The sequence below is a fragment of the Chrysochloris asiatica genome, unplaced genomic scaffold (assembly GCF_000296735.1).
Source record: "Chrysochloris asiatica unplaced genomic scaffold, ChrAsi1.0 scaffold00062, whole genome shotgun sequence".
NCBI lineage: Eukaryota > Metazoa > Chordata > Mammalia > Afrosoricida > Chrysochloridae > Chrysochloris > Chrysochloris asiatica.
Genome location: NW_006408580.1, coordinates 11,063,234 through 11,207,412, shown reverse-complemented (window position 1 = coordinate 11,207,412; position 144,179 = coordinate 11,063,234). Strand labels below are relative to the sequence as shown.

At 37.4% G+C, this 144,179-nt stretch overlaps 1 protein-coding gene across 2 annotated transcripts; it reads left to right on the top strand.

Annotated features, from left to right (window-relative positions):
• The first annotated feature begins 45,516 nt into the window (after positions 1–45,516).
• Positions 45,517–139,851, top strand: USP9X (ubiquitin specific peptidase 9, X-linked). Of its 2 annotated transcripts, none has more exons than XM_006864266.1 (44): positions 45,517–45,640; positions 50,054–50,199; positions 52,956–53,035; positions 55,952–56,064; positions 57,771–57,989; positions 60,919–61,034; positions 61,247–61,498; positions 61,575–61,713; positions 65,684–65,836; positions 66,555–66,659; positions 71,155–71,361; positions 74,153–74,289; positions 75,967–76,100; positions 85,102–85,189; positions 88,187–88,529; positions 89,615–89,710; positions 90,122–90,333; positions 91,425–91,665; positions 92,985–93,134; positions 93,927–94,047; positions 99,063–99,193; positions 99,362–99,640; positions 102,678–102,803; positions 103,756–103,881; positions 104,775–104,941; positions 112,498–112,606; positions 112,793–112,939; positions 113,721–113,867; positions 117,310–117,532; positions 120,944–121,164; positions 122,986–123,176; positions 126,990–127,163; positions 127,604–127,745; positions 128,220–128,973; positions 129,371–129,494; positions 130,939–131,164; positions 131,590–131,719; positions 133,047–133,232; positions 133,925–134,145; positions 134,231–134,319; positions 137,026–137,182; positions 137,358–137,618; positions 137,949–138,044; positions 139,300–139,851. In XM_006864266.1, the coding sequence occupies exons 1-44, from the start codon at positions 45,545–45,547 to the stop codon at positions 139,435–139,437; spliced, it is 7,713 nt and encodes a 2,570-aa protein (XP_006864328.1). In that variant the 5' UTR covers positions 45,517–45,544; the 3' UTR covers positions 139,438–139,851. The 2 variants fall into 2 exon arrangements, with proteins under 2 accessions (XP_006864328.1, XP_006864329.1); XM_006864267.1 differs by having other exon boundaries at positions 137,358–137,570; positions 139,300–139,509.
• The last annotated feature ends 4,328 nt before the right edge of the window (positions 139,852–144,179 follow it).

The following is a 144,179-nucleotide window of genomic DNA, read 5'->3' as shown; positions in this document are numbered from 1 at the left end:
TCACAGACCATACTTACAATGATGGGGTTTCTTAGGGAAGCAGAAGGCTATGATTCAGCATCAGGAAAGACTCAGGATATGGTTCTTTGGTCAGGACAGCCTCTTCTCAGCTGTGCCTGCAGACAAGTCTCTCTCTGGCCCTTTGGCTCTTGAACTTCTTAGGCCGACCCAGCCTCTGCCCTGTGTGTGGGCATGTATTTAAACGTTCTTTTGCTCTACTGATAAGTGTCCAGAGGCACACCATTCCACTAGCAAGCTTCCTGCCCCAAAGCACTCAGCTTTCTTGTTTCAAAAGCTGGGAAGTCCACTGCATCATCTCCTGATGGTCTCCTGGTTCTGCTACTGCCATTTATTTCTCTGGTGCTGTTTCTCACCATCTCTCTCTGTCTCTACTGTTACAGTTCTGTCCCCTGTGTCCAGAAGGTTCCCAGTGCAAGGACCCCAGGCCCAAAAGACTCATTCCACTTTCATCTCTTCTTCTTGGTGGTAATGATCCCCCTTTCTGCTTCTGGGATGGCTTATTTTAAGGCTAGCAGGATGCCAAAACTAACCAATCTTCTCATTAAGGTTCTATATACCTTATTCGCATGGCTCCATCCCCACAAAGCTTCCATGCACCCTATTTACAAGATTAGCAAGCTATCCAATCCCCTTGGTGGCCCACAGGCACCTCATTTGCACAGTCCCATCCAGTCAATTTACCTATTGAGTCCTGGTATGGCGCTGTGGGTCAATGCGTCAGACTGCAAAGTCATTTGAACTGCAAGGCCGGTGGTTCAAGCTCACCAGCTGCTCCTTGGAAACCCTACACAGGGTCGCTGTGGGTCAGAATCGGCTCGACGGCACTTGACAACAACAACAACAACAACATCCAGTCATTTGGTGAGAGTTATAAGACTATATAGCTACAGGGCTATATTAAGTAATTCACTATCCCATACCTATAGGTTGGAGTCCTGGTGTGGCCCTGTGGGTTAATGCACCAGACTGCAAAGCTGTTTGAACTGCAAGATTGTCGGTTCAAGCTCACCAGCTGCTCCTTGGAAACCCTATATAGGGTCGCTATGGGTCGGAATTGACTCGACGGTACTCAACAACAACAACATACCTATAGGTTAGGCTGACCCTGGAGCCAAGGTACATACAGGGTAGCTCCTTAGAACACAGGAAGAAGTAAGTTTCTGGTTAGTTTCACTTGATAGACTAAGTCCACTTAGAATTGCCAATGCAAACCTAACTCATAGGTTAATTTATGGAAATTGCCAGTATTTGGCTGTTTTTAACACAAAAAAATATCATATGGTTCAACTAAACACAAACATTTTGGGAAACTGGCACTATCTACTAAAGGTAGATATAAGCATACTCTTAAGACCCAAAGGAGCCAGAGCTGGTAGCATAGTGGTTACGAGTCGGGCTGATAACTTCAAAGTCAGTAGTTCGAAACTACCAGCTGTTCCGTAAGAGAAAGATGAGGCTTTCTGCTCCCGTAAAGATTTACAGTCTTAGAAACCCTGCACAGTGTCACTATGAGTCGGAACCAACTCCATGGTATACCACAACCTTAAGACCCAACAATTCTGCTCGTAAGCATTTATCCAACAAAAATGAAGATATATGTTCACCAAAAGATAGAGCATCTTTATTCATGTTGTTGTTGTTGAGTGCCATCAAGTTGGTTCTGACTCATAGAAACCCTGTATAGCATTTCCAAGGTGGTTTGAACTGCCAACCTTGTAGTTAGCAGTCCAGTGTTTATGCTACAGCGCCACAGTAGGACTCCTGCTTTATTCATAAAAGTCCCAAATTGGAACCAGCCCAAGAATAGATACACAGATAAATTCTGGTATACAATGGAATTCTACTGCTGCAAGCAGATGTAACGTTTAGTGAAAGATATCAGACACAAGTCTACATATTGTTTGTTTTATTTCTATGAGGTTCCAGAATAGGCAAAATGAATCTATAGTGATAGAAATCAAAATTGTTGTTACTTGTGGGGAGGATAATGATTGGGAAAGAGCAGGAAAGCAGCTTTTGAGTTTCTGGTTCTTTTTTACTTAAGCCTCGCTGTTAATGTTAAGGGCCATCAAGTCGGTTCCAACTCATAGCAACATCTGTATAGGGTTTCTGAGGAGTGGCTGGTGAGTTTGAACCACTGACCCTGCAGTTCAAACCAATTTTGTGGCCCAATGCTTACCCTACAATGCTACACCAGGACTCCTAAGCCCCCTTGTTGTTGTTGTTAAGTGGCGCTGAGTTGGTTCCAACTCAGCTATTCTGTATAGGGTTTCCAAGGAGAGGCTGGTGAGTTTGAACCACAAACTTTGCATTTCCCTGATGGCTGATGATGTTGAGCATCTCTTTCATGTGTATATTTTCCATTTATATATCTTCTCTGAAGAAATGTTCAGATCCTTTGTCCATTTTTATATTGAGTTGTCTTTTTTTTGTTGAATTCTGAGAGTTCTTTATAATAATATTTGGATGCAATTCCCTTATCAGATATATGATTTGAAAATATTTTCAGTTTCCTGATAGTATTCTTTGAAACACAAAACTTTAAAATTCATTAAATGATGTTTTTATTTTTGGTGAAAATATATACCCATTCAGAATTTTTTACATTTATAGTTGAGGAGCTCTGGTAGCATAGTGGTTACAAGTCAGGCTGCCAACCTCAAGATCAGCAGTTCGAAACTACCAGCGGTTCTGTGGGAGAAAGATGAGGTGTTCTGCTCCCATAAAGATTTACAGCCTCATAAACCCTGTGCAGGGTCACTATGAGTCGGAACCAACTCTATGGTACTTAACAACAACAACATAGTTGATTGACAATGGTTACTATTACATGCTTCACTTTGTCAAGATTCTCCCTGTCTGCCCATATTGTTTCAGCACTATTAACTTAGACTCTCCCCCTTACATTCTCATTTAAATCTTTTAGAGTTAATGGATAATTCTTTTAAAGAGCACAACACTCAAGGTGAACATTCTTTACCAAATGAGATAAATATTGGTTTACTCTAAGGATGACTTCATGAGATAGTTTCTGTTCAAGGTTTCAGAGTTCCTTCTAGGCAATACTTTCGGGGTTCCTTCAGTCTCTATATATCCACTAAGTCTGGTTTCCATTAAGAACCTGAAGTTCTGTTCCACATTTTCCCCTCCTTTTGAATAAAACCCAGCCATTGGAATCCTGGTGTGACACCATAGGATAAGCACTTGACCTCAAGATTGGTTTAAACTGCAAGGTTGGTGGTTCAAACTCATGAGTCACTCCTCGGAAACCCTATACAGGGTTGTGATGAGTTGGAACTGACTGGACAGCACTTAACAACAACAACAACAATTAGACCTGCAGCCCATTTCCTTTTTTATTCCTTAGTCTTTTCTCTCTGTAGTTCCAAGTGAATTGTTGTTGTTGTTAAGTGCCGTCGAGTCGGTTCCGACCCATAGCGACCCTGTACAGGGTTTCCGAGGGTGTAAATCCTTACGGGAGTAGAAAGCCTCATCTTTCTCCCGCGGAGCAGCTGGTAGTTTCGAACCGCTGACCTTAAGGTTCGCAGCCCGATTCGTAACCACTACGCTACCAGAGCTCCTTTCCAAGTGAATAGAGACTATTGTATCTTGGGTGACTGCTCACAAGTGTTTTAAGATCTAGGCACTACTCACTAAACTAGGAGATAGAGCAGAAACTAAAAACAGTAGGCCAATTGACTGGTTGCTATTCAGTGCCTTCAAGTCGGTTCCAACCCATAGTGATCCTGTATACGGTTTTCAAGGAGAGGCTGGTGAGTTTGAACTGCCTGCCAACCTTGCGGTTCAAATCGACCTTGTGGTCCAGCGCTTTATCCCACAGTGCCATGACAGGGGAGGACTATAAAATCATGCCCTTAGAAATGAAAGGCATCCAAAATGGCAAAGAAGAAGTAAAACTCTATTTGCAAATGATGTGATCTTATACATAGAAAATCCCAATGATTCAGCAAAAAAAATTATTGGAACTCACTGGAAGGCTCAGCAAAGTGGCAGGGTACAAGATAATATACAAAATCAGCTGGATTCCTCTATACTAATAAAGACAGATCTGAAAAGGAAATTAGAATACCAATACCATTTACAATAGCCACCCAAAGGATGAAATACTTAGGAATAAATCTAACCAGAGAAACAAAAAACCTATACAAAGAAAACTACAAAACACTATGAAGGAACCAAAAGAGTTTTACAAAAAAGGAAGAATATTCCACATTCATGGATGTTGTTGTTGTTAAGTGCCGTCGAGTCGGTTCCGACCCATAGCGACCCTGCACAGGGTTTCCGAGGGTGTAAATCTTTACGGGAGTAGAAAGCCTCATCTTTCTCCCGTGGAGCGGCTGGTAGTTTCGAACCGCTGACCTTAAGGTTCACAGCCCGATTCGTAGCCACTACGCTACCAGAGCTCCTTACATTCATGGATAGGAAGACTTAATATTGTGAAAATGTCAATGGTACCCAAAACAATCTACAGATATAAAGCAATCCCAAACTAGATTCCAACAGAATTCTTTAAAGAGATGGAAACAACAGTCATGAACTTTATTTGGAAAGGAAAGAGATCTCAGATAACAGCAAAACACTGCTTAAAAAGCAGAACAAAGTTGCAAATCTCTCACTCCCTAATTTTGAAACTTACTACATGGTCAAAACAGCTAATAGTGGTAGAATGAAAGATGCATAGATCAGTGGAATAGAATTGAGAACCCAGAAGTAAATCCATCCACATAAAGTTTGACAAAGGGCAAAAATACACTAAATGGGGGAAGAGACAGTCTCTTCAATAAGTGGTGCTGGAATGAAACAAGACCGATATCTCATACCACATACAAAAGCTAATTCAATGTGGGTTAAAGACCTAAATGTAAATCTCAGAACTATAAAGATTATCAATGAAAAAATAGGGACAAACTCAGGGGCTTTAATACATGACATAAATACACTATCAAAGATTATAAAAAACACAGAGAAGACGACAACATAGATTACTGGCACATACTAAAAATCAGAAACTTATGTGGATCAAAAGATTACACCAAGAGAGCAAAAAGGGAGCCCACAGACAGGGAAAATATTTTTTGCAACACCATAACAAGGGACTAATATCTAAAATTTGTAGAAAACAACAGCACTTCTACAAGAAAAAGATAAACAACCCAATTAAAAAATGGTCACAGGACATGAAGAGACACTTCATCAAAGAAGACATTCAAGCAGCTAACAAACATATGAAGAAATGTTCACTATTATTGGCAATTGTTGTTGTTATGTGCTGTCGAGTCAGTTCCTACTCAAAGCAACCCTGTATAGGGTTTCCAAGGAGCACCACACCAGAAGTCTTTTTAAAAAAAATTTTTTTATTGTGAACTGAGTGATAGTTTACATGGGAGAACATCGGCTTTACACCATTGTTTTATTGCAATGATTACATTCTCCATGCATCACCATTCAACAGTATTTGCTTCCATTCCCTCTGGTTGTTGTTGTTGTTGTTGTTTGGGGGTAAAGGGATGTACACAAAAACACTCAGGAATATATAATAATTTAAACAACCAAAGGGTACATTCTGCAAACCTGCCTCCTGGCCGCCAGCATTCAATCCCTCTTTTTCCATGAGTCCTCAGCTGCTCCCCCTCTCCATGTCCTCATCTCTGCCTCCATCTCTGGTGTCGCTGTTTCTCACCAGAAGTCCTTTTGCCATTGTTGTTGTTAAGTGCCATTGAGTTGGTTCCGACCCATAGCGACCCTGAACAGGGTTTCCAAAGCTGTAAATCTTTACGGGAGTAGAAAGCCTCATCTTTCTCCAGCGGAGCAGCTGGTACTTTCGAACTGCTGACCTCGGGGTTCATAGCCCGATTAGTAACTACTATGCTACCAGAGCTCCTTCCATTAAATGCAAATCAAAACAACAATGAGATCATCTCACACCAGCATTAACAGTGAAGTTCAAAAAACAGAAAATAACAAATGCTGGAAAAGGTGTGACAGACTGGAACCATCTTCCATTGAGAGTGATACTGTAAAATGGTTCAACCACTTTGGAAAACGATATGGTGCTTCTTTAGAAAGTTGGAAATAGAAATACCAAATGATCCAGCAATTCCTCCACTTGGTACATATCCACAAGAAACATGAACCAGAACATGAGTAGATAAATTCACACTACGTTCATCACAGCACTATTCACAATAGCGAAAAGATGGAGACAGCCTAAGCACCCATCAATGGAAGAATGAATAAACAAACTTTGGTAAGTACACAGAATAGAATATTATGCAACTTTAAAGAATAACAATGAAGCTGCAAAACACCTCAAAACATGGAGGAACCTTGAGGACATTATGCTGAGTGAAATTAGTCAATCACAAACAGACAAATATTGCATGAGATCATTATTGTAAAAGCGGAAGAAAAGATTTCCATAAAAGAAAAATTCTTTGATGGTTACCAGGGTTGAGAGGGAAGAAAGAGTAATTCTCAGGTTAGGGGGTGGACATATGATTGCTCAGGTGACCATGAGGGCAATATACAAGGGGGGAGGGCAATATACAAGAAGGGGGAGGGTGTACTTTACAGGTGTGCAAGTTATTGACATCAATTGCATCAATTGGTTATGCCACTCTAGTGCTGTTTTGTTTTTCATCCATTACTGAAATTGATAAAACATTTGATAAAACAGAAGAATTATCAAAAGGGAGGGAATGTTATATCTTGCATGGCTGCTTGCAAGTTTTTAAACCACCCCCAGGCATTACAAAAAGAACTAGGAGGTAGAAGAGAAACACTAAATATCTTATTAGGCCAACTATTGGGATTTGTCATAGAACCATGACCCTAAACTTCCAAACCAAGGAATTAAATCCCATGAGGTTGTACATAAGCAGCCTCAGCAAGTCCTTTTTATTTTTTTATCACTGTAAATATATCTATCATAAAACTTTTCTACTTCACCATTTTACATTTTATAGGTCTACAGGAGCTCTGGTAGCGTAGTGGTTACGAATTGGGCTGCAGACCGCAAGGTCAGCAGTTTGAAAGATGAGGCTTTCTGCTCCAATAAAGATTTACAGCCTCGGAAACCCTGTACAGGGTCGCTATGAGTCGGAACCGACTCGACTCCACGGCACATAACCACCACCACCACAGTTTACTGACAGCAATTAACATTAATGGGCCATGTAGCCCACCTCCTATGGATGAGATTTTTCCATTACTATTAATCTCTTCTTTCCCACACTCTCCTATTCTTGGTAACCACTAATAAACTTCGGTCTCTATCCATTTGCTTGTTCTTATGTTTTTATATGTGAGGTCATACAATATTTGTCCTTTTTAAATTGATTTATTTTACTCAACATAATGTCTTCAAGTTTCATCCATATTATAGCATGTATCAAGATTTTGTTTCTTCTACTGGCTAAGCAGTGTTCCATTCTATGCATGTGCCATATTTTGTTTGCTTGAGTCATCTGTGGATGGGCATTTAGGTTGTTTCTGCCTTTTGGCTATTGTAAATAGTGCTGCAGTGAACACTGGTTTACAAGTCTTTGTTTGAGTCTCTGCTTTCAAGTCTTTCGGGTATATACCTAGGAGTGGAATTGCTGGGTCATAGTGTGATTTTTCTTTTGTGAAATATCTATTGAAGTCCTTTGCCTCATTTTTTATTGGGTTGTCTTTGTTGTTTAAACAACACACTCTTAAACAACAAATGGGTCAAAGCAGCAGTCACAAAGGAAACTAAAAAATACTTTTAGGTAAATGAAAACAAAAACTTGAAATGTCTAAATTTAGGGGATTCAGCAAAAGCAGTGCTCAGAAAGAAATTTACAGTTGTAAATGTCTACATTAAAAAAGAAAACATTCCAAAAGAGTAACCTAACTGTATACCTTGTTGTTAAGTACCTTTGAGTCAGTTGCGACTTATAGTGACCCTGTATACAGTTTCCAAGGAGCAGCTTGTGGGTTTGCATCACTGACTTTGTGGTTAGCAGTCCAGTGCTTATCCTACAGCACCACACCAGGACTTCACTGTGCACCTTAAGAAACTAGAAAAAGGAGAGTAGGACAAACCCAAAGCTAGCAAAAGACAACCCCCGCAAAAACAAAACAAAAAACCCCCCAAGCCCTCTGTCTAGTTGATTCTGATTCATTAATGGCCCTGTAGGACAGAGCGCAGTGACTCTGTAGAATAAGCACTGAACTGTGAACCACAACAAGCCCACTAGCTGCGATGAGGGAGAAAGATGAGGCTTTCTACTCCTGCAAAAGATTTACAGCCTCAGAAACCCTATACAGGGTCACTATGAGTTGGAACTGACTCAATGGTAATTAACAACAGCAACAGGATACAGTAGAACTGCCCATAGGGTTTCCAAGGTTGTAAATCTGTAAGAGAACCATTAACCTTTTGATTAGCAGTCAAATGCTTTAAGTACTGTGCCACTAGGGATCCTAGCAGAAGGAAAGGAATAAGAATTAATAAAGTGTTGTTGTTGTTAAAGTAGTGTGGAGTCGGTTCTGACGCATAGTGACCCTGCACAGGGTTTCCGAGTCTGTAAATCTTTACGGGAGCAGAAAACCTCATCTTTCTCCCGTGGAACGGCTGGTAGTTTCGAACTGCTGACCTTAAGGTTAGCAGCCTGATTCATAACTACTACGCTACGAGAGCTCCTTTATAAAGTATAGAGATAAATGAAATAGAGAATTAAAAAAAAATAATAATAGAGAAAAACAACACTGGCAAACACTGGTTCTTTAAAAAAATTGTTAAGACTGGGGGGGGGTGCGAAAAAAGAAAAAAAAAAACTAAACAGAAAAAAGAATAAGAAAGAGAGAGAGAACTCAAAATTACTAAAAATAGAAATGAAAGTGGGGACATTACTACAAACCTTAGAGAAATAAAAAGAATTATAAGAGAATACTTCGAACAAGTGTAAGGCAACAAATGAGATAAACTAGATGAAATGGGGAAATTCCTAGAAACACAGAAAACGACCCAAACTCAGTCAATATGAAATAGAAAATCTTAAGAGACCTATACTGCTGTTGTTGTAAGTGTTGTTGAGTCGGTTCCAACTCATAGTGACCCTGTATAAGGTTTCCAAGGAGTGGCTGGTGGTTTTGAACTGCTGGCCTGGTGATTCAAACTGACCTTCTGGAGCTTATCCACACCAGGACTCTGTAACAGTATGTTGTTGTTGTTAAGTGCCATCGAGTCAGTTCCGACCCATAGTGACCCTGTATAGGGTTTCCGAGGAGCAGCTGGTGAGCTTGAACCACCGACCTTGCAGTTCAAATGGTTTTGCAGTCTGACGCATTAACCCACAGAGCCACACCAGGACTTTCTGTAACAGTGTAGAGATATTAAAATCAATAATCCCAAACCTCTCTGCAAATAAGAACCCAGAACCAAATAGCTTCACTGGTGAATCCTATCAAGTATTTAAAGAAGAATTAACACCAAGCTTAGCAAAAGGGGATAAGAATCACTTGAGAAGATACTAAACACCGTTAGTTTTTAGGGAAATGCAAACAGAGACCACAATGAAATATACTTTACCCCTACTAAGATGGTAATCATTTAAAAAAAAAAAAGAAAAGGAAAATAACAGGTTTTAGCTAGGCTGTGGAGAAATTGGAAACTTTGCTGTGCAGAATGTAAAGTGATTCAACCAGTCTGGAAAACAGCTTGTTCCTCAGAAACTTACACATAGAATTGTCTTATGACTCAGCAATTTCACTCCTAGGTATCTACCCCAAAGACCTGAAAGCAGGTATTCAAATAAAAACTTGTACAGGAATGTTCATAATAGCCAAAAGTAGAAACAATCCAGATGTCCACCAACTGACGAATGAGTAAGCAAAATATACTATATCCGTACAAAAGGATATTATCCAGCCATAAAACAGATAAAAGTACTGGCACATAATACAGTAAGAATGAATCAAAAAATAGTATGCAGAATTAAAGAAGCCAGACGATTCCATGAAATATCATAGGGAAATCTATAGAGCTAGAAAGCAGATTGGTGGTTGCCATTGTAGGATTCCATGAAATATCATAGGGAAATCTATAGAGCTAGAAAGCAGATTGGTGGTTGCCAGAGGCTGGGGTTTCTTTTGAGGTGATGGAAATACTTGGAAACTAGATAAATGTGATGTTTGGTCAACATTGTGAGTGTACTAAATGTCACTGGATTGTACACTTTACAATGACTAATTTATGTCATTTGAATTTTACCTTAATAAAAAAAAATCAAAATTCTTTCTGGACTCAATTCTATTCCATTGATCCATATATTTGTCCTGGTGTGGCACTGTAGGATAAGCACTGAACCACAGTGTCAGTTTGAACCTCAAGGTCGGTAGTTCAAATTCACCAGCTGCTCCTTGGAAACCTCATACAGGGTCGATATGAGTCTGAACTGACTTGATGGCATTTAACAACATATATAGGTCCAGCTTTGTGTCAGTACTACACTGCTCTGATTGCTATAACTTTGTAATAAGTTTTAAAATCAGGAATCGGGAGTCCTTAAACTTTAGGTTTTTTTCCAGGATTGTTTTGGCTGTTCTGGGTCCCTTGAATTTTTATATGAAATTTAGTGGGTCCCTTGAATTTCTGTACAAATTTAGTGGGTCCCCTGAATTTCTATATGAAATTTAAGAACAGCTTGTCAGTTTTTACAAAGAAGTCAGCTGGGATTTTAATAGGGATTGTGTTGACTATGTAGACCAATTTAGGAATTACTGCTGTCTTGACAACATTGAGTTTTTTAAACTTTTAACATGGGATTTTTTCCATTTGTTTTGGTATTTTTACATTAAGTTCACTGATTTTTTTATACTTTTCAGTGTGCAAATCTTACATTTCTTTTATTAAATCTGTTCCTAAGTACTTTATTCCTTTTAATGGTATTGTAAATGGAACTGTTGTCATTTCATTTAAAACTTATTCATTACTACTGTCCAGAAATAGAAGCTATTTTTGTATATTGATCTTATATCCTGCTTTTATGATGATAATTTGCTCATTTATTAGTTCTACTTTTTTTTTTTTTTTTAATGGAGCCCTTAGGATTTTCTATATATAAGATCATTTCATCTGCAAATATAGTAGTTTTATTTATTTTTTCCTGCTTGGATGCATTTATATCTTCTTGCTTCTTGCCCTGGCTAGATTCATAAGTACAACATTGAATAGAATTTGTGAGAGTGGACAGCCTTGTTAAAAGTGCATTTTTGGTAGGATTAGAAGACCTATGTTCTCCACTTACCAATCTTATTTAGCAATCTTGGGTAAATCACTTACATTTTCTTGTTTCCTTATTTAAAATAAAAGATAGCAATATATGTTCTGGCTACCTCACAGGATTTTGAGGATTAAATCACATCCATGCTTACAGCAAACCTACAGTGTACATGGGTGTTGGTATCAACACTTATGAGTCATAAGTTAGTGAGGGAGGCAAGCCATTTGACGCAGTAACTATGAAAACAAGATAAAAAGTGGTAAGAGTTATTAGGACTACGAATGATGTGTTTCAGAACTCTAATACATAATTTTGGTGAACACTTTGTAAACAGTATAAGGCTGTATGGAGAAGAATAAAATGTGAGATACTCCTAACCTGGATTCTCATTCCGTCCCCCTAAATTAGGTTGGATTCCATTTTAACAATCTTGTATTACATAAGGAGCCCTATTGACACAGTGGTTAGAGTGTTAGGTTGTGAACCAGAATTCGTTGTTGCTACGTGCTGTCGTCAACTCATAGTGACCTTATGCACAACAGAACAAAACACTGCCCGGTCTTGCACCAAACTCACAATCATTGCTACACTTGAGCCCACTGAAACTGCCACTGTTCCAATCCATCTCATTGGGGGGTCTTCATCTTTTTGGCTGACCCTCCACTTTACCAAACATGATGTCCTTCTCCAGGGACTGGTCCCACCTGATAGTATGTCTGAAGCGTGAGAGATGAAGTCTGGCCATCGTGGTTTCTAAGGAGCGTTTTGGTTATACTTCTTCCAACACAAATTTGTTTTTTCTTCTGGCAACCCATGGTACTTTTAATATTCTCCGCCAACACCATAACTCAAATGTATCCATTCTTTCTTATTCATTATCCAATTTTCACATGCATATGAGGTTTTGGAAAAAAACAAACAAACATGGCTTGGGACAGGTGCACTTTAGTCCTCAAACTGACATCTTTGCACTTCAACACTTTAAAGAGATTTTATGCAGCAAATTTGCCTAATGCTACATATTCGTCGTTTGATTTCTTGACTGCTGCTTCCATAAATGTTGATGGTTGGTCCCAACAAAACGAAGTCTTTTGACAACTTCAATCTTTTCTCCATTTATACGGATGCTGTTTATTAGTCCAGTGGTGAGGAATTTTGTTTTATCTTGAGGTGCAACCCATACTGAAGGCTGTGGTCTCTGATTAGTTCTTAAGTGCCACCGTGTCAGTTCTGACAACCCTGTATAGGGTTTCCGAGGACCAGTTGGTAAATTTGAACCACCAACCTTGCAGTTCAAACCCATCTTGTGGTCCACTGCATTATTCTGCAGCGTCACACCAGGACTTGGGTCTTTGATTTACAGTCTTGGAAATTCTATGGGGTAATTCTACTCTGTCCTCTAGAGTCCCTAAGAGTAGGAATCCACTGCATGGCAGAGGTGTTTTTTTTTTTTTTTTTTTTTGTGTGTGTGTATGTGTATTATATACAGAATGTGATTTTAACATAGCTAAATTCAACCCTGCTGTATACAAAAAATCATAGATCTTTTATTAGAGATTTTTGATGTGATTTTACATGCAATGTAGTGTCCAAAAACATTAAATCAACAGAAACTAAGTTTAAAAATGCGTTTCATTTGAATGCTGTTCTTTTTGAGCATGTGAGGTAGATCATATAGAGTTGTTCCAAGCATCCCATTTATTTGAGATTAGCCTGTTAACATTTCCCTGTTTAACCTTCACTTTGGAATATGAACATGTAGAGAACAAGACTAGAAAATAGTGGATGTTCATTCATCTTAGAGAATCCATAAAGCCTTTCTGTGTTCTAACCATTAATTGTGTTAAGTTGATAGCAGAGATTAATCTCTACGCCCTGCTGTCCCAGAAATGTTATAATATTTTTCTTTGTTAGTTTGATTAAGTTTTCAGGGTTCCTACAGCCACAGGGTGGTTGATCAGTCAGTAAGGCTGTGAGGAACCCCAAAAGCTTTCAGGTGCTGATGCAGCAGGATCCTGTGAATGAGTTTCTCAAAGCACCTCCCTCTAGGGTGGAGAAAAGCGCCCCCCCCCTCGGCCGCAAGAGATAGCCACACCTTCCCCCTATCGGCGAGGAGCAGGTGGCCAGGCCCTTGAGACCTCGAAAGGCTGCTTTGCAGCCCCGCTAGGTCTCAAGTCACGTGACATGGGTCTGCGTATCCGCCGGGACCCCCTAAGCACAGCAATTGAGACCGCCCGGCGCGTGGTCTCAGGATCACTCCTTTCTGCCCCCCCTCCCCCCCAGAATCCCGGAAAAAGGGGCGGTCGGGTGACGTCATCATCCGGGCACTCGTCGGCGGGGCCACGGTTCACAATGGAACAAAAACAAGCAGTCCAAGTCAAACTCAGAACGACGCGGATGCGGCTGGTGCGATTAACCCTGTCTTGACCACACACTCTGCCAGTCCCCACCTCCCGGTCCCTTATCTGACGCAGCCGGTCAGATCCTTTGAGTCCATCCTTCTTGTTTCAGTCCGTCCTCGTGTCACCTCTGCCCTCGTACCACTCTAGACCCAAGGGGGACGGTACACAGTCCCTAAAAGTAGCCTAACCCTAGAGGACTTGGCAGGGCGAGCTGATATTTCGTGAACAATTTTTACTGCATCGTCTTCCCCTCCCCCACCCCTTCGGGCTCAGGGCGTCTCCAGCTCAGCCTCGCTCCCCAAGTGGCGCGCGCCACTCTCCCCATTTTAACCGACCCAGGTGGAGGGGGAGAAGAGGAAGCAGCTGAGCCAGAGGGGGCTGGGCAGGAGCCAGGGGAGGGCCGAGAGGTGGGGCTTCGGAGGGGCGGGACTTGACGGGGGCGGGGAACTTCAGGGCTTTGGGCGGCGCTGGGGTTAGTGGGAGTCTGTGCTGCGCTGCCGCTACCGTCGCTGGTGCTGCCGCTGCCGCCGCCTCCGCCACTGGCCGAGCGGTTTTTTTTTTTTTTTTTCTTTTTTTTTTTTTTTGCTCTGCCGATCCGCCATATTGACGAGGACGGGAGTCCGCGGCTGCGGAAGCTAGTCTGTGCAGCCTCCGGAGCCGCAACCTCTCCGCGCTCGGCCCGTTCGGGCCTCTGCCGCGTCGAGCCCCTCCCCGTCTCGCTCAGCTCTCAGACCTCGCGGGAGCCCGCCGCTGCCGCCTCTCCGTTACGGGAGGCGGCCGCTTTAGCGCCGGTGTTTGTGTCGGCGCCGGGAGCGAGGAGGAGCCGCAGCAAAGCGATCAGGCCTGGAACGGAGACAGCGTCGGCGACCACGGGAAGGTGAAGTCGCCGTTGCAGGAGGAGGAGCAGGAGGAGGTGACGCAGGAGAAACGCACCGCCCGGAGCTTGTCTGAGCTCAGCTAGAGCCCCAGCTCGAGTGAAGAAGGGGGAAGAGAGAGGGCCGCCGCCGGCTGAAGAGAAGGCGGCCGCGGCTACCGCTGCGGCGGGGCGGGCACCGAGAGGAACGGAGTCCGGAGCTCCTTCGCAGCCCCTTCGTCCTCACGCTCGCAGCCCCGAGTGCTGCCGCCGCAGTCTCTAGACAGTTTGTCGCCCGTCACTGCCGGGCCTGGGATGCACTTAGGGTCGTCCTTGTCCCGGGACTGAGTCTTGCCGCCGCCTCCTGCCTCTGCGTGCCCTGGTTCTGTGAAGACGCCGTGTTGTGCGGTGAGTAGCCACTCGCGCCCGGGCGACGCGCTTTTCCGGGGCCAACAGCTGGATGTGGGTGAGGGGAGGAGGGCGAGGGGGGTGTGCGTGGACGCTCGGTTCCTCCCTCCGCCGCCGCCGCCGCCGCCGGCCGGGGGCTTCCCCGCCCCCATCACCCCTCCCCGCCCCCATCACTCCTCCCCGCCCCCAGCTAGGCGGGCGCGCGCGGCGCGGGCTTGGGCTGGGGGTCCGGGCTGGAGGGCGAGCCGGCGTCCCGGGAGCGTGGCTGTGTGTTTTGGACTGTAAGGGAAAATGGCTGACGGCTTCGTCCCTCCCCCTCCTCCCTCTTCCCGTCCTGTCTGGGGCTGAGGAGGAGGATGGAGTCTCCGGGTGCGGCGTGGAGTCCCGTCCCCCCCCCCCCCCCCGCACCCGGGGCCGCGTCGGGGGGTTGCCGCCCCGATCCCAGGCCTGACTGCACGGCCATCCCCGGTCGCCGCTCTTCCCAGGCTCATTCCACTTGACACCAAACGCCATTACTGAGGTGGAGTGATTTGGAGCAGCAGTTAGGCCCCGGCTACGCCTGGCTTCTCAGACCCAACCACTGGTCCGACTCCCCTCACTCGCCTTCGGGGACCCGCAGCTTCGCGGCCCTCGGGGCGGGTAGTGTGAGCTGGGTGATCGCCCTCCTACCCCGCCTTCGCCCCCCTGCATTTGCTGAGGGCCAAGGCCGTGCAACGCTGTTTGGATGCAGAAATCGCTTCCCAAACTACCTTGAACATACCACCTTTCTATTTTTAACTGTTTCCACCCAAACGGGGGAGGGGGAACACTACTTTTTTTTTTTTCTTCTTTTTAATAGCGTGTGTGTTAGTGATAAAATCTTCTGATGCTTTCGATAAGGAAACTTCAGTTTTGATCAGTGCTCTTTTTCATTCATTGTAAAACATAAAGTTAAAGCTGTTCTGGAACAGGTGTATAGGTGTTTTTATGCGATTTGGATGGATTTCGGTGACAACTGGAACTTCCATGGGGATTTTTAGGATTTGCAGGAGAACCTGCTTGTGATAGATTCACTTGTTATTTGGGGGAACTTCCATAGCTACAACGATCATTGAGTTTTCCGCAATGCCATTAACTTTACAGGTGTGTGTAATTTCTGCAGATTGTCTCCGAATTTAACAGAGCGACTTGTAGGTGTACGTAGGTTAAATAGCCTTGCTTTTGTTTTCTAGGGAGGGAAAGATCTCTGGTATTCTACTTGGAAAAATCCTCGAGTCCCTTAAATCTACATAAAGTTTGTAAACCTTCACTTTGCAGAAGCAAAATTTTGGGTGCGTTGATTAGGCAACTTTTCAGCAGGTACTTAACCTACTCGCTTACAGATTATGTGGTACGGACTAGTCATAACTAGCATGGCTGTCTTAACCAGTACATTTGAACTTGGAAATAGACTATAAACTCGCCTTTAGATCTCATTGGTCTACGGATTCAGTGGGCTGCCATTTTGGTTTTAGCAAATGTCTCCCAAGTTTTTAGAATTCATGTATTAAATATGCAAAGGTATCAACATAAAACTTAAATTTATGTGCTTTGTTATAATTAGAATTTTAATCCTTTTAGTGTATTTAGGTAGAATGAAGAACACCTGAAGTATTTGGACGTGGTGTTTCAAGAGTGAGCTCAAAAGGTTTTGGAACTTGTGTGGTTTTATTTAAATAAAAGACTGTTTTGGACTACATACGTGTTTTTTCTCCCCATCTTTTTTTTTTTTTTTTCTTAGACATTGGGAACGAATATTTAACTGTTTGAATTCTTATCGTAATATTCTTGGGCTGTTTGTTTGCTGACCTTGAGTGGTGGTTGAGAGAAAATTTCTGGAGGGGCTACAATAAGAAAGAACATTACATGTGAGAATTGAAGTTCTTCAGGAAGTAACTTTGAAGGGTACATTTTTTCCACCACATTATTGGAAGTTCTGCGTGTTCTGTAGAGCTTGCTTGTGTCATCAATAGAATGCTAAAGTAGGACACACCTTAGATCTTTTCTTCCAGGACCATGAAATGTATTTTCTGATGTCTTAAGAAGACAAGAGATCACTTTCCCCATGGATATATCCTCAAGGATAATTTTTATTTGACATATGGTATAAATAATGCTGCCTTTATGAATGTCATCTAGTTTTTAGTTGGACAGATGCAAATTTTCTTCACCTTGTTCTTATTTCATAAGAATTTTAGAACTACTAAAAAATTTTCATGCTTTAATTTCAGCGTTTTAATATTACAACAAATATTTATTTAAACCCGGTTAAAGAGAGTTATTTGAAATAATGTAGGAATGTGTGAGTTTAAGGACTAGCCTTCTAGTTAAGTCTTTTGGGTAATAAACTGGAAAATAAATTGCATACTGTGGTATTGGGCAAGTTGATTTGTATTCCCTGAAAAACATAATATTTTATGATAGTGTGCATTTTATTTTATCTCTTGCTGTTATGTTCTCTGAATTTGGAAATATTTTACTTTGGTTTTCAGTTATAGAGAAACAGGACTTTATTAATGTCCATTTAGATTTTTTTTCTCTAAAAGCCATCATAATTATTACTAAATTCTTATTTTTTGACAAAGATTCTTAACACTTATATTTGTGGAAAAGTATTAATGTAGCAACCTCAACCCTGACTGTTCTTTAGAAGCACTTGGGGAGTTAAAAAAACAAGACAGCAAAAAAACCTGATGCTTTGGTCCCACTCCCAGAGACTGGTTTAATATATCTAATTTGAGGTCTGGTCAAAGGTGTGTTTCAAAATCTGTCTGAATTGGGAACCCGTTGTTACTCTTAATACTCTTAGTAATGTTTAAGTGGATAAATAAGAAAGTGGATTTCCCCCTAAAGTATTATAATCAGTTATTGAACATTATGTGCCAGCACCATGTTGAACAGTTTAAATAAATTACCTTTTATAGGTACTGTCATGGCCATTGTACGTATAAGGGACTGAGGTCTGTCCTGCTTGACTTAGTCTAGTGGATTAGTGAAATAGCAGTGATTATTATTTTTGCTAAACGTTCAGAACATTTGGTTTGTTTCCTATGCCAGAATAGCTTTAGGTTTTGCTTTGTTTTAAAACAAAATGGTGATTTGGAAGGTATATTGGTTGGCCAAGGGAGATGTTAAATCTTTGCAGCAAATAAGGTTTTTTCCTTCCATATGTCTCCCAACATGTTCAGGGTAATATTTTAGTTGGTGGGTTTGTTTACGACTAAAATGTTAGTCAACGTAACATTCCAAAAAATGCAGAATTCAGGCATTTGTCTTACAGTCACTTATTTAAGTCATCTCATAAATGAACATTTAGTATCATGTGAAACTTAACTGATCTCAATTTGAGACTTGTAAGTTTTATTTAGCTTAGCTTAAAATCAGTTTAATGTGAAAAAAAGGCTACAAAATTCCAAGGGTTGATTTCTGTTTTTGTAGCTTTTGCAGTATTTTGGTAACTTTATGGAATGAGTGAAGAGGCCAACTAGTTTGAAATCTTATGAGTGGTCATAATGTGGCGCAAGATTTCTGAAAAATCTGGTAAAGGAGTGTTGTTAGGTGCTGTTGAGGTTCTGACTCATAGTGACTGTATATTCGGGTTTCCGAGGCTGTACATCGTTGCAGGAGCAGAACGTCTTATCTTTTTCCCTCAGACTGACTGTGGGTTTGAACTGCAGACTTTGTGGTTAGCTGCTGTTGCTGTTAAGTGCTGTCAGTCAGTCAGTTCCGACTCAGTGACCCTGTATAGGGTTTCTTTGGAGCAGTGATGGGTTTGAACTGGCAACTTTGTGGTTCACAGTCCAATGCTGATCCTACAGTGCCACACTAGGAGTCCATTTGTGGTTCATTTGTGGTTAGCAATCCAATGTTTATCATACAGAGCCAATAGCACTCCAGTTACAGGTAAAAACAAAACAAACAAAAATCCACTGCCATGATTCCAGCTCACAACAGTAATAACCCTGTATGACAGCCTAGAACTGCCCCGCTGAGGCAGTCAGTCTCATCTTCCTTCCTTGGAATGGCTATGGGGTTTGAACTGCTGATCTTGAGGTTAGCAGGTTATAGGAACTAAGGCTATGATAATCATAAAAGTATTATTATAAGGAAAATTTCATGGAACTTCTGAATCTTTTTTTTTTTTTTTTTATGTACACTGAGATTGTTGTTAAGTGCCATCGAATCAATTCCGACCCATAGCGAACCCTGAACAGGGTTTCCAAGGCTGTAAATCTTCATGGGAGCAGAAAGCCTCATCATTCTCCTGCAGAGCACTGAGATTAGAATTTATTAATTTATTGTTACTGATAATGTAATGAGCATTGTAATACAGTTTTAAGGAATAGGCGTGAAAGAGTATTGTGATACTTTAGTCTAAATTTGTTCTTCAGATGTGCCTATGTTAGTCATGTAAGTTTTAATGTGTTTAATATGTGTATGTGTGTCTATATATGTATATATATAGATCCAAACCCACTGTCATCAGGTCCATTCCAACTCATCATAGCTGTATGTATAGGGTTTCTGAGACTAAATGGTTACTGGAGCTGACAGCTTCATCTTTCTACCTTGGTGGATTTTTGAACTTTCTACTGGTAGAATTTGAACTTCTATCCAATGCCTAACCCACAGTGCTACCAGGGCTGTTTTTAATACATTATATGATTCATTGCCTTTAAGTCAACTCGGCTTACAGAGAATCCTGGGTAGGTAGGGTTTCTGAGGCTATAAATCTTTATGGAAGCAGAAAGCCTCTTTTTTCTCCCCAGGAGCAGCTGGTGGGTTTGAATTGCTGACTTTGTGGTAGTCCAACTGTTCACATGTAAATATATGTACTATACACTATATGCATATTTAGCAGGCAATTGTTTTTCTATTCTATTCTTAGCCTCTTAATGATTTTCTACTTGAGTTGTGTGTCGGTGAATTTCTAAAATAATATTTGCCTAGGTCTTTACACTCTAGAACAGTGATGGGGAATGGCTGGCCCATGGGCCATATGTTGTTGTTACTTGCTGTCTAATCATATGTTGTTGGCAAGTGCCGGCAAGTGCATTCTGACCCACAGCGACCCTGTACAGAGTTTCTGAGGAGCAGCTGGTGAGCTTGAACCGCCGACCTTGCGGTTCAAATGGTTTTGCAGTCTGGTGCATTAACCCATAGTGCCACACCAGGATTCCAGTCTGGCCATGAAATCACTTGGTCTGGCCCTGCCAAGGAAACCGCAGTTCTAGCCATTACATTGTTGATGAATCAGTTCTGACTCATAGTGACCCTGTATAGGGTTTCCAAGGAGCAGCTGGTGGGTTTGAACTGCTGACCTTGTAGTTCCAAGTCTAATTTGCTGCTCCTGAAGTTCAGCCATTAGGAGTGAGTTAATTAAATATTTGAACAAATATTTAATTTTTGGTAATTTTGTGTGGCCTGCAAATGATCCTATAAATTTTGGCAGAAGAAAGGGTCCCCATTCCTGCTTTAGATAGTAATTGAAAAGGTTTGTGGGGTTGAAATATCTTAACAGGTGATTTTTATAGTTTGTTTAAGATAGTTTCTCCCCCCCCCTCCCCAATTCATTTTAGGGAAGGGGGGTGATCTGAAACCTTTTGAGTTTATTAGTTTTAGAGATTACTGTTCTCTAGAAGCTTGTGTTGCATGAAATGAGTTAGATTGGACTAGCTGATTTCTAAAGTTCTTGCTAACTGCAACCTTCTGTTTTTACCAGGCTTTAAGAGAGGAAATTGTGACTTAAATTGTTTTAAGGAATACTTAATCGACTCAATGGCAACTAGCAATATATTGTTGTATGCTGTTGAGTTGACTCTGATTCATAGTGACCCTCTGTAGGGTTTCTGAGAGCAGCTGATGGGTTTGAACTGCCAGCCTTGTCTGACTGACATGAGGAGGCCATGGACTATGACTTCAGAGATGCACAATGTGAAAAATGTGTAGAAGCAAGGAGATACTGTGCCTAACATTTGCCTGCTTCTTACCTTACCTCCTCTCCTTCGGCCTCCCAGGCCAGCCCCACCTACCACGTCATCTCTCACCTGGTCCACCCTTACCCTCTGTGGTCTGTTCACCACACAAGAGACCACATGGGAACCTGAGTCATTCTTTTGCGTAGTTGCTCCTACCTCACTCAGAGGGAAAGTCATCCTCAAAAGGCTCCCCAACTTGCCCTTCCTCTCTCTGACCCTATTCTTTCCCTTGGCCCTCTCACTCCGCTCCAGCCGCACTGGCATCCTGACTGTTGTTAGCAGTTCAGTGCTTATCCAACAGCACCACATCAAGGCTCAGTAGTATATATTATGTTGTTAAGTGCCGTCAAGTCGATTACAACCCATAGCGACCCTGTATAGGGTTTCCAAGGAGCAGCTGGTGAGTTTGAACCGCCAACCTTGCAGTTCACACTGCTTTGCAGTCTGGCGCATTAACCCACAGCACCACACCAGGACTCCAATAGCATACGATAAGCTAGTGAAATTTTCCTATTACCTTCTAGTTTTCTTTAAATAAGTTAGGGGTTCTTTCTGAACTCCAGTATTTTTCATTAAGTACCAAATTTCAAGTATAGTGATAGTAGTGGTTGTGTACTATGGAGTTGGTTCCAACTTACAGCAACCCTGGATAGGATTTTCAAGGCTATAAATCTTTATGGGAGCAGAAAGTCTCATCTTTCTCCCATGGAACTGCTGGTAGTTTTGAACTGCTGATCTTGAGATTAGCAGCCCTACTCAAAACCACTGCACTACCAGAGTTCCTTTCTAGTAGAGATGAATTACTTGATAAGCCTTGTATATTGACTTTAGGAATGTTGTTAAGTGAGTTGGTTCCCACTCTAGCAACTCAGTATAGGGTTGCCGAGGAACAACTGGTCAGGTTGAACTGCAGACCTTCTGGTCCAAACCAACCTTGCCGGGTCTGTGCTTATCCTACAGCGCCACACCAGGCTTTAGGAATTGTACTTTATGACATTGACTTTTTGACCAGAAATTTTTCTGCTGCTCCTTTTTTGTATTGATGTGGTTTTCTTTTTTGTTTTACTTATTTTGGTAAGCTGCTTTGATTAATTTTGTCCTCCACGTTCTTGTAGGTTGGTGGCATTCATCTGGTCAGACTCAAGATATTAACTTCATTGCACATCTCTAGCACCTAGAAAGTGGCACATCAAGCACTGAGTAACTACTGAATCAACAGTTGCTTCCCACATATTCACTATATAATTTTCGCTTTGTTTGCATTGTTATTACTTGTTTTGGGTGCCAAAACCTGAGAACGAACCTTTGCTTTTAAATTTCTCTTTGGTATTTGGAATGGCTAAAATTTGCCTAATAAATCCTTTTATGAGCTGTCATAAAAGATCTAGTTAAATTTCTTATTTTTCAAATGAGGAAAAGGGCTCAAATAGCATGCAATTCATAGACTGCCTTTAGCATGAAGATACTTACATATCTAAGCATATCACATTAATGACTTAAGTTCTCTGAATTCTGATAACCTTTGTAGTCATGCTCATAAAATTCACAATTCTTTTCCTGTTGTGTGCCATCAAGCCTGTTCCAATTTATAGCCACCCTCTCTAGGGCTTCTGAGGAGCAGTTGGTGGGTTTGAACTACTGACCTTGTGATAGCAGTCCAGTGCTTATCCGACAGTGCCACATCAGGTAATTTTTTTGTGCAAGATCAGGCATTCTGTTCTTTGCTTTTGTGTATTATTACAGAGCACCTAGAATAATAACTGCTTATAGTAAATATTAATTGATTGCTTGAATGGCAAAATCTAGGGAGAGAGTATTTGACATCCATACTTAGAACTGCTTGAACAGAATTGGTATATCATTTTATGACATGCTGCAGTTTATCCTTTCTGTAATTATTGACTCTAATTAAAGTGCTTTGAATATATTGGTCAACTATTTTCAAAGGAATTATTTTTGTTTGGATGATTTTGAGCTGGTAGTTGTAGATACTAGATCCCATTCTCTATAAAATAAACCCAGTGCCATTGAGTCAGTTCCAACTCATAGCAGCCTTTTATAGGAGGGTTTCTGAGACTGTAAATCTTTATGGGAGCAGCCAGCCAGCCTCATTTTTTTTCTTGTGTAGCAGCTGGCTGTTTCGAACCACTGACCTTGAAGTGAGCACCCCAATGCCTAACCCACAGCACCACCATGACTCTTATCAGATAGAGACTGAATTGGGAAGAAAAGAAAATTGAAGAAGAAAGGGGAGTAGGTGAAGCCTCCCTTTCCCATCCTTTATGCTCATTTTCCTTCCACGAGTGACTTCAGTGGTTATTGAGTTGTAAGGTTGCTTGGTTACATTTTTCTTTTTTCTGATCTTATCTTTCAACCAGTTATTTTTGTGAACTTCTAAGTAAGTCCTGTTAAATTGGACTCTGAGCTTCAAAAAGTTCATGAAAAAACTCCATTATCTCTCTTAATTCCATTTTTCCATAAACTTTTTGAAGCCTCTTTGTATTAGATCTCTGCCTAACAGAGCATTTTGTCTCTATCATGCTTTGTTGTTGTTGTTAAGTGCCATCGAGTCGGGTCCGACCCATAGCGACCCTGTACAGGGTTTCTGAGGGTGTAAATCTTTACGGGAGTAGAAAGCCTCATCTTTCTCCCGCGGAGCGGCTGGTAGTTTCGAACTGCTGACCTTAAGGTTCGCAGCCCGATTCGTAACCACTACGCTACCAGAGTTCCTTCTATCATGCTAGTTAGTATAGCAAGATTTACTTGATCATTCTGATAATACCTCAGAAGTTCAGAGGAAGGGGTCAGCAGACTTTTTCTATAAAGGGCCAGGTAGTAAATTATGAGGGTGCTTTTAAAAGGTTACGGAAAAATGGAATGAAAAGATAATGGAATCTTTTCCAAGAACGTTTTGTGAAAACCTCTGTATTTAAGGCTTTGTGTTGGGACAAGAGGCAAAATTGAGGCTATAAGGTACATTTTTAGTGAAAACTCAAATGCAGTTATTTAGTACAGTTTTTTTGTAATTCAGATCTACTGTGACTGCTAAACCATCATGTTGATGGGTTAAAACCCACCAGCCGTTCAAACCCACCAGCCGGTCGTTGAAAACCCTATACAGGGTCGTTATGGGTTAGAATCTACTTGACAGCACTTAACAACAACAACAACAGTATTTTACTTAGTTGGTGTTTAAGGTTAGTGTTCCCTATTCATCAAATTGATTGCAAATACTACTGTGTGAAAACTGTTTGGCTAGAATAGGTTGGCCTATCATTTGCCACTGGTTTTTAGAGCACTGATTCTCAAACCTGGAGCCTATTTTAAAATAGATTGCTGGGCCCTCTCTGTTCCCAGAAGCTGTGGGATAAGCACTGGACTGCAAGGTTGATTTGAATTGCAAGGGTGGTGTTCAACTCACCAGCGGCTCCTTGGAAACCCTATACAGGGTCACAAGAAAGCCTGGAGTGGAGTCCTAGAATATGCATTTCTGAAAAATCCCCAAATCTTGAACCACTCTTAGAAATTACCGGATTTAGATATTGTCACACAAATTTATCTAAGTCTGTCTTGAATCATTTTCGTGTCAACAATTACATATTAAATGCCTATTACATATTAGGTATTATATTATTAAAGTAGGAACCTTGATGACATAGTGGCTAATGCACTTGGTTGCGTACCCAGAGGTCAGTGGTTTGAAGCTACCAGTTGCTCCGTGGGAGAAAAATGTGGCACTCTGCTTCTGTAAAGATGATAGTCTGGGAACCCTTGTGGGGGCAGTTCTACTGTGTTTCATAGGGTTGTTATGAGTCACAGTTGACTTGGTGGCAACGGGTTTGGTGTTTTGGGTAACAGGGATGCAAAACAAAGTGAACAAAATTGGCTCTGACATACACACATACTGGTTAGAGTGAGTTTAAAAATGTCTACAAACCCTTTAGATCTTAGAGTGTGAGACAGTACTGTTTTGAAAGCAGGATAATGGGTGGTGCTTGATACTCAGGTTAAAGAGAATTTGCCAAATACAGTATTTCATTTGTTGTCTTGGGGACTCCTAAACTAAATCCAACACACAGCCATCGAGTTGATTCCAACTTGGCCATCCTGTAGGATGGAGTGGAAACTCTGCCCCATAGGGTTTCCAAGGCCATAAATCTTGTACGGGAAGCAAACTGCCATATCGTTTTCCTGAGGAGTGGCTGATGAGTTCTAACTGCCAACCTTTTGTTAGCAGCCGAGTACTTAAACATTGTGCCACTGCTTCTGTCTTGAGGACTAATGTTATATAAATGAATTTTTCAAAAAACCAAATCTTTAAATATATAAACTATATAGTAAAAGATTTTTAGAGGCTCTCTGTAATTTTTATCTGGTGTGGTGCTTTAGGTTAAGCATTGCATTGCTAAATACAAAATCAGTTTACACCCACCAACCTCTCTGGAAACCCTATAAAGGCTTGTGATGAGTTGGAACTGACTTTTAAGACGCTTAATAACATAAGTACTGGAATGCCTAACTGCAAGGTTGGTGGTTCAAACCCACTATCTGCTCCTTGATAACCCAATACAGGGTAGCTATGGGTCAGAACAGACTCGACAGCACTTAATAACAAAGAAAAAATTCAGAGAACATGAAAGAATAAAAACAAAAAGCAAACCAATGTGATAATTTCACCAGGTAGAAGCAACCATATTATTTAAATACGTTATTTCCATTCTATTTAGTTATTGTTTTAATTACGTGAGAATACTATTAAGTACCACTGAGTTGGTTTTGACTCAGAGCTACCCTGTATAGGGTTTCCAAGGTTGTAAATCTTTGCAGGAGTAGAAAATCTCAAATACTTTTTTCCATACAAAAATTTTTCATAAAATTTTTGGCCCTATAATTCACTAAATGGATTTATCATTTAATTTTTCTTTGATGATCTTTTAGATTATTTCTAAATTCTTTTACGTATTAAGTTAATACAAAAATATTAACATTTTTGCGTGAATGTTTTTCTGAGTTTCTAATTATGTTGAATCAAAGTTTTTAATTAGTTACATAAATCAACTTAATAACTAATACTTTTTCATGTCCTCTGCCTACTGCCTCTTCTTAGGCCAGCACACCTACATCTGGGACTTGAATCTTAACATTTGTTTATTCTTCTTAGACATTGTTTTTATGTCCATTCCCTCTTTTTTTTTTTTTTTTTTAATTTAAAGGTAGTTTTTTTTTTCTTCCTGATTGTTCAAAACTTCCATCATGAAGTTGATTTTAATAAACTTTTTGACTTAATTTTCCATTATGTCCTTTATTTTCCCCTTACCTTGTTGCACTTAACATCATCATCTTCCATTTACGTTGAAACTCCCAATTCTCCTTATGCGACACATCGTATGTTTTCCCACTTCTCTAACTTTGTTCTTTCACTACCCTTCTTAGGAAATTACCTTTCTTTGCTAGTGCTTGTCATGTGGTAACATAATTTAATTGCTTTTTGGCCTCTTTTATTTAATGCATCTGTTGCTTTTCAGTTTACTGTCGATATTTGCAGAACAGCTTACATAGTATACATTTAAAGGTCCTAGGCTCTTTTGAGGAGTCCTGGTGCTACCCTGCAGGCTAATGGCGCTGGATAGAAACATTGTTTTGAACTGCAAGGTCAGCGATTCAAGCTCACAGCCCCTCCTTGGAAATGCTATCCAGGGTTGCTATGAGTCGGGATTGACTCCACAGCATTTAAGAACAGGCTCTTTTGAATTAGTTTTTTGTTTTTGCTCTATTTTTTAAAAAATAGTGATGAAAATAAAGCATATTAAAACCAAAGCAACAACTTCCACATTTACAATTCAATGACATTGATTACATTTTTCATGGTGTTGACACCATTATCACTTTACTTATCCAAAACATTCCACCACCATTAACGTAAGCTCAGTATCCCCCCTCCCCAATAAATGGAAAATACCTCCTTTACCTCTCCCCCTCAACCCTGGGACCATTACTAATCTTGGGTTTCTATAAATTTGCTTCTTATATGTAAGATCTTGCAGTATGTGACCTTTGGTGACTGACCTGTTAGGCTCTGCATCATGTTTTCAAGGTTCATCCATGTTGAGGCATACCACAGAACTTCATTTCTCAAGACTACGTAATCCATTGTATGTATATATTAGATTTTTGGTTATCCATTCATCTCTTGTTGATGGACCTTTTGGCTATTGTAAAAAGTGCTGCAATGAACTCGATGTGCAGATTTTTAAAAATAGATTTTATCTTTGTTTATCCATCTTTCTGATTTTTTTCCCCCCACTAACAGTTACTGTCATTATTGTCAGTTGCGATCCAGTGGTCCAGTCTTTTTAATTGGCTGTGGCCTGGGTAATTGAATGATAGTACAGGTTACAATGTACAAATTAAGAGTGAGCTCTTACAAGGTTATTGTGGTGAGTTCTGGTTTCTTAGAGGCATTTGCTTCCTATTTCTATACCCTTTTCCTCATTGAAAAATGTTAGCTAGTCCTCAGCTGTGATATATTTGACTTTTGTATGTTGTTGAGTGCTGTCAAGTTGGTTCCCGACTCATAGTGACACTGTGTAGGGTTTCTGAGGAGCACCTGGTGAGCTTCGCCACTGACCTTGTGGTTCAAACCAACTTTGCAGTCCATCATCGCATTACCCCATAGCACCATACCAGCACTCTCCAGTTTTATTCATGATATTGTTGATACCCCTAAATCTTTCTTAAGTCAGTTGCAGACTTCAATGTATTAGGTGATGAAAAAAATTTCTTTTTATTGCAAGGTGGTATTGTCTGCCTGTCCAGCAGCTTTGCTGTGTTTGTCCAGCAGTGTCTTGTGCGTTTATTGGCAACTTCAGCTTGCTTTTATAAAACTGACTGGGAAACAAAGTAAAGGCACTTCAGTGATAGGTCTCAAATTTAATATCCTTGAGATAAAGATAACTGATTAGGCATGACTGTGACTTTTTAGCCTTACTGGGTTTAGGATCTGCTCATTAGTTTAGTTAATGTTCAATGATGAATGAAATAGGAAATTAATTGAAAAACTATAATAAAGTATTTATATGAAAAGTGAGGTATAATTAGCGATTTTATGTTCTCTTGCACTCTGGGGTTGGAGAAAATCCCTAAAAACAGATGAATCTGTTGTTTGGTTTTCAAGTGTTTGACTTCTGTCAACATTTTCAGGGAAAGAAAATGTTGTGTGTGAAATGAGGGGGGGTGTGCTGCCTATATACAGGGTTTGCCCAGGCCACCGTGAAAATGAATACAGAAAAACTACTTAATCATACTTAATTTACTGGTGAATATATACCTGTACATACATAGCTACTTACTGTGTTCTTTGTAGCATATATATCTATATGAACGAATGCGTTTTCCAGAACTCTTGAAGAATTGTTGACTTTTGGAGCCTGCTGAGGCGAGGGTTGGGTGAGAGGGATTATGAGACCAGACTGTGAGGAGAAACCTAATGTAGTCTTAGGTGATTTCCTTGCCTGAGATATGTGGATATCATTACCTAAGCCATATAATTGTTCACGGTCTTGAATTGAATTGCATTGTTGTTGTTGAGTGCCGTTGAGTAGATTCCGACCCATAGCGACTCTGTATAGGGTTTCCAAGGAACAGCTGGTGAGCTTGAAATGCTGACCTTGCAGTTCAAATGGCTTTGCAGTCTACACCAGGACTCCGAAGATTGCATTAGTTATCCTTATTGCATCGTGGAAGGGGAATCATGTCAGTTAGAGGAGAATTCTGGGAAGATCCTTTGGCTTCCTTTCAGCTACATAGCCACAAGAATCATGTTTCTCTAGTGTGCATGCACCTCCTTTTCTCTTACTGTTCCCCAAATTCTGTTTAAAACTCTTGCCATACTAGTTCACCAGAACTAGGTCACTTTGGCAAAGTTCTAGTCTGCTTTTCATATAATCAAATTTATCTATAATTAATGTGGATGCGCTAACCTTTCCCTTTTCTCATGACTTTATTTTTGAAGCTCCATTTTCCTTACATGTCTAGCCTGCAACACCTAGCTTCATGCTATCTTCATGGGCTTTTTTTTTTTACTCCTTTCCAGTTGGAAGTGGTTTTTATTTTTTCTAAACATGGACAGTATTTTTTTCTATGCTTTCCCTTTAGCCTTAAATCCTCCTACATTTTGTTTGTTATGAAGTTTTTTTTTGTTTTTTTTTTTTCAGAAACAACCCCTGGGAAGTTGGCTGGGAAGTTTCCTGAGGCTAGGTTGATGGTCTTTTGTGGATAGTCAGCACTTCTCTCAACCCTGGTTCAGGGTGTGTGGTGGATGTTAAAGCTCTCTCACTCAAAGTGGGGTACAGATGTAACGATTCCACCAACTCATGAGCAAGTTATTTAACTTCCATGAAATTATAAAATGACTTGGAATGGGTGATTGCGATGTTATTACAGTGATTTAAGTGTATTGTTTCATTTAATATGAATCTAGGTGTGGGAGACTATAAATATATCTACTTCCAAAGATCTAAATCACACAGTGTGATAAGTGCTGTTTAATAGAACTATGAAATGGGAGTGGTAGAAGAGATGAAGAATATTCGGGTTTGTGTTTGGGTTAGGTTTGCTGGTCTGCAAATATGTGCCCCTGTGAATTAGAGCCAAGGCTCCTGGGCAGAGAGAGCAAATTGGGTTTCTCAGCCTTAATACTCATGATTTTTGTTAGATAATTCCTTTGTTTTGGGGTGCTGTCTTGTGCATCCTTGGCTTCTACCTACAAAATGCCAGTAGTGTTCCACCTCTTTCAGAATTGAGACCTACTTGAGATAGAGGAATGGAAGTATCTGAAAGCATAATGGTTTTGGAAAACAACAAACAGAATAGGTTGGAACACTGGTGATGTTGGGAGGAATTGACTAGAAAGGTAGTTTGAGTGAAGCTAGAGTTTAAGAGACTTTAAGTGCCAGGTTAGGACGTTTTGTGTTTTGTTTTTGGGGTAATGAGCTGGGCTAAGTGAAAGGAGATATAATAGATTTTTGTCTTTAAATTTTTGTGCTAATCACATTTGTCATCTCATTTTCACATGTACAACTCAGTGACATTAATTAAATTCACCATTCAATCATCACGATTACGTGTTTCCAAATTCTTATGTCACCCTTGGAGTCCCTGGGTGGAGCAAATGGTAAAGCACTTACCTATCAGCTAAAAGGTTGGTGGTTTGAACTCACCCAGAGAAACATTGGAAGAAAAGACTGGTGATCTGCTTCCAAAAGGAACAACCTTGAAAAACATTTTGGAACACCTACTATGCACACTTGAGTTCACCATGAGTCAGAATTCACTTGACGATAATGGAGTTGCTTATTCTAGATGTTTTATATAAGCAGTTGGGCAAGATGATGAACTATTGAGGTACTCTACATAGACCGTCTAGATGTTTCATATAAATAGGATCATATAAATTTGTCTTTCTGTGTCTGACTTTTTTGAGTCACTAAAGGAGCTCTGGTATAGCGTAGTGGTTGCGAATCGGGCTGCGAACCTGAAGGTCAGCAGTTCGAAACTACCAGCAGCTCCGTCGGAGAAAGATGAGGCTTTCTACTCCTGTAAAGATTTACACCCTTGGAAACCTTGTACAGGGTCGCTATGGGTCGGAACCGACTCAACGGCACTTAACAACAACAACAACATGATGTTTTCAAGATTCTTCTCTGTTGTATCTATCAATTTCATTTTCCTATGGCTGAATAAGATTCTGTTGTTTATACCACCTTTTGGCTATTGTGAATAAATGTTTCCAAGTCTCTTGGATATATACAAGTGGGCTTTAAAAGGTTCGTGGAAAGATTGGATTAAAAGATAATGGAATTTTTCTATGAATTTTTGAAGCTCTCTCGTATATCTAGGAGTGGAATTGCTGGGGCTGTATGGTAATGCTTCTGTGTTTAACTGTTTGAGGAGATTTGTGCCTGTTTTGAAAGAGAATTCAAAAATTATGCATTGAAAAATAACAAAACCCATTGCATGCTATAATATTCTTATGAAAAATAATTTTCCCCAAACAAAAAAAAATGTAGTGAGAAAAGAGTGGCATTATTTGAGTTTTGTAAATCTCTCATATCTGACTTTATAGAAGACAGCTGAATATTTGTATCTGTTTCTGTCTTCAGTCTACTGTGATGCCACACATCATGGCCTCTGGAAAACCCCATTGTGCAGTCGTGAGAGAATGACAATGAAAATGGCAAATGTCCTAATACTATTATTGTTATAAAGAGAATTTTGGCCCCCAAAAAGGATGTCCGGGAACTCATAATTCTGTGGCTCACTTTATTTCTTCCAATACAATGATTATAATTCCCTTCATGTACCATCAGTTAACAATATTTCTCTCTATTCATATTAGCTTTTTTAAAAAACACTCAGGCATATATAGTAATTTAAACAACCAAAGGGTGCATTCTGCAAGTCTGCCTCCTGGCTGCCAGCTCTCAGTCCCTCTCTTTTCATGAATCTAGAGTCCTTACTGTTCTTTCTCTCTATGTCCCCATCTCTGGTGTTGGTGCTTCTCTGGATTAGGGTCCTGCATTCTACTTGTGCTCTTCTCCCTTGATGGTCTTTTGGGTCCTCTGTTTCTGGACTGTGAGATTAACTACTCCCCCCTCTTTTGTTACAAAACTTCTACCTTTGCAATTGTGACAGTTGCTGTGGATCACTTTTTGAGAAACCAGTGCCTTAGGCTACCAAGAAAAAATTTGACAAACCTTTTGAGTGACTTAATCTGCTAATACGTTTTTACTTTTTAATTGAGATGTAACACATCTTTAAAAATGCACGTATTTTACCTGTAAAATTTGATAAAGTTTTACAAATATGTACATCTATATAAAGCCGCTAACTCAGATCAAGATATTTCCAGCACCCCAGAAGGCTGTCCCCACTCTGCACCCAACTAAACTCTTTCTCAGTGCATGCTTTGAACATAATATTAATGGAATAATTAACCCTTTTGTCTGACTGCTTTTATTCAAGACATGATTTCATTCATTTGTTTTTCATTGCTGTGTAGTTTTCCATTGCTCAAATATATCATGATTCATTTATCTGGTTTACTGTTGATGGACATTTGAGTTGTTTTCACTAATACAAATGTTGTCATGAATATTTTTGTACATGTCTTTTGGTGGCCCTTTGATAGACAGCCAGGAATGCAATGCTGAATAGTAAGGATTATGTTGTTATGTGCTGTCAAGTAGGTTCCAACTCATAGTGACTCTCTATAGGTTTCCAAGAGTGCTTGATGGGTTTGAATTGGCAACTTTGCTATTAGCAGTCCAGTGCTCATCTTGTAGCACCACAGCAGGGCTTAGTAAGCTCTATATGAACACTTAAGTAGATGCTGGCAAACAGATTTTTCAAGTTGTTGGTTGTACTGATTTATGATACAACAGTATAGTTTGTATTGTTCCATAGCTTTACCAAGATGATGCATTGGCAGTCCTTTTAATTTTTGCCATTTTGCTGGGGGGGGGGGCGTGTTTAGAGGTGGTTAGGGGATAGTCCATGGTAGTTTACATTTGCATGTGCCCATATCTAATGATGTTCACCACTTGTCTGTCAGTGTTTTGGTCTGTGGTGGTTTGTTTGTTTTTGTGATGTTGCAAGCTATGCTACTGGTGTTTTAAATACAAGCAAGGGTCATCTATGGTGGACAGGTTTCAGCAGAGTTTCCAGACTTATACAGATAGGAAGAAGTTGAGGCAGAGCACTTTTGAAAGATTAGCCACACTGAAAATGTTACAAATAGCAGTGAAATATCATCAGATACAGTGCGGGAAGATGAGCTCCTCAGGTTGGAAGACACTCAAAATAAGACTGGGGAAGAGCTGCTTCTTTAGAGTAGAACTGACCATAATGACATGAATGGAGCAAAGCTTTTGGGACCTTAATTTGCTGATGGAGCACAACTCAAAATGAGAAGAAACAGCTACAAACATGCATTAATAATCGAAACATGGAACCTACAAAGTATGAATTTAGGAAAATTGTTAATCTGTTATAAACAAATTGGAATGCATAGAGAACGACGTCATTGGTGGAATCAGTGAGCTTGAATTGAAGTGAACTGAGGTTTTCCATTTTGAATTAGACAACCATAGTTTACTATGCCAGGAATGACAATTGAACAGGAATGGTGTCACATTAATCCTCAAAAAGAAGTCTCAAGATAAATCAGTAAGATACAGAGTCTTGGTTTTACATTGCAGGATAAGCACTGGACTACTAACCACAAGGTTGGTGGTTCAAACCCACCAGCTGTTCCATGAAAACTCTGTCCAGGGTCACTATGAATCAACCGGCTTGATGGCCTTAACAAAAATATCCTGAAGTACGATACTGTCATTGATAGGATGATATCCATATGCCACTTAATAAGGAAGACCAGTTAATACTACTGTTACTCAAATTTAACCACTAAAACCACTAAAGCCAAAGATGAAGAAATTAGAGCATTCTACCCGCTTCTGCAGGCTGAATTTGCTAAACATGCCATCAAGATACATTGCTAATTACTGAAGGGTGAAATGCAAAAGTTAGAAACAACAGGAAAGAATGGGTAGTTGGAAAATAGGGTCTTGTTGATAGAAATGATGCTGGAGATCACATGGTAGAATTTTGCAAGACCAGCAACTTAATCATTGCAAACAACCTTTTTTTCCAGCAACATAAACTGTGACAACACTATACATGGGAACCTCCTCAGATGAATACACAGGAATCAAATTGACTACATCTGTGGGAAGAGCTCAATATAATGATGGAGGAGCTCAGTATAATCAGGAGAAAGCCATGGAAAACTGTACAGCAGACCGAAACAAGCTCACAAGAGCCAAAACATGACCTGGTTGTTGGTGGTTGTGTGCCATGGTATCGGTTCCAGCTCTTAGCGACCCTGTATAGCGTTTCTGAGGCTGTAAATCTCTACAGGAGCAGAAAGCGTCATCTTTCTCCTGTGAAACGACTGGTAGTTTCAAACTGCTGATCTTCAGGTTAGCAGCCTGACTTGTGACCACTGTGCTACCAGATGGTGGTGGTGGTGGTGTTAAGTACTGTGGAGTTGGTTCCGACTCATAGTGACCCTGCATGACCTAGAGTTTAGTATGTCCCCCCTGAACTTAGTGACCATTTCAAGAATAGATTTGAAGCATTGAGCACTAATGACCAAAACAACAGAGGAGTAGTATGATGACATCGAGAACATCATATCTGATGTAAGCAAAAAGTGATTGAAAAGACCAAAGTGGATGTCAGAAGAGACTCCGAGATTTTCTCAAATGTAGAAAAGCAAAAGCAACTGGAAGAAGTGAGGAAGTAAAAGAACTGAACAGAAAATTTCAAAGTGTGGTGCAAGAAGGTAAAGTATTATAATGAAATATTGGAAGAGCACACTCAAAGTTTCTCAAGCAGAACGGAAGAAAAAATTAAATTGAAGGATTCTTTGGGCAAAATAATGGAAAGATGCAGGAAACATCAAAAGAAGATTGAAGGAACATAACCTCTAGTCACTGTACCAAAAAAGTCAACATTCAACCATTTTGGGAGGTGTAGTGTATATATAAAGGAGCTATGGTAGCGTAGTGGTTACGAGTCGGGTTGCCCAACTGCAAGGTCAGTTCGAAACTACCAGTGGTTCTACGGGAGAAAGATGAGGCTTTCTGCTCCCGTAAAGATTTACAGCCTTGGAAACCCTGTGCAGGGGTGCTATGAGTCAGAACTGACTCCACCGTACTTAACTACAACAAGTATATATATATAAGTAGTATTGGTAGCATAATGAATTTCAAGCTGAGTTGGTAACCTAACCGCAAGGTCAGTAATTCCAATTTGCCAGTGGCTCCGAAGGAGAAAGATGAGGCTTTTTGCTTTCCCCAAAATTACAGCCTCAAGGCTTCTGGCAAGATGGTGAGCTAGACAGACACTCTACATGGACCCTTTACAATAAAGATACGAGAGGCCAAATAAAACAGGCACAGATGAAAATCCTGGGACCTTTTTTTTTTTTTTTTTAGAAGAAAGGTTAGAGAGGTGGATGGAGTGTTTGCTGGAAGGAGAGGCCAATTACGGACTGGGAGAAGGAAGACTGACTGAACGGCTGGCCTGACTAGGCTCTGAGCAGATTTGGCAGCAGAGGGAGGCCTGGCAGACCAGATTCATGGAAGTGACAGGAAAGGTGTGATTTCATTTCCCCTATGCTCTTTTGGAGACCCAGAGGTGTGGCCAGCTCCCACCCTCATCCACCCCCAGTGCAGACCCTGCTCTTCAGGAGAATAGAGTTAAGTGGTTCGGGGCTGGCTTTGCCACTTTTGTGCCTGGATTCAGGTGGGCTCGGCTCCAGACCTATAAATCTGCAGAGCAACTAGACCAGCATTTAATCCTAACAGACACTGAAATCAGCTCCATCAAGGGTCCCCACTAACTACTTTTGGATTGTGTGCCCTGAACATAGATTACACAGAGGCCAATAGGAACTCCATCTAGGGCCAGGAACTTGGCTGTCTCACATCCCTTCCACAACTACCTTGTGAGTTCCTTGAAATTGTAGAAACACACCAAAGATTTCTCTCCTCTGGGTCCAACAACTGCACTGTTTGTTTTGACAAATATGACAACCCTACAATGCCCTGGAGACAACAGACAATTTTAGCTCACACAAAGAAACAAAAAGAATGGCTCAAACAAATGACCAAGATGCAGAGACAGAAAATAATTCTGAGGAAAAAAAGGTAATGAAACGAACTGAAAAAGAATTCAAAAGAATGACATTTTGGTATCTTCAACGGATTGACAGAAAGATCTAGGAAAGCAGGGAGAACACATTAAAAAACAGAAGAATTCAGGGAAATGCTCCAAGAACAGACAAATTAAATGCAAAATTTGAAGCAATACAAAACCTGCAATTAGAAATCCAGAGGATTAACGCTAAAATTTCGAAAATGGGCAGTACATTGAAAGGGCAAAGGAGAAGTTGAAGCAATTGAAGCCCAAATTAGTGAACTTGAAGATAAATAAATACCAGTACTAGTATGTTAGACGATCAATCAGAAAAAAAGTGTGAAAATCCAAGAAAGCCTAAGGGTTATGTGGGACATGGAAGAGGAACAACATATGGGTGATTGGAATTCCAGTACAGAAAGAGCCTGTAAAAATCACAGAGAAAATTGTCAAAGAGTTACTGGAAGAAAACTTTCCTAACATTATGAAAGATGAGACTATATAAGCATAATATATGATAATCATAATGTTTTGTTCCAAAAACAAAGACAAGAAAAAAATTCTGAGAGCAGTTCTGGAAAAATGAAAAGCTACCTACAAAGGAGAACCAACAAGACTAAGCCCTGATTTTTCAGCAGAAACCATGTAGGTAAGAAGGCAATTTTGTTGTTGTTAAGTGTTGTTAAGGAGCTCTGGTAGCGTAGTGGTTACGAATCGGGCTGCGAACCTTAAGGTCAGTGGTTCGAAACTACCAGCTGCACCGCGGGAGAAAGATGAGGCTTTCTACTTCCGTAAAGATTTTACACCCTCGGAAACCCTATACAGGGTCGCTATGGGTCGGAAACGACTCGATGGCACATAACAACAACAACAACAAGTGTTGTCAAATTGGTACTGACTCCTAGTGACCTTGTATAAGAGTTTTCTAGGAACAGCTGGTGGTTTGAACTGCTAACTTGTGGTTCGCAGTCCAGTGCTGATCCTACAGCACCACACCAGAAGTCCAGTGAGATGACATGTACAAAGAAGGAATGGGATGACATGCAAAACTCTGAAAGAAAAAATATTGCCTAACAAGAATCCTATACCCAGAAAAGCTGTCCCTCAAATACGAATGTGAAAATAGAACATTTCCTGATAAACAGCAAAGGAATTTGTAATGACCAGAGCAATCTTAGACAAAGTACTAAAGGCTGTTCTTTGGACTGAGAACCAACAGCAGCAGACACCACCACCCGGAATACACTCCAGATACAGAAGTATTTAAAACAAACCTAAAAGACGGATAAAAGGGCACCAGAAATACCAATGTGTAATGAAGTCAACTACAAAGCAAAATGAGGCAATAGTGTAGATATAGAACTTCCAAATGACAAGAAAGTCAAGTAGATTTAAATATAAAAAACAGACTATTTTAATCAGGGGAAAAAATTAATAAATTACAGGTTAGCAAAGAAAAATAACAAACTTGTACAGAAAATTAAAAAAAAAAAAGAAATCCAAAAAATTAGTGAACATTAACACAATAAACATGAAAATCCACAAACTCAGCATAGAAAATTCTGTGGAACAAAGAATCCAGCAGTATCATACACACACACACAAAAACAAAAAACAAAAAAACACAGCAAAATGACAGCAATCGGGCATTCAGCTGTATAGATCATAATAAAGTATGGATAAACGTGCTCAAGGGGAACCTGTACATAGACCTAGATCATTTGAACAAAACATGCATATTGTGTGGTTTAAAATCAAGAAAGGTGTGCATCTGGGTTATATTTTTAGATTATACTTACTCAATTTGTGTGCTGGGCATGAAGTCTGAGAAAAGCTGGTTTATATGAAGAATTTTGTTATATCAGGAATTGGAGAAAAGCTCATTAACAATGTACAGTGTGCAGATAAAACACAATTTCTTTGCTGAAAGGGAAGAGGGCTTGAAGTACTTACTGATACATGATGAAGATCAAGGACTGCTGGCTCCAGTATGGGTTACTCCAACATATAAAGAAAACAAAAACCCTCACAACTGAACCAGTAAGGAACATCATGATAAATGGAAAAAAGATTGAAGTGTTGTTAAGGATTTCATTTTATTTGGATACACATTCAGTGCTCACGGAAGCAGCAGTCAAGTAACCAAAGATGTGTATTGTATTGGTCAGTTCTGCTGCAAAAGACCCACCTTACCCAAGCCATGGTAGTTTCAATCCCCTCAAATGCATGTGAAAGCTGTACACTGAATAAGGAAGTTGGGGGAAGAATTGATGCATTTGAAGTATGGTATTAACAAAGATTATCGAAAGTACCGTAGACTGCTAGAAAAAAAAAAAATTTGTCTAGGAAGATGTACAACCAGATGCTCCTTAGAAGTGAGAATGGCATGAGACTGTAGAGACAAGCTTCTGGAGAAGGGACATCATGCTTAGTAAAATTAGTAAAGTTAAGGGGTAGCGAAGATGATGTAACTCTCAGTGAGATGGACTGATGTAGTAGCTGCAACAATGAGCTCAAACAAAGCAACGATTATGAGGATGGTTCAGGACTGTTAGTGTTCTGTTGTACATAGGCTCGCTATGAGTTGGAACTGACTTGAGGTCAGCTAACAACAGCTTACTATTGTCATTTTCTGTAGAGCCAGTGCCAATTCTGATAGGAATTGTGCTGTACATTGTCTTATAGATTACAGTGTATCTTTGATTATAGAATTACTTTTTTTAAAAGTAGGAAAAAATTTCAAACTGTAGTCTATTTTAATGAAATAGAATAATAAAACTATTTCTAATAAAGCAGTTTGATTCTGTTTATTTTTTAGCAGTTGATCTAAGCCTTTGTGATGTGTATGTACATCAGGAGCAAAGAGTCCTGGTAGTGTATAACTGGGAGATGAAATTTCACATGCACTGCCCTGAAGGGCATAGTCATAGGGAGCCTCTGGTGGTTCAAAAATAAACTTGTCAAGAGTGGGTAATAATCTTTATAAGCATTTTAAGGGGGCAATTACCAGTAGTTGTTAGAAGAACCCCTGCCATTTATTGGGTATTTTCTATTTGTTTCATGCATTTTCCATTAAAGTTTTTCAACAACTCTGAAAAGTAAACAAGTATTAGCCACTTTGAGAAAGAAAATAGTTATTTGGAGATTTGTTGTTAAGTGCTTCAAGTTGGTTCCATTCATAGCAACCCTATACAGGGTTTTTGAGGTTGTTTTAAAATCTTTGCGGAAGCAGAAAGCCTCATCTTTCTCAATCTGCGGGGAGCGCCTGTGGTTCGTAGCCCAGTGCTTGATGTATGGAGCCACTGCACTTCCATTTGGAGATTAAACCGTGTTTTATTGTACTATATGCATTGCTAAAAGACATCATAATTTTGCGATATTATACTTGAAAAGTAGCAGGGCTTATGTCTTCTCCCTTGCATTGTTTGTGATGGGAAATGTGCTGTCATCCTATCTTTTCTTTGCTTTTTAAGATTTTCTTTTAATCAGTTTTGAACCACTTGTTCTTGGGAATTATTTTCTGAATTAGTATCTTTAAATAGTTTTCATTGAGAGTTATTTTCTGAATTAGTATCTTTAAATAGTTTTAAGACGGAATAAATATTTTTTCACGTTTCAGTTCTTGCACATTTAAGTTGTGACATCCAACTCTCTGTAGCTGCATTCTTTTAAATCATTTACATTCTACTTGAATAGATAGGGGCCAAGGGTGGAGCAAATGATTGTTTGCTAGCCAAAAAGTTGGCAGTTTGAACCCCCCAGAGGCACCTCAGAAGATAGGCCTGGTCCTAGGAGTCAAAATCGATTCGATGGCAGCTAACAATAACATTCATTATATTTGAGGTACAGAGATAGATATCTGCTCTAATGCTACTTGGTTTTGCTAAGTGATTGAAATATTCCAGGACAAAGTTAAGTCTGTTTTGAATCAGTGTAAAGGAAAAGGAACTTGTCTTTAACCTTAGAACTTTTGATGGTGTAGATTCAGCACAACTGTGTTTTGGTGATGTCCTTAAATAAGGATTTTTATTCCATGTAACATTGAGAAGGTGTTTTCCTTTTTGTATCTTTGTAAGCAGTAGTGTCAGGATTTGTGGACTAGGCCATTGACAAACCACCCCCCTAAACATAACAAGTTGAGTGTTAACATACTTTAGCCATTTTAGAAAAGCTTAAGCAGTTTGATTTAATGTTTCTTTAATAGAAATTTTCTTTTAACTCAGATGGTATACTTTACTTGATACCAAGGCACAAGATAAGATCATTAGGTAATTCTGATAAGTTTTCTATTTTAGAATCATGAAGCAGATGTTAACATAAACTGTAATTGTAAGGAAAGTGAACTAAAGAATTTTGTATATATTGCATAAAATTATTGTCCTTGTTTAAAAACCTTTATTTTGAAATAAATTTATACTCTTAAGAGTTGGAAAAATAGTACTCTTCTGTTTCCCCCAGTGGTGTGCCATCTTAATAACCATAGTGAAATTGTCGAAATTATGCAAGGTACAATACTAAGCCATAGACTTTATTAGTATGTTATCAGTTTTTACATACACTTACTAAGTTTTTTTTTCCCCCATAGTTTTATGAAATCACACGAATAGATTTTGTATAATCAACCCCCTTGGTTAGGATATAGAACTCATGCCATCACAAAGGAAATCTAATTGCATTTGTTTTTACTGAATCCTAATCCCTGTGTATGGCTCTGTGGGTTAATGCGCTGGACTGCAAAGTCAGTTTAAACTGCAAGGCTGGCAGTTCAGCCTCTCTTTGGAAACTCTATAGAGGGTTACTATGGTTCAGAACTGACTCGATGGCACATAACAACAGCAACAATCCCTGTGGCCTTGTAGGATAAGTACTCACCCACAGGGTAGAGTTCACAGGGATTAGCGGTTCAAACTCACCAGCCACTCCTCAGAAACCCTGTATTAGGGTTGCTGTGAGTCAGAACAACTCGACAGCACTTAACACAATCCCTGTCAACACCCAATTTGTTACTTTTTTTCTTTTTTGAGATCCAGCTTAACATTTATTTTACTAATTTTTAAAATTGTTCCAAATACTAAAGCAAATATAGGGAAGCAGATATACAGTCTTTATTATTATTATTATTATTTTAAAGCTTTTATTATAAATTAAGTGATGGTTTACATTGTAGAAAACTGGTTTTGCACTCAACAACTTGTATTTTGTGTCATTGCAATGATTACAGTCCCCTCCTTGCACCATTGGTTAACAGTATTTGCCTCTATGCCCTCTGGTTTTTGTTGTTTTGATGTAACACAAAAACACACGGGAATATATAATCATTAAAAAAACCAAAGGGCACATTTTGCAAGCCAGCCTCGTGCCCGCCAGCACACAGCCCTTCTCTTTCCATGAGTCTAGAGTCCTTAGATACTCTCTCTCTCTCCTTGCCATTGCCTCTGTCTCTATCTCTGGTGTCATTGCCTCTGGTTAGGATTCCTCATTCCGCTTGCTCTTCCCTCTCGATGGTCCTAGGGTTCTCTGTTCCTGGAATGCAAGATTAACTACTCCCCCTTTTTTGTTATACAACTTCTATTTTTACAGTTGTGACTATCACAGTTAGTCATGATAACAATTACTATTGAATCAAAAAACCCTATCCCTATCAAGACGATGAAAACTATTCAGTGGGCATTCTACCTCCTTTCCCACCCCCAACCCCGCTCTGAAACTAAACTCCCTCTTGAAAACTTGTAAGCCAGCTACTTTGTGCCATTACAGCTCTCCTAATTTAGGTAGCAAATGTCTAAGTTGCCTGTCCCTATCAACCTTGTGTACTGAGGGGATAGGCTTAATCCTTGATGTGAAGACTCCTTCCCATTCAGTATTTTGAGCTACTACATCCATAAGTAAAGGTCAGTTTCATCAAATTGTAGCAATTATTCACACTTGCTTCCTTTATCAAATTTCTTTATCTTCCTCTAGTTGAGTTCTGCTCATCAAGCCATCTAAGCTATGTCAAATGAGTAGTATCTACAAGCTTTGGTGTTATTGCGTGCCTCCCTCCAGTTCTTATCAGCTGGACGCTTCACTGTCTGCTCTAGCTCCCCATGGCTATTCAGTGTCCATGGGCTCAAGAGGTCTTAATGTCTACCCAAACTTCAGACCAATCAGCCCTTCCTTTTCTCTCTCTTATCTCAAGGTTGACAGGGGTCTATGGAAGGTGGCTGAACTGAGCCCAGGTCTTCATTACTGCCTTTCCCCCACTTCCACTCACAAGTAGATCAGTGTGGTCACCAGTGAGCTTACAAACCTGCTCGTGTGTTCCCTTTGAGTTTGTCTTGAAAGGGGCCAAATTTGTTCCCTATCACAATAATTGTACAGTTTTGAGAATGTTAAACACTCGAACTTATACTGTGCGTGTGTGTTTTGAGATAGGCTTTTCTTACTCAACATAATGCCTTTGGGAGTCCTGGTATGGCATGGCACATTATAACATAAGGATTGGACTGCTAACCACAATGTTAGTGGTTAAATCCCACCAGCCACTCCTTGGAAATCCTATACAGAGTTGCAATGAGTTGGACTTGACTTGAAGGCACTTAATTAACAACAACGATAACCTTGACGACCATTAACATTGCTGAGTGCATCACTAATTTGTTGTTTAGTTCCTGTTGGAAGAATTTTGTGGTGGTTAGTTTTTGGTGAATGATGCCGAAAGTTCCAAAGAATATGGAAGGGAATATACAGAGTCACTGTACCATAAAGAAATGGTTGATGGTCAACCATTTCAAGAGCATGTGATCAAGAACCAGTGGTACAGAAGGAAGAAATCCAAGGTGCATTGAAGGCATTGGCAAAGAACAAGGCTTCGGGAACTGATGGAATACACATTGAAATCTTTCAACCAACTGATGTAGCCCTAGAGGTGTTCACTTATCCATGCCAAGAATCTTGGAAGACAGCTGTCTGATTAACAGATTGGGAGAGATCCATATTTGTGCACATCTCAAAAGAGAGGTAATCCAACGGAATGTAGAAATCATCAAACAATGTCATTAATATCACATGCAAGTAAACTTTTGAAGATAATTAAAAAATGGCTGCAATGGTATGTTGAGAGGGAACTTTCAGAAATTCAAACCAGATTCAGAAGAGGACATGGAGCACTTGGCTGAAAGCAGAAAATACTAGAAAGATATTTACCTGTGGTGTATTTATAATGAAAAGACTGTGTGGGTCATGACAAGCTATGGATAACATTGTGAAGAATGGGTATTCGAGAACAGTTACATGTGCTTATGAGGAGCCTGTACAGAGATAAAGTTGTTCAAGCAGAACAAGAAGATACTGAATGGTTTAAAATCAGGACATTTGAAGAGTGAGCTGTCTAGCAGATGTTTTCACTTTTTAATGTTTAAAACTGCACTCATCGCCAACAGCACTACTCCTTTCCACTCTCTCTGCCCCTTTGAAAGTAGTAGAGAGGAAAGCAAACCCAGAGTCCAGGATTATATAAACTAAGGAAGCTGTCCAAAAGGAAGGAGAGGAAAGTCGTAGCCAATTGTTAATGTGATAACAAGAGGGCAAATAGAATGATGAAAATTACTCAAGCCCATATGCACACAGCTTTGCATGGGTGTTAATTTTCTAACTCATTCATGTACCTCAATTAAGATCACCAGTTTAACACAAATTGGATAGTTTGATATAAACCAGATGAAGAGAGAGAATGAAAGAAGTAAAAGTGTTGGAGTCACAGACATTCTTTTGAAAACTTTTGTGGGAAAAGATGGACAGGACAGAGATTGGTGGGTTCAGTAGAAGAGTTTTAATACATTTACAGGTAAGGGTCATCCAGAAAGAAATTCAGGGGTCTGATGATACTGAAGCATCCATAGTGGAACATATACAATTACACAGTAGGACCATAAACCTGGACTGAGGAACAAAAGGAAATTAGAGCTAATTTGAGATTGAAAAAAGGAAGTTGGATTCGTTACTAATATTTTGAGTAGTAAAAAAAAAAAAAATTAAACTTTTTAGCAGACCCAAAATAGTTAAAGAAGATAGGCGACTTTCGTCAGCTTTTAAAAAACTATATTTCCCATAAAACTTTTTGTAAAGTAAGTGTATGTAAAATCGGAAAAAAAAAGAAATAGATTGCTTTAAATCACAGTATCTTTAAGCATGTATTTTTGTTTTAGTATGTTAAAGACAACTTTCTATGTCTGTTCTTAGCCTCACCAAACCAAAACAATTGCCATCATTGATTGCAACTTATACAGTGACTGTGTGTTGTTAAGTGTATTGAATCAGTACCAACTTACATAGAACTCAGTATAGGGTTTCTGAGGAGTGGCTAGTGGGTTTGAACTGCCGATTTTGGGTTGTTCTTGTTCAATGCCTTCTCACTATAGTGACCCTTTATAGAGTTTGTAAGGAGCTACTGTGAGTTTGATCTCAACCTTGTAGTTCAAACTGACCTTGTAGTCCAGTGCTTCATCGCACAGTGCCACTTACCCTACAGTGCTTTACCAGCACTCTAGTGACTGTATTTGTTGTTGTGTTGAGTTCGTTGAGTCGGTTCTGACTCATAGCCACCCTGTATAGGGTTCCTGAGGAGCAGCTGGGGATTTGAAGTCCCCCCAACCTTATGGTTAGCAATCCATTGTCTATCCTATAGCGCCACACCAGGAGTCCATGACTATATGTTGTTGTTGTTAAGTGCTGTCAGTTCCGACCCATAGCGACCCTGAATAGGGTTTCCAAGGAGCAGCAAGTGAGCCTGAACCACAGACCTTGTAGTTCAAACAACTGCAATCTGACGCATTAACCCACAGTGCTACACCAGCTCTATAGGACAGAGTAAAACTACCCTATAGAGTTAATGAGTATACATTTACAGAGCCAGACTGCCACATCTTTTTCCCATAGAGCAGCTGGTAGGTTCAAACTGCCAACTTTTTGGTTAGCAGTCGAGCACTTAACACTGAGGGGCTCCTTTTGCAGCATCGGTACTTATCAGTGATCACATGACAGATTTTATTGTTTTATTGTGGTGGTGGTGGTGTGCCATGGAGTCAGTTCCGACTCATAACAACCCGACATAGAGGTTTCCAAGGCTGTAAATCTTCATGGGAGCAGAAAGCCTTATCTTTGGTGATTTTGAACTACTTAACCTTCAGGTTAGCAGATAGGCCCATAATCAAACTATATGTAGAAATACATAGTTTCAACTCTCACCAAAGAAAAATTTCATAAACAGTTTAATGTTTATGTTAAAAACATAAAAATAACTTGTGTACGTGTATTTAAAAGCCATTTATAATGCCCTAGTACCAGTGGTAAATGTTATCAACTACTTTATGTCTTAAGCATACACTTGAGCACACAAGTTTTGGTCATTCCATAATCTAACCAAAGTGGCAAAGTAAGCACCTTAAAAATACTTTTTGAATTAGTATCAAGAGAAAATTGGAATGTTACATAATAAAACTATGTATGGTTTGTATGTTTTCTTCATGTGCTGGCTGGTTTAACTTGTCTGCTCATTCTGTTGAATATAGTAATGATTCATTGTTTTGTTTTTAAAGATTTTTAGATTATTGTTTGGTGCTACTGAGCATATTAATATTTGTATAGTTTCTTATTCATGCATTTTATGTTTAAAATGTTTTTTCTCCCTTTGTAGGTTATGCAATGGTCTCTGCAAGATGGTTTATTCTTGAATTGGAGCTTTTTAAGACTGACATATGCTGGTACTTCATCTTCTATAAGTGGACTATAATTTCTTTTCTGAAGACAACTACATAAACAGACAAAATTGCAAAGATCTGCCCTGTGTCGAGTATGACAGCCACGACTCGTGGCTCTCCAGTAGGAGGGAATGACAACCAGGGCCAGGCTCCTGATGGACAGTCTCAGCCCCCCCTCCAACAGAATCAGGTAGGATGTCGAAGAGACTACTTAAAAGTTACGATTTTATATGTTGGGGGGCGGGGTGTATTTAAAATATGTAGCATTTCTTTAAAAATAAATAGTAAAGTAGCCATAAAACATTGCCAGTTTACATTTCATCTAAGAAAACTAATATATAGGAGAGTTCAGGAGCTGTACATGGTGATGCTTTACTATATAGCCCTCCTTTTTCTGATGTCTTATTTTGTCAGTCATGATTAAAATGAAATGTTTTAGCCCTGTGTAAATTTTGGGGCAAAAGCGTTGAATTATTTAGAGTTAGCCTATGATTAAGAGTGTGGATTCAAGTCATAACTCCACGTGTTCCACATTTCATCTTTGCATCACACTAACTGTGTTGTTGTTACAGCCCTGCGGCTCAAGCCGACTTTGCAGTCTAGTACAGAAACCAACAGTAACCACACCAGGACTCCTCTCCATTCTTTGGAAGAAATTGTGTATGGTTTCTGTTACTTCTTCATGTTGTTAAGTACTGTTTGTTGATCAATTCATAGCAACCCTGGCTAGGGTTTCCAAGGAAGCAGCTGGTTGGTTTGAACCACCAACCTTGTGATTCAAACTGACCTTGCGGTCTAGTGCATCATCCTGAAGTACCACACCAGGATCGTTTGGAATATTGTATTAGGAAACCATCTAGCCTTGGGTTTTATTTGTAGAAAGGTTTTAATTGCAGTTCAAATCTTTTTTTTTAATAGAAGAATTTAGAATACTTCTTGTAAATTGTGTTTAAGTTATTTGTCCATTACATCAAGACTCATTTATTGGAGTAAAAGTACTTACAGTGTCCTTTTTACTTACTATTTTCTTCTTTATGTTTTAACATCTATAATCATAATCTGAATAGAATTAAATAATTTTTATATTGCTAGTTTGTGTTGTCTTGCTTGATAACTCTTTCTAGGGGTGTTATCAATTTCATTAAACAACTTTTGGCTTTGATTGCTTGTTCCTATTTTTGTATACTTATTCCCTGTGTCTCTTTTCCTTTTCTTCCCTCAGATTTGATTTCCTAAATTTTTAAATCATTTTTTGGTGGAAACTTAGATAATTGGTTTTCAGCCTTTCCAAAATAAACAACTTTATAGTAGTGAACATTAAACTTAATGCTATTGTAGACAAACATTTAAACTTGTAATATGTGGCTAAAACAATGCTAAGAGGTAACTATAGTTGGATGCATGTACATGAGTCACAAACATGCTTTCTTTTTTTATTTTTATTTTTTACAGTTGGTGCAAGTTTATGTAGAATTTTTGTGGATGAGTTTTTAGACAAGTATTGGGATTGTAGAGTGTATTTGTTTTGGAATAAACTTATTGTCCAAATATCATATATTAAATATACTTTATTTTATGTATGATAGAAGAGAGCTTCTTTCCCTCTTGGTTAGCCCTTCCAGCGAAGTGTGATAGTCTGAGGTTTGTGTTGGATACTGAAGATTATTATTTTAAATTCCAGAGATAGTAGCATTTTAATAATGTCTGCTCTCTCCTTTACATTTTATGCTCATACTGTGTATGGAATCCTAACCTCTTTTGCAATGCTGTGGCTTGCATGGCTTTAGAGAAAAGTTAAACCTCTACTTTAGTCTTTTATTTTGAAGTATATTTCATAATAATTCTTTATTTTGAAGTATATTTCATAATAATTCCTAGAGTTCTTGGGTCTGTGATTTGTAATTTGATACTATACACTTTCGAATAGATTTAAATTTCTTAAGGTGACTGTGGTAATTTAAACACAACAAAGCACCAAGACATTATTATTTGTCTGTCGACTCCTCACTACGTTTTCACTGTAGGATTTTAGTTATTTTGTGAGATCTGATTCTTTTGAGCCACAAAGAAGCAAGCCACAGCATTAATATCTACATGACTTAGGGCACACATGCTTTTTTGATATGCTTTTGACATCATAAAGAGAATTTCTCTAAATGCTTGCTTTCACTTAATACAATATTTTGAAAAAGTGCATTCCCACAGTAGAGAATTTTAGGCTTTATTAAGTTTAGTAAAACTTGCATAAGCTGGAACCTGGTATAAGGTAGAAACCTGTTATAGAAGGGGGAACTTAAAGATTTTTCACTTAAACGAATGATAGGAAAGTTTTAAGAGTGCACCCAAAGTTGGATAACTTGCTAGACTGGGAAAAATAGGCAGTCCTGTTGTTCCAGCGCTCATAGGTTTCACTGTAGGCACAAGCTGGACTTGGCAAAGGCGCTGTGAAATGAACACGCATGAATGCTGCTAATGTTAAGTATGTATTAGAGTAAAATTCTGGAATGGAATTTGATGTGATCGATGCCATTGGCCATAGAAATTATCTATACTGTTTTAGTAATGATATTTCTGGGGACCAGTTGCTGGAGAAAGATCCCAAGTTTGATAAGGTGGAGGGTCAGAGAAAAAGAGGAAGATCCCCAACGAGATGGATTGGCCAAGTGGTAACATCGATGGACTCAAGCGTGACCACTCGATGGCACCCAGCAACAACATCCTTAGGATGCTGTGGGATAAAGCAGTCAGTTGTAAACCACAGGGTTGGTGGTTCAAACTCACCTGCTGCTCCTTGGAAACCCTATTATACAGGGTTGCAGTGACTCAGAATCAACTCACTGGCACTTATCAACAACAATAGCCTAAGGGCAAAAAAAGCTCAGTATATGTCGTATATAACATCTATTATAAGACATTATAAGACATATTATAAGACATATTATAGCTGTGTGTTAACCAGTAAAAATGACAAAAGAGATGGATTCTTTTTAATTTCTAACTTTTATAAGAATATTCCTAATTATATGGGAAAACATTATATGTACACACATATGAACAGGTTTTTGCCCCTAGAATAGACATTGGAAAAAATTGAAACTCTCGTTGGTATTTTGGTGTAGTATTATAGGTATTGTCTATGTTTTCTAGGAGAAATGTATATAATACACATAATATCAGGAGGAAAAGGTTTCAAAAGAAAGAAGGAAGCATGTCTATAAAGCTGCATACTCCAAACACAAATTGTCCTGCTGGGTTTCTAATGCTTGAATTCTGTGCTATAGATTCTTTGCCTTGAGACCCAACTCTATATCACCTGTACAGTTTCGTTTTCCATCTTAAGCAAATGTTCACAATTTTGTTGCTAATTGGGTATATGAGTTCATGTATAATCTCTGTAGCATTTTAACAATGGCATATCTGACTGCTGACTTTTTATGTAAGCTTTTATTTATGTTATTCTGTTAATGGCACAGTTGTTGACTAGGTGCTAAAAAGACTGACCTTTTAGAATCACTTTCATCTGTGGATGCTTCTGGGTGGATTTGAACTGCCTATGGTTTGGTTAGTAGCCGAATACTTAACTATTTATGCCACTTGTAGTTAAGTGCCGCTGAGTCGGTTCTGACCCATAGGGACGCTGTATAGGGTTACCTAGGAGTGGCTGGTGAGCTTGAGCCGCCAACCTTGAGGTTCAAGCCACAACTTTGCAGTCCAGCACATTAACCCATGCTGCCACACCAGGACTACTTAGGGGCTCCCAGAGTTTAAGAATGAAGAGTCATGAAAGGTCTTCACTTAGTTGTGAAAATATCATTGATAAATAAAGGACAGGGTAAAGAGAAAGACGTACTGAATATGAGGAATGAAAGAAATGAAAATTCAGTTGTAGTCATACTGAAAGTGATGTGACTTATTTAAAAACCACAATGTAGTTTCAAATAATTGTTTGGATAGTCATAAAATAAAGTACAAATTTAGAAATCAGAAACTTTTAAATCTATAAAATATGATATTCCAATATGATGACAGAACTCATAATGGGAAGTGTAAGCAAACAGACAGCATACATTGTGATTAACCTGGCTGTGGAGTGTGAGCTGTCTGCTTTGGGGCTAGTTAAGTTTCTGTCTTGAGTTTGTTATCTCATTTATTAAATGGCTGTAGGATATTTCATTAGGCTGTTATGGATTAAATGAAATCATTTTAAAAAACAGTAGCACAGAGACTACCTGTTTCTACCTGAAACATCTTGAGCTTTTTTGCCTTTAATATATATATATATTTAAAGTAATACGCAAGATTTTTACCTTAGCTAGATTGGTATCTGAATTGTTAGATTTTGTGTATGTGTGGTGGTGGTTATGTGCCGTGGAGTCAGAACCGACCCATAGCGACCCTGTACAGGGTTTCTGAGGCTGTAAATCTTTACGGGAGCAGAAAGCCTCATCTTTCTCCCGCGGAACAGCTGGTAGTTTCAAACTGCTGACCTTAAGGTTCGCAGCCTGATTCGTAACCACTACACTACCAGTGTATGTGTATATATATTAGGCTGTTGTGGGTTATCACAGAAACTTAATTTGGAATACTTAATTTTTTTATTAAGACTTCATCGCCTGATTCTTCCAATGAGAATTCCCCAGCAACTCCCCCAGATGAACAAGGTCAAGGTGATGCCCCACCACAACTTGAAGATGAGGAACCTGCATTTCCACATACTGATCTGGCAAAGTTGGATGACATGATCAACAGGTGAGTTGTTTTGTTACTGTTTTTTAATGTGTGTAATATACAGAAAAACCTACCAAGTTTCTCAGCATTGTACGTGTTTGTGAATAAAAAAGGAAAAGAATAGGGGAATGTCACAATTACTCCCTTGCCTCTATAGTCAAATATCTTTGTAATCCATTAATTCTTAATGCAGTTATTTCTGTGGATGTAAAAGATGAAAAGGAATGAGTGTAACTAATTTTCTCAGGTATATGATGATGACCATAGTTGGTGTTTCTGAACTAGAACAGTACATGTGGCTTCCCTTTTGAGTGTTCATGAAGCCTTTCTTTCATTGCTATAATGTTGGTTGCTAGGATTGCTGGATGACTTTTTAATAATTGTGGGATGACACTGAGTTAAACCAGGTCATAAGAAGATTGAGTTCTTTAGAGACTGCCTTCTGTGTACCGTTGGCAATCCCAGAGTCATTTAAGCAACTCAGCTATTTGTCTCTTTTAATCTTTACCTCAGTTTGCAGTATAATTTTTTATAATATGAGGGACTTTAGAAAGTTTGTGGAAAAATTCCATTGTCTTTTAATACCATTTTCCTGCAAACTTTTTGAGGCCCACTTGTATATTTAAACAGTCACTTTGGTTATTTGGAAGACTTCAAGAGAGTGAAGGTTTAAGCTTATGTGCAGGGGAAGAAAGAGATTTAAAGAGGTTAAGGGAAGAAGATGCCAGGGAATCCTACATGGCTGTAATCCCACTGTGCCTAACGGGGCTGTGGGCTCCACAGGTGAGTGTTCTAGGGCAATGTCACACTTTCTCCCCACACCAAAAAGGAAAGGATCAAGAATACTCGGAGAGGCCATGGCTTTAGTAGAGTTTTGGTTGTATTTCACGTTCTGAAAAAGTCTAAACACTATTAAATATGTAATGGCAAAGGAAATGGGAACCTTTTACATTCAGAGAAATTCTGTTGGTGTTAATAATCATTAACATAAAACATAGAAATCCATTACTACAGATAAGTCCTTTGTAAAGTATCCCTTCCATTACACACACTTAACAATTATTATCAATTAAGAACACATGCTTTCAGATTTATATCCATTGTTTTTAATGGTATATATTGTGTTGTTAAGTGCCATCGAGTTGGTTCCAATACCTTGTATAGGATTTCTGAGGCTTTAAATCTTTGCCAGGGCAGAAAACCATCTTTTTCCCGCAGAGTGGCTGGCATGCTCAAACCGTGACCTTATGGTTTGCAGTCCAGTGCTTTTTTTGTGTGTGTGAGCCAGAGATTTTATTTCCATTTACAATGAACTAACACGATAAAGGTTCCTGACAGAGTATTGTGACCATACAAGAACTCAAGGAATACTGTTCCTGTCAACCCTCATACTTATTTTTAAAAAACTTTTTTTTCTAAGGAAACTTATAGAGCATAAACCTAAGACAACCAAATAATGGTGGGAATTTAGGTGTAAAGACTAATAGCTAGCAGTTGGTTTCCTTTTCCAATGAGGACATCACATGAAAAGAATTGAGATTAGGAAATAATGACTCACATTGAAATCTTCTATGTGCTGAAGTGAATTGTAGAATCTTAACTCACTGAAGGGCTGTTGGAATTTCTGTTTATTTAGTTTTGGATAGACTCTAAAAAAATCTATTGAGTTAGACTGCATGACATCTGAAGAGTCATCCTACAGGCCAAGGATTCCATGATTTTTTTTTTTTTTTTAAGTTTTTATTGTGAATTGCGTAATAGTTTACATGGGAGAACATCAGCTTTACATTCATCCTATCGTATTTAGTTTCGTTGCATTAAGTGTGATTCTGGCAGATGCCTATAATAGTATGCAACAAACATACAGAATTAAGTTCAGTGGTTCCTGACCATTCGCTCTAGCACTAACTAACATTATTGCTAAAGGGTGTATATTGTGGTTTTCTGTTTATATGGTGGTTGGTGATTGTTAGTACTTAACGCTGACTAGACGACTAAGCCGTGTATTAGCAAGTCCCCAGGGGAAGAGAAAACGACAAAAGTAGCACATATGCTCATTTTTAATAACTTACCTAGTAATGGAGTGGCTTATTATAGGACTAAGAGGTGAATGGAAGAGGGCTTTTTCTTTTGGGTAAATGGGTGTGAATGGGGGGTTGGTGAGGAAGAAGAGGTCAGAAGATGATGTGGCTCCTACATAGCTGGGCTGTCATTGAACCCAGAGAAAGCATCACTGGGGATATGTTGCATACTTACTTGAGCAAGGATGGTATGTGTGGAGGCATAGTGACTTTGGAGACCCATGGTTCTCTTTGCTGAGATGAATTGAGACAGAAAATATCAGTTAACTCGCTTTCGTAATATTTTCTTCCTTATGAGGAAGTTTAGGACACCTAAGTGTGTGGGTTGTTACACTATCTCCTTGAACTTGAAATCCCCAAAGAATACTTTCCTATACACTTGAAACAGTAGGTGTCCAAGTAACGGACATTTGATTAGTATAGAAGCTTTCTGTTCTGTGAAAGTTAATAAAATAACTTAGGGCTTTTATCCTTATTACATACCTTTTGTTCCACATACATTTAAAAATTCGTTTTGTAGAGATTGCAGGTGGTGCTTAGTCCCGTCCCACAAAATGGATATTTTGTCATCTTTGTTATTTTAATAACTAATACTTTTATTATAATGAGGTGAGTCATTATAATTAGTAACTTCTTTATATAGTGTCTGTTAGTATACAACCAATAAGCATCTTTCTATTTTATAAATACTCCTAGGCCTCGATGGGTGGTTCCAGTTTTGCCGAAAGGGGAATTAGAAGTGCTTTTAGAAGCTGCTATTGATCTTAGTAAAAAAGGTAAGTTTTGCTTTCTTTTTATATTATATGCTATTAGATATGCTTTAGTGTAATTCCTTAAAACCTTAATTTTCCTCCATTATAGACACTTATTCAAGATACCACTTCTAATTGGGGAATATTGAATGAGTGTCTTCTCACCAAGTTTTCTTGGTATGGTTTATGGTAAATACATAGAGCAAGGATTCATAACCTTTGGAAAACCTTCAAGGGTATTACTGAGCTTTCTAAGGTTAGAAGTAAAATTCATACACATTTATATTACTTAACAATGTTGTTGTTGTTAAGTGCCGTCGAGTCGATTCCGACCCATAGCAACCTTGTATAGGGTTATCCAAGCAGTAGCTAGCTGGTGAGCTTGAACCACCGACCTTGCAGTCCAAACGACTTTGCATTAGACCGCAGCACCACAAGATTCTTCATTTAATCGGATCTTCAAAATGGTTAACACTCAAAGGTTTTAACACTTCCACGAATGAATTATTTTCAGTTTTGAAATTTTTGTTGATTCCCCATGTGTTGTTAGTAATGGCGTGGTGAAGTCAAGGGAGAACAAATTTAAGGTAATAGGGATTTTGATACAGTCTTGTGGGACACATGTGTCTAAAGTAGACTCTGGTGGTAGGATTGGTGGAGTGAGGCCCGTTTATTCAGATTCCGAAGTTATGCACTACTACATCTGGGATAGCAACTTCCTGAGAAACTCAAGAAGCTGAGAATGTTGGTGGGCGATATGTATATCCCATGGATCACTTGTTAAGTGCTGTCGAGTCAGGTTCTGACTTCCAGCGACACTGTATAGGGTTACCAAGGAATGACTGGTGAGTTGAAACAACCATTGAGGCTAACAGTTCAGTGCTTATCCTACAGCACTACACCAGCACCCCTTAAAGGGTTGATAAACATTTTAAACTTGGCTCTTAATCTGCTATATGTAATCGTAGACATGAAAGATAATTTATCAATTAGAAAGCAAAGGTGATGGGTTTCTACTTTCAGATATTTGTGACTTTTAAAAATTTTTAGCATAAGTCATTTCTAATTTTAAGATATATTGCATGTTAATCCATAAGTTGTCGTTTACACTTGTCCGGGGGTATGTGGATATTTCTACCTAATAGAATCTTCTATGAACCCCTTAGGATAAAAATTTCCATTTCCTTAGTACTGTTTTTGTTTGATTGTTTTAAATAAGCTAATTTGAATATTTGATTATTATCAGTATGCAGAATAGATTTGATTTTTCTGTAAAAGAAATAATTAGAATCAAAAGATGAGGGCCTATGTTTTGGAAAAAAAGTGCTAATAAAAGTAATTGATATTTTCAGTTCAGAAATAGAAGCTTAATGGTAGAATCAATCAAACATTTTTTCTCTAATTACTTGATCTAATGTTGTTGCCTTCGAGTCACTCTGATACATAGCCACCCTATAGTATATAGGATTTCCAAGGAACTGGGTGGTGTTTTGAGCTGCTGACCTTGGAATTAGCAATCCAGTGCTTATCCTACAGCACCACATAATTAATTCTCTGCTCATTGTTTTCTCTATTCCCTTTAATGACATTAAAGGTTAAAAATACATGGCAATAACATTTCAGTTTCTGAAATAGGGTAGCCATGGATGTGTTTTACCTATCTATAGTAAATATCACAATGGAAATGGATTTAATGTCCAAATTAAAGATATCTTTAGTACTTTGCTAAAGTCTGTCATAACTTCATGGAAAGGGTAGCAGTTACATTTATATAAAGTAAACCTGCCTTCATATAAAGGGTATCATTCTGCGCCTTACTAATCTTGTAAAAATTATTTAGGAAAATACATTATCAGATTGATTGTTTCTCAGTACTCAAATTGCTTTACTCTATGTAAACAACATTTCTTCATCAGTTCTGCAACTATTTGAAAACGTCGGAGCTAGACATGTTCTGTGTCCTGAAAGTACAGTGATAAATAAAAACAGCTAATGGTATATTTGAGTCCTGGTGTGGTGCTACCGGCTAATGCGTCAGACTGCAAAGTTGTTTTGAGTCAGTGGTTCAAGCTCAGCAGCTGCTCTTTGGAAATACTATACAAGGTCCATATGGGTCGGAATCAACTTGACGGCACGTACCAACAATGGTATATTTAGTGGCATGGACATTCAGTGGATGTCTGTCAGTTGCAGGGATTTTCCTTCAGTAATTTTTTCCCCTTGACATGGGATTTGTTTTAGGGAAAGTTCAATTTTTTTTAAAGTACAATACTGGATTTAGATGCCATCTTTTTGTACAACCAAAATCAAGTAATATATTAGTACACAAATTAATTTATCACTGGCAGTTAGTGTAACCGATTTTTTTTGTGTTTGGAGGCACATGGCTCGGTTCACTTTCTGAAATCAGATGAACTTAAATAGTTGAGAAATGGTTTTTGCTTTTGTTTTTTTTTTAAAAGCAGTACAATGCAATGAATTGTTTAGATTCCCTATCACATGGTAAAGATTTACATCCTCGGAAACCCTGTACAGGGTCGCTATGGGTCGGAACCGACTCGACGGCACTTAACAACAACAACAACAACAACATCACATGGTAACCATTCTGTGTTTCAAGTTTCAATGTCATGATTTCAAACATTTTCAATTAGTGTTAAATTATTTTGTTTAATGTAGTTTTTATTAAATACTTAAAAATTATTGAAGATTATTTTTGTTTCTGAATCAAGCTTTATCTTCATAACATTTAGGAACTTTGAAATGTTAATCATTGCAGTATTATTGACCTCTTACAATAAAGCTGAGTCTTTTTTCTAAAACCTTCTCTACATTTTTTAGCTGTCAGTGAACAGTTACCAACTTTTGTCATGTAATTGGACGTTGTAAAACAGCCAGAGAAATGTTTTGTTTACATTAAGTTTTCTTCCTTTTTCTTAGGCCTTGATGTTAAAAGTGAAGCCTGTCAGCGATTTTTTCGAGATGGGCTAACAATATCATTCACTAAAATCCTTACAGATGAGGCAGTGAGTGGCTGGAAGTTTGAAATCCATGTGAGTCTTGCATTTGACTCTACCAAATCAGATTTATATGATGATGCCTATGGGTAAATGTGCATACACACAATGTATATTTTGAGTAGATATTTGGCCTAATAATTGTGTCAAAGGCTCTAAAAATGAGAAACTAATTTTTAAAATAAGTTACAGTCTTAATTGAAGACAACATTCTTATTTAGAACGATCAATAATTTAGAGTTAAAAAAAGTTGTTTATCTACTGGTTTTCCTAGTACTTTGTGACCTTAGACAACACATCGTATTTCATCAAATAATATCCTGCTGTCAGTTGTAAGATGCACTAGTATTTTATGTTACCACTAAAGAATACCCAAGATGGAGAATGTAATATACAATATAGGCAGTCCCTAGGTTATGGATGAGATCCATTCCTAACTCGGTGTCTTTAAGAATTTACAGGGCAGTCCGGAACAGTTGCATAATGTTCTTTTTTATCCTTACTTTAGTACGAGAGAGGGCTTAAAGCCTTAATGATTTTAAAAGTTGCATATGCAGCAAGTGAAGGTGATTTGTGATGAGGAATATGTTGGAGGTCATTCAAAGTGAGAACAAATTTACATGATATTAAAGCAGTGCTTCCAAGATGGTGATGCCCTACTCAAAGATGGCAGCCAACTGCACCAAAGTAGATAATGGTTTTGCTTAGTTGGCCATGACATAACCAGTTCCAATTGGTTAGTAGCCCTGCATTTAACAGCAAGTAGGAGTTGTCCAAAAGTTGGACGTTTGTAACCTGGGGACTGCGTGTATACATTTGGGATACTGAAGGGTCAATCAATGTAAAGGTAAATGAGAACTAAACTCATCATGCAGAAAGGGACCCTAAGGAAACATGTATGTGTCTCAACCTTGGCTTCTGATGTAGAGAAGAAAAACTCCCCCAAATTTAAGCTATTTGCCAATATATCAGTAGTTTTTTATTTTGATTTCAACTTACAGTTTTAATATAAGAAAATCCTCAAGTAGAGAATTTAAAGTGGTCTCAATATCTGCTAAAGCAAATAGCATATTGTCTCTGGATACATCAGTCCAATCTAGGAAAGTAGCAGTGCACGATTGATTATGGTTCCAGAGGTCTTCAAAAGTGCATCTTTGATTGATGAAATAAAACAATAGTTCCAACTGTCTGTTATTTGTCTATAATAAGGAAGTGGTCATAAGTTGTAAAGCAGATACATTGTTGTGCTCTGAACTATTTCCCAGTAATGACCTTGTCATAAAACCTTTCAGTATTTTCTTATTCCGCATGTAACGTTGTAGGTTATGGAGACACTGAAAGTGATGTCATGTCAGATTTTTGCATTGAGGTTTATAGCTATTCTACTCTACCATGGATAAATACCATAGTGTTTAGATTTTTTTTTTATAATTATGGCATCTAGTGTACAAATTTCAAAGTGATAAAATGGTAATTACGTCTTGCTTGTAGACACAGAGCAGCAAGAAACAACCTGTGATGCCTACTCCATTTTGAAAATGACTTTCAGAAGGTGTTATATAAATTAAGAAGTGAATATGTGCTAATTTTTCTGGATCCCAGTATTAGTCCATTTAAATCCAAATGACTAGTATAGAAAAATGGAGAAGAGAGCATTATTACATACACATAATAAGATTGGAAGATACTTGTTTGAAATTACGTTTTCATCTCATAATTCACTTTTCCCCCCTTTAAAACAGAGATGTATTATTAACAATACTCATCGCCTGGTGGAGCTATGTGTGGCCAAGCTGTCCCAAGACTGGTTTCCACTACTAGAACTTCTTGCCATGGCCTTAAATCCTCATTGCAAATTCCATATCTACAATGGTACACGTCCGTGTGAATCAGTTTCATCAAGTGTTCAGTTGCCTGAAGATGAACTGTTTGCTCGTTCTCCAGACCCTCGATCACCAAAAGTGTGTTGGTTTAATATTTTCAAAATTAATAATAGTAACTTGTTCTGTTCTACCACAGAAGTTTAAATGGTGTTCTTAAAGGTATTCTGCATTATTTTAGTTTTTAAATTCTGAAGTTTGACAATCACATTGAATTTGAGGCATCAAATGAAAATTTTATAAAACTAGGAGCTTTTTTTTATAGCCTTGGATGGCATTTTAGTTTAGTGCTTGTGACTCTTTTTCTTAGCTTTCTAATTTACGGTCTTCTGCCCAGTCTCTTTGAAAATAGTCATAATTTGAGTTATTATGAAACACTGTGTTTTTTTTAGATTGCCTCTTTGTTCAAGAATTTAGGTGTTAATATTTAAGGCCATGATCATTTCAGATACTGTTTATTTCCTCCAAAATCAAGTTATTTGATAAAAAATAATAGTATGTTGTAAAAGTAAAATGATAAAACCATAAAAAGCAATCCCTGGATTATGAATGCCTGACATTACATATAACCCATAGTCATGAAACCAACCTTTTAAAAGTCTATTAAAAAGTTGAGATATATACAAATGGTTTGTAATAATACATAAAACATGATTATTAATGACTATATTATGCTAAAGATATTTTAGTGTATGTAAGGGTCTCTTTAATGTTTTTTATGTATAGAAAGCTACATTATATACTAAGACAAACATTTGACTAACTGATGATAGATAGCTATCTAACTTTTAATTTATGTACAAATTCAATTTAGGCTTTAGTATAAGAACTTACTCATAATCCAAGGATTGCCTTTAAAAGCAACATATTAAAACTTTCCAGTCTTACCTGAATGTATATGTTCTATACATAAATGTGGAGACAGTGCTGATTCCATGGTAGAAATCTCACCTTCTGAGCAAGGCACTTGGATTTAATTCTTAACCCATGCAACTCATATGCAGCCACTGGATTGCTTGTTGCTATGATGTTGAACAACAAGGGGTTTAGCAGAGTTTCCACACTGAGATATGAAAGAAAGGCCTGGTGTTCTATTTTAGTCAGCTAATAAAATCCCTATAGATCCACAAAGGTCCAGTCTGTAACCAAACATCGCATCAGCCTGGCTTGACACAGCCATGAGCAACCTTTCATTCCGGTGTATATGGCGTTTCCATGAGTCAGGCCAACAATAGCAACGATGCATAAATGTGAAAGTTCTCCATTGTAAACTTCTCTGTCAGTGTAAACAAAGTGTATACTTGGAAGAGTGTATCCCTAGTCTATCTTTAAATAAACATCAAATAATTAGCAATATATGGTTTTGAAATTTTAGAATTTTGAGAGGTGTATATACTGTTATTAGTGTTAATTATAAAAAGGAAAAAGTCATTCAGGAAACTTTGAAGAAGTATAATAATTATTTATCTTGCTAAAAGCTGAAATCATGGAAATGTGTTAAATTTAGAACTGAAAATTTTTTATATTTTTAAGTTCATGTTGTTTACCACTTAGATACCTTATTTTTGAGAGTAAATCAAATTAATATCTAAACAGAATCTTCAGTGTGCCTATACCATATAGCTTTTAAAATTTTACTTCTTTAATTTGCTGTATGGATCAATAAGGTCCGTTTCACTGACACTTGGAACAGTTAAAGGTAGCTAAATCCAAAGATTTGAGTTGACTTCTGGTGGAGGATTTTAATTTTTTTCTTTGAAGCCTTGGTTTTTTTTTTTTGGTTTTTTTTAAATTGAACTTAAAAATTAGAGAAAGTATGGCAACTTATGAGCATACTTGGCTTTTTCAAAGCTTTTGTCAAGAGTAGTTTTTTATATAGCCCAAAGTAAGGATGTGAATCAAGAAGGAATATATCTAATGGCTCATTCACTTTCTACTGAAATCAAAGAAATTTTATCTTTTATTGTATTATTACGGAACGCTGTGGTTCTTTAGGATAAGCATTGAACTGCTAACCACAGAGTCAGTGGTTCGAGCCCACCAAATGTTCTGCTAGAGAAAGATGAGGCTTTCTGTTCCTATAAAGATTTACAGTCTCGGAAAAACCCTAAATAGGGTCACTATGGGTCAGAACCACATTGACAGCACTTAACAACAGCATGTTGCTAACAGGTTCCTTGTAAGATTTATAAAAACTGAGTAAAAGATGATATATTTGGCAGGATTTTCAACCATGCCCCTATTTGAATGCAGGCACCATGAAATAATGAGGAAACCTAACAAATGGAAATGCCAATGTATTTTGAGTTACTGCTGTCAATGAAAAGGTTGAAAGGCCGGCACCCCATTGTCTTATATATATGGTGGTGCTCCAAGCAAAGGAATCAACTAGTTTTTTCTAGTGAACACCACCAAGGATTAGTTTTTAATTGACAGTCCACTGTCAGGTTTTGAGATTATTATATTTTAGGGAAATAAGAATTGTTTACAGCAACAACCAAAAATTGTATTAAGAATTCAGCTATCTTTTTAATCTTTTTTGGAAGAGTCTTCTTAATCCATTAGGATTTGGCTTGTTACAGATGAGAGGAAACTTGAAAAATATTCATGGAAAACTGGAATAGAGAGATGATGGAATTTTTCGATGAATATTTTGAAACCACCATTGTGTTTTCAGCTTAGAATATATTCTCACATGCTGTAATAGTCCTGAAATAGAAGCATAGCTTTTAATTCCTGTTAACCAGCTGTATTGGTATGAGTGATAAGAGCTATGTCTTACTGATCCACTTAATACTTAAGTACATGCTAGTAACACTGCTTTTATCTCATGAATGAGGTTATTGGAACAAAATAACAGCATTTCATGATGTTTGCAAAGATTTGATACAGTGGTATGTTTTATTGACTCTTCTGTTTCTAGTATATTTCAATGAAGAAATTGCTTCGGATAGCATATGTTTTTACCCCTAAATGCAAAGTTAACTTTTAATCATTAACTGTATTGCAGGGTTGGCTAGTGGATCTTCTCAACAAATTCGGCACTTTAAATGGGTTCCAGATTTTGCATGATCGTTTTATTAATGGATCAGCATTAAATGTTCAAATAATTGCAGCCCTTATTAAGTAAGTAATATTTTTTAAATGAATGTTTATTGTACAATAGAACATGCTGTTTTATTGCTTGATTCAAAATTGAATTCCTAATTTCAAGTGTGGTTTTCTCTAACATTCAACTGGTATTTTCTTTCAAGTGATATGAAATAGTCTGAAATTTAAGTCGTAATTGGTTTAAATAAATTAAACATTACAGATATTTTGTGTCTTCCATATTTCAGACCATTTGGACAATGCTATGAGTTTCTCACTCTTCATACAGTGAAAAAGTACTTTCTTCCAGTCATAGAAATGGTTCCACAATTTTTAGAAAATTTAACTGATGAAGAGCTGAAAAAAGAAGCTAAAAATGAAGCCAAAAATGATGCCCTTTCAATGATTATTAAATCTTTGAAGAATTTAGCTTCAAGGGTTCCAGGACAAGAAGAAACTGTAAAAAATTTAGAAATATTTAGGTTAAAAATGATACTTAGGTAAGATTTTTACCTTTTGAAACAATTATTTGCATGCAGTTTTGGAATTTTAGGTAACACCAAATTTCTCTTTCAGATTATTACAAATTTCTTCTTTCAATGGAAAGATGAATGCACTGAATGAGGTTAATAAGGTTATATCTAGTGTATCATATTATACCCATCGACATGGTAACCCCGAGGAGGAAGAGTGGCTCACAGCTGAGCGAATGGCAGTAAGTCCTTTGATTCTTCTTCTTACTAATAATAATCTACGTATGACAAAAGTCAGAAAACCTCCAGTTAAAATCAGCAATACTAAAATTAAGTATTTTGAATGTTTTATGGCTTTAATCCTGAGATCTTTTTATAAATAATATTAGTGCTGTTGAGTCAGTTCTGACTCAATAGTGATCACGTATAGGGTTTCCTAAGAGTAGCTAATGGGTATGAACTGCCGACATTGTGTTTAGCAGTTCAGTGCTTATCCTGTAGCGCTACACCAGCACTTCAGTAATTATTTGGTAGTGAAATGGATAACTAACTTAGCACATCTCTGATAAACTTATTATTGAATTTTGTTGTTCTTAAGTGCTGCTAAGTTGGTTCTGACTCTTAGTTACCCTGTCTGTATAGGGTTTCCAAAGATTGGCTGGTGGGTTTGAACCACTTAGCTTGTGATTAGCAGACCAGTGTTATCCTACAGGACCAAACCAGGTCTTCTGAAATAATTATTACATGTAGGAAAGTGATGTTGGTTGAAATGGAATCTGGTTTTGAATGAACAATTCCCAGTTAAAAATATGGTGGTGGTGGTTGGTGGTGATACGCCGTGGAGTCAGTTCCAACTCATAACGACCCTGTACAGGGCTTCCGAGGCTATAAATCTTTATGGGAACAGAATGCCTCATCTTTCTCCTTTGGAACAGCTGGTAGTTTCAAACTGCTGACCTTGCAGTTCGCAGCCCGGTTTGTAACCACTGTGCTACCAGAGCTCCAAACAATATAATGGAATAAGCTACGTAGGTATTAATATTTTATCATGATTTTTAAGAACTTTATTTTTATAGTACTTATAATTAGTTTAGGATACTATTTACCATATATTTATTTATGTTACAGTTTTAGAATGAGTAAGTATGCCATGTAAGTTATTCAGTCATTGTTTTGTGAGTGTACAGTGTATTGCAGTACTGCCGAGACATCTGTAGAACAATTCTTTCCTAAAGGAACCTTAATTTCATAGGGAAGATATTTATTAGAATGTGCAAATGGTACGTTGGGCACTAGCCAAAAGGTAGAAATAATCCTCAAGTGTTCATCACCAGAGGATTGGATAAACATCATGTATCATCTAAGTAAAATGGAGTATTATTAGCCATAGATAAATGAAGTTCTGATACATGCTACAAATAGGATGAACTTAGAAAAAATTGGTACTAAGTGAAATAAGACCCGAAAGGACACATTTTGTGTTGCTGTGGGGTAAACATTAGGGCCTAAAGGTCGGTTTGATGACAAGGTCACCAGTTCAAACTCACCAGCTGCTCCTTGGAAATCCTATACTTGGGTGGCTATGAATTGGAACCAACTCGATATCACTTAACAACAGCTTATATGGAATATCTAGAATAGACAAATAGAGACTAACATTTATTAGTTGTTACCAAAAACTGGGGCAATGGAGTTTTACTGTGTAATGGATACTGAGTTTTTATTTGAAGTGATAAGACTCTTTAGGATATAGTTAGTGTTACGGTGGTTTGTATAATATGGTGAGTATAATTAATGACACTTAATGGCAGATTTCTTGTAATATGTGAGAAGGCATTAAAAAGTTCATGGAAAAATTCCAATATCTTTTAATTCCACTTATCCATGAACTTTTTGAAGCACCCTCATACCGTTTTCCAAAAAAAAAATGAAAAGAAATTTAAAAAATGTATATGGAAGATGCTTAGACATTGGTGGCAGACATTGGCTTTGTCCTCCCTAAGATTCAAAGTATAGTCTAAGGATTGATATTAATCCTTAACATGTTACTAGCCCTAGATGAGCAAAGAAAATTACTTTTTAGTGTTTAGAAACCTTTTCAGCAACTTGGCAATAGCCACAACATCTTTCTTTTATCTTTCAAAAATACATGCAACTGATTAGCAGTAAAACTAGTTCATCAGTTCAGAAATGTAATTATGCAGCTCATTTGGGGTCTATTTTTTACTCCTAATAAGAGATATTTTTATAACAAAGTGTGGATATTTACTTTTTTTGTATCATGAGTTAGTGCTTTGTTCTGTTGGTGTGGATAGTAAATAAATACCAACCAAGCTGCATAGTATGTTAGTAATACTCAAATTAAGTAAACTTGAATTGTAAAGTATTTTGATTGTTTTAGGACTTTAATCCTAAGATCTTTCTGTAATAATAACATTTTATTAGTACTGTCGAGTCAGTTCTGACTCGACCCTTATAGTGTGCAGTATAGGTTACCCTCATAGTGACCCTTATACAACAGAATGAAACATTTGCCCAGTCATAGCATAGTGTTTTGGTGGTGGTGTGTCATGGAGTTGGTTCCGACTCAGAGTGACCCTTTATAGGGTTTCTGAGACTGTCAATCTTTTCGGGTTCAGAAGGCCTTTTTCAAACTACTGACCTTGCAGTTAATAGCCCAAATCATAATCCAATATGCTTTCCTATAGCTCCTTTGTAGCATAGCATGGTATTATTAAAAAAAAATACAGACTTTTGAAGACATGCAAACTTGATTCAGATCCCAGCTCTTAACACTCTTTATTAAGCTTGTTCACTTTCCTGTAATAGGATGATATATCCCTCATTAGGATTTTTTTTGGACTCTGAACCAGGAGGTCGGCAGTTCAAATTCACCATCTGCTCCTCGGAAACCCTATTACAGGGTCAGATGAGTCTGAAGAGACTTGACGGCACCTGACAATAACAGTAACCAAATAGGATTTGTTTTGAAGTTTAAAAAGCTAATGGAGAAGAAGTCGGTGTCTGGTATATGGTTTACCCAAGATGAAACCATCATTCTGTGGCAAAACTGATATGAAGAATTCAAAGATTCTAAATTGTTAAGTTTACCAACCCTACCCAAACAATGCTTTGTTGCTACACTTCAGTTGAGAGCGCCCTGGTGGCACAGTGGTTAAAAGCACCGAACCTACTAATTGTGAAAGGTTGACTGTTTAAACCAACCAGCTGAAGTAGTCTGCTTTCATAAAGATTTCTAGCCTTGGAAAACCCTATGGGGTAGTTCTACTCTGTTCTATAGGGTCACTGTCTGTTAGAATTCACAGCAGTTTGAGGCACTAAGTAATATTTTCTGGTTAAATGCTGTAGTTGTAGTTGTAGTTGTTGTTAAAGTGCCATCAAGTCGGTTCCAACCCATAGCGACCTTATATACGGTTTCTGAGGAGTGGCTGGTGAAATTGAATCACTGACCTTGCAGTTTAAGTGGCTTTTCAGTCTGGTGCACTAACCCATAGCACCACACCAGGACTCCAAATAAATATAAATTAATTATGCAAACACAGAAAAGTTCCATGAATTAGAAAAGCAAATCATTTATAAGATTCTACCAAATGCTGTGGTAGAATCTTATAAATGATTTGAGTTTTTCTAATTCATGGGAACTTTTCTGTATTTGCATTATTAATTTCTGTTTATGATAATGTATTCATAATTTTACATTAAATCAATAGGATTGTTTTTAAGTGCTGTTGAGTCAATTCCGACACATAAATAGAGACCCTGTATAGGGTTTCCAAGGAATAGCTGGTGAGCTCGAGCCACTGACCTTAATGATGTTGTTAAATGCCATTGAGTCGGCTCCAACCCATAGCGACCCTATATAGGATTTCCAAGGAGCAGCTGGTGAGCTTGAACCGCTGACCTTGCAGTTCAAACGGCTTTGCAGTCTTGCGCATTAACCCACAGCACCACAGCAGGACCTTATAGACATGTTAAATTAGTGTAATATGGTTTGTGTGAATGTGTTTTTAGATTCCAATGTTTAAACGTGTGGGCAATACTTGAAGAAGTGTGTGTGTGTGTGTGTGTGTGTGTGTGTGTGTGTGTGTGTGTGTATGTATATGTACATAAATATACGTATGTATACATACACACATGTACACACTGCCTTTTTAGTTTCTATTTTGAAACAATTTTCTGCATTATGTTTAGGAATGGATACAGCAGAATAATATCTTATCCATAGTCTTGCGGGATAGTCTTCATCAACCTCAGTATGTAGAAAAGCTCGAGAAGATTCTTCGTTTTGTCATCAAAGAAAAAGCTCTGACCTTACAAGATCTTGATAATATCTGGGCAGCGCAGGTAAGGAATTTAAGATGGCAACTTTTTTTTTTTATTAAGCTAAATTAATAATTCTAGTCATGAAAATAGGGCATTCAGAGTTTTGTTTGAATTTAGCAAGTTAATCTGCTTGTTTCTTGAAAGTTTAAGTCATCTGTATAATTTGTTTACTCATAAATATAACAATGGAAAACCAAACAATATTAAGATAGGTAATAATTATTTTTAAAAACTTGTACATTTTGAGAAAGATAAATACCTGTGGTTTTGGAGCTGGAAACTGCATAATTCCTTTGATTTATATTAATGATAATGTTCCTACCTATGGATTACTTGGGAAGTGTTGAGTTCTTGATTACAAAGTTGTTGGGTTGTTTTTGTTTTTATGTTTATAAAAGCCAAACCTTTGAGTGCTTAAATTTACAATTTTGAAATAATACCATTAGTGGATCTTATTTTTATCCTACTTTCATTATTAAAACTGACAGTGTTAAATTAAATAAATTTACTGAAAGTTCACTTAAATTCCCAAAGTACATATTATCAGTCTGTGCACGAAAGTTGATTTGCCATGTTTTAGATGGCAGGTCTAAAAGCATTTAAAATGGCTAAGTACTTTTTTATGTGACAGTTGATTGAGATGGGAATAGTTCATTAATAGTTGCTAGTAGGTGGTGTATGTTACTTAACATTTTATTCATATTTTAGTATGTCCAGATTTTCTTTGTTTTCTCAACAGGCAGGGAAACATGAAGCCATTGTGAAGAATGTACATGATCTATTAGCAAAGTTGGCGTGGGACTTTTCACCCGAACAACTGGATCATCTCTTTGATTGCTTTAAGGTAATAAATAGCATGCCAAAAGTATTATTCCATTTAAAATAGGGTTAATTGATTAAGCCCATAAGTTGTATTAACCAGTAAATAGAAATGTTACTAACAATGTAGTGTGAAGGAATTATTGTTGCTTTCTTTTCCAGTGAGAACTTGGTGTTCATTTTTATAATAATAGCCTTCATAAATAATCATTCTCTTATTTACTGTTTTGAATTTATTACCTCTGGTGGCAGTTTTTATTTTTAATAGGTTCATGTTAACCATGGGACTAAAGGGAAGGGTGATGGGTTGCAGTGAAAAGTAAGAGGGAGCAACAAGGGAATCCCAATACCTTGAAAATCTGGAGTATTGTGCACAGGCAAAAAACATGCCTTAATGAAAATGTGGTTCTTAAAGTAGCCCAAGAACCCCTGTAATCAAATTGCCATTTGTTCCATTGTATAAGGCCATGTTGTATAGTAGTCTCTGCAGTTGTTAGCCTTGGGTTTGTGATAGCCCAAGCAGTTGGTGACCATTTGTGGTTTGAGATAATACATACGATCTTATGGCAGTATTCAAAAAGCATTTTCTATTAACATCTAGCATTAGTTCACCAAGGTTTCTTGTTAAAAACAACAGTTAAACTGACTTCTGGTGGAATTGTAAGTTGCTATAACCATTTTGGAATACGTAGTTTGGCCTTTTTGGTAACGTACAAAATTATGTCATTGACCCTTTCGTTTGACTAATGAATATACAAGAGACTTGCATGCATCAGGATATAGGTTCAAGAGTATTTGTACCAGAATTAACTTGTAACAGCAAAAGCAGCTATGGCGGATGAATAAACAGGTGGTATAAATTATTAAGTTAGGGTATATTTGTGGAGTAGAATACTTTATAGCAATGAGAATGAAGCGATCAGGGCATGTCAACCACATGGATGAGCTATTAATAGAAGGTTGAAGAGAGGAATAGTCACCAAGAACTTGTGTAACTTGCTTCTGTAACAAAACAAAGTGCTGTTTACCATTTGTTATTTTTGACATGGGTAAGTAATATTCTTGGGTGGCACAAGTGGTTTGTGCTTTGCTGCTAATATAAAAGGATGAACTCACCTAGCAGTGCTATGGAAGAAAGGCCTGGCTTCTGAAATAGTTACATATGACCTGTGTCAGAGATGATGGGAAAAAGAAAAAGGTGTCAACTGTTAATGCATCCCACAGATGCTTTCTCTTCTCAGAATGATTTTAAAACAATGATCTAAATAATAATAAAACAATAATTTCACTGTTTGCTTTCTCTCTCCCCTAATGGCCTAACATGTTTTTATTGAGTCCCTTGTATTTTGAGATGTTGGCATACTGAATAATTCTTAAGCATTACGTCTTGTGAAAGGCTCCTCCTATAAAGATTATTTGAAGGAAGCATGAAGTCTGGAACACTTTGAAGTTGTTTATTTTCCAAAGTGATTGTAACAAAATTATGGTGCTATCAAGAGTTTTGTGTGATTGCCAGCTCTCTATTTTTGTCTGAATTCCTTGGCTACCTGCTTATTGTGAAATGATGTCTCACTTGGTATTAGTTTTTATATCCTTGATCATTATTAAGGTCGAACATCTTTTCACTTATTTTTGAGCTATTCTCAATTTGTTTTTTGTTAAATTCCTGTTCCAGTCTTGTGCCTTTGTTTTCTTTCTATTGGGTGGTTTGTATTTTCTTACTGATTCATAAATGTTCTTAACAAATTCTGAATGCTAGTCCTTTGCCTGTCTGTTCAAGTGTTGCAAATAATTTCTCCCAATTTTTGGTTGTGTTTTCCACATTCCTTGTCATGGCTTTGGGTGAACAATTGTGCTTAGTTTCGTTCTCCTTTTCATATGTAATTATTTTAGTATATACTGCTAGAAGATACTCAAAAAATTAGTGATTCTTTATTATTGTCAAATAACAAAACATAATTCTCTCAGGTCATAGCTTTATTTTAGAAATTTATTTGAAGTTTTATCCAAATTTAGTGCATACTTAGTAATTAATTGATAATGTGTTTTAAGTTGTTTTGAGTCTATGCTTTCTCCCTGTTGTCTTTTTTTCTTTCCTTGTAATTTATTCATTGAAGAAAATAGTTGGTTACCTTGATGTGTATCAGCACTTTGATACGGAAGCTTTCTTTTTCATCTATCCATTCCTTTTGCTAGAATACTTAATAGATAGTGAAGTGCTCCTTTTTCAGGAGACACATAATGCCTGGTTGCCTGGCTTTAAAATGTTAGCCAGATGTTTGTAATTGTAATATAGTCTAATATTGCAGTTTCTCTTTTTATAGCCTTGTTGTTAACGTGCCATGGAGTTGGTTCAGACTCATATCAACCCTGTATATAGGGTTTCTGAGGAGTGACTGGTTAGTTTGAACCGCTGACCTTGTAGTTCAAAGCAATCTTATGGTCAAGTGCCTATTCTACAGCACCACACCAGGACTCCTTTTGTAACCTTAACAGTTTTCATATTTTTGCTAGTTTATTAGCACAAAGGTTGATGGTTCAAATCTACCCAGCATCTCTGTGGAAGTATGACTTTGCAATCTGACCCTTTAAAGATTGTAGCGTAGGAAAACATGAGAAAGGAATCCTTGTTGCAAGGAGGAATTAACAAGCACTCAAGTTGCCTTCCACCACAGCCCATATTTATAATTGTAAATACCTGTGTAATAACACATTGAAAGGATATCCTGTAATTTACTTAATCAGTCTTCTGTTTGATGTTAGCTTGATTTCAGTTAATTTTCCAAGAAACACTGATTAAGCAACTTTATACATACAGCTTTTCCCATAGTTTTTAGCAGCATCCCTGGCCCTCTACCCACTAGATCCTATAACTGCTCCCTCCCCTTCTCACCCTTCTCAGTTGTGATAACCATGTTAATTAACTGGGTGTTAAAAATACCATTTTAGTGTTTTAAATGAGCATTCTATTGCCTTTTTTTTTTTTTTTTTTAATGTTGTGAATTATGTGATAGCTTACATGAGAGAACATTAGCTTTATATTCATCCTATCGTATATTGTTTCACTGCCATGGTTACAGTCCCCTCCATGCATCATCAACCAACCAAAAGGGTGTATACCCTGCAAGCCTGCCTCCCCCCAATTGCCTTTTAAAATGTAAGTTAGTGATTATTTTTTATTGCTTATTTACAGTCTTTGTCGCATATTTTTTCTGTGTGTGAGTGGTTTTGTTTTCAAATGTGTAATGCACATTGCTGGTTTTTCCCTTCCATTTATTAAGAAAAGTTATATCATGTTTTGGCCATCTTTTAAGTATAATTTTCTGAAAATCTATTTTGTTCAAAATGAATGTTTACATAAACTTTTCAATGACGAATCGGTTACGTTTTTCACAATCTGTTACTCTCTTGAATTCCGTTTTGATGGTGTAGTTTTCCCTGACCCCTGTTTTTCATCTTGGCTTTAAGAATAACTTTTGACCATGTATTCTTACATAGATTAATTTTCTTAGGAACTTGTTATTTACAGGTGGTGATTTCCTTTATTTTATAAGCCAGTCTGTTAACTTAGCTAAATGGTGACCTTAATTTTGGAGAGTCCTCTAGTTTCCTTTGAACCATTAGATATGAACTTTGTTTGAATTGAGAGTTTTGTATCCATTCTGTTAGGATCCACATTTTTTGTGGTCCTGTTAAGAATGAACATTTGGTACTGGTAGCTGGACACCATCTAATTCTTCTGGTCTCGGGGTTTATGGGGCTGTGGCTCATGAAGATTATTAGTTCAGTAGACTACATTCTTCTCTAAATCTTTGGTCTCTTCCTTTTCTTTTGATGTTCTGGAGAGTTAGAGACCAATTGTCGTATCTTAGATGGCTGCTTTGTAAGTTTTTAAGACTCCAGATACTACTGAACCACTTTAGAATGTAGAACATACACTTTATGAACTCTGCATTATATCAATTGATTGGTTTGTCCCATGAGAGATTATGGTTGTAAGACTTCAAACCTAGAAAACCAATTTTATGAGATGTGTTTGGTTCTTTTAACATAATCTTTAAGACCCAAATAACAAGACTGAATAAGGCAATGGTTCTCAACCAAGGGCAGTTTTATTTGGCTGTGTCTGGAGACATTTTTGGTCATCACATATAGGGAGGAGAATGCCACTGACATTGGTGCATATAGGTCAGAGATGCTATGCTGCTCAGTATCCTACAGTGCACAGAACAACTCTCCACAACAAAGAGTGTTCCAGACCGCAATGTCTATAGTGTCACAGTTTCAGTAACCCTGGTTCTAAGGAAGGTATTTTTTTCATTATAAATAGACATTTTTTTCTTATCCTGAAATTGAAGTCTGTTCTCTGAAAACTGTTCTGTTTTGGGCATCACTTGAAAATTCTGTATTCAGCTATGCTGTTTTTCTGATGAATTGGCTATAGTTAAGCCAGTGACAGTTTAAGCAACGACAACCAAATAGGTGTTACTTTCATGTCTTTTAAATTTTTTTTTTTCTAGGCCAGTTGGACAAATGCAAGTAAAAAACAACGTGAAAAGCTACTTGAGCTGATACGTCGTCTAGCAGAAGATGATAAAGATGGTGTAATGGCACACAAAGTGTTGAACCTTCTGTGGAATCTGGCCCACAGTGATGATGTGCCTGTAGACATCATGGACCTCGCTCTCAGTGCCCACATAAAAATATTAGATTATAGTTGCTCCCAGGTAAGGGCATGCTCCTTTGTTCATGTTCTGTTACCTTTTTTCACATTTTGGATGCTTTTGTTCCAGGATAATTCCAGTTGGTTCCAACATTGTTATTTTTGAGACCTTCAGGAATTGGCTTATTTTTCTTCAAATTAGTCTGTGTTCTTCCTCTTATATCTCTACAGCAAGGTTTTTTTGTGTGTCATGTGCAAAGCAGTTTATTCTCCTTGGATGATAGACAATAGAAACAAAACAGACTAATGATCGTATTTCAAATATGTTGTTGTTGTTAAGTGCCGTGGAATCGGTTCCAACTTATAAGGGTTTCCAAGGAGTAGCTAGCTGGTAAGTTTGAACTGCTGATCTTGTGGTTTGCAGTCCAGTATTTATGCTCCAGCACCACACCCGGAATTCATTTTTAAATATATGGTGTTGAAATGCCTATTTCATGTTTTAGAGATTAACAGAAATAGATTTTCCTTACACCTACGAGGTTAAAAAAAATGAATGGTATTTGCTGAACAGTGAAATGTTTAGTGTATTTCTTACAAGTAAATCACCTAACAGCTTCCATGCATTGACTTGTATTTGTTTTAACACATAGTAAAATGAAGAATCCTGAATAACTAATTTTATGAAAGTATTTGGTACATTGATAACCTGAAATTTAGGCTTAGAGGTTAGGAGAATAAATGCAAATGGCTGTCTGATTCAGATGATACTCAGTTTTTTAGTATACTTATGACAAATACTTCATTTGAGTATTTAAAATAGTAAAAAGTATGTGGCGTTTAAATTATTTCTTTGAATCAAGAAACCCTATGGAGAAGCGTGAATCAAAATCTTGTACATTTACTATCAAGTATTCAATGAGTATGTTCCTCCTTTAATTTGCATTAGTATCAGTGCCTGGCAGAGTGTTTTGCACGTTAATCTGTAGTTACTTTACTGTATTTCACTGAACTACTAGTAGTAGAACGTTGACTGTCAGTTTCTTCATTTTTTGTTTATGAAGCACATTTTTAAACCGCATTATCCAACTCCCACTCCCTTCTGCCCCATCCCGCCTCCCAATTGATTTTCAGAACATGATATATTTGATATATAGAGATGTTATTAAAACCTTATATATGTACACTTGTTGTTAGGAAGTGCCATTGAGTTGGTTCCAACTCATATAAAATGTTTCTGAGGAGTGGCTGGTGAATTTGAATCGGCAGCCTTGTGGTTCAAACTGACCTTGCAGTTGAGTGCTTACCCTACAGTGCAACACCAGGACTCCCCAAATTTCATTTAAAGAAGAAAGGGCACAAATTGGAGATGAACATAAAGACATTTTTTCCTGTTTATAGGAATGGACACTTGTGGAAACCTCCTGAATAGTTATTAATCATTTATACAGTGTATTATTGTTAAATGCTGTTGAGTTGTCTCTGAGTCAGTAGGGTTTCCAAGGAGTGACTAGTGGGTCTGAACTACCTACGCTACCGTTAGCAGTTCAGTGCTTTTCCTATGATGCCACACATAGGACTTAATACAATGTATTATTGTTGTTGCCTGCCATCAAGTTGGTTCTGTCCCAAAGCGACCTTGTAGAGGGTTCCTGAGGGAGCAGCTGGTGTGCTTGAACTGCTGACGTTGCAGTTCAAATGACTTTGCAGTCCGGCACATTAACCCACAGTGCCACACCGGGACCTCCTTCCTATACAATGTGTTAGGCATCCATTATACAAGAATGGCTATTGATTTAGAAAGACTTTATGATACAGAAATCGTTTAATGCAAAAACACTTGTAGCATGGGTGGGAAATGCCCCGTCCTCGAAATCGTTTGGTCTTGCCCTACCAAGCCAATCACATTCCAGCCATCATATTAAGGATGAGTTATTTAAATATTTGATCAAATACAGCATGCTCTTTTAAGTTGGTAATTTTGTCTGGCTCACAGATGATATTGGGATTTAGAATATGAACCTAATTTTGTTAACAAAAATAGAAATGTGAATATGTTGCAAAAAATCCCAACTATTAGTAGCTGGGGTACATATGTACATACACATATATCAGGGGCCTTTAGATAGTACACATGCACTAAATAAAATAATACAAACTTACGTATAAAATAATCCAAATTTCTTAGGTACCCAAACTTGCACTTCTGATTAGTTTTAATGGAAATAGAGAATAAAGTGTGATACATAAAAAAGTATTTGAAAGTTTCAAGGTTTGTAGCATTTTGCACTAGTAACTGCTTGTGCCTGTCTCAGCCCTTTTCTCTCCTTTTGTGTATGTGGATATAGTTTTTTTTTTTTTTGGTGATTCTCCCCCGTCCCCACCCCCCTTAATATTTGAACTTTTTTATTTTTTGTAACATACAAATTTTCAGTATTCCTCACTGTGGTTAGAAATATGTGCTGAGAACAAACTCAGTAAATTCTGTGATATGGTAGAAACTCTTAAAACATTACTTAAAGCTATATATAACTGCCCACCTTCAGGCATACTTTTAAAAAATCAAATTTTCTATCAGGTACTTAGAACTGTACTTTTTGTATAGGTAATATCTGATTCCATGTAATACTGAGCATTTTATAATAGTGCTTTACTCTTTGGATTTTTGTAGTAAATGTAAAGTGAAAATTAACTTAATGCAGGTTATTTTTTTTAAATTGAACTCTTTACTACACGTACAGTAATCTTTTGATGCTAATCTTACAAGAAAAGCTTCTGTTTTCTTATTCTCAAAAGTATTTAAAGGTAGAATATTCCTAATACTGATCTATATAAAACATTGAAATTGTTTGTTTAAGGACCGTGACACACAAAAGATCCAGTGGATAGATCGCTTTATAGAAGAACTTCGCACAAATGACAAATGGGTAATTCCCGCACTGAAACAAATTAGAGAAATTTGTAGTTTGTTTGGTGAAGCACCTCAAAACTTGAGGTAAGGCTTTTAACAGAGAGAGAATTTGAATATTTTAATGTATGTATTATATTAAAAAGAAACAGCATATTACTTGGTAAGATCAAATTTCAAAGAAAATTCAAGTGAGATATCAGGAGGTTAACAGATGAGTTAGTTTGAAACAAAAAGAGTAATCCTTCTTCATACCCACTTGGCTTTATTTTATTCAGGAAGGATCTAGCCACTGATAAGCCATGCTTTTCAGAATTGAGATGATACGGTATCTTCTGAGTCTTAGTTCAGAATTCTCGCTTATTTCTAGCAAGTATGACAGACAATTCCATGGCATGTATTGATGTATTGTGCCTATTAATCTCACTACTCATTTCCTTACATCCTTCTTGCCATTATTTCCTTCTGTGCCCACTTTCCACCGTTTATCCCACATTTCTGATAATATTTCTTATTAAAAGGTTTTTTCCTGATATAGTTATTCTGTTAAATATTTGTGCCTAAATATACTATTTTAGACATCAAATTCTGGGTATTGGGACAATTGGTTCTTGTGTTTTCTGGTAATTTAGCTAGCTTGAAATTAAAAATAATGCCGCATTGTAATGGAAAGAATAATCAAATGGAGCCAGGATTCCTGGGTGTGAACATTGTGTCTAACCAATCATAAGAGCTTTTATAAAGTGTTTACAGTCATCTTTTAGAAACTTTCTTCTTATGTGTAAGAATAGATGATTGCTCAGCTGGTAGCATGCAATGATTATGCCTAAAACAGAAGTTTAAAAAAAAAAAAATCATAAATATGTTTTATGTTAAACTCAAACTTCCTCTTACAAAAGGGCCTTAAAAACGTTGAAGGAAAAAGTGGAATGAAAAGATAATTATTGCATTGACTTTTTGAAGCCTTTCTTTTACTCCCCAAGGTTGGAAAAATAGCATGGATTTTGAAAGTTTATAGGGAATAAACAGTGATGAAAATTAAGACATGTACCTTATTGACAGTGACATTTGAGAAACATTTTAAGTAAAATTGACCCACTTTATATATTTGACTTAGACCTTTTCTCTAATCTATTTGTCTATTGCCTATGATAAGTTTTACATAACTGTTTTCCCCAAAATAATGGTAGCTTCATCTCCATTAGACGGAGTCATGATTGTGAGAATTGCTTGACTTTCATGAAGCTGGCAAAATAGGCTTGAAATGAACTTAGATGTCTTTCTAGTGACACCTATAGGTAACTTGACTACAACCCAGTGTTTCAAAATATACCCTGAATTAAGTAAAAATTTTACTTCAAGCATTTTCTTTTGATTAAATTCTTCACTTCATTCATAGAATCATACTGTGGTACTGTTCTTAAAGGGGGAATGCTTCTGTTTTGTAATTCTTGAAATAATCATATAAACTAGTAAGTGCATTGGCACTACTTAGTATAAGGGTAACAAACCAGTCATTGAAGTAGACTCCCATGGTATGGGGTTGGAAAATAGTGATTCATAGTTGTCATGTAAAATTAATGGAATTAATCTTTTGGGGGCGCTTATTTTCAATTGCCCCTTTTATTGAAGGATGGACAAAAGTTATAGTTCTATTATGAATGAAACCATTTTAATTTGTAACTAATAATTTAGATAGTAGAAACTTTTGATTACAACGAAGTTGAATTACCTAATTATATTGTTAAGTTCTTCTCGTTTCAGTCAAACTCAGCGAAGTCCCCATGTATTTTATCGTCATGACTTAATCAATCAACTTCAGCACAATCATGCCCTAGTAACTTTGGTAGCAGAAAACCTTGCAACTTACATGGAAAGCATGAGACTGTATGCTAGAGGTATGTATTGTAAGCTAACTATATAGGAAATAATAGAGTGACTTTCCTTCTCAGCCATTTTTTTGTTTTTATTATCTTCTCAATGAAAACATTATTTAAGATATACAAGAGAATTGATTTTATTTATTTGTTTTAAATAATGAGTTTACAGTCTACTTTCACTTCCAAATCTGAACATGAACTTCAGGCCAGCATTTGTCTTTCCTGCTCCCCTAATTTCTTAGGTATGTACTTGGCTCATTTTTAGTCTCTTTTTTCTGAATACTAATACTTTGTTTTTCAAGAAAACGTGACTAAAAATTCATTTATTTGAATCCTCTATTAATAGTTTTGGCTAGGTCTGTTTTTTACATATATTACAAATTTTCGACCATCCTCATGAGATTTTGACTTAATTAAAAATTCACAAAAATTGAGACAAGTGACTACAGGATTTATGGTGTTCTCATTGGCTCTGAGAATTTGAAATTGTTTAAATGTGTTGGGGTAAAGTTTCCTAAGATTTCAACAGTGTTTGAGCACCTGCCACATATGGAGCCCAGTTTCAATACTATTTTGCACTCTTGACAGTTATATCAGAGTCTGTGGTGGAGCAGAAATATGTTCTTTAGTACATGCTCTTTTTCTATGTCATGTTCATAGGCCAGTAATAAAATCTGCCCTGAAGGGCCAAATTTGTTCCCAGAGTATAGAATAATTGAGCACAGTGGAGAACTGAAAATAACACTCATTAAACATAAATGAGTATGATTTAAACTACTCCTTGTGTTTGGGTCTGCAGAAGTCAATGTTCAAAGCTCCATTGCCACTGAGTCAGGTCTGACTCTTAGTGACCCTAAATAGGGTTTCTTTTTTTGGGAGCAGAAAGCATTTATCTGTCTCCTGTGAGTAGTTGGTGGATTTGCACTGCCAACTTTGTGTTTAGCAGTCCATTGCTTTATCTACAGTGCTATCAGGGTAGTGATCTTGTAGCACTTTAGTTCTATCTAAGCAGCACGACAGAATTGGGAAGGCATTATAGGCATGCAACCGTATGATTTATGTTTGCTATCAAATACAGCCAAAATCAGTATGAGAAATGAAGTTGCCATATGATACGAGGGATCTTTAAAAGGTTCCATTATCTTTTCATTCCATTTTTTCCATGAAGTGTTAAAAGCCCTCTTGTAGTATACTTTAGATCCTCAAACATTAAGGCTCAATGAAAATAACTCATATTCTTCATTATGCTTATATTCCTGGTGATACAAAGCCTTCACAGTTGCCAATTCAGACCTTCCCCCAAAGTTATTAGTGCCTTTGAGTCAGTTCTGACCCACAGTGATCCTGTATAGGATTTCCAAGGAGTAACTGGTAGATTTGAACCACTGACCTTGTGTTTCAAACCAACCTTGTAGTCGAGCGCTAAGGCTATAGCACCTCATGACGACCACCAGAATAGAGCCATCCAAATGGTATGTGCTCAATCTCAATTTCAATTTCATTGAATAGTGATAATTGAATATGTGTACTTTTCAGGCTCTCTTCTTTATATTTCTATTCTCACAAAGTAAAAGGTTTCAGATTGTCTTGGTTTAAAAATCTTGCTTGAATATGCTGTATGACCTTAGGCAAGTTCTTTATGCTGGACCCACCCACCCATTGACATTGAGTCTGAACTCGGAACAACCCTGTAGGATAGACAAGAGCTGCTTTATATGGTTTCCTAGTCTTTCCCCCAAGGAACAACTGGTGAGTTTGAGTTGCTGACCTTGAGGTTACCAGCCCAATTCTTACCCCATTACACCTTCATGTTAGAATGTGTAAGTGCCGATGAGTCCCTTTCAACTCATAGGGGACCCTGTATAGGGTTTCTGAGGAGCAGCTGATGGGTTTGAACTGCCGACCCTGTGGTTCTGAGTCCAGAGTTGATGCTACCTGGCAAATACTAAACGTTAGAATTTCTGGTATTAATATATTTTTCTAAATTCATTGACTTAATTATACCTTCTATTTCTCCTAACATAAGTAACGTTTTCCATCTGTAATAGAGTGCAGTCCTCTTGATAAATATTGATAAAGGTATACATATTTAAATATGGGAGAAATGTCACCCTTTTTTGCATGTGTTTTTATTTCTCTTTTGAAAAAATAAGTTTTTTTAGACTAGGAAAATTATATATTAAACTTCATGACATCAAATTACTTATGTGGTACTATCAATTACTGTCATTTCTGAATTTGTAATTCTGAAGAAATTGATGGTCTGGGCCTTGTATAATTAAAATGTTGCATAGATCCCATTAAACAAGAAATATTATGGAGCCAGGTAATGTCAGCCTTCCACAGTTCACTGATGGTCTCAATTTCTGGTACCCATTTTAGATGCCTTAAGCATTTGTCCTTGCCTATATTTCGTCTCCACTAGCATTTTCAGCTTTGAAAAAAAAATTTCCTCAGTAGCATGGTCAGCTGATTTCACTTCTTTAATGTTCTGTCAGAGGAATGAATTTACTCAATTCTTTCCAACTTTTACTCATAGTCACACTGCTGTTGTGTTCATGCACTGGTGCCGTCCATGCCATTCTTTCTATAAGAAGTTTTTATATGTGCATGCAATAGAACAAACCAATGATCAGTTTTCACTCAATTCATTGGAAGGATATAATCACGATTTATTTCCTGGTTTCTGTGTCAGTTGAGGGGGGATCAGTTGCGTTCATTTTTTAGATCACGATATTGGATTTTGTGGTTCCTTGTTGTTAAGTGCCGTCGAGTCGATTCCGACCCATAGCGACCCTGTGTAGGGTTTCCGATGAGCAGCTGGTGAGCTTGAACCACCGATCTTGCAGTTCAAACAGCTTTGCAGTCTGGCGTATTAACCCACAGCGCCACATGAGGACTCTTGTGGTTCCTTAGGACTGCCAATTTTCATCATTTCTTCCCATTTTCTCTTACATCCAACACTGGCAGATTTTAGAAACATTTTCCAGAAAAAAATGATTCCTTCATGAGTGTTATTTAGCAGCAATTCTGCTAGACTTGCGATTCTGGGCTAGACTTGCTCAGTGCATCTGACTCATTTCCACAAAATTACAAACCACTATGACATTGGTGTGGGTTCTTTGTGATTAAAAGCAAATTAAGCTACTAGTGTCCCATTTTATTCTGTTTATAGCGCTTTGGAATAATGGCTGTTTTTAGGCTAAGGATAGAGAGAGAGGACTTTGAACATCTTACTCCAGAAAGTTTAAATCAGAATTCCAAAATCCACTGCCATTAAGTGAAATTCGATTCATAGTGAACCTCTATGTAGGGTTACAGGTACTAAATCTTAATGGGAGCAGGCAGCCTCATCTTTTTCCCACAGAGAGCTGCTCTGGTGGGTTGGAACTGCTGACCTTGAACTGAGCAGCCCAATGCCTAACCCACAGCACCACCCAGGGTTTCTTTATACAATGTATGGAGATGCTCAAAAAATTATGTTGACAAGGACATGAGAGTTAGCTCTCACTGGCCAAATGTGGATCCAGAGTGGCGATAGTAGTGGTGGTTATGTGACATAGAGTTGTTGGTGACTCATAGCGACCCTGCATAGGGTTTCCAAGGTTGTCAGTCTTTACGGGAGCAGAAGGCTTCATCTTTCTCTGGTGGGAATGCCTGGTAGTTTCGAATTGCTGACCTTGAAGGATAGCTGTCGGAAATGTTAACACTATGCTGCCAGAGCTCCTTGTGGTTCAGAGTAGCAAAATAAATAATGATTGTGCTTGAACCCATTTCAACAAAAAGCTCTCCTGATGAGACTCCACTTACCCACTGCCATTGAATTGATTTTATTAGTGATCCTACGTAACGTTTCCGAGGCTGTAAATCTTTATGGGAACAGAAAGCCTCTCTCTCTTCGTGGGGTGGCTGGTGGGTTCCAACTGCTAACCTGAGGTTAATAGCCACTATGCCACTAGGACTCCTTGCTAAAGGAGAATACGAATTGATAAAATTTAGAATATATGAAGGGGGAAAAAAAAGGGAGGTTTAGCTTGGAGTGCTAAAGTAAGATGCAGATATTCTCCCTAACAAAACAATCATTTAATAACAAAGCTCATTTAACTAGAAGAAATTATAAAAAACAATTTCTCTGAAAATGTCCTAATTGGGTACATTTCTTAAAAGAAATTTAGTAATTTTAGAGAAACAGCTATTCAAGGAAATCTTGAAACTCTACAGTGAAAGTGTATAGCATACAAGCTACTATACGTGGCTCCCTTCTACCCATTCTGAGCTCTGTTATATGCAAACTGTTTTGGGCTGATGGCAGCCAAGAAGAGGGTCCTTTCTATTCTATAGCTGTCAGTCTCCAATTATGATTTCACTTGATGAGTGACAGTCTACTAGTGTTTCTCATCCTTTCCAGTGTTGTATTGGAGCTCTATTCCCGATTGTCTCCGTTTAAAGCACCGACATGCTTTTACCCCACTTAGCTCTTACTTGAAGTAACTTGGTTCTAGACCGCTAATACTGGGGCCTCAACTACTCCCACCCTAGTTTGCTCATGGGTGGAGGACCCATGCTAGGAAAGACTATCTGAAAAAATTATGTGTGTGGCACTGTGGGATAATGTTTCAGACTGCAAAGTCGTTTAAACTGCAAGGTCGGTGGTTCAAGCTCACCAGCTGCTCCTTGGAAACCCTATACAGGGTCACCATGGGTCGGAATCGACTTGATGGCATTTAACAACAACAATCCTCCCTACTAGTACGTGCTTGTAGAGCCAGGGGTATCACTCCATGAGAGGTAGGTTTTGTAGCCACTCCCACTACTAAGCAGTGGAGATATGGTGAAAGAGCAATGAAGAGTGCTTGTATTATGACTCTGTGTACTAGTAGTAACAACTGAAACAGTACAGCAACCAGAAGTTATAACAGATCCAGATTTAAAAAATAATAAAAAGATAGCCATGAGCCCTCCGAAGATCATAGTCAGCTCTAGGTGTGAAGGAAGTCTGTGTTTAGGCTACAGCCACTCAAGATGCAAAGAGACCAGGATGTGGGCAAAGTTACACACATAAATGTAAGTGTAAATATCTAATTGTCAACTGGCCTTAAACATAATACAGACTTTGACTAATAAAGGTCTTAAGCTGTCCGACGGGTGAAAACACTGATGAGTAGACATATCAGAGGCTGCAGCAGTGGGCAGACTTTGTTCTACCTAGTCACTAAACAGTCAAGCGAAAAACAACCTGTGCTTTGGGGGTTAGGGTGTCATCTAGTTGATTATGATTCATAGCAACGCTATATAGGGTTTTTGAGTTTGAAACTCTTTACAGAAGAAGCTGTGAGTAGGAACTCCCAACCTTACTATAAACAATCCAGTGGTTATCTTATATTGCCACCAGTGTAGTGGGAAGCTTACTAGCAGGGTTTTACTATAGGTTTGAACTGGCAAAAAAAAAAAAAAAAAGAAAAAGGAACAGAGCCTCTGAGAAAAATGTAGGATGCTGTTAAGTGCACCAATATATATATAATGAGAGTAGCAGGACAGAAAAATAACTGAAAACTGACTAAATTTGACTAATAAAATATTAACCTACACATCCAACGAGCTTAGCATACCCTAAGTAGCGTCAATGCAGAGAAATATAAACACATCACACAGTCAAAGAGAAAAATCTGAAGGTGGTAATTGTGCTGGTGAGTTGATACCACTGACTCAGGCACCCTGTATAGGGTTTCTAAGGAGTAGCTGGTGGGTTTGAACTGCCTACATAATTTCAGTTCAAACCAACCTTGCGGTCCAGTGTTTATCTTATAGCACCATGCCTTTGGGCACAGGCCGAAGTAAGTTTAATAGCTAAGGATTCATTAGGTTTTTCTCAGAAACCCAATATAGGATCGCTATGAGTCAGGACTAACTTGACAGTTAATGACAACTCATTGAAATATTGACAGTCAGAAGGCATTAGGAAAACACACTGAAGTGCTGAGAGTGGAGGTGTAAGCTGCCAACTAAGAATCTCAAAGCCAGCAAAACTGTCTTTTATAAAGGCCACCCCCACCCTACCAGTAAAGAAAAATGAATATTTTTTTCTTGTGTGTGTGTGTGTGTGTGTGTGTAGAAGACTTGCCTTAAATGTAGGCAGTCCATTCATTGTCTGGGTAGCACAAACATTTTGTACTGAACAGTTAACTGGAAGGTAGGTGGTTTGCACTGTGCAAGTTAAACCTAGTAGTTAGCTTCTATGATGATTACAGTGAAGAAGACCCTAGGGATCTATCTCAGTTGTACTCTGTGACACATGGAGCTGCTGAGAGTTGGAATGGATGGACTCTACCACAAAGATTTTTGGTTCTTTTGGAATATAGAGTGAGGAAGAATGGTAAATTACTATGTACAGAGATGGTTTTGGGGTGGAGAAAAATATTGTAAATCTAGATTGTGTTAATGGGTATACAGTTATGACTATACTAAAAATTATTGAATTATACACTTTAAATGGAAATTTTATGGAAATTATCTTAAAGATGTTTTTTAAAAGTTGAACTTATTTCATATTGAGTTCTGTAAATGAATAACTTGCAGTTTATAATTACAAGTTTATGATAGCTTTATTATGGAAATTATCTCAAAGATGTTTTTTAAAAGTTGAACTTACTTCATATTGAGTTCTGAAAACGAATAACTTGCAGTTTATAATGACAAGTTTGTGATAGCTTTATTACTCTCAACCGCGGGGCATCACTTCTTCCCACCCGTTTTCATTTGATACCTGAATATTTAGTATCACTAATTATTTTATTCACATTGAAAATTTTGCTGCTGAGGCAACATACACACTGAAGGATGAACACTGGACTGCTAACCACAAGGTCGGCAGTTCAAACCCACCGGAAACTCCTTGGGTTGCTGTGTGTTGAAACTTCAGGGTTGCTGTGTGTTGGAACTGACTTGACTGCACTTAACAGGCAGAATGAGTATTTCTCCACAAATTACTTAATTAAGTAGAGTGAGAAAAATACTAGCTTTGCAGTGAAGAAGCCTGGTGGAAATCACCTTAACCAAATGATCAGTATTCAGTAGCATCATCTGTATTGCCACAAATGGACAAATTGTGCCTCCTGAGGTGGACATCATCATTTGATGGTGGTCTTGCCAAAATGCATAACCTGAATCTAATCATGAGGATGCATGTTGTTTTTACGTGCCGTTGAGTTGATTCCGACACATAGTGACACCCTCTGTAGGGTTTCCGAGGAGCAGCTGGTGAGCTTGAACCACCAAATTTGCAGTTCAAATGGCTTTGCAGTCTGGAGCATTACCACAGCGCCACACTAGGATTCCAAATGAAATCCTCGGTCTTTCTTGCCTGGTGGTATTTAAGTGCAGTGAAGTCAGTTCTGACTCATAGCGACCCTGCATAGGGTTTCCAAAGCTGTAAATCTTGTCAGGAGCAGAAAGCCTCATCTTTCTTCTGCGGAACTGCTGGTAGTGTCAAACTGCTGACCCTGAGATTAGCAGCCTGACTTGTAACCACTATGTGACCAGAGCATAGAGAAGCCTAATTTGAGGTACATAAACTGAATTGCTGCATGATTTTCAAAAAGGTCAAAAAGCAAATGATTTATTCAGATTTAAGAACGCTAAAAGGCATTTACATAACTAAAAGAAATGCATTCCTTTATTTAGTCTTGGGTTTGGAGAAAAAAGTATAAAGGGTTATAGAAAATTGATTAAACTTTAATATGGACTATGGATTAAATAATACGCTATATGGATATTTAGCAGTGTTTATTAAAGGCCTATTTTGGGGAGTCCTGGTGTGGCACAGCAGGCTGATTTGCTAGACTACAAGGTAAGTTAGAATCACCAGGTCAGTAGTTCAAACCCACTAGCTGCTCCTTGGAAACCATAGGGTCACTAGGGGTCAGAACTAACTTAATAGCACTTAAAGACACCAGAGGCATATTTGTGTTACAGAGTTAGAAGAGATTCTATTGGCATGTAGTTGGTAGATGCCTGTGATGCTGCTGGACAACCTACAATGAGCAGAACAGACCACTACAGTAAACAATTGTGTGACCCCAATGTCAGTAATGTACTTCTGAGAAACTCAGAGTTATAAAATACTATTCTAACAGGTTGATAACTTAACCATGGTTTTACAGGTGTTGGGGATGGCCTTCAAAAAGTTTGTGGAAAAATTGAATTAAAGGATAATGAAATTTTTTCCACAAACTTTTTTGAAGTCCCTTTGTTTAAGAAACTGTCCTGTTACGAGATTCGAAATAACACAATATTGAGTGTAAAGAGTCATTGTTTAGGGAAATGATGTTCATATACATATATGGTGACGAAGCAAATGGGGCAAAGTCTAGTCTAGTTGGGTGAATCTGGGTAAAGGTTATAGGGAAATTCTTGTATTAGTCTTGAAATTGTTCAAGGTTGACATTATTAAAAGTCACCACTAAAAATACCAAGTATGCAATCATTACATGAACTTGTTTTAGAAAAGGTAACTGAAGTCCACTGTTCAGTCAGGTGCTTCTAGAATGGTAGTCTGTGTAAGAAAGTTTGTATTTATTTAACATTTTCTCCAGTTTCTTAAGAAGTAGTTTCTTGAGAAATAGTGTCTGAGCTTTGATGAAATTGACTTTAATGGAAGTTGGCAATTCATATTTAGCATTGTTGACAGATGCTGTTGCATGTAGAACTAGGAAACAGTAACTCATAATACATGGATTCTTCTCTTCACCAAAGCATCAAAAGCGTGTATTTCTAAACATTGTCAAAGTTTCATTTCTAACCTCTCAAGAATTTGTTCAGAGAAGAACCTTCTCTCTGTTTTTTTAGGACTTAGCTTTACTTTTACTAGTTTCAAAGTGACTCACACATACAGCATAAATTACAAGGTTTTATTTTTAGTAGAATTCAGGTGGCTTTTTAACTGACTAAATTTCCTTTGATTAAAGTCAGTAGTGATGTCCATACATAAAAACTTTTGATTTTCTGTTTTTTTAATTTGCAGACCACGAAGATTATGATCCACAAACTGTGAGGCTGGGAAGCAGATACAGTCATGTTCAAGAAGTCCAAGAACGGCTTAACTTCCTTAGGTATGTTTCAAACAATTAGTGTGGTTCTCTTTAAGACACAAATAAGGAATGCAGACTGGAGAATTGTGAGGCAGACTGATCCCATAAAGATTTACAGTCAGAAACCCTATAATCATTACTTATGGGTTGGAATCCACTCCGTAGCACTGGGTTTGGTTGGTATATTTGCTTATAGGTCTATTTTGGGTGGTCTTTTTTGTCTTTGAAGTTAAATGGTTCCCCCCCCTCATTATTGCCTAAAAAGTCACGACATTTTCCTATGTGGGCATTATTAAATATTTTAAAATGGACTGAGTTTTCAACTGTTTTTAATACTTATATTTGAGGAAAGCGTATCCTATCCTTTATACTAAAATTATACTTGTTTAATGTAAACAGGTATGATTTTAGAGAAATTTTTAAATTTTATGTTGGACACAAATAAGTTATTGAACCATGTTGATATTTTTAAGGAAAGGGGGGGAGGGCAGTTCTTAGAAGGTTGCACCCCAGCAAGGTGATTTGAGTCCTAGTACTTTTTTTAATCCTTACAATAGTTGACAAAGTTAGGCTAAAAGTTTTTTGTTTTTGTTTTTTTTTAAACTTTATATTGTTTGAACCGACTCCACGGCACTTAACAACAACAACAGCAACATTGTGTATTGAGTGAAGGTTTTACATTCAACCAATCACAAGCTGATTCATCTCCCCTCCGTATAACAAGTTATGCCACTTCTCCCTGAAGTTCTTATTGTCATTCCATCCTTCGTCCCATCCATTCTCAACTTAGTCCTTAGGTAAATAAAAACATTATTTGTGATGGGGATAAGGAAAAGAGGTTGATTTCCATTAAGTTGAAGTTAAATGTAGTACAAAGCTAGGTTTACTCAGTAATATTTAGCCTTTAATGACTGCACTACATTTAGAGAGTCACAAAGATCATTACCATAATTTTGTGTGCTAAGTTTTTAATGAAAAACAGAACAGTATATTTGGACCATAAATATGCTCAGAGTAAATGTCCAGACTACGTCAGTACTTTGGGAAGTCTATTGTTATTTATTATTTTGATTTTTATTATGATTTCATTATATTGAGTCCTGATGTGGCACCTTAGGGTAAGCAAGGTAAGTTTGAACCACAAGGTAGGCTGTTAAAATTCACCAAGTCGCTCCCTTGGAAACCCCATACAGGGTCACTGAGTCAGACCTGACTTGGCGGCACTTTATAACAACAATTTATTATATCTTGGAGAATTTTCTCCGTGGCCCATTTTCATTATGCCCTTTTATTATTTTTTTTAAACTATGCTTATTTAAGGCAAAACTTAGGTATTTACATAATTATTTTAACTTGAATTCCAGCCACCAGATTTTAAGAAATTTCACGTTTATTTAAAGGGAAATATTTTACTTCTTGGTTTATTTCTTTAACCATGTGAATAGAAGAGCCTGCCTACCTAGATTGAGAATCAATGTCATAAAGAGCCATTGTTATTGGTTAGCTTGCGATGTATCCCTTAGGTTTACTAGAACAAGAAAGCATTTATACCTTTTTACTCTGTTAAAGTTAGGAGTCAGAGGACCTCTTCTAGACTGTATCCTATTTGTTTAGTGCTTATTGATATGATTTGTGGCACCTCACTGAAGGGAAAGAAACCTGCCATTTAATGCCTGTCATTACATTCAGTCATAGCAAAGTGTGGTAGGTATTATTCTCATTTGATTAATAAGAAATTCAAGATTCAGATTGGTTAAAATACCTGATAGAAGTCACATAGCCAGTATGTGATGGAGTTGAATACCTACGTAAGTCTTAATCTGAGTTCAGAAGGAGCCCTAGCAGCATAGTGAATCACTAGCTAGACTGTTAACTGCAAGATCAGTAGTTCAAAATGTACCAGTCTTCCCAGGAGAAAGATGAGGCTTTCTGTTCCCATAGTGATGTACAGCCTTGGAAATCGTGTACAGGGTCGCTATGAATCAGAACCATTGCCATTACTATCACCATTGAAGTCTATGTTCTTTTCATTAGACTATGATGTTTCAAACTTACCTTGGAGTCTTAGGGCTCGTGAGGGAGGTTCCTTGAAGGTTTCTGAACAAAAACCAATTCATCTCTAGTTTCTTCTCTTTTCATTCTCCCTTGTTCTAACAACTAGGGCAGCTACACTTTCCTGTTATACTTGTATGAGATTTTGGTTTGAAGAAGGATTTCACTGTCACCTTTCAAAAAAAAAAAAAAAATAATTTAAAACTTTAAAAAGTAAAGTGCATTCTATCACACCATACCAGAGTTTTCTTTTCCCTAAATTTAATATTAGGTAAAGGAGCTCTGGAGTCCTGGTGTGGCGCTATGGGTTAATGCGCCAGACTGCAAAGCCATTTGAACTGCAAGGCTGGCCGGGCGGGGCGGTTCAAGCTCACCAGCTGCTCTACGGGTCTTCTCTGTTAATGGTCCTAGAGACCTCTGCTCCTAGACTGGAGAGTTAATCACTCCCTTCCTTGCTACAAAACATGTACCTTTACATTTCCAACCCTCACAATCAGTCCTGATAACAATTCTTCACTATTGTATCACAAGTGACCCATCTGCATTTCATTTCATCAGCTCCGCCTAGACAGATTGGATAGTACTCACTGGAGATTCTGCCTTCCTCCATGCCCTCTGGCTCTAGGTTCCCTCTTGAAAGCTTGTAAGCCAGTCACTTCTTGGCTTTGTAGTTGTCGTCCCCCACCCCACGTTTGGGTATCCAATGTTCAAGTTGCCCATCTCTGAAGAGACAAGTTTTTTTGAAATAGCTTTTTAAAATCTGTACTTAAAATGTATTGGGAGATAAATGTATTATGTTGCTGTTGTGAAAGTGCCGTCAAGTTGATTCTGACCCTGTAAGTCAGCACATTAACCCACAGCACCACACCAGGACTCCAAATTATTATTATATACATAACCAAATAGATTGCACTTAAGCTTCAAATTTTGCAGATCCTAATGTCTAAATTTTTGGTTTTTCTTAAGATTTTTATTGAAAGATGGGCAACTCTGGCTCTGTGCTCCTCAAGCAAAGCAAATATGGAAGTGCTTAGCTGAGAATGCAGTCTACCTTTGTGATCGTGAAGCTTGTTTTAAGTGGTATTCCAAGTTGATGGGGGATGAACCAGACTTGGATCCTGATATTAACAAGGACTTCTTTGAAAGTAATGTGCTTCAACTTGATCCGTCCCTACTAACTGAAAATGGAATGAAATGTTTTGAGCGATTCTTCAAAGCTGTGAATTGTCGAGAAGGAAAACTAGTAGCAAAAAGAAGAGCCTATATGATGGATGATTTGGAGTTAATTGGTTTAGACTACCTTTGGAGGGTGAGAGAAAGTTAAAATGCTATATCTGATCTATATTCTCAAACATGTAATGAACCAGAATTTTGTATAGGAATTATATATTTTTCTCTGATTCTCATCCCAGGATTTTGGAGTTGTAATTGTTTCTTTTTGTGACATTTGCCAATGGAAACACACTTTCCCTGGTGCTCTTGTTCTTTTGGAAGTTATTGTTTCCTCCTATTTTCATTCAATGTCAATTTCTTTTTCTTCTATGTTAATGTAAACTTTAGGTTAAGTCTACATTTACGTCTATTTTAGGAGACAGAAGAGATGACTTGCTTTAGAAAGGATTATGTGTATATTCTTTGAAGTGGCAGTGAGGATGTAAAATATTATGTTTTATTTAAGTCTTATGTCTCATTTGATATTCTGAAGTCTGACCTGCTATATAGTTTATATTGGTTTTTAGATATATTTGTCTGCAAACAGAAAATAGATCGAGGTGTTTACTAATTAAATCAGTGGCCTCTTTAAACTTTTTCAAACCGTAGAAATACTAAAAAAATCAAAGTATACATAATATTAAATGTTATAAAACTACTTGAAATGAGAAAGAAAGGCCTGATTTTTTTTTGCTGTAAGAGACTGGCTCTAAAACACCTTTAAAAGGTAATGGTGGTGGATAGGATTTTCAGCATTATTATTTATTACCATTATTGAATAGCACTGATTTAATTAGATGAGTTATGGAGGTCTGTAGAAATGGGGAGAGATAAACCTTTATGCTAAACTTAATTTCATCTAGTCTCAATTCTTTTTAACTAATGTTAATATTTGAATGCTTTACAACTTGATTACCAAGTTAGTTGTTCAATTGCAGAGTATAATGATACTGGTCAAAGTCTATTTTATGTGTGTAAAATACTTGTTTCCTTCTTTAAATTACTTTATTCGAAGACTTGGGTTTTATATGTATTATTCTTTTGGTCTGTTTTCCTTAATTTGATAATTATACCTTAATTTACTAACTACTTAAAATAACAGGATATGGTTTCTATTTAAGTTTCGTTCCCAATTAACAAATTTCTTGAAAGGTGGTAACACTTCAATCTTTTTGAACCTAGGTTGTGATTCAAAGCAATGATGATATTGCTAGCAGAGCTATTGATCTCCTTAAAGAGATATACACAAACCTTGGTCCACGGTTACAAGTCAACCAGGTGAGGATTGAGATGTATTTACACAAATCAGAATTCTGATTGAAAGAATAGTTTTGGCTTAAAAAAATTTTTTTTCTTGAACAATTAACTAGAAATTGTTTTTTCTTAGCTTTAATTAAGAATATATGTAAACCATTTAGTCCATATTTTCCTTTTAAAAATTAACTGACTAAATGAATCTTCCCTTAATATTTATCTTGATGCAGTTGGGATTGTGTATGTTGAAATGGTTTTGTTCTACTCGATTTGATACTGACACCTGATCCTGAAGTTCATCTCTGGCCTCTTTTTAATAAACATTTTTATATTGTAGATTATTAGTGTAAAAATAATAATACTCATTTTACGCTACCCTTAATTTTGCATTTGAAAGAAATGTTTACTGTTTTTAATTTGGTCCATCCTTTATAGGTGGTCATCCATGAAGATTTCATTCAGTCTTGTTTTGATCGTTTGAAAGCATCCTATGACACGTTGTGTGTTTTGGATGGTGATAAAGACAGTATTAATTGTGCTAGACAGGAAGCTGTCCGAATGGTTCGAGTATTAACTGTTTTAAGGGAATATATAAATGAGTGTGACAGCGATTATCATGAGGAAAGAACAATTCTACCCATGTCAAGGTTTGTGATTTTATCTACTGTTGCAAATTCTCACTGGTTTGCTGTTTTCCTAGCCATGTGATTAAAAAAATGGTGTATAGGTAAACGAGTGAAAAAAATTTTCATTTTTAGGAAATGTTGTCCTGCTCATTATTAAAATATTTGCAGCTTACTGATTTTTTAATAATAGACCACTTTTCCCCATGATATTTTTTTGGGGGGAGGGGGGGGGCAGTGCATTCTCATTCATGAAATCTAGTTTTCCCTTTTACTTTTCATTTTCTTCATTGAAAAATGTCTTAAGGGTCACATTAATATTTTGCAATTTTCAACACTTCGTATAATCAGGCTGGAGAATAGTTGGAAAGAACTCTTATAAGCTGCTGTGGCAAATACTCAGTATAGCAGGGCATATTTCTAAATGGTCTGCTAAAATTTCTCTTATTGGGGAGCCATTTAGTAATTTAAAATTGAATTTATTTTTATAGCTTAAAGATGTTGTGGTGTGTCTCTGTAAGATAAGCTCTGCACTGCTAATTGAAAGGTTGGCAGTGCAAACCCAACGGCCATTCCTTGGAAGACTTATATAGCAATGGTTGCTATATAGCATGAATGATAAAGTGTTAATAATATTTTTTCAAGAGATCTCTTAGTTTACTATGAAGTTATATAAAGTTCTTAAAAATATGATTTGTATTTCCTATCTTAACCTGTATGAAAGATTATATATATATATATATAATGCCAACAGAAGTATCATTTTAGGATTAATTTTGATAATAAACTTTTTTTTGAAATTCTCAAACTAAAGTTTATCTTCCACATTTAAAAGTAGTCTTAGCAAATTTAACTTCTAGCACATGTTACTCATGTCTCTGGGTTAAGTGTAACTAGGTACCTAATTTTCTGCAACAATAGGTACAAGAGTATGACACAAATGGATATGTTGTTTTCAAGATTACTTCTATTATTTGTAGTTCAATGGAACAAAAAAAAAAAAGTAACTTTTGAAATGTGAATAACATCAATAATTTCCTCTAGTTTAATATAAAATACATAGTATCAATATTTAAGTTTTCTAAATTTGATGGTGTTCTTTTTTTCCCCCCCAGAGCTTTTCGTGGTAAACACCTCTCTTTTATAGTTCGATTTCCAAACCAGGGCAGACAGGTTGATGACTTGGACATATGGTCTCATACAAATGATACAATTGGTTCAGTACGACGTTGTATTCTTAATCGTATTAAGGCCAATGTGGCTCATACAAAAATTGAGCTGTTTGTTGGTGGTGAGCTGATAGATTCTGCAGATGATAGAAAGCTAATTGGACAATTAAACTTAAAAGATAAATCGGTAAGTCTATATATAATCATCATTTTACAAGAAAGTAAACCTGAGGGTATTTTTTTATGTGTTCAGTAAATGCTGATGTTAGGTGTCTTGATAATAATAATAAGTTAAAACAGGAACTATGACACCTAGTGTGAATAAATGATAGTTTACTCAAGAGACCTTTAGTTTTGCATTCATTCTATCGTATATCGTTTCATTGTCATGGTTCCAATCCCCTCATGCATCATCAACCGACCAAAGGGTATACCCTACAAACCCGCCCCCTCTCCCCCCAGCCTTTAGCACACAGTCCCTCTCCCTCTCTGGATCCAAAGTCCCCAGCCACTTCATCACTCCACGGCATCGTCTCTGCCTCTATCTCAGGCATCGCTGCTTCTCTGGGTAGGGTCCCGCTCTTGGCTTTTCTCCGTTGATGCTCCTAGAGACCTCCGCTCCTAGACTGGAGAGTTAATCACTCCCTTCCTTGCTATAAAACGTCTGCCTTTACATTTCCAACCCTCACAATCAGTCCTGATAACAATTATTCACTATTGTATCACAAGTGACCCTTCTGCATTTCGTTTCATCAGCTCCGCCTAGACAGATGGGATAGTACTCACTGGAGATTATGCCTTCCTCCATGCCCCCTGGCTTTAGGTTCCCTCTTGAAAGCTTGTAAGCCAGTCACTTCTTGCCTTTGTAGTGTTCCTCCCCCCCCCACCCACCCCCATTTTGGGTATCCAATGTCCAAGTTGCCCATCTCTGTCTACTCTGTGTGTGGAGGGGGTGGGAATGATGCTTGCTGTAAGGATTTGTTCCCTCTTTTGAGTTACTGCATCCATAGGTGTAGGTCAAGTTCATCAAATTGTATCAGATTACTCTTTTTTTTTCCTCTTCTTTATTTTCCTGCTTGAGCTCTGATCATCCAGTCATTGAGGCCAGGTCAAGTGGGTACCATCTGCAAGTGTGGGTGTTCTTGTGCCTATGCCCTCTTCCTATCAGCTGGTAGCTTCACTCTCCACTCTAGTCCTCTGTGACCACGCCACTGACTCTGGGCTCAAGAGTCCCCAGGTCTCCCCACACTGCTGGCCAAACAGGTATCCACCCGGGTCCACAGAAGCCCACCAAACATTGTAGGGCTTCGCTTGCCGCTTCATTGCTGCTTTTACCCCACTTTCCCCTATCGGTGATGCGTTTGGTCACCAATCAGAGCGTGTATTTCTGTTGCATCTTAGTCTTGGAAGGGTTAGTCAACACTTTTAAATACATTTCTATACTTACAATAGTGTTTGTGTGCATTTTCTCCTGTCTTTGATGCTTTTATAATGTGTCATTTTCAGCTAATTACAGCCAAACTTACCCAAATAAGTTCCAATATGCCTTCAAGTCCTGATAGCTCTTCTGATTCCTCAACTGGCTCTCCTGGAAACCATGGTAATCATTACAGTGATGGTCCCAATCCAGAAGTGGAAAGCTGTTTGCCTGGGGTGGTGAGTAGATATAGTATTCAAGGCTTTGTACTTAATTTGGGAATAGAAAACTATACAAGGTACAATTGTTGTTTTGATTCTCCCTTGAATGGCTTAATAATGAGGCAATATACCAAATTACCCAAGCAAGTTCAGAATTGATCTGTCGGGGGGGGGGGGGGGGGGGGGGGGGGGGGGGGGGGGGGGGGGGGGGAACTATTTTGAAATTTAAAACAGCATTTCTTACTGTATAATGTGTTTTCATAGAAATAATCAGTTTTAGCAGGCGAATCATGGTATTCTTGAACATATAAATTGAGACAAATACCACCATAAAATCTGTTCTCCCTTTAGAACTCTTTCTGTAAGGAAAAGATCTATGTACGTTCTTTTCTGTCAGTAACACATCTTGTATCTAAAGAAACAGCAACTTCTCATTCCCTTCCCCTCTCAATAATTACAATCCCTGCAATAATACCAGCCATTCCAATGTGACAAGGATTTGACTCCCTTTGACAATTGAATTAAGAATTCAGCTAGTAGGAGGTATGGCAGCTTTTTTTATGTACAGACTCTTCTTAAGTACTGTGTATGAGATACATTATTTAGCAAAACCATGTAAGAGCTACCACAAATAAATGGCAATTGCTTGGATGATACATTCACACTGTATGATGAAAGGTTAGTAAAGGTGAGAATATGAGGAAGGCAGACCATTTCAAAGAGCAAAAGTATAGAGATTAAATAAATTTCAGGGTTTTTTTGTATGTGTGGACAAGGAAGTAATTTACAAGTAAACATTTTGTGTTCTAGATAATGTCACTGCATCCCAGGTACATCTCTTTCCTTTGGCAAGTTGCAGACTTGGGTAGCAGTCTAAATATGCCACCTCTTAGAGATGGAGCAAGAATACTTATGAAACTTATGCCACCAGGTAAGAGTTTTTTGTCTTTTGAGACTTTGATATAAAGTATAGGCTAGATAATAAAGAGGTACATATTAGTAAATTGTGGGATGTTAACAAATTCTGGGACATACTGTGTGCTGTAGTCTACAGCAGATTGGCAAACTATAGCCCACAGGCAACCCTTGTGGTTTTTGTACAGCCCAAGAAACCAAGGATATTTTCCTATATAACCAAATAATCATGTAAATCAGGAAATTAACATTGATACAGTGTTGTTGTTAGGGCTGAGTCAGTTCCAACTTACAGTGACCCTGTATAGGGTTTCTGAGCAGCAGCTGGTGGGTTTGAACTTCAGACTTTGTGGTTCGCAGTTCAGTGCTAATCATAGAGCGCCATACCATTTATACGTTATAACTGTCTAATCATCAGACCCCATCCAAGGTTCTCTAATAATGTCCTTTAGAGTTGCCCCCCCTAAAAATAAAAAATAAATTTCAGTTCAAAACCAAACATTGTATTTAGTTTGCATTAGATTATTTTATTTAGTTCCTTTCTGGAATTATTCCAGTCGTTGATGTTCATGAATTTAATGCCTTGGGAGATTATAGTTTAGTTACTTAGTAGACTGTCCCCTCAATTCAGACTTATCTGTTGCATCATACTTATATTCTGGCATGAATCTGTAGACAGAATACTTGTCAGGTGATGTGCATTTTCAGTTGATCTGTATTGACTCACAGCTTCTTGTCATACCAATCTTTTTGTTAGTAGTCCAGCACTTAAATATTTGTGCCACCTAGGGGCTGTTTCCTTTTTTTCTCTGTTGTTGTTGAGTGCTGTCATGTTGGTTCTGATTCATACCAACCCTGTATGACTTTTCTGAGAGCGGCTGTTAGGTTTGAACTTCTGCCCTGTGATTTACCTGTCCAGTGCTTATCCTTTTGTGACACAACAGGGCTCTTTTCTTCCCAGGTCTGTCTTAGTTAATTTATAATATGGTGATGCTACCAGATGATGAGAGTGACTACTGCCTAGCTCAAACAGAAAACATGAGAGATTACTTTTTTATATACTTTAGATAATCAAAGTAGATTAACTAAATTTGAAACCACAACTTCCAAAAAGTCAAGTGGTGATTGTTTTCCAATAGAAAAAGTTATACTTAGGCTTTGGAATCAAATGGACTTGAGTTCAAAGCCTCCTTCTCCTAGTTGTTCTGTGACCTTGTTGTTGTTGTTAAGTAGTGTGGAGTCGTTTCCAAGTCATAGTGACTTTACACAGGGTTTCCGAAGCTGCAAATCTTTATGGGAGCAGAAAGCCTCATCTTTCTCCTGCGGAACAGCTGGTAGTTTTGAACTGCCGACCTTGAGGTTAGCAGCCTGATTCGTAACCACTACGCAACCAGAGCTCCTTGTTCCGTGACCTTAGACATAGGTCAGTCTGAATTTTCAGAGTGTCCTTCTCTGTAAAACTGGGCTAATGATTTTGTAGACTTGTGGGTATTGAATGAGATGATGTGTGGGAAATCCCCAGTTTCATAGCTGCCACTTAATGTAGTATGCTAAACCACTCTCAAGATGGCTGTTTTTTATGTGTTTGCACAAATGTGTGCTCACACACATACTCAGTTCTAAAAGAAATGCGTTCTAAGTAAAGGAAACTGCAAATTTAATGCTTTGGAGTCAATTCCAATTTATAGCAACCCCTGCTTAATAGTTTCTGAGGCTGTAAATCTTTATCAGGAGCATACCACCTCATCATATTCCTGGTGGGTTTGAACTCCCGACCTTGCTGTTAGCAGCCTAACCTACAGCACCTCCAGGGCTCCTTTAAGAAAAGGTCGTGGTTATAAATTCTGTTCCTGGTGGTTGTAAAATTTGGGTGTAGTCATTTGAATAGCATATATGTATTTAAAAGTCATTAATCACTCACTAACTTTGCCTGTTTTGATTATTATTTTTTACCTGAAGTCAAAAGTGCCTCCATTTTTGATCTGATGTTAAACGTTTAACTTCAGCGGTCTTTTCTGTGGGTAATCAGTCTTCAGTAACCCACATTATGCACAGGTATCCTGTCTTTGTTATAATATCTAACACTTGACCTAATAGAATGAGTTGCATTTCCCTTTAAGAACTCCACTTTCTTGAGTCTGTAAAACTAATATCTTTGAGATATACCAAGCTCTGTTTTTAAGTTCTTTGCCTTTAAACCTCTAATAGCACCCTTATGAAGAAATCACTATGTTTATTTCTGTTTTAAAGAGGGGAAAATGGAGGCACAGAAAGATGAAGTTACTTGACCCAGGGTCACAGTTTAAATGGAAGTGGTAAGATTCAAATGCAAGGCAGTTGGGCTCCAAATTTTATACTGGTCACTATTTTCATACTGTCTAATAAGTACTGCTTAAGCTTTTTGTTGGTGTGAAGTCTGTTTTGATTCATGGTGAGCCTTTTGTCCTACTCTGTCATAATGACGTTTTGAGTCCATTGTGGATATTCTGTCCGGGTTTTCCCTTTTCTCACTATGCCTCTAACTTGATACCAAACATAATGTCCTTTTGCAGCAGTTGGTTTTTCCTTTTTTTTTTTTTTTTTTGGTCTGAAGAGAGATTGTTTCATTCTGTTGACTTTCCAGTATATTCCGTATTCTTCACTAGCACACCACAGTTAGAATTATCAGTTGTTCTTCAGTCTCTCTTGACCATTATCCAGTTTTTGTATGCACATAAGAATTTTCAAATTGACATCTTTGCTTTTTAAAACTTTATTGAGGGTTTTTTGCAGCAGATCTGCTCAGTGCAGTACATCCTTCATTTTCTTGACTGTTGGCTTTCATAAACATTAATTGTGGATCTGAGCAAAATTAAATCCTTAACAACTTCAGTCTTTTTTTTTCATTATGATATTTATTGGTCCAGTTGTAAATGATTTTTGTTTTTACATTAAGGTGTAATCCATACTAAAGGCTATAATTTTGGATCTTCATCAGTAAGTGTTGAAATTCAATAGCAATTCAGGTTGCTAATGAATTGTCTTTTTCCAATCCTGATGCAGACTTCTTGATATAGTCAGGTTTCTCAGATTATTTGTTGTTAGAGGGTTATTGATAGCCTAAATTTTCTCTTATTTTATGGAATAAGCATGTATATAATTAGGGACCTGAAATCATTTAGTTGGTGGTATTTGGTGTAATCAAGTCAGTTTTACTCATAGCAACCGATTGTGACAGTACAAGTGCCCCAATAGGGTTTTCTAGGTTGTAGAACCATCACCCTGTTTACCCCCTAAAGCTGAAATGGTCCATACCCCTTTGATGAACAAACTGTCACCCAATAGCATTGAAATTAGCTGATTGCTTACAGCTGCTTTTTTCAAGCTCTTGTTTCTTTTCTCTTTATTTGGCCTCCATTCTTCACTTAGAATATTTTAAAACCAAGCAACACATTTTCAAATATAACTGGTAAGAGTATGAATTGGCTTGTTTTTAGCGGGTAACTTGGTGTCAAAAGTCTTAGACTTAACAGCTCTTTGTGCTTGCAGGATTTTTTTTCGTGGTGAAATAATTAAAAACATTCAGCTGCAACGATCTTCATTCTTTAAAAAACAAAGCCCAAAACTGGAAATGAACTAAATGCCCAATGTTGTGTTGATTTTGACTTATAGTGACCCTGTATAGGGTTTCCAAGGAAACTGTGGGTTTGCAATGCTAACCTTGTGGTTCACAGTCCAGTGCTGATTCTATAGGGCCACACCAAGAGTCCCAATAATAGGGATTAAATTAGTATACTAGTAAAGTAGCTTACTATTATTTTAATCGTCCATACAAAAGATGTTAGAAGATGGTTGTTTATGAAGATAGGATATTTCAGTTAGTTAAGCGGTTGTTAAGTGTCATGAGTCAGTTCTCTGAGGCTTTAAATGTTGTATGCGGGAGTAAAAACCCTCATCTGTCTCCCGCATTGTTGCATTTTTTTTGTTAAGTGCCATTGAGTCGGTTCTGATTCATAGTCACCATATATAGGGGTTTCCAAGGAGCGGCTGGTGGGTTTGAACCATCGGCCTTGCCGTTTAAGCTGACACTGTGATCCAGTGCTTTATTCTACAGCACCAACCAGGACCCCACACTAGTTGCGTTATATAGCTATACTTTTTTAGAGGAGAGAAAACCAACTCAAATTATATATTATTTGATAAGATGTTTTTATAATTCCGGTAGACTAACTTTAACAATTATAGTCTTATTAAAGTTAATCTACCCCTAATGAAGTTAGGTCTATTTTCAATTACTTTTGTTTTCTTTTCCAAAAGAAGCTTCTGCTTGAAAAAAATGGGGAGGGGGGGGTGTAATATTTTTAATAGAGGGCAATTGCCTTGGAAATTACTTGATTATGAGAGTAAATTCCTAAAGTAGATACACTATTATTAAATTTGAGTATCTGGTAGCAAATGATTTAATTGTAGCAAGAAATTACATTGTTTTGTTTTTTTCTTTTTTCACTCTAATTTTAAAACTTATTCGTGTTTTAGTATTTCCCCTGACAAAAGGAGAAATATGAACCTGGTTATTTTAAAGTGGACATTTAGATGCTATTTATTATTTTTGATGCTTGTTTTTTTAAATTCACCACTAACTATGGGTAGTGCTAACTCCTTCAGAAAAGTATGTTATGTTACGGGGTCATGCCAGGCAAACAGTAGTGAGTGTGGTGAGAAGTGCTAGTATTGTGTCGTTCCCCCCCCCCCCCCTTTTTTTTTTTTTTTTTCTGAAAAATTTCCTCCTTTTGCAGTGTTCTATGTTTTTCGTTTCTGGTTGATGAGGTACGCATGTTGGTTTAAAGGTCTTTGAGTAGGAGATTGCTTCTTTCATGATTGGAAATAGAGTCCTGGTTGATTTTTGCCAATCCCTAACTTGCGAAGTTAGAGCCTAGGATTTCACAGAATTGTTTCGTATTAAAATAATCTTCGGAATATGAAATGTTAAAACATTATTACCACGTGAATTACATTTTTTTTTCATTAGAGCATGTCTCTTTTTTCTTACAGATAGCACAACAATAGAAAAACTAAGAGCTATTTGTTTAGACCACGCAAAGCTTGGAGATAGCAGCCTTAGCCCATCTCTTGACTCACTTTTCTTTGGGCCTTCAGCCTCACAAGTGCTATACTTAACAGAGGTTGGTGTTTTTCCTTTTGGCTTTCAATGTTTTAAACTTTGACTTAAGATTATAATGCAGGATTGTGAAATGGTCAAGAAGTTCTCAGCAGGTGATGATAGAGAAAAATAGAAGTTACAAAAATTATCAAACCTTTTAATACTGTTTTTTTGCTCCTTCTTTCTCCAGGTAGTCTATGCTTTGTTAATGCCTGCTGGTGCACCTCTGGCTGATGACTCCTCTGACTTTCAGTTTCATTTCTTGAAAAGTGGTGGCCTACCCCTTGTCCTGAGTATGCTAACAAGAAACAACTTCCTACCAAATGCGGATATGGAAACTCGAAGGGGTGCCTACCTCAATGGTCTTAAAATAGCCAAACTGTTGCTGACTGCCATTGGCTATGGCCATGTTCACGCTGTGGCAGAAGCTTGTCATCCAGGTGCAGAAGGCGTGAATCCCATGACATCGGTAATAACACAGTTTAAAAAAATCTTATTACCATAGTAAATATTAATTTTGAAAGTTAACCTCAGCTTCTCTTAAGTTATAGCATTCAAGGTTTATTAAAAATATTTAAAGTTCCTTTCCAGTGGCATCTTATTTTAGAGATTGGCTCATATTAAAGTATTGATATTTAAAGTTCAAAGACTTTTTACTGACTACTAATTTGAGAAGGCAGATTTCTCTTTAAGTCCTATTGGATGTTCAGATTTTTTATGCCCCCCCCAAAAAAACACAGGTATGAATCTTCTCATTAGCTCCTATTGGGGAGGTATATAAAGTCACAGATGGGAGAAAACGATATCTGATTGATTTAGTCTGTTGCTAGCCTCTTTTTCCACCACTGGCTTAACTTCCAGTTCTGAGCTTATTCTGACACTCTTTGCTGTGGTATCATCTCTGATCCACATCATACCAGAATTCAGTACATTTTAAGAGTGCTGAAGCTGTGCCTTTAATTGCTAAAGTTTGAGTTCTTTTATATATATCATAAGTGACAGTTTTATCAGTTACTGATAGAAGATGATGTTATGTGGGAAACACATGTTCTTTAAAAATTGCTTAGGTCCTAATCAGGGAGATTGTATTCGACTTTGTGTGTTTATTATGGTGTGAATAATTGTTCATTGTTTTAGGTGTGATACTGATTGATATTGTGGTGTGATACTGATGTTTTTTGTTTTGTTTTTTCATTTTAAAAAACATTTAATTGTGAATTGACTGAAGGTTTACAGAGCAGATCATCATTTTACATTCAACAGATCATATAATTTGCTTCATTACGTGGTTGCAATCCCTCCAAACAGCATTTTCCTCTATTCACTTTTTTTTGGTGTAAAAGTATTCACTTTATTTATTTATTTTTAATGTTTTATTGTGAATTGTGTGATAGTCTACATGGGAGAACATCAGCTTTACATTCATTCCATCATCCATCATTTCATTGGCATAGTTATCATCCTGTCCATGCATCCTCACCCAACCAAGGGGTGTACCCTGTAAACCTTCACCACCACCACCCCCCCCACACACACACACAGTCCGTAGCCCCATTCCATCTCCTGATCCCGAGCCCCCAGCCCCACCATCTCTTGACGTTGTCTTCTCTGCCTCCATCCCAGGCCTCACTGCCTCTCTGGGTAGGATTCCACTCTTCGCTCTTCTCCATTGATGGTCCCAGGGTCCTCCGCTCCTAGACTGATAAGTTAATCACTCCCCTCTTTGCTACAAAATGTCCATCTTTAGATTTCCAACCCTCACAATCAGTCCTGATAACAATTATTCACCATTGCATCACAAGAGACCCATCTGTATTTCATTTCATCAGCCCTTCCTGGACAGGCTGGACACCACTCACTGGAGACTCTCCCTTCCTCCACGCCCTCTGGATCTAGGTTCCCTCTTGAAAGCTTGTAAGCCAGTCACTTCTTGCCTTTGTATCCCTCCCCACATTTTGGGTAGCCAGTGTCCAAGTTGCCCATCCCTGTCTACCCTTTGTGTGGAGGGGGGATACTGATGTTTTAAAGAAAAGAGTCCCTGTCTTTTACAAATAGTTTGCAGAAGAAATTCTATGAGATCCAGGACTTGTTTTCAAAATAAGCCGGTTGTAGGGAGATAGGTAGAGAATGAAAGCAACATACTTAGATAAAACAATTTTGGTCTTTTTGTGGACAGTTGTTGAATCTAGGTAATGGATATGTGGGAATTTGCTATACTGGTATCTTTTATTTCCATATATGTTAATATTTTTAAAAGAGTATAAATAAAAATGGCAGAATCTTACATGTTTATATACTTTGTGGGTTTTTTCATGTAAATAAAGAATAGAAATTTATAAAACTCTACCTCACATAGACCTAGTAGGCTTATCCCATGTTTATTAAGATTTCGTGTTTATCCCAAATTTTTTAAAAAATGGTTCTTGTTAGGATAAAACAGACTTTTGTCATAATGCCTGATTCAGTACCAAAACCCAAACCTGTTGCCATTGAGTAAATTTTACTCATGGTGACCCACATGTTTGAGAATTGCATAATACTCCATAAGGTGTTCAGCGGTTGTCATCTCAAGGATGTAAATCAGGCCTTTTTTCTCTGGTGGTGCTGTGTGGATTTGAGTCTTCAACCTTACAGTTTATAGCTGAGCCATAAACCGTTTGTGCCATCAGGGTCCTGTGATCCCTAATACAGGTGCTTAATATGAAGTAAAGCAGAGACAATTATGGTTCCCTTTTTACTCTTTCTCTTATACTTATTCAGAAAAAAAATGTGCCACTATGTATGCAAAGGTATGTAATAGATTCTACTCTCAAGGAATTCACAGTTAGTAGAGAGGTAAATGAAAAATCAGTAAAATTCACATGCCTTGTAATACTGTTGCTGTAACACAGTGTATAACAGGGGAGTTAACAACTTGAGTCAGAACTGTCTGACAAGTAACTACGTAATAAAAAACTGATTGGGTCTTTTGTCATGGATTTTAAATCTTACACTATTAATTAAGTAAAGCTTAGTGTCTTCTATGTGTTGGTATTTTCTATGTGTTGGTATTTTTTATTATTCCTTTTATAATATTCCTTAATTTTTCTCCCATCCAAAGAAGACTATGACAGCAAGGGAGAAATGTGAGCAGGGCCTGTTTAGGAGCATAGAAAAGATGTGCAGAACTTTCCCAAGTACTTAGATGAGTGTGGAACCAGTCTGTTGTGTCATTTATCCCCCTGCAAGTTCATCTGAGCCCACATGTAGAAAAATATGTTGTCCTTGTCTAGAATGGGCGTTTGCAGAGGGATGATATGTGCACTCCAAAGTTACAGGAAGGAGATGAAGCCCATATTGTTGGCAATGTGAAGGGCTTTTTATATAAACCACCATGGGTTGTGAAGTGAAAAAATATATATGTAAGGAGGTCATCCTGAGGGAGTGGTGATGGATGAGGAGCAAATGGCTGGGTTCTGGTTATGTACAAATTATTTACTCCAAGTAAAATGGTTAACTGTTTCCAGGTCAACCAAGTTACTCATGATCAAGCAGTGGTGCTACAAAGTGCCCTTCAGAGTATTCCTAATCCATCATCTGAGTGCATGCTTAGAAATGTGTCCATTCGTCTTGCTCAGCAAATATCTGATGAGGTTAGTACTAAACTTTTACAGTTCTGAGATCCTGGATGGGTTCATTTCCTTTTTTGACCCTCTTTGAATTTAGAAAGAGCCTTTATCACCATTGGAGGCCTAGTTTTTATATGACCACTTTAATCACTATCTCAGTTTAATGATTTCTTAGCATGAATATGCTCTGGTATTATTAGTTCTGTTTTTAATCTACTTTGTTGAGGTATAATTTATATACAGTAAGTAAGTAGTACTTAAAGAACATATAAGTCAGTGAGTTTTGACAGATGTGATTACTTGTGAAACCACTGCCACAGTCAAGATATAGAACATTTCCATCACTCTAATGTTCCTTTGAATTCCATCCTTCTGTCTACCTCTGGCTACAGTTAACCACTGATCTATTTGTCATTATAGAGAAGTTTTTGTTGCCTAGAAGTTTATATAAATGCATCATTCACTATATTCTCTTGTGCCTGGTTGATTTAACTCAGAACAATGATTTTGAGATTTATTACTTTTGTGTTTATCAGCAGTTGCTTCCTTTTTATTTCAGAATAGTATATCATATTCCATTATGAGTATTCCAAGTTTTGTTAATCTATATACTTGGTGATGGACATTTGAATTGTTCTCATTTTTTTGGCTGTGTATAAATTTGTGATGAGCATTAAGTGTTCTGTGGATATAGGTTTTCATTTCTTGTGGAGACAAAACTAGAAATGGAATGGTTATATCACTTTTGTATTGTAGTCTTTTGAAAGATGTTTATGGAAATAGTAAAGGGCTAGATAGTAACTTGTAGAGCGTCCTTTCTGGTATTGTTAATAAATGGGACACAGACAACATGGAAACGTACGTGCTTATTTATGATCATTCATATTCCTTTTAGAAGGAGAACCATTTTTGTTTTTCTAGTAATTGTTTCACTTTAATATCCTATCAACAGTATTAATTACTTGCTATTTTACAGGCTTCAAGGTATATGCCTGATATTTGTGTCATTAGAGCTATACAGAAAATTATCTGGGCATCGGGATGTGGGGCGTTACAGCTAGTATTTAGCCCCAGTGAAGAAATCACTAGAATTTATGAAAAGGTAAGAATTACTATGAAAACAGATTCCTTTTCCTTTTGAGTAGTTTATTTTTAGTTTTTATTACCATTGTTATCTTTGAAGATGTAATCACTTATATCTTAATGGATGAAAGTCAGTTAATTGAATGTTTTAGTTAAGATGGGAGTATAGTAAAATTTTACATTGAAGTACTTTAGAATCTTCCATGAGGCTGTCTTAAAAGAAGCTGCCTTTTTCTACTTCTCACTGGGGTCAAAGGTCTTATATGCAGTGTGCGTTCTCCTGTTACTTTGAATTTTAGGCACATCTTTGGCTCAGTAGAGCTTGCTTTGTATGGCCAACATAACCCTACGTTGCTCCAGATACATACATATTGTATTGTATGGTGCTGACGTACTCACAAGGAAACAACTAGAACAGCTATTCTCTTTCAGACTGGTGCTATGATTATTATTTTTGATGAACTATCACCAGATTAGAATTTATTAGCTACCGACCTCAGATATTTTTCCAAACCTTCCTGAATGATTATCAAGATAGTTGCTTTTCACTAAAATGGCACTGTAGATAAACTACATATTAGAACTCGTCAAAAATACATGATTCTTGAGAACAGAGTGATTGTGCAGAAGAGCACAAATCAGAAGGTCTCTAGGATCCATGAGAGACCGAGAAACTGGTGATAGGTTTAGTATGCTTCTTCACTCCTTGGGACATTGTAAAATATGGGAATTAGACTTTATTTTTTATGATAGTTTTCAGACAATTTAAAAAGCTGCTCAAGAGTTGCAGGTAAAGAGACTGAGGCCAAATGGTTTAGGTCAGTAGGTAAGTTTTAAGTGCTGATTCAAAGTTGTGAGAGAATTTTCTTATCTAAATCTCTAGGTAATTGGTTTCTGATTATAATTTTATAGACCAATGCAGGCAGTGAGCCCGACATGGATGATGAACAGGTTTGCTGTGAAGCACTGGAAGTGATGACGTTATGTTTTGCCTTGATTCCAACAGCCTTAGATGCACTTAGTAAAGAAAAAGCTTGGCAAACATTCATTATTGACTTACTATTGCACTGTCATAGCAAGTAAGTATCTTTAATTCCAAGTAACTTTTACCTTATTTTTATAAGCAGAATGAATTCATGTTGACGAAATTTGACATAGAAATCAAATAATTTTCGGTCTCCTGCCACCTTGGTGGACAAGAAATGTTTACTTAACTATGTTTTGCTTCAACCTAAATTTGTTTGATTTTTGGTCTCTGCAGAGTACCAACATTAACTCTCAAAGCACTAATTAATTTTTTCTCGTTTTAAAATTCTCATTAATTTAAGAGGAATACATTTTAGTTCAGCTTTTAAAGTGACTTAAAAATTTTTAATTGACACATTAGCTCCCTATATTGGCTTCTTAGGTGTCAAGTTTTTGTTTTGTTTATTAAAGTGAAAGTTGTTAATTCTATGAAATTTATAAGGCAAGGTAATACTTTAAGAACTTACACGCATGCCAATTAGAAAACTTTCATTTCGTGAGTATTTGGTCAGTGTCTTAGATATCTGGTGCTGCTATAACAGAAATGCGGTAAGTGGTCATTTCTTATGAAAACAGTACAAGGCCAGCTAACTTGGAGAGCATCCTTTGTGATGTTCCCATTGCAAAATACACTAGATCACTCCTGCCACATTAACATAACCAAGACAACCCATTCCCAAATGAGATTAAAGCCACTACAAACAGAGACACAGAATTGGCAACACATATGTTTTAGGAACGTAATTCAAGTCATAACATTCAGTGATAGTAATTTTGTTCCAGATTTCACTTTTTATGTAAATCCATCATAAATTTGTAGAAAATGTTGCATTCCTTTTGTATCAGAGGAGTCCTGTGCTGTGGGAGGATAAGCATTCAATGCAAGGTCTGGTTGAACCTCAAGGTCTGCTGTTGGAACTCAGCAGCGACTCCTTGGGAACCCTAGACAGGGTCGCTGTGGGTCAGAACAGACTTTGATGGCACTTAACAACAATCCTGACCTTCATATAAAAAGTAACTTTAAACTTGAGTATAGCATTGTAAGATTAGCACTGAACTGTGAACCACAATCAGTCTTAAATACATCTCATAAAAAGGCACAGAAAATGTTTGATTTCCATTCTATCACATGCTATTCAACAATGACAAAACTCAGTGCTGAGACAAGGTTAATATAAAGTTGACATCAGCAATTTGCTGAAATGAAGCTGAAAATCTAATGTACATGATTTTAATGAAGTAGCTTCTGCTCACCCACCCCTGATGATACTCCAAAGTGATATTGTAGGCCTCAAATAGGAGTGTATACTATTAAGAATTACTATAATTTTCTTGAAGATAGCTGATCTCGCCTGGTCAGAACCCCCCCCTTTAAATCACATTGATCCTGCTGCCTTCTTGAGAAGACTTTATCATTAAACAACTCTGCACATTAAAAAAGATACATAGGTTGAGTCTGTTTGCATGGGTGGGGAGGGAGGGAGCACCAGAGCAAAGACAGTTAAGCAACAATTAGAGAATGAAGTCATTCCTATTTGGAGGTAGGCCATTTTTAAAATTTTTATTCTGTGTTGATTGTTTTAAATCTGAGAATTAAGGAACTTAATTTATAACATGTATTTTTACTTATAAGCTTAATGAAATTTTCCTTGCCACATAGTGGGATAAAGTACTGTAAAAAAAAGCATTCTGTTTCATTATGCTTCTGTTTTGTTGGCTTTAAAAATAAAAGGGACACCCTAAGCTTAAGGTCTTCTTGAGCATTAGTTTTTGTTTTTATGGCTGCAACACCATTGTTTAGTACTAAGCACCCCTGCAGTTCATTCATTCTTTAATTGTCTGAATATTGACTGCACGTTCAAAATCCTGTATCTTCAGTTTATAAACATTTGATGACATAAAACTGACCTGACTTCAGTTTGTTGGCAAAACCTCATCTGAACAAAGTCTAAAATCGGAATCCCCAAATGCATATCTGTTCCCTATGGTTTTAAATAAGGAATTTGTGTACCTGCACACATGAGGCTGCCCTTTATGTTGAGTGTATACTTGAATAATTAAATAGGTGTGTGTGGGTGGAGTTTGATCAAATTCGTGGGGGAAATTGCTGCATCTTTTACACACACCCCCCAAACTTTTCAAAGTCTTCCCTCATGTATTTTCTCATATAACTCATATCTCCTTTGAAGCATAAGCTATGTAATTTAAGCTTTGCTGATGAGGAGACTAAAATTGAAAGTAAAATGACTGACAGATTGATACCATCACTAAATGTAAAAACCATGAATCAAAACAAGATTTTCTGCCTCTTGAGTTTTTGTAACTTTATCTGTAAAATTCATCAACAAATGTGAGTGGCACTGGACTGTTAACTGCAAGGTCAGCAAGTTCAAACCCAGCAGCTGCTCCTTGGAAACCTTATATAGAATCGCTATGAGTGACTCAGTGGCACTTAACAATAAGTGTTTAAGTGTCCCTGCTTGGTACAAGTGTTGAAGTTTTTATCTGCTAACCAGAAGCTTGGGTGTTTGAAAGTACTTGGGAGGCATCTTGTAAGAAAAGTCTGGTGATCTACTTCCAAAAGGGCACAGCCATTGAAAACTCTTTTGAAAGATCCATAGTCTTTTTACTCGGATACACATGGGGTCGCCATTTAAGTTTGCCACTCCTAAAGTAATGTTTTAGGGCAGAGCTGAGTAGTATGCTTCGGTGTGTAGAAGAGGGAGGAGAGGAGTAAAGGCTCTTACTGTAAAGGAGGTCAATAGTATATACAGAAGGCTTTTGATGCCAAGTGCTAAGAAGTACTAGAATTTAATATGGTAGGCAATCTCATTTGTTTATATGGTAAATATTTATTTAGGGGTACCTGTTGTATGCTAGAACTCCTGATGTGTCGGTGTTGGATAAGCACTGGACTACGAACAACTCATAACAACCCTGTAGAGGGTTTCCAAGGTTGTAAATCTTTATGGAAACAGAAAGTCCCATTTTTCTCCCAAGGAGCAGCTGGTGGATTCAAACCGCTGCCCCTGTGGTTAGCAGCCTAACATGTAACCCGTTATGTCACTGTCACCAGGGCTCCTAACTGAGGATGTAGCAGTAAATAAAGCCTACAAAGCCTCAGTTCTCCAGCCATTTACTTGAGGACAAGGGAGTAGATTGGAGAAAGGAGAGACATACAGGTAAACACAGTAGGTTATATAGTAATAATTGCTATGGTGCAAAATAAAGCTAGAAAAGGAATGAATGGAAAGGAGGAGTTGAAAGTTTTGTATAGGATGATCAGAGAGTTTCACTTAATTATTGTCGTTACGTGCTGTCTTATCAGTTCCTATGTTTGAAACCCTGTTGTAGGGTTTCCAAGGAACAACTGGTAGGTTTGAATTGCTGGCCCTGTGGTTCGCAGTCCAATGTAAGTGACTTTGAAACAAAAGCCTTGAAAGAGTAAGGTGGATGTAAATGTCCTGAGGCAAGAACATGTCTGACTTGTTAAAAACGGGGTGGAATCCATTGAAGGATTTGAGCAGAGGAATGATATGCTCTGAATTCACATTTTTAATTTATTGTGGCTGCCGTTTTGAGGGTGGGCTATTGGGTGACTATTTTAAATCACTATAATTACGCGTATGTTATGGTGCTGTGTGGGTTAATGCACTAGACTTCAAGGTTGGTTTGAACTGTAAAGTCGATGGTTCAAGCTCACCAGCCACTCCTTCGAAACCCTATACAGGGTCGCTATTAGTCGGAACCTACTCAGTGGCACTTAACAACAACAAATAGGCTAGGGCACCTAATGGTGCTTGAGTTCTAACTGAAAGGTCAGCAGTTTGAACCCATTAGCCACTTCATGGAGTAAAGACCTAGTGAACTGCTTTCATGTAGGTAAAAATTACAGCAGACAAAACCCTTGGAGGCAGTTCTATTCTGTTATATAGGAATTGACTCAACAGCTACAATAACACAGCAACAACAGGATAGCAAGAGTGACGAAACACCTTTGAGAATCTGATCAAAGTTACTGGCCTCCCCCCCCCCCCCCGGTGTATTAGTTGTTAGTGCTGTCAAGTTCATTCCGACCCATAGCGACCCTGTATAGGATTTCTAAGGAGCAGCTGGTGAGCTTGAACCACCAACCTTGCAGTTCTAATGACTTTGTAGGCTGATGTACATGTGTGGAAATGTTTGGATGTTTGCAAGGAAGGTTTGTGAAGCCCATCCATTGATCGTATAAATCAGGGGGACTTAGAAGCCCCAGAAAGTTTCGCAGGTCTGAGTTTGGGAGATTCCCAGTAAATTGAAGTTAGGCTTATGTTTTTAAATGTACCATTTATTAAAATTATTTTCTGTGACATGGTCACTTAGAAGAATGAAACCTCTGTACAATCAATCCTCTGTTCGTAGGGAATTTAAGAGGAGGAGGAGAACTGACTTTACTTGGGGAACTAGATTATGTGTTCATTTTTGGGCTGTAGAGATGTGCTAGTCTCTGAAAGACTTGATACATAAGCATACATCTACATACACACACTAGTTCCATTCATGCCCTTTAGAGTGTTTTTTTTCTCCTAAAATTAAATGTGTCTTTTCATAAGTTAGTACATGAAATTTACTAATTGTTTTTCTAGGAAGCTGTGCAAAGGCAATCTAAGTTTTTAAAAAGATGATATTAGTCAGAAATGTTGCTGCTACTTGACTTGATGATTAGTACAGACAGTCTCCAGGTTAAGAAGAGTACCAGCCCTAATTGTGTCTTAAACAGTTGTAGGTCAGTTGAACAGGTGCGTACAGTTCTTATGTAGCCTTTTTAGTACTAGAAAATGCTCTTTTCAGTGATTTTAAGTGCAGCAAATGAAGGTGATTGTGATGGAAGAATTTGTTGCGAGTTGGGGGGGTGGGGTTGGTTAAATATTAGTTAACAGTAAAGCAGGGCTTCAAAATGATGACACCCACCCAGCTCAAAGATTCCACTGCCTACTCTACAGCTTTGAATGTTGTGTGGCTCTCCACAATCCTGCCGGTAATCCAGTCTCAGGAATCAGGCTCCTAAAAGTGCTCACTATACTGCTTCCTAGTCTCCTATTCCAGGGCTTCAACTCGTTGTTTTTACCATTCCAGTTACTGTGATGAATCACCCACATTTTTTAAAAGTTCAGGTGTGTTTTTGTTTCACTTCTTGGACTATGACAAACTGTTTTGGATTGGTTCAAAGCCCTGCTTAAAGGGCATTGGTCATTTCCTAGGACTGCTGAAATCAAGTACCACAAACTTGGGGGCTTAAAACAACATACTTTACTCCTATCTTAGTTCTAGAGGCTAGAAGTCCCAAATCACATTTGTCTGGGCTATACTCTCTTAGGTGGCTCTAGGAAAGAAACCTTCCTTGCATTGTAGCTTCTGATGACAATTCTTGGCTTGTGAACACATCATTCCAGTCTCTGCTCCCTCTTCACATGGTGCTCCTCCTTGTGTGCGATAAAAATTACTTGACTGTTATATTACTCAACAAGTAACTTACATCATTTGAGAATATTTGAAAGGAAACTTGTTAAGGTGGTTATTTTGAGTTTGTTTTATTTATGTATGCCCTTCCTTGTTCCAAGATAGATCAGAACTGCATAAAACACTAAGAGAAAATTACGTTGACTTTGGAAACTTAAATAATGGGAAAATTAAGAGATAAAACTGCGAGGGAGGTTAGTATACAAAAATGATGTATGATGTCCTATACTTGGGAGCTAGAGCTTTGGTTCAGAGCTCTGCAGCAGTTAGCATAAAGACAGACTTGATGCCTGTCCACACAATTTATTTCTGGTGTCTAGAAAATAGACAAATCTTAAGTCAGCAGATACTAGTCAAGCATCTTCAGATGCTGTCTGTCCTGGGTGCCAGGAAGTCTAGCATCTAAAAAGCATAGCTTTTGTTCTGAAGAACTTATATCTGGTGGCCACAGAACACCTAAACAAGTAGCATTTATACATTTGGTAGTTGTTTCTTGAGCACCTACTATGTGGCAGACAGTCTTCTAGGTTCTGGAGGCCTAGCAGTACACAGAATGGTTGAGCTGTCTGCCCTCTTTGATTTATTCTAGTGAGATCTATGTAATATATAATAGTTAATTTTAAAGATAGATTTTAGATCCGTAATGATCAGATAAAATTTCCAATACTGAGACAAGAGACAAGTTTTTCCCATAGGTCTTCATAGATTATTCATATGATAACAATATCCTGTGGTTCTTAGTCTTCACTGTACATCAGAATCACCTGGAAAGTTTATTAAAACATTGCTGGTAGAGAAAAAAGTTCACTACTGGTTACCAGAGTCTGGAAGAGGAGAGGAATGGCGAGTTACTGCTTTTAAGAAAAGCTTGAGTTTCTATTTGGGATGATAGAAAAAGCTTTTGGCAGCATATAGTGGTGCTAGTTATACAAGATGGTAAATGTAATGAATGTCACTCATTGATTTGTACACTTAAAAAAGGCTAAAATGGCAAATTTTATGTTTAAAAAATTTTATCACAGTAAAAGTCTTTTAAAAAAACAACAATGTTTCTGATCCAGTTAAGTCTTGAAGGGACCTGGAAATTGATTGCATTTTCTAATAAGTTCCTTTATGCAGCTGATGCCACTGATCAGGGGAGCACACTGTGTGGAGACCAGTGGTACAATATATATGATAATTGAAGCCATTTCCTTATTGTACTAATTCCACCAAGCTATTACTGGTGTATGGTGTTCTGGTGTGGTGTTGTGGGTTAATGCGCCAGACTTGGAAACCGTTTGAACTGCAAGGTCATGGTTCAAGCTCACCCAGCTGCTCCTTGGAAACCCTATACAGGGTCGCTGTGGGTCGGAATCAACACTACGACACTTAGCAACAACAAATTACTGGTGTGGCACTGTAAGGAAAGCGCTAGACTGTAAGGTCGGTGCTTGGAACCCATCATTCACTCCTTGGAAACCCTATACAGGTTCGATGTAACAACTCAATGGCATTTAACAACATTTGCTCCAAAGCATAAAAACAATTCTATGGAAGGTCAAAAAGATATGGTCTACTGCCCTGCCTGAGCATTTGCAACCTGTTCTGGGATAGAGGTGTTAGAAGGCATTCCAACCCTACAGGCTTATGTTCTATTTACCTATTCCTGCCATAGGAACAGTCCAGGACCAGCCCCATTCCTAATTCACAGTGCATATTTGTGGTGGTGATGGTGTACTGTGGAGTCGGTTCCGACTTACAGCCGCCCTGTAGAGGGTTTCCGAGGCTGTAAATCTTTACGGGAGCAGAAAGCTGCCTCTCTTTCCCATGGAACAGCTGGTATTTTCGAACTGCTTTGAGGTTAGCAGCTCAATTCGTAACCACTACGCTACCAGAGCTCATTAAGAAATTATTTAACTCAGAAATTCCAGAACTCTTCGGCGACAATTTAAAGTCATACTCCATGCTACACAGACACACAGCCTGAGTTTATTAATGTATTGATGACTTGAGTGCTCTGTCATTTTATTTTCTTCCTCATTGCTCTCTCCTCTCATTGAGCTGTGGTGGCATCCTCCCCTATGAAAATAATATATTAATATGCATTCTCCCCCCCCCCCCCAACCAGAACTGTTCGTCAGGTGGCTCAGGAGCAGTTCTTCTTAATGTGCACCAGATGTTGCATGGGACACAGGCCTCTGCTTTTCTTCATTACTCTGCTCTTTACCGTTTTGGGGGTAAGATATTCTATAATATGCTTATTAGTGGAATTCATTTGAATAAGTATCAACATTCAGGAGTTTATGGTTTTGCATTAAAATTAGATCTATCCCTATTTATTTAATATAATATTGGCAGTTTCCCATATTATTTACTCACTTGGTTCTTGTTAACCTGGGTTGTTATTATTTTATTATTTTTAGAGCACAGCCAGAGAACGAGCTAAACATTCAGGAGACTATTTCACGCTTTTAAGGCACCTTCTTAATTATGCTTACAATAGTAATATTAACGTGCCCAATGCCGAAGTTCTTCTCAATAATGAAATTGATTGGCTTAAAAGAATTAGGGTAAGTCGAAAATTAGTACTTTGTTTATCGTATTACTTAAAATATTTCAACAGATGGTTTGTAATTTTAAGCATTTTAATTAACGCAGAAAATACCGAAGAATGGTAAAGACCAAAGAATATATTCTGTGTTGGTGGATATTAGTAACTCTAGATTCATAAAATGAGAATACATTACTAGGTGTTTTGTTTTTGTTTTTTTTTTTTTAAATATGCTTAATTAGCTTGAGACTTGGAATGCTGATGTTCACACTTAGGGATCTTTTGCAGATTCTCATTTAAAAAAAAAAAAAAAAAAGTTACTGAATTACTTCCATAAAAAGTTAGTCTGGTATGATAGATTAGCACTTGAACTTAATTTTGTTTTAAATTGTGAATTGACTGAAGGGTTACAGAGTAGATCATCATCACTTTTACATTCAGCAAATTATATATTTTGCTTCATTACAATGATTGCAGTCCTCTCCATGTGCCACCAGTTAATAATATTTACCTGTAATTCCTTTAACTCTGAGCTTAATTCCTTATACTTTTTATTAGGCAAAGTTGTGTGAGAATTTAGTTCTGAAGACATTTATAGCTTTTAACCATAAAAATCAGCATTTCTTCTAGAGTTTGTAAAGCCTACTGCTAGAGAATTCTGAAGAAGAAAAAAAACTATTGAATGTAAAGGTTTGCAGGATTTGTCTCTGAAGTTTCACTTATCTTGTGTTCTCTTAAGCTTTCTTCTTCCTTCTCAACCTTCTCATAAATTAGGCATTTGATACCTTTTTCTTTGGCAGGATGATGTTAAAAGAACAGGTGAAACAGGTGTTGAAGAGACGATCTTGGAAGGCCACCTTGGGGTGACAAAAGAGTTATTGGCCTTTCAAACTCCTGAGAAAAAATACCATATTGGTTGTGAAAAAGGAGGTGCTAATCTCATTAAAGTAAGTTCGATCTTCTTTGTCCTAATTCATTGTTGTTTTGTGCCTTCCAGTTGGTTCTGACTCATAATGACCCTGGATAGGGTTTCCAAGGAGCAGCTAGTGAGCTTGAACCACCAATCTTGAGGTTCAAACCAATTTTGCTGTCCAGCATATTAACCCACAGCACCACACCAGCACTGATATTTTCCTTAGCACATCTGATTAGTATGTAGTATTGCATATGTATTATTGCATATGTACATATTGTATATGTATATACATATGTGCATATTGTATATGCATATGTACATATTGCATATGTAGTATTGCAAGTCAGGCTGCTAATCTCATGATCAGCAGTTCAAAACCACCAGGAGAAAGATGAGGCTTTTCTGCTCTAGTAAATATTTACATCCTTGGAAATTCTATACAGGGGTCACTATGATATGAGTCTAAATGGACTCCATGGCACATAACCACCACCTCTCTTTTTTCCTACTTGATTTTTAAAAATCTTTATAGGTGTAGTAGTCACTTAAGAAATACAGCTGTCTTTATTTAAAAGTTGTTTCTAAAATTTGCATATAAATAAGAATTCATTCCCCCCCCTAATGTGATTTGAGTGAAAGTTAACAGCAAATCGGTTTTCCATTCAATAATTGATACACATTCTGGGTTTTTTTTTTTTTTTTAATGTTTTATTATGAATTATGTGATAGTTTACATGGGAGAACATTAGTTTTACATTCATTCTATCATATATCTCATTGCCATGGTTACAGTCCCCTCCATGCAATCCTTCCCTAATACCCCCCAGTTACCCCTCTCTGGATCTAAAGTCTCCAGCTGCTCCATCGCTCCAAGTCATCATCTCTGGCTCCATTTCAGGCATCACTGCTTCTCTGGGTAGGGTCCCGCTCTCTGCTCTTCTCCCTTGAATGTCCTAGGGACCTCTGCTCCTAGACTGAAAAGTTAATCACTCCCCTCCTTGCTATAAAACATCTACCTTTTCATTTCCAACCCTCACAGTCAGTCCTGATAACAATTATTCACTATTGTATCACAAGAGACCCATCTGTATTTCATTGCATCAGCCCCGCCTAGTCAGATTGAATACTACTCACTGGAGATTCTACCTTCCTCCAGGCCCTCTGGATCTAGGTTCCCTCTTGAAAGCTTGTAAGCCAAGTCACTTCTTGCCTTTGTAGCCCCCCTGCCCCCCATTTTGGGTAGCTAATGTCCAAGTTGCCCATCCCTGTGTACTCTGTGTGTGGAGGGGGGGTGGGAATGATTCTTGCTGTAAGGATTTGTTCCCTCTTTTGAGCTACTGCTTCCATAGGTGTAGGTCAAGTTCATCAAATTTTGTATTGAGATTACTTTTTTTTTTCCCTCTTCTTTTACACATTCTGTTTTGTGATACTGGTTGTAATCCCCACATTGTGATAGCGCTCTTCACACTTTCTCCCTGTGTTTACTGTTTCCTTTGTCTCTTCTTTGCTGTCTTCTCCTGTCTTCTGAGCTTTATCTCTGGGTGAATGTTAGTTAACTCTCTTGTGTTGAGTCTTTCTAAGGAGTGTGTACCTCCCTGGTGTTATTGTGCATTTTATGGGCCTGTCTATTGTTTGACTGCAACTTGAACCACTAGGGTGTGTTCTGTTCCAGTACTGAAGGGGGTGTCTAAGGGCCATAGCCCCAGGGGTTCCACCAGTCTCTTATCAATCCACTGTCTGGTCTTTTTTATGATTTGACATTTTGTTCCACATTTTTGTCCTACTCTATCCAGGACTCTCCTTGGCAAGTTCTCTCTGGTCACAAGTGATAGCCTGACACCATCAAGCTCTTCTGGTCGCAGGGTTGCTGTAGAGGCTTAGCTTCACTTGGTCCCTTAGTTCTGTGAACTAAAGGTTTCCTTTCTTCACTTTTCTTTGCTCTGGAGGGGGCGGAGAGACCAATAGTTGTACTTCAGATGACCGTTTACATGTTTTTAAGACTCCAGTCACTTCTTGCCAAAGTAGGATGCAGAACGTTGTCTTTGTGGACATTGATAACCTCACCCCACCCCTGTCATCCTGAATCCCCAGGACCAGTGATTCATTTCCTCAAGTTGTTTGGCTAAGAGTTTTTCATAACTTTGCCCCTTGTGTGCTTTACTATATTCTTGGATGTATTGGCAGCAAATACAAAGGTATATGTAGAAATAAAAACATGAGTTTAGTCTGGTTAGCCTTCCCACACCTGTTCAGTTTATGTGTGTCTATGCATTTCCTTACAGAAGATTTTTAGTAATGTTATTGCAGCATGTATATTTCTTTAATGGTGCTTACCTTTCTTATTGCTAACTCTTGTGCTCCTCCCAGTATTTTCCTTTGCCTTAATCATTTTGTGTTGAGCTCTCCTATATTGTATAGTGTCTTTCCCTTCACCCCATTTAATGCGTGTCTCCCTGTGGTACTGTAGGATAAGCACTGAACTCCAGGGTTGGGTGTTTGAACCCACCAGCTGCTCCTTGGAAACCCTAAACAGGCTTGCTATGAATTGGAATAGACTTTGATGGCCCTTAAGTACAACAACCCTCTAATTAGCAATTTACTGTCCCTTCCCCCTCGGCTTCTTGGAGCCTCAAAGAATGTTTCTTTTCACATGTAAATGATCCTGGTGATCTCAAAGAATGTTTCTTTTCACAAGTAAATGCTTACAAAACTTTTTACAGTAGTTGTTGCTGTTAGTGCCACTGAGTCGAGTTTGTCTCATAAGGAACCCTGTATAGGGTTTCCGAGACTTTAAATCTTCTCTGAAGCAGAAAGCCTCATCTTTCTCCCGAGGACTTTGTGGTTCTCAGTACATTGCTTATGGAGTGAAGCTAATCCCACTCTCTTAAAGTGGTAGTTTCATACAATATTTATCCTTTTGCAATTGACTTATTTCACTCAGCATAATATCCTCTAGGTTCATCCATGTCAGTCAGGAGATGTTTTGCAGAATCAGTTTTCTTTAACTGTATATAGTATTCCTTTGTGTCCCATAATTTGTACCATTCATCTGTTGGTGGGCACTTAGGCTGATTACATCTTTTGTTATTGTAAATAGTGATGCATTTAACATGGATGTGTTAATTTATTCACTTGTGTGATGACTAAAGGAAACAATTGTTTTAGTACATTTTATTTTTATTCGACAGTCGTTTGTTTTGGTATGTTTCAGAGTAAATGTATTCTAAAATAGGATTTTTGTTAACATACAGCTATCAAAACTCTTAATACTTATATATCTTTACCTGGACATATTTATAAATATGGTTTTAAACAGTGTTCTGAAGTAGAATCTTTTTTATGAGAAAACCTGAATTATCTGAGATGTAATGAGATCTTAAGGTCGAACATAATTTTAAAATTATTCCCAATAAGCGATGTCTCCCCCCATGTATGTCATGACTAACATGTGATTCTTTGTTTCAACACATTAGGAATTAATTGATGATTTCATCTTTCCTGCATCCAACGTTTACCTGCAGTATATGAGAAATGGAGAACTGCCAGCTGAGCAGGCGATTCCAGTCTGTAGTTCACCAGCTACCATTAATGCTGGTTTTGAGTTACTGGTAGCATTAGCTGTTGGCTGTGTGAGAAATCTCAAACAGATAGTAGACTCTTTAACTGAAATGTATTATATTGGCACAGCTATAACTAGTAAGTATTTCAAATTATAAACTTGGTTTTGATAATTAGAAATAATTTTCATGTTCTGAATTCTCTTTTCCTTTTAGTAAACATCTTCAACTCATGTTTTTATTTCTTTTATCGACTGGTTTAATATTTTTAGCAAATGAAAGTAAATTGAAACCATTATAAGCATTTCTAACAATAATTATGGTTAATGTTATTTTATTATTAATATAATAAATTTAAAGCATTATGAGAGACTTAATATAGAATATTTCCAAATGTTTGTTAGATGCTTTCCTGTAAGTGCTGTAAATACTCTGAAATCAATCCCAAATCTCCAGAGTAAGAAGTAGCTAAAATAAATACCACACAGTTCAAACTTAAAATTCAAATTGTATGTGCTGCAAAACTTTTCAGGCCCTCACTTAGAAGATCTTTTTAAGAGAAATCTGGCTCTGTAGGTTAGATAAGGTAACATAGTGGTTACGAATCAGGCTGCTAACTTCAGGGTCAGCTGTTCCGAGGCAGAAATATGAGTCTTTCTGCTCCCTTAAAGATTTACAGCCTTGGAAACCCTGTACAGGGTCGCTATGAGTCAGAACCGACTCCATGGCACATAACCACCGCCACCAGGTTAGATATGAGAAGATAAGATTGTGTTGTTGTTAGCGTGCTGTTAATTGAGTCATTCTGGCTGATGAGTTTGAACCATCAATCTTAAGATTCAAACTGACATTGTGATCCAGTGCTTACCCTACAGCAGCACGCCAGGACTCAAAGGTGTTGTCACTGTTCTCAGGTGATAATGCATATCAAGCCCATGAAGTTTTTATATGTTTTATTAGAATACAGGAATCCTGGGGGTGGCGCTGTAGGATACGCAGTGGACTGCTAACCACAAAGTTGGTTGCTGATTGGAAACCCTGTGTAGGGTCACTGAGTTGGAACCGGCTAGTTGGCACTTAAGAACAACAACATCAAAATGCAAAGAAAGTTTTGATGCTTTAAAAACATTTTAGGTGTTTTCAATTAAGTTGACAATTGATTAAAGGGTTAGGTCTTTGGTTATTTATAAGAAGGCCTGGTGTGGCTGTGGGTTAGGTCTTGGGTTGCTAACTGCAAGTTGAGTAGTTCAAACCTTCCAGCCACTCCATGGGAGAAAGATGAGACTATCTGCTCCTGTGAAAATTGAGCCTTGGAAACTTCAGAGAGCAGTTCTACTCTGTTGCTAAGAATTGCAATCAACTGGATTATAGTGGGTTTGGTTTGGGGGTTAATTTATCCTATTAAGTGTACATATAATTAACTTAGTGGGATTTTTGTTTTGTTTTGTTTTTTGCTTAGGGTTTTTCTTTTAAGTAGTGTATTTGTATAGTAAAACTTTTCAGGTGTTGAAGAAAATCTGTACTTAAAAAGTAGGTGCCTTGCTCATTCTAGATTCCTTAGGCCCCTTTAATTGCAACAGCCCCCCCCCTTTTTAATTAATTTTTTCCCTTAAATGCTTTATTGTGAATTATGTGATAGTTTACATGAGAGAACATTAGTTTTACATTCATTCTATCATATATCTCATTGCCATGGTTACAGTCCCCTCCATGCAATCCTTCCCTAATACCCCCCAGTTACCCCTCTCTGGATCTGAAGTCTCCAGCTGCTCCATCGCTCCAAGTCATCATCTCTGGCTCCATTTCAGGCATCACTGCTTCTCTGGGTAGGGTCCCGCTCTCTGCTCTTCTCCCTTGAATGGTCCTAGGGACCTCTGCTCCTAGACTGAAAAGTTAATCACTCCCCTCCTTGCTATAAAACATCTACCTTTTCATTTCCAACCCTCACAGTCAGTCCGGATAACAATTATTCACTATTGTATCACAAGAGACCCATCTGTATTTCATTGCATCAGCCCCACCTAGTCAGATTGAATACTACTCACTGGAGATTCTACCTTCCTCCAGGCCCTCTGGATCTAGGTTCCCTCTTAAAAACTTGTAAGCCAGTCACTTCTTGCCTTTGTAGCCCCCTACCCCCCATTTGGGCAGCCAATGTCCAAGTTGCCCATCCCTGTGTACTCTGTGTGTGGAGGGGGTGGGAATGATTCTTGCTGTAAGGACTTGTTCCCTCTTTTGAGCTACTGCTTCCATAGGTGTAGGTCAAGTTCATCAAAGCAACAGCCATTTTTATCAGTTCATATTTATCCGCGCTTGGAAAACACTATTCATGGTTGCTATGAGTCGCAACCTGCTTGAAGGTACACGACAACAAAAAATGGTCATATAGTCCCCAACTTAACAACCCATTCCAGTTAAAACAAATTGCACTTCCAACTGTTTTTGTTTTTACGTCTTTAGTAATGTGTACTACTAAAAACCTTTAAATTGAGTCCTGGTGTAGCATGTAGGATAAGCACTGGACTGCTAACTGGAAAGGTCAGTGGTTTAATCTCACCAGCTACTCCTTAGAAACGTTGTAAAGTGTTTAATGGAAACTTTTCTAAATGAGGTATTTAACTTGAAACAGACTTAAGACAGTCAGTCATCAGAACTGAATCTTAGTCATAACTTGGGGACTACCTAGACATTGATTCTTAAATTAGATTATTTCCAGTTTTATGTTAGGTTGAAGAAGATGTAATTTGCAATTGTCACAGAACTTTCTAATGTTTTTATCTCATTTGCTCTTGCGAAACAACACTGGATATAAGCAAAACAAATGTTACTTGTATTGTTGAATTTACTAGGAAGGAAACATTGAAGTGTCAGAACTATGACATGAACCCATATGGTGTAATGATGATCTAAAAGTGAGCCAAGTGGACTCTTAATGTGTTGATGTGACATTTCAAGCCACAGTGAATTTGAAGACACTGAAAAGGAGCTCTGGTAGTGTAGTGGTTACGAATCGGGCTGCGAACCTTAAGGTCAGCAGTTCGAAACTACCAGCCGCCTCACGGGGAGAAAGATGAGGCTTTCTACTCCTGTCAAGATTTACAGCCTTGGAAACCCTGTACAGGATTGCTATGGGTCGGAATTGACTCGATGGCACTTAACAACAACAACAAAAATATAAGTATCCAGAAGTAAAAAGAACTCAAGTTAGTAATGACTAAATAATAAAGCTAAAATTGTTAAGTGTTGCTGAGTCTGTTCCTACTCATAGCGTCTTTGTATAGGCTACCAAGGATCGGCTTGGTGGGTTCGAATTGCATTATGATGTCTTTTATGACTACCAAGTAAAACCAACATCGGAAAAAACCTGGGTTCATGGATGATAGAATAAGAATCTTCTCAGCGTTGCTGTATAAGAGTTGTTAAAGGTGAAATGAAAACTACTTCAAGGTGGCTGTAGTGGTGGTGGAATTGTTGGCTAATGTTATTTTATCAGCTTATTGGACCTGCATGTGCATTGTGTTCATGCTACAAGAATTTTTGATCTTTTCAGCTTGTGAAGCACTTACTGAATGGGAATATCTGCCACCTGTTGGACCTCGCCCACCGAAAGGATTTGTGGGACTGAAAAATGCTGGTGCTACTTGTTACATGAATTCTGTGATTCAGCAACTGTACATGATTCCTTCAATCAGAAATGGTATTCTTGCAATTGAAGGCACAGGTAGTGATGTAGATGATGACATGTCTGGGGATGAGAAGCAGGACAATGAGGTAAATTTCTGTAATTTCTCTTTTCTGTGTTTGAAGATTCTGATACCAAATATTATTCTGACTTAGAATACTAACTATACTTGTATCAAACCTATTTATGTGTATTTGACAGATAGGCCCAGAATCTCTTAGTGTGGGCTGATATTTCTTGATATATCAGACTTTAAACTGCAGTTAATTTTTATAACAATTTATATGTCTTTTATATGTGATAATTGTTTGGCTTTGTTTTTAATAGCTTTGTACTTTTTTATTTCATATTTGAATTATATATCTTCATTGATTTACACCAAGTTGTATATTTTCTATTTCATTATCTGTGCTTTTAGGTTACTAAAGTAGCTCATACCATAGCTATTCTTGCTTAAGAAGCAAACTTTCTACTTTAAACGATATTAATTGATTTTGTGGCAAAATTTTACATGGCCCTCAGATTATCCAGTGTTCAATAAAGCTATGGAAAAGTTCAATATTAGTGGCAGATCAAAGTCAACATAAGTGTGACATGACTTTTTATAGAAGTGGATATTTTGAACCATTTGGGTTGTGGTCATGTTTATACCACCCTGTACTTCTCTTGAATTTTTAACCTTTCCTACTTGTAATATTGAACCGACTCGACGGCACTTAACAACAACAACTTGTAATATTTGTGGGAACTGAAGAGAAAAACGACAAATTTTTATTCTAATTGTAGTAAATGTCTTGAATAGTTTACTCAATTCCTTGCCTTCAGTCACTAAAACTCATTTTGCTCTTAAGAAATAGTTCATTATTTGGAGCATCTGAAACATATGTTTGAATCAACTTTTTTTCCCCAGGTCTACTAGACCATCAGCAATTGGGGAGTTTTTAGCATTTTCACATTTTATTTTTCCTCTTTAAACTAGATGCTTATACCCATGCCTACATAAGAGCCACTGTTTTCTATGAAGGGAACTTTCTATCACATTGTTGGGATGTTGAGTTAAGCATAAATAGAGATTGCCAATTATACCAATAAGAAATAAATGAGCAGAAAAAAATAAATATCTGTTCTTAGCTGCCATGTGATTATGTCCTTCAGAGATCTATACCCATGCCTACATAAGAGCCACTGTTTTCTATGAAGGGAACTTTCTATCACGTTGTTGGGATGTTGAGTTAAGCATAAATAGAGATTGCCAATTATACCAATAAGAAATAAATGAGCAGAAAAAAATAAATATCTGTTCTTAGCTGCCATGTGATTATGTCCTTCAGAGATCCTGTCTTTAGGTTGTATCTTTTATCAGCTGTTTATAATTCTGAGTACTTTATATATATTGTCTAATCATCATAAAGCTACATGTGGAAATTACAGCATAATAGTGTTTGTAACTTAGGTAGTCAAGTTTATTTTACAAGCGACAAGTGCCTGCATTTGTGTCTAATTCAGTCTTATTTAACCACTACACTTAGGAGCTCTGGTAGCATAGTGGTTACAAGTGGGGCTGCTAACCTCAGGGTCTTCAGTTCGAAACTATCTGCTGTTCTGTGGGAGAAAGATGAGGCTTTCTGCTCTGATAAAGATACACAGCCTCGGAAACCCTGTACAGGGTTGTGAGTCAGAACTGACTACACAGCACACCACCACCACCCCTAAGAGAACGCATGTGAATTGGTAGGGATAAGAATTAATATTATGAATTGAAATTTATAAATTTAAAGTCAAATGCTTTGGAATTAAAGGAACCTAATAGAAATTAAAATCATTTGGTTTGGTCAGTGCTTGGTATTTGTTGCAACAACTGTTTTAGCTCATTACTGATAGTTATGGATTTTTTGTATGTTTGTTTCTAGAGCAATGTTGATCCCAGAGATGATGTATTTGGATATCCTCAACAGTTTGAAGACAAACCAGCATTAAGTAAAACAGAAGATAGAAAAGAGTATAATATTGGTGTCCTTAGACACCTTCAGGTCATCTTTGGTCATTTAGCTGCTTCTCGACTACAATACTATGTGCCCAGAGGATTTTGGAAACAGTTCAGGTAAATAATTGCTTGGTGTTTTTTGGGTGAACTTTTCAATGTACTATCATTAAACTTCTAAAGTATGTTGGGAGATATTTTTATAATTAATATTTAAATAATAGTATTATTCAACTTTTCTTAGCATTTTTTCTTTGTCATGCCCATGGTCACAGTAAGGAAAAGCAGCATTATGTCGTAATTTGTGTTAACTTTCTGTTATGGAAAATTTCTAATGCTGATATATACAAAAGTAAAGTGCACTTATCACCCAACTTTAACAGTTGTCAACTTCTGGTCAATCTTGTTTAATCTATTTTCCCACCAATTTCTTTCCAGATTGTTTTGGAGCAAATCTTAGGTATAATTTCATCCATAAATATTTCAGTATGTATCTCTCGTATTTTGTAACCTGATACTGTTTATCATGTCTTAAAAAAAATTCAATATCCAGTATCCCTGTTAGTGTCCAGTTTTACCCAGTTTTCTCATTTGTTTTTTAGTCTTACATTTTTTTAAAATCAGGATACAAATGGCTGATATCACTCTTGAGTAGCTCTTCATCTTTTCTAATCTTGCAATTAATTATTTGTTGAAACCTTACCCTGGTGGTGCCTTGGTTAAAGAGCTCAATTGCATAAATGAACAGCTTAAACCCATCTGCCACTCTGCAGGAAAAAGATGTGGCCGTCTCTTTCTATAAAGATTTTCAACTTTGGAAACCCTATGGGGCAGTTCTTCATCTGTTTTACAGGGTCACTGAGCTGGAATCAAGAACATGCCTATCATCGGGATGTGGTTTTTGGGGTGTTTATTTGTGCCTTACTGTATAAATTTCCACACAATCCTCACTTTGGTGGTTGCATCACTGTGTAACATTGTAGTATTTTCTTCTTTCTTCAGTCCCCCTGTAGTTCTGTAGGTTTAATTAGATTTGGTTTTTATTATTCACTTTTTGATAAGGTTAATCAAGATTACTTCATAGGTCGTAATGTTTACCTCTGTGAGTAGAGGTTCATGATGTCTTTTTACCTCCTGGTGTGGGCACTGTAGGATCAGCACTGGACTGTGGTGCAAAGTCAGCTGCTGCTCAGAAACCCTAAATAGGGTCGCTATATGTCAGAACTGACTTGATGGCACTTCACAGCAACAACAACTTAAGATATTAACAGCCATTAATCATTATTGCTTAAATCCATCGGGGTTACATAATGGCCAATATTCTAATTTTATCATTCTTGGACTTATTAGCTAAAATAAGTCTATATATAAAGGAAAACTTTCCCTCACCAACAATTTGGCCACCTTATTGTACAATTTTGAGAAAAGGAAGTATAAATGCTATTTTCCTTTATCAGTTTATTTTCCTTTATCAGCTATTTTCCTTTATCAATTATTTCATAATTGGTTTCCTGAAAGTGACTTGTGAACCTTGATCTTGTTTATTGGATTTCTTTTATTCTGCTAATTTTGAAAATAAAATCAATGCCGATTTTGTGTTGTGCACTGTGCTAAAATGCCACAGTAGAATTGGATGAAAAGGATTGTAATTCTTGAAAACAGGTGGGCATTTAATGATATTCTTTCAACAAGGTATTTGTTAGCTGAGAGAAGGGGGAAGCAAAGGTTTACCTGACACTCAGGTCCATCATCCCTGCTTTGATCAGAGCAGCTCCATTTTCATCTCTATAGAGTCTACTTAGATTTCTTTTTGAAGCCACTGCTTTCTATAATATAATGACCTCCCTTATGACTCGCCATTCCCTTAACTTACTGTTAGTGCTATCAAGTTGGTTCCAATTCATAGTGACCCTATATAAGGTTTCTAAAGAGTAGCTGCTGGTGCATTTGAACTGCTGCTGACAATTTGAGCTTTTATCTTAAAGTTTTTAACTCAACTGTATATTATATACTCTAACTAGGCCTCTGGAGTCCTGGTGTGTTTAACCCTGGAGTGCAAAGTCAGTTTGAACCACAAGGTCAGTGGTTCAAACTCACCAGCTGCTCCTTGGGAACCCTATACAGGTTTGCTATGGGTTGGAACTGACTCGACAGAACTTAACAACAACTGGACTCTTATTTAATTCATACTGTGGTGCATGGATGCCATTGAGTCATTCCTGACTTACAGCAACCTTGTAGGGTTTTCAAGTGCGGCAGGTACTTTTGAGCCGTCAACTTTGCAGTTAGAGTCTAGTGCTTATCCTACTGTGCCATGAAGTGCCAAGGAGTTGGTTCCAACTGAGTAGCAACTCTGTATAAGATTTCTAAAGAGAGACTGGCTGTTAAGTTTTATATTATCTATTGTATTTTTGGCCTCATGGGTGTGGCACGCTGTAGGATAATAAGCACGACTGTGAACCACAGTATGGCAGTTCAAACCCACCAGCTGCTCCTGGGAAAACCTATACAGTGTCGCTATGAGTTGGAAACCAACTTGATAGAACTAAGCAACAACAAATTATATACTCTTTGCCCAGATTTATCTGTTGTTAATACTTTGTTTTAAAGATTTAACGATAAAACCAATTTAAAAGATAAAATTTGTTTTACCTTCTCATCTATATACTTGATTTTTGGTGTGTGTGTGTTTTATTTCTTTTCCTAAACCAATTGATGGTAAGCTGCAAAGTATCACGATACTTAAATATATATCTTACAACAATAAACACATTATCTTACTTTAGTAATATAACCCAAGAAGTGTATTGTTTTAATAATCTCTAATATTCAGCGCGGTATATATCTCCCCAAAATGTTCTGTGTCACTTTATTAAGTTCTCGTCTATTATTAGTTAAGGAATCACAGGCATTTTTTGTTGTTTCTTTAGTCTCATTTAAGCTAAAATAATTTCTTTATCTTGTCATGACTTTTATGGCACGAAAATTTCTTTTAAGAATTTTGGCCAGTTGTTTTGTAGAATGTCTGACTTTCTGAGTTTGTGCAATTGTTTTCTCATAAGTAGGTTCAGGTTAAACATTCTTTAGCAAGAAAAGCAATATTATTGTTAAGTGCTGTGGAGTTGGTTCCACCTTTGCAACCCTGTGTCAGATACCCAAGGTTTGAAATGCCATCCTTGTGTTGAGCAGTCCAGTGCTTATCCTAGAGTGCCACACAGGCACTACAGAAAAACTGTGTAGATGATGTGTTACATGTTTCTCATTGCATCACGTTAGGAGTTGGCCTGATTAATTGTTGACAGTAATTTTTATCCATTGGTTTCTAACAGATCTTTGCATTGTGTATGAAAATTATGTTTTTGATACTTTTCCAGCAGCTCTGGGATTTCATCAGCATTTGTTCATATTTTGTTGTACACACAATTGATCGTTTGTTTTCTCAGGATTAGTTTGCCTAGTATAAATCCTCATTACTCAAAAGAGCTTAACTCTAAAACAAGTCAACCCTTTCTTCTTTTCACTTGGATAAATAAGTAAACAGAACCTTTGTCATGTACCCCCAAATTTAAGCAAAAAAATTTAAAAAAAGGAACAAAAGAGAGTAAGAGTGGAATTCCTCTCTCATCCAGTGATAATAGCATCTTCAGTTAAATTTGAAATGCATGACTATATCACATATACCATAGGTAGTCACTCTTTGTATCCATACTGTTCATCAACCACACCAGGTCATTTCATAGGAATTCTTTGCCGCCAGAATACTGAAGCTAATGACGCTCATTCTATTACTTAATGCAGTTGAGAAATAAAATTTCAGATTTATATTAATGTCATTTGTGGTTGTATCACCCCCCTACTCCTACCCCTGAAAACTGTTTGTTCTTCTGGGAAATGTCACACGTTCCATGTTTGTCATTCTATTCCTTGTTTCAGGCTTTGGGGTGAGCCTGTTAATCTACGTGAACAACATGATGCTTTAGAATTTTTTAATTCTTTGGTGGATAGTTTAGATGAAGCTTTAAAAGCCTTAGGACATCCAGCTATGCTAAGTAAAGTCTTAGGAGGTTCCTTTGCTGATCAGAAGATTTGCCAAGGCTGCCCACATAGGTAAGTGTTCATTACATATTTAAAGGTTTGTTGTTGTTTTTTTTTGTTTTTAAATAACAAGAAATGGTCACTAGTACTTAATGCACAGAATTAAAATTATGCCACTGATTGCTAAACACCTGAGACTGAATGAATTATATACTGTGCCTACCCTAGTATTTTGGCTGGGGGAACAGGAGGCTGTTTGTTTATGATTCCTTTTTGAAAAAAACCCAATCTCGTAATATTTATACCTTATATTCTTTTACATATTACATATGGTCATTCCTGGGAAAATAAAGTGGCATTTTGCATATACCTATAGATGGCTTTAATCTTAGAATTAATATTTTAAAGCTATTACGTTTAGAAAATTACAAGTTATAGAGTAATATTTTCTAGACAAAAGACTACAAATTAATTTTAAGTCCCTTTGATCATTTCTTAAATAATATCTTTAGGTATGAATGTGAAGAATCTTTTACGACTCTGAATGTAGATATTAGAAATCACCAAAATCTTCTTGATTCTTTGGAACAGTATGTCAAAGGAGATTTATTAGAAGGTGCAAATGCCTATCATTGTGAAAAATGCAATAAAAAGGTATGAATTGTCCAATTTTGTTTAAAATAATTATGATTGTATTTAATGTATTTGGAAGAAGGTGTTTGTTTTATTGATCCTCTCTCTGTATTCCTTTCCCTACTTTGGTATGGTGGGTGGTATCATAGATGTAGTGAAGATAACTGATTTAAAGATTTGTCAGAGAAAGAAGACAAATAAAATGGTACCAAAGGGACTCCAGAAACCATACAAGATTAAATCATTTTAGAAGTCATAAGTTACTATTAAAGTCTCTTATCTCTCAGTTACACTGAGAGCATCTATTGAGTGCTTAACTTTTGTGCCACCAGTGCTCTTTTTATTTTTAGGTTTAGTTAACATTAAAGAACAGCTTTAATGTGTTACTTATCATGTATTTGTTTGCATATAAATAATTTCAGATAATGGTTTGGGTTTTTTAAATTATTTTTAAGCTAATTGTAAGAGACTTGTAATTTCTCTTGTTTATTTTAGGTTGATACTGTAAAGCGCTTGTTAATTAAAAAATTGCCTCCTGTTCTTGCTATCCAACTAAAACGATTTGACTATGACTGGGAAAGAGAGTGTGCAATCAAGTTCAATGACTATTTTGAATTTCCTCGAGAACTGGACATGGAACCTTACACAGTCGCAGGTGTTGCAAAGCTGGAAGGAGATAATGTAAACCCAGAGAGTCAGTTGATACAACAAAACGAGCAGTCTGAAAGTGAGACAGCAGGAAGCACAAAATATAGACTTGTGGGTGTACTTGTACACAGTGGTCAAGCAAGTGGAGGACATTATTATTCTTATATCATTCAGCGGAATGGTGGCGATGGTGAGAGAAATCGCTGGTATAAATTTGATGATGGAGATGTAACAGAATGTAAAATGGATGATGATGAAGAAATGAAAAACCAGTGTTTCGGTGGAGAGTACATGGGAGAAGTGTTCGATCATATGATGAAGCGCATGTCATATAGGCGCCAGAAAAGATGGTGGAATGCTTATATACTTTTTTATGAGAGAATGGATACCATGGACCAAGATGATGAGTTGATGAGATATATATCAGAGCTTGCTCTCACCACCAGACCCCGTCAGATCGTCATGCCGTCAGCCATTGAGAGAAGTGTACGGAAACAGAATGTACAGTTCATGCATAACCGGATGCAGTACAGTTTAGAGTATTTTCAGTTTATGAAAAAACTGCTTACGTGTAATGGTGTTTACTTAAACCCTCCTCCAGGTCAGTATCTAGATTTAGCTTTCTTAACAATAAAGAAGAATTCTTTTGCAGGCATCAACATGTTTAATTTTGTTTTATGTTCATGAAATTTCAGTTTAAATGGGTTTAAATTTTTTTTTTTTGGTTATTTTAAAGTCACATTTAAAATTTTAAAGTACCTTTGAACAGTATTACTGTTATTAAGTGCTGTTGAGTCAGTTCTGATTCACGAACAGTATAAATTGACTTAAAGCATGTTCTGTGAGCTGCTATAATCAATATTAAGAATTATTTATAACTAGCCTAAGGTGGGGATGAACAAATTTTGAACTTCTCACAATTGGTGAAAGTGCAGACTTATTTGGAAATGTGGCTTGAACTTAAACATTGGTTTTTTTATATCCCGTTTTATTTATAGGGCAAGATCATCTGTTGCCTGAAGCAGAAGAAATCACTATGATTAGTATTCAGCTTGCAGCTAGATTTCTCTTTACTACAGGATTTCACACAAAGAAAATAGTCCGTGGCTCTGCCAGTGATTGGTACATGACTTTGGATTCTCATTCATTGTATACTAACAGTTGATTTCATCCTTTAATATGCTGCTGTATTTTTCCAAACCATGTGTATTGTTTTAGAGACTTGTTATAGATTTAAAAACTGTACAGAAAGTACAAAGTTCTTATTTACGCCCCTTCTCCCTGTACCCTTCCTCCTGTGACTATCTTGTATCCGTGTGGTACATAAGTTAACTTATGATGGAGCTGGAAAGTGCTTGTAGAGTCGTTTCTGACTCATAGTGATCCTGTATAGTGGCTTCCGGGAAGCAACTGGTGAGTTTGAACCGCTAACTTCACAGTTAGCAGTCCAGTGCTTATCCTAAAGGTCTAGTGATAGACCATCATTATTAACTGAAATTCGTATGCTGCACAGTTCTTTGAATTTTGACAAATACTAAATGTGTCCACCATTATAGTAGTATACAGAATAGTCTCACTACTCCAAAAATGCCCTGTTTTCCACCTACTTTCCTCATTCCTCCTTAACCACTGATGTTTTATTCTGTATAGTTTATCTAGAATGCCATATAATATAGTTGGAATCAAACACAAACCATGAGAATTTGGAATGCAAAATACAAAATTCTCGTGGTAGCCATAGTGGGAGAGGAATCATACTACAATACCTAGTCTAAATAGTCTTTTATTTAGAACAGGGATGGGGGGGAACCTTTTTTCTGCCAAAATGTATAACATTCTCAGCCAGACCATACAAAATAATTTTAAAATATTTGGCCAAACATTTCATTAACTCACTCCTAATGTGGAATCCTGGTGTGCTGTAGGATAAGTACTTGATTACAAGGTCAGTCTGAACCACAAGGTTGGCGGTTTAATTCACCAGTTGCTCCTTGGAAATGCATCTCAGTCACTATGGGTCAGAACTGACTCAACAACACTTAAAACAACAACAGCAGTGTGATGGCTGGAACTGTGATTACCTTGACAGTGCCAGACTAAATGATTCCCCAAGCCTTCCATTGCCTGAGGGCTGCATGTTCCCCACTCTTGATTTAGAAGCTGGCTTTGCTTCTATTACTTAGATAAATTATCTTTGTTATTCTCATGCAAAAGATTGCAAGATGATATTTAAAGTATGACATTAGTTTAAATTTTTATTAGGAAAAATTTGTAGATTACAATTTTGCCATAAGAATTAAAATGTAGATAATTAAAATGGCTTATCTTAAGTTTCTAATAACTGTAAAGATATAGATGTTACCTTGATTTAACAATTTTGTTCAAACAGAAGTAAAATGCTAAGGTAAGGGATGAGGCAGGCACATAATTCTGTCATTAAACTAAGTGTTGTAAAAAATATAAAGGTGTTTGATATTTATTTGCTTCATAGAAATCCTTTCATTTACTGTAGAAATCAGGTTGTTGAATTGACAGTCAATAGACTTTTTTCCCCTTCCTCTTTAAGGTATGATGCTCTGTGTATCCTCCTTCGTCACAGCAAGAATGTACGTTTTTGGTTTGCTCATAACGTTCTTTTTAATGTTTCAAATCGCTTCTCTGAATACCTTCTGGAATGCCCTAGTGCAGAAGTGAGAGGTGCATTTGCAAAACTTATAGTTTTTATTGCACATTTTTCTTTGCAAGATGGGCCATGTCCTTCACCTTTTGCATCTCCTGGACCTTCTAGTCAGGTAATTAATTGCACAGCTTGCTTTCTAATAATTTATGTTTTACAATGTGTTTGTTTATCCTGGAACTGAATTTAGAAACATGTCTGTCTTTTTTATATGGTTACATATAATCTCATGAGTTCCATTAAAATTAATTCGTAGCAATGAATAGTGAGAGGCTCAACCAAAAAATACGGGAGTTTTCCATTTATTTAGTTACCAGGAGTAGCTTATTTATAGACTTATTTTGAAATTTTTTTCATGAACTTAATGCTACAACAGTATGAAGGGTCTTCACTCCCTCCTCCAAGAAGCAACCCTTTTTAGTAGTTTATGTATGATCAATCCTTGCAGATATTTCTGTCTGTATGCAACTTATGTTAATGTCCTTTTTAATGCTTGAAGGATGGGGGAAAAAAATCCAGCTAATATTTTATCCTTTATAGGCTTATGATAACTTAAGCTTAAGTGATCACTTACTAAGAGCAGTACTAAATCTCCTGAGAAGGGAAGTCTCAGAGCATGGACGTCACTTACAGCAGTATTTCAACCTGTTTGTGATGTATGCCAATTTAGGTAAGAAGTTAAGTTTTCATAATTTCATTTTAATAGTTAATTTTGTATTTCATATTAAATGGTAGTGTCACTTAGGTCACATGATAATATATTCACCTAAGGAATTCACTTACTCCTATTGTTATCACTTGCCTCTGTATTGCAATAATACTCGTCAGAGTAGCCTTCTCTTTCTAATAACACCTGATTATTTCTTTCCAGTGATTCCGGAATTCTCCCATAAAAATTATGCTGTTCTGTCCTATACTTAACTCTGTTGTTTTTTGTTAATTTTCATATTTTTATATTTCCAAACTACATTTCAAATAGAGTACAGTAGAACATAGACTTAGTTGGCCAAGTTTTCATTGTCATTTTGGCGTTTCTTTATTGTCTTGGATGAATAAGTTACTTAGATTGAAATTATAAAGACTGCATCTAAGTGAATCAATAGCTAGTGTTGTTGTTGTTGTGTGCCATCGAGTCGGTTCCGACTCATAGCGACCCTGTATAGGGTTTCCGAGGGTGTAAATCTTTATGGGAGTAGTACTGGGTCCAAAATGGAGAATTTATTGAGCTTATATTCCAGTTAAAGTCTTGATGATAATAATGTATGTTTAGCCAGATTAGGGACTGATTTGAGAGTTAGCAGATAGTTTTTAATAACTTCTTCAAAAGCAAACAAAAACAAAATGAAGTTCTATACCCAAACATCCCTGTAATTTTAGGATTTTGTCTGTGAATTTACTAATCTCCAATTGAGTCATGATTTAGCATAAGGAACATTCTCCTTTACTTGTTAGTTTCTGCCGTTTGTTCTCTTCCCTTTCCTTTCTCTACCTGAAATGCTTGCCAATTAGTAGTTGAGAAGGAATGAGGTGTTGCACAAGCAAGCATAAATGAAATCTGCTTATCAAATTCAGAAATACCAAATGTAAGCATTCACAAAGATCCTCTGTGTGCAAATACTAGAGGACAGAGTGAAATAATTCTGTTGTCAGTTCAGGTCATATTTTCCCACCAAACACAAATTATAGATAAAAGATAGTAGACCCTATATTTATTGTGCTTCTAAGAATATAACCAACCATTAAATTAGTCTATTGTATGATATAATGCAGAAGCAAATAAAATAACAAAGTAGTTGCCATAAACTATGTTAGTAGTTACATTGGAATGATGGGGAGTGTAGCAGTAAGTCATTCCCTGAATGTTAGCAAAAAGTGTTTAGCTTTTCATCATACAAATAATAGACCAATAGTTTGGACTATTTTCTGAGTGATACCTCTTGCTAACCTCATTTTTTTCCTCACACATTCTTCTCTTTCCTCTCCCTACTTCACTATAGGCGTGGCAGAAAAGACACAGCTTCTGAAATTGAGTGTACCTGCTACCTTTATGCTAGTGTCTTTAGATGAAGGACCAGGTCCTCCAATCAAATATCAGTATGCTGAATTGGGCAAATTATACTCAGTAGTATCACAGTTGATCCGCTGTTGCAATGTTTCATCAAGAATGCAGTCTTCAATCAATGGTAAAATAAAATGTTTTGTTGTTTACAATAGTTTTAAGATACTGCTAGGCATGTTTCTTGTTAAGTACTGTCAAGTTGGTTCTGACTCGGCTACCCTGTATAGGGTTTCCCAGGAACAGCTGCTGGGTTCGATCCGCTGACCTTGCAGTTATCCTTCTAGTGCTTATCCTACAGTGCTACACCAGGACTCCAGATATATGTAGTACTTGATTAAAAGTAATTCTGAAGACTTTTAAATAAGTAGGTAGACAACATGTTATCTTGGGAGAAGGGGAAAATAATTTTCAAATGGTGGGGAGTGAAAATGGTTTTCAAAAAGTATGCACCTGAAGGTCCATGTTTTGAAATATTTTATAATATTTTGGGTCCTTCCACTTTTTCACATGTTAAAAGGAATCTTTTCCTATCTACTTGCTATTGAAATTCATACCTTATTTATGAAGTAGTTTTAAGAATGTGTAATGTTTTATTTAGCTAAATGCTAGTGTCAGCATTGAAATGTCACATCTTATAATGTTGGTATATTTGGTCATTGTAATGCTTAATATTACTTTCTGCATTATGCTTAAGAGATGATTTTAAATGATGATTTCTCAAAACAAAATTTAGAAGTTACTTTCTATGGTGTGTGTAAGCTGTATTATTGTGCAGAAGCCTATCCGTTTTTTATTGGTGACAAATCTGTATTCTAGGTAATCCTCCTCTTCCCAATCCTTTTGGTGATCCCAATTTGTCACAACCTATAATGCCAATTCAGCAGAATGTGGCAGACATTTTATTTGTGAGAACAAGTTATGTGAAGAAAATCATTGAAGACTGTAGTAACTCAGAGGAAACCGTCAAATTGCTTCGTTTTTGCTGCTGGGAGAATCCTCAGTTCTCATCAACTGTCCTCAATGAACTACTCTGGCAGGTTAAAGGAAAATAATTGTTCGTAAATCTTGAATTCAATTTGTAACCCTTTTAAATAAGCCATTCACCATATCACTTGTTTTTAGGTTGCATATTCATATACCTATGAACTCCGGCCCTATTTGGATCTGCTTTTGCAAATCTTACTGATTGAGGATTCCTGGCAGACTCACAGGTAAATATCCTTTTGAATAATTAAACTCTGCTAAACATTACTAAAAATTACTGGTCACCATTTTATATACTTAACAGCTTGGATTTCTATTAAATATTTTATATTAAACATAAAACATTTTTTAAAAAGGATAAGGATGAATAAAAATTCCCACTTCCTTTACACTTTTTATTTTTAATTCTTTTCTCTCAGGACCCATCTTTTGATACTTACTATACTTTTTCTCTGTAGTTGTTTTCACCTTGCTGCTGCTGCTGCTGCTGCTGCTGTTGAGTTGGTTCTGACTCAGCAACCCAGTATAGGGTTTCCAGGGAGTGACTTGTGAGTTTGAACTGCTGACCTTGCGGTCCTGGGCTTATCTTTCAGCACTATACCAGGACTCCTGATTTTCACTTTACAACCATTTATTTTAGGAAGTATTCAGTACCCTTTTCAGTATGATCAAAGATTTTGAGATTTTTCTAGAGTTGATTTGAATGGAATCTTAACTTCACTACTCTCTTTTAAAGAAAACTATATAAAGCATTTATACCTTTAAACCAGTTAGTCACATTTTAGCTATCTTGTTTCACTAGAGCAAGAAATAATGATAAGCAGTATATGTGAATTAAATGTGGGAAATTTACTTTTAGTAAGGTTTTGAATCACTAGCCCAAGATTAAAAATATTACTTCATAGTGAACTTAACAGTTCCTTTGGTAAACAGAGTTCAATTATTTGTAGAGCCACCCACATGTGCCTGAACACTATTAATAATCTGAGTACAAGGTCGGCAAAGATAGTTGTTGCTGTTGTTGTTAAGTGCCATCGAGGCAAAGATAGTAATTGATGAAAATGACATTTGAAATTGGTGTATACTGATGGGCAGAAAATCAGATGTGGCTGGCAAAAACATTGAGTAAAATACAATTCACATAAAATTCACCATTTCAAAGTGTACAGTTCAGTGGCATTTAGTGTATTCCTGTCACCACCGTCTAGTTTTCAGAATTTTTCCTCACTATAAAAGAAAACCCATTAAGGAGCCCCTCCCTGCCCCCTACCTTCTCTCTCTTTTTCTCCCCTTAACTAATCTGCTTTGTATTACCATGACATTACATCATATGTATTCTTTTATGGCTTGCTTCTTTCGTTTAGCATGAAGTTTTCAAGGTTCTTGATTGTTAAGGCGCACATAACAATACTTCATTTCTTTTAAGGCTAAATGTTAGTGTTCAGTGCTGTTGAGTCGATTATGACTCATAGTGACCCAGTATAAGGTTTCTGATGAGTGGCTGGTGAGTTTGAACCGCTGACCTTGTGGTCCTATGGTTATCTTACGGCGCCATACCAAGACTCTCTTGGGACTGAGTTACTGTGAAGTACTGTCTAGTGTAGTCTGACGCATTAACCCACAGCGCCACACCAGGCTGAGCAGTACTCAATTTTGTGGCTATATGCTGTATTTTGGAGCCCTAGTGTGGGCTAATGCATCACACTGCAAAGTTGTTTGAACTGCAAGGTTGGTGGTTCAAGCTCACCAGCTGCTCCTTAGAAACCCTTTTACAGGGTCACTATGGGTTGAAATGGACTCAATGGTACTTAACAACAACAACAATGTGGTGTATTTTGTTTATCCATTTGTCAGGTAACATTTGCATTGTTTCCATTTTTTGCTATTGTGAATAGTGCTGTAACAAAGTATTCAAATCCAAGTTTTTTTAGAACCTGTTTTTACTTCTCTTGGTGGGAAATCTACCTAAGAGAGAAATTGCAGGCAGGGTAGTGTTTTTAACACAAGGTGTTTGTTTGTCCCTAAGATCATTTATAATACTGGTTATCGAGGGGAAGAACAGGAAATGGTGACTGGGTATATTGTTTTTTGATCAGTTCCACAGGAGCTGAAATAAATTGTCAGATTGGCCAAATTATACTGTTGCTGGTGAAAATTGCTTTACCTGCCATGCCTTCTCATTATTAGAATATACCTTTACTTCTGTACTGGCAAATTATATCCCTGTTGTTTCAGAGTCATTGGATTCTTTCTTCCCCTTCAGAAATTGCAGTGTTATGGAAGGACATGAGTTAAAGCAAATTCTTCTCAACTATGGTCGCTCTATTAACATAGTGATTATGATTGGGCTGCTATCCTCAGGGTCAGCAGTTTGAACCTACCAGCTATTCCGAGGCTTTTTCCACTCCCTTAAAGATTTATAGCCTTGGAAATCCTGTACAGGATCCGTATGAGTCGGAACTGACTCCACGGCACATAGCAACAACAACACGGTTGCTTTCAGAATTCACTTTAATTTTCAAAGTTTGCATTATTCTCCAGTGTCCTGAAGTTGCTTCCTGTAATGGATTCAAATTAGATAGCAAAATCTTTTGGGGTTGGTAAGAGCATAAACTTTGTGGAGTCAAAGAGCTAGGCAGTCTCTGGCAAGCTATTAAACCTGTCTTATCTGTTGTGGCCCTGCGGGTAAATGCACTGGACTTCATGGTTGTCGGCTCAAGCTCACGAGTCACTCCTGGGGAAACCCCATATAGGGGTCCCTATGAGTTGGAATCAACTTAACAGCATTTAACAACAACAAATCTGTTACCAGGGTTCAATAATAGTGCCTACCAGGGAGGGTTAAGATTAAATGACTACATTAAATGCATTTTGTGAATGGCATAGTCATAAGCATTTAATAAATGTTAAGTCTTTGTTCTATATCTTTTCAGAATTCATAATGCACTTAAAGGAATCCCAGATGATCGAGATGGGCTGTTTGATACAATTCAACGCTCTAAGAATCACTATCAAAAAAGAGCATACCAGTGTATAAAATGTATGGTAGCTCTCTTTAGCAATTGTCCTGTTGCTTACCAAATCCTGCAGGTGAGGGATTTTGTTTGCTTCGTTGTTATTCCCTAAAACAGTTTTGTAGAAATCTTAATTAGAACTAAAGATTCTATTTAAAAGAAATCTCTTCTGAGAATTGGGGGATATCATTTCAAGTGAACATTGAAAAAGTAATCTGAATCCTCTTAACCTAAATTGTTTTCTTTTGAAGGGCAATGGAGATTTGAAGAGAAAGTGGACTTGGGCAGTGGAATGGCTTGGAGATGAACTTGAAAGACGACCCTACACTGGCAATCCTCAATACACCTATAATAATTGGTCTCCTCCAGTACAAAGCAATGAAACTTCCAATGGTTATTTCTTGGAGAGATCACATAGTGCTAGGATGACACTTGCAAAAGCTTGTGAGCTCTGTCCAGAGGAGGTAAAAAAAGCCACCAGTGTGCAGCAGATAGAAATGGAAGAAAGCAAAGTAATTCCTTACTTTATAGGCCAGTGTTTATGTAGTAATGATCATGTGAAAAACAGTTAATGTTCCAGTTTGGGTTGCTTTAGCGTTTACTGTATTTGGTCTTTAAGTAAATAGGTACTTAGGAACCTCCTTTTGCAGAACTTTCTGTGAAATTGTAATGTAATACTTCTAAGAGAATCCAAATCATGGCTTTTTTCTTATTTTGTTTGCAGTATTAGGAAAGTTGTAATGGTCAGTTTTGTGGATTATTTCAAAATTTGTTTCAAACAGAAGTATAGAAATAAACTTGCCAGTTTAATTTTGCTATCTATTTTAAACCGTTACAATTAGGAGCCAGATGACCAAGATGCCCCAGATGAGCATGAGTCGCCTCCACCAGAAGATGCCCCGTTATACCCCCATTCACCTGGATCTCAGTACCAACAGGTAAAAAAAGAGTCTGTTCTCTGTTTTTTCCAGACTCAATTTTTTGTGCTTTATTTGAAGGCAAGCCACATTTTTTTTTTAATTTTAACTATAAAGAGCCCTGATGGTGTAGGATAAGCGTTGGACTGCTAACCATGCGGTCGATAGTTCAAACCTACCAGCCACTCCACAGGAGAGACATAAGGCTATCTGTTCCCGATAAAGATTCACAGTCCTCAGAAACACTATATAGGGTCACTGTGAGTCAGTACCAGTGGTTTTCTGGGTAAAGAAATAATGGATGCTCTAGACAAGCTTTTTGGGTTGGAACAGGTGATCTGAAGAGCAATTGTGGCTTGGGGTCACGTTGCAACATGTTTGAACTGGAACCTGCAGCGTTTTCCTTGTGAAATAGATGCGCCTCTTGTACTATAGTTATAGTTAATGAAACTGTAATCAATGTGTCAATTAAAATGATCAGTCCTTAGTGTAAGGGATTACACTGACATTTCCTATTAGGTAAGTCTGGCAGTGGATTCTGGAGACATTAAAGTATGGCAGAGGACTAAGAAGTTCCTGGTTATTTTGCCTCAGATTTCAATTACCTTAAAAATTGTTGGGAAATCTCCAAGAAAGATTTAACAGCTTTCAATAAGTGCTTAATTGCAGAAAAAAAAAAAAATACCTGAAGAAACATTTTTCTGAAGACGCATTCTCTATGAGAGCTTTCCATTCTAACACACAGATTTTACAAATTGAAACTCACCTTTCCAATTGTCAAAATTGTTGCTGTTGCTAAATGCTGTCAAGTCATTCCTGACTCCCAGAAACCCTGTATAGGTTTGCCAAGGAGCAGCTGGTGGATTTGAACTGCTGACCTTGCGATTAGCAGTCCAGTGCTTATCCTACCTTGCAACTCCGGTACTCCATCTTTTGAGACAGTGGTACTCAGAGTAGGCTTCTGAATTCCCTGGAGGACTGGTTTTAACAGACTGCTGGGCCCCAACCCCAGAGTGTCTGAGTGGTGCATGATAATTTCTGTTTCTAGTAAGTTCCCAGATGGTGGGCGATAGTGCCACTGCCCCAAGTCTGTGGGCTGCACTTGAAGAACTTTACATCAAGGCATTCTTTCCTGTATTTTAGGGACAAAGGTAAAGGCTTTTACAGTCTTGGCCTGGTGAGAATGTGGAGAAACATGGGAGCACTGTATATAGGGTTTGGGATTGTTTTTTACATAAGAAAAGTTTTAACATCCAGTTGTCTTCTTACCTTTCAGAATAACCACGTGCATGGACAGCCGTACACAGGCCCAGCAGCACATCACATGAACAACCCTCAGAGAACTGGCCAACGAGCACAAGAGAATTATGAAGGCAGTGAAGAAGTATCCCCACCTCAGACGAAGGATCAGTGAGATGCACACACTGAACTGGCTCCATCAAGACTGTGCACCCAGGCCTTACAGTCCAACCTTTTCTGTGTCTGGCTAATATTTAAAACTAGAAAAACTATTCCTAATCAACATGGAGTGGAAAGTTTATTCACTGTCTTATCTGCAGAAATTTGTTGTCAATATATAACCCGCCTGCAGTGGAAAGTGTATAGTGTTTTGTAATAAATGGCCTGATGCTAATGTGTAAATGGCAAAGGTGTATATAGTATATTAATGTTTGACTGTTAATTCTTAAGCAAGAAACTTTTTTCTTGATGAGACTCACAGATCTACAAAAAACAAAAAACGGCAAAAATTAATTTTCTTGTTATTTCCGCTACATTCTGCAACCAGTGTTGCCTGCCTCGTGGCAGTTGGATCAGCTCCTTCACAAAAGCAAAAATAAACCAACAGCAACAAAACCGAGCCCATCCATGTCAACCATACCATAGTTTCATATTAATTCTTGCCATTGGAGTCAATTTTATTATGAGCAATGTAAGGCTGATAATTTTCGAATTATTTGGTTGATGTGGGAAATTGGTGATGTCACATTGTTTCTAGATCTTTCTCATTGCCTTTTTAGTCTGATACTACTAGGTTAATCACTTTGAAGCTATAGTTATGCTGTAACATTTAGCATGGCTTCACACTAAGTTAGTGTAGCCAATGAGGAAAACAATTACTAGAATGACAGCAGTTGTCCAAAAGTGGCAGCTGTATTGCTCAGAGCTTTTCCTTACACCTAGACAACAAAATATAAAACGAGGGTAGAACGGTGACAAGTGGGCGGTTTTAAGTTACACATAATGTTCCATACATGTAATATTTGACAGTTTGATCTCTGGGTGGTTAAAAAATATTTAGGTTTCAATAACGGGAATTTTCAAAGATTTCAAACAAATATGCAAAAATTTGTTACGTCAGGATGCTTGAGCAGAGTAGAAGACTGTATTTAGTGTGCTTGTTTTGTTTCTTTGGTAGAACTTATTAGGTGAAACTTCTAAAACTTGCCTTCTGCTGGATCCCAGTGAAGGGGAAGTCGTCAGAATCCCACAGCACTTGGAGAGTGCCACTGTACCCAAATGTCTGGCTGACTGTCTGCTCAGTTACAGTTTTACTTGAAAGCAAGAATTGTCCTAGCTCCTCTTACATTATTCCAAAAATTTTAACATTGGAAGCAGGGTTTAATTAAAAAAAATAAGAAAGAAACTACTGGTTTAGTCACTATAATTTGAGGTATCACAATTTCAGAATAAACATTTGATTAAAATTCTAAGGGACTCAGTTAATACTGTATTTAAAAGAGAATTGGTAACTTGAATGTGTGTAATTTTTTGAAACCTGTCTAAAAACCAAATACCCCTGCCAACAGATCCAGCCCACCCTATTTAAATATTTTGCTGTTTTATTTTATAGAAATTATTTTGCTGAATTCACAAATAGAATTTGATTTAAGAACTTTTTGTCCTGTGGTATGTTTTGGGTTTTTTCCTAGTTACTTCTTTTTTGTCTGTTTTTTTTTTTTTTTTTTTTTTTTAAAGGACTGTGTATTAAAATCAGTTCTGTGCATAGTATGCGTAAGGCATGATACTAAATTCAGGATTTCAGTCATCTTGAGTTTCTGTGCACAGAAAGATCTGATCTTCAGCCCTTTACTAAAGATTAAGAAAAATTTAGGATGTTGACACTGTAAAAGTTTCCTAATATAATCAATCTTGTACTTTTTGTATGTTTTTTATATACATGTATATTTAATGAGCACAAGCTTGGTTGTATTTTTTACAATTCAGTTCATAGGGAAATGTTTTGTCAAAGGCTATAGTTGGAACTGAACAAAGCAGAAACAAAATTTGAGAATTGCATTATTTTGTGATTAAAAAGGGGCAGGTATTTAAGAAAAAGCTTTGGGTATCTTATTTGCAGTATTCTATATAAATCCATCTATGCTTCTAGGCTTTTTCTAATATTAGGGCACTTTTGACACCAGGTAGATTCTGTTTTTACTTTAAGCATATTACATCTGAATTTCAGAATTGAGCGAAAATTGTACTTTGTTTGCAATATCAAATTGAAAAACTTCAGCTGCAAGCTTCCTCAACAATTGAGCAAAAAAGGTTCACATTATTTGGGAAGTTAACTGTTAAATATGCCATCTCACCAGCTGAGAGGTGATGTTTTTTATGTCTTGCTCCTTAAGTAAAGTATGTACTTAATTTCCAAAAGTTTCATGACTTGCTAGACATGAAAAAATACTTGACATTTTAAAAGGCTGTGAATTTTTCTCCATGGAGGGAGATCCCAACCTCGGTTGCTTTGAATTTCCAAGCCTCCTTATCTGGTGAAGGCTTGTGACTTCATTTGAGGAGAATTTGGTGGTAGGTGTGACCAGGGGCAAGGGAAAGTGGATGGAGAGCCCTTAGTTTTTTATTCGTGCAAATTGTTTTCTACATGTAATTCATCTTAAGCTAGCATTAAGGAACCCTGGTGGTGCTGTGGGAGAAGCAGTGGACTGCTAACCATAAGGTCAGCAGCAGATTAAGCCCCACCAGTTGCTCTGTGGGAGAAAGATGAGGCTTTCTGCTCACAATCAGAGATTTTTAGCTTTCAAATAGGCTCCCTATGAATAGTTGAAATCAACTCACTGGCAGTGAAAAAGCAAGCATTAATTCAGAAACAATTTGGTGTAAGATACATGTTAATTGTATTCTGAGTGGTGTTCATATTTTTTTGTTTTTTTGTGGACATAAATGGCACATTTTAAATCTCAAGTCTTCAAAGTGCCTAAAGATTATTTAATTCTCCCTCAACTGATTTATTGAGCCATATATTTCCTACTTTAAATGTTGAGGAATCGCAGTCTTCCTTTGTAAGAAATAAGCCCAGAATTCTAAATGGCTTGATTATAGAAGACAGTAAAATCTGTTCCTGTAAAGACTGAAGCTATTTTAGTTGTAAAACTCTGTAAACAAGGGTTTTGCCCTGTTGGATAGAAGTATTTTCATGCACAACTTGGTAAAAACCGTACTGCTGCTGTTTCTAAGCTCTCCAACAACCAAATTTTCATGTCCTGCGTTTGTAGAGGCAGAGGTAAGAGCTCAGTCATATTGGGGTTTTGTCTTATCTTGGTTTCTCTCAATGGTAATTTCCCAACCATGTTTCTTTTTAGCTGTTATGTATACACATTTAAATTATCAAGATATTTTCTATTTTTTTCATGGTAAACTTTTACTAGTGAGTGGTAACAGCTGAAGTATTTAAGTTTAATAATGGTTAAAGGGATGTTCCTGCTTGGTGCTGACTGAATGGGTGGCTGGTTTGAGTACTCAGAGGCACTTTGTAAGAAAGGTCTGGCTCATTACTCCCAACAAATCAGCCCAATAAAAACCCTGTGGAGCACAGTTCTATTTTAAAGCACATAGGCTTGTCATGAGTTGGGCTATTGGCCAACCAGTTAATGAATGGTTAAAGAGATCTAGAGCCACACACACACACACACACACACACACACACATGTGTTTAAATTGTAAATGAAAGCAGTCGAATATTTGGATGACTATAAAATACTTGGTTTTTAAACTTTATGTTCTTCCATAAACTTTTTTGTTGACTTTCAAGGTAATTTGGTGGATCTATCCTGCCTTATTAGAATGGTAACTGAATAAGAAAATTGCCTTTTATTATAAGTGCCCATTTTTGGTCTCTAGTTTGATAATACCACCTGCAAACTGCCCATAACCTAAAACAACATCCCTCTTACCCTCTATTTTTGTTACCAAGAAGAAAAGCATTCAGTACTGGCTTCATTGTAGGGCTTTGACCAAAATTGGTCTTGAGGTTTTGGATGTGATAAATCACTACGAAAGTGCTAAATGTGTTACGAACTTGCTGCTGATTGTATTTTTTGCCATTACTTTACGTTTGCCTAAATGGAGCATTCTTCACATTTGTAGGTGTCAGAAAAAAAGGGACCATATTTCAAACTCAAAAATGAGTGAAAAAATAATTTTCAAATCTATATACCCAAAAGGAATCTTCACTCAAAATCTTAACACACTTCAGCCTTTTACAAGCCAACAGATGGACTGACGTGCAGATTGTCCTCAGTTCCTAAAATTTAGCGTATATCCAAAAATAAAACTTTGTAAAATAAATTTTGGTTTCCCCTTTTATTTACTATCCTCAGGTTTCTAAATAAAGATAAATGAAGAGTGGAAGTACAGTTGATTTGAAGGGAAGTGTTAAAAGTAATCCAATTCTCATTTTTCGTTTTCAAAGTGTTCACATGTAAACGGCTTTGTTTTTAAATTTTTGAGTTAGGATTATTTGCTGACTCGGAACAGTTTATCCTAAAACGAAGATTTGACAGACAATTTGGTGTTTAAAGGTTCATGTAAACATCTAAAGCCAGTCAACATTTTGAGTGAAAAATTGCCATTGAGTCAGTTGTGACTCAGCGACCCTGTGATAAGGTTTCAGAGGAGCAGCCTAGTGGGTTTGAACCACCGAGCTCGTCGTAGCAAGTCAGTGGTTACTCCACAGCACCACATTAGGGCTCCTGAGGGGAGGGGGAGGAGTTGTTAAATGCCAGGGTGGTGCAGGGATGAAACACTCATTGCCCCTTCCTATGCCAACCTCGACCTGGTAGCTAAGTCTGAGCCCATAGTTGCTGCCATTATGCTAACCCGTCTCATTGGGCAGCTTAGTCTTTTTCTCGGACCCTC

What these genes read in the sequence shown, in the direction of transcription:
- USP9X (XM_006864266.1), top strand. Translation starts at nt 45,545, where the DNA reads ATGACAGCCACGACTCGTGGCTCTCCAGTAGGAGGGAATGACAACCAG. An exon ending in CTCCTGGACCTTCTAGTCAG is followed by an intron (nt 131,165 to 131,589) that starts GTAATTAATTGC and finishes TATCCTTTATAG; the next exon opens with GCTTATGATAACTTAAGCTT. An exon ending in AATGCAGTCTTCAATCAATG is followed by an intron (nt 133,233 to 133,924) that starts GTAAAATAAAAT and finishes TCTGTATTCTAG; the next exon opens with GTAATCCTCCTCTTCCCAAT.